Source organism: Diabrotica undecimpunctata, chromosome 6 (genome assembly GCF_040954645.1).
Source record: "Diabrotica undecimpunctata isolate CICGRU chromosome 6, icDiaUnde3, whole genome shotgun sequence".
In the NCBI taxonomy this organism is placed as follows: domain Eukaryota; kingdom Metazoa; phylum Arthropoda; class Insecta; order Coleoptera; family Chrysomelidae; genus Diabrotica; species Diabrotica undecimpunctata.
Genome location: NC_092808.1, coordinates 154,931,835 through 155,033,628, shown reverse-complemented (window position 1 = coordinate 155,033,628; position 101,794 = coordinate 154,931,835). Strand labels below are relative to the sequence as shown.

Sequence of the window (101,794 nt, the reverse complement as noted above, 5' to 3'; positions counted from 1 at the left end):
GGTAGATTTCATTATTTTGAATCAATTTGACATCATACTTGTTGAATTTTGTACATATGGAAATTGTTTGGTACCCTAAAAATCATAATTTGGGGTTAGATACTATAATTGCTATAAAAATGTCTTTCTAATATAATAAAAAAAAAAAAAAAAACTTACCAATTTATATTGATGAAGTTATTTTGAATGGAAATAATTCCTAGATTTTGTCTATAAATAAACAGAACACAATATCTATTATATTTTTAATTAAGGTTATATTTTATTCTCTGATATCGCATCCATTGTTTCATTTGACATGACAGTTTGACCATAGAATAGCCGAACTGTGATCCGTTGTTCTATGCTTTGATATAGACAGCAAACAGGGATGTATTTAACACATTTTAAATAAAAAAAAAATTTTGATTTATTAAATTTAATAAGGTATGAGAAAATTAATATTTAAAAAAATAATAAGTAAATTATTTATTTTAAATATTATTTTTGGGGTATTGTGACGATTGGGGTTTATAAAAAATTAATTTGTAAGTTATATACTAGATAATTTTAGATATAACAAGTATTTGGTTATTTTAAGAAGTTAAATACTAGAGAATTTAATAAAAATATATTTATGTGAGGGCATTTTTAATAAATTAGCATATAATAATTGTAAAAAGTTGTATTTAGTAATTTTAATGTTGTAAATAGATTTAAGTGAGCCATGTGCTTAGGCAACCAAAAATACTCTCGGAGATTGACAGATATTTATACTCTGAAGTGACGTTTAAGAATATTTACGAATATAAAGTGGGTTATAATAACATATTGTTTGAAATGTGTATTTTATTAAATTAGAATGTTAAGTTACTAATTTAATTATATATTCTGATCTGAAAAGCCTAAATGTAAACAAAATTATTAATAGAAAAGAATGGAATTCTCTGGATCTCCGGAGATGGCCATGTTTGCGAAATGGTTTGTTCCAGAAAATTCATACAAGTATGAAATAGAACAAATTGGAACATGATCTCTTACGAGATGGTTCTAGAATGTCCAAAAGATATAAATACCCGTGATTTGGATTCAAGATGGCAGTTTTTGAAAGTTTTTAGTCAGAAAAGTTTTAGATAGTGCAGTCAGAAGAGTTTTAAGAAGTTTTTAGGTCAGTTTTGGAAGTTTTTAGTCAGAAGTCAAGCAGTTTATTATGAAAGTTAGTTGGAGTCAGTGAATCAAGTACAAATAGTCAAAATGTTTAATATAGTGAGTTAAATGAAGATTAAAAATTATGCATATAATTTAATGCACATTTATAATTATACACAAATAATTATTGAAGATAAAAAAAAGGTATATTGGAAGAAATTAAATTATATTATGGTTGGAGATTAGTATAAATCAACTTATAATAATTGGATATTGGTATATTGAAAAGAAGAATAAATATAAATGCTGTTTGCTGGTTTGGTTGGTGGTGTATAGATGCTGGTGAAGAAAAATATATCTTAAATTGGTAGAAGCTGATAATTGAAAAAAGTAATTTCACAAAAAACAAGGATAACTGAAGTACGAAGACATTCAGTGGTGATTAGAATCTATATACTTAGTGGAAAATAGTTCATTTAGGCATTCAGTGAAAGAAAGGTACAAAATTTTGTTAATATAATTTAGTTAGTGTCATAACAATTTCAATTTTGAAGATAGTTTGTTTAAATTTTAGATTGTCTATAGAATTTAATTAGTTTTATAAGAATATCAATTTAAAGATAGTTTATTTTAAATTTACATTGACTAGGTTAGATATATATGTGTGTTTCATAATAGTTATAATAAAGATAATTTAAAAAAGTACTTACAAGCTAATTCTTTGAGAACCGCGATAAAAACCCTATATATTATTAAAAATACTCATTGCTCATCATTCCAACAAAAAACACATCATAACAATATATATATATATATATATATATATATATATATATATATATATATATATATATATATATATATATCATGTTCTGAAAATATATTCTTTAATTTATCCTACCTGAAAATTTCCAGTAGCATAAAATCTCAAGGCAACTAAAAGACATAAAATGGGTGGAAACGGTAATCCACGTCGATTAATTTTCACCATTTCATCATTTATTACTGGCAACATTATTTCAATAACTGTTTTCGAAATCTATACCTTTTTCGAAATTCATTATCATTATAAAAGTGTAATGGATTTTGCATGTCCCTTATATATCTTCTGGGTACTTGTAATATATCGTTTTGTTCATTTATTTCTCGGTTAACTACATAATATTGATGTAAATCGTCCATCGCAAACGTATTTCAAATTGACGGGCGAATCGCCAGAACATATACCTTCTCTGGCGAAGCTTCGAAAATCTCTAAACAGGGCATGCGTCATTCGAGTGTGAGATGACTGTGAAAGCGACTGGCGCGTACCCAGCGACATGCCAGCGACTGTTCGAAGAAAGATGCTTTACGCTTGCGTCAACCAGGCCAGGTCGACTATGAAACATAGATATCGTGGTGAACAGGTGAACAGCCAGCGACGCGCTGGAGTCGGACTATGAATACGAACGTTAGAAACTCTAATTTCTGGATTTTCCTCAACTTCCAATAAAATAACATTATTTTTTGGGACCACTAAACCTCTTTCTCTTAAGCGTTGATGAAGAGCTGTAAATAGGCGTCCGCCTGTGATCGGTACTAGAAATTAGCAATTTATGAAATCGATTCTGTTCTGGATGATAAATAATCGTATCAGTTTTCATTTTTCTAAATACAAGCGTTCTGGAGATATTAAAAAAAAAAAACTAATTACAAGACAAAACTTAAGGAGAGAGGAAAAACGCATACGCCGAAAAAAGAAACGAGACTCGGAAAATGACATATTAGAATGGCTCGAAAGCCGGGTCACGGAGAAACAAGAAAGTTCTATCATCAAATAAATATTATTAGAAAATAATTCAAACCAAGAATCAACTATTGTAATGAAAAGGAAGGTAACTTACTTACCAACAAAGAGGATATCCTTTTACGATGGGTAGAGCACTTTCGAGAGTTGCTGGAAGGGGAACCTACTAACAATATAGAGCTCGAATACCGAAATGAGGAACTCGTGGAACCCCCCTCGGTAGATGAAGTGAAGATATCTATAGAAAACTAAGGAACCATAGGTCCCCAGGTAGCAATGGCATCCCAGCAGAGTTATTTAAGCACGGTGGACAGCAGCTCACCAAGGTGATGCGAGAAATTGTTTGTAGAATTTGGTCTGAGGAGCAAATGCCTGAAGAATGGAGCTTAGGCTTAATTTGCCCGTTACACAAAAAGGAAAACCAGCTGGAATGCAATAATTACCGCGGAATAACTCTCCTAAATACAGCATACAAGATATTGTCAAATATTTTGCACGAGAGATTAAAGCCTTATACTGAAATGTTTCTAGGAGAATATCAGGCAGGATTCAGGCGTGGACGTTCAACCATTAACCAGATCTTTACACTACGACAGATCCTCGAAAAAGCGCAAGAGTTTAACATAGATATGTATCATATTTTTGTCGATTTTAAAGCGGCATATGACAGTGTCTTAAGACCAAGTCTTTACAACGCTATGAATGAGTTAGGAATTCCAAAAGAACTCATATGTTTGATAAAAGTGACAATGGCGAAGATGCTATCAGCAGTAAAAATTCAAAACGACTCGTCAATCCCATTTCAAATACATAGGGGGTTAAGGCAGGGAGATGCGCTGGCGTGTCAGCTTTTTAATGTCGCCTTAAAAAAAGTTGTACGAGACGCTAATTTAGATAGCAGGGGAACACTATTTAATAGATCAGTCCAAATTCTAGCACATGCAGACGACGTGGACATTATAACAAGAACTAGGGCGAGAACTGCGGAAATCCTAACCGAGCTAGTAGCAGCAGCAGAACGAATGGGGTTACAGATAAATCAAAATAAAACCAAATTCATGACGACTAACACAAACACAAGAGCTGGAAATGTTGACACAAATTTAATCATCAATGACCAAAACTTCGAAGCAGTCAAAGAGTTCATATATCTAGGGACATCGGTTAACCCCAATAATAACACATCTGAGGAAATAAAAAGGCGAATAATAATTGCAAACAGGTGTTATCATGGTCTATCAAAGTACTTAGCTAACAAACGTCTGTCTCAAAAAACTCGTATAAGGCTGTATAGAACACTGATAGTCCCCGTTCTCACATATGGATCAGAGGCATGAATGCTTACGAAAACAGATGAATCCGCTCTATCCATTTTTGAAAGAAAGGTGCTACGCAAGATATTCGGAGCGGTCTGTGAGAACGGAATATGGAGGCGTAGATATAACTTTGAACTGCAGAATATCTACAAGCATACGTCTGGTGGTAAAGATATTATCACTATAATTAAGCGAAACAGCCTGCAGTGGGCAGGACATGTAGCCCGGGCCCCTGAATCGAACATGATAAAAAAGATTCTAACAGCGCAACCGGTGGGAATGAGAAGACGGGGTAGACCAAAGCTGAGGTGGATGGATGGGGTAACACAAGATGCGGAGAAGATCGGAGTCGGCAACTGAAAAATGCAAGCAAGGGACAGAACAGAATGGCGTAGAAAGCTTGAGAAGGTCGAGGCCCTCTAAGGGCTGGAGCACCAAGATGATGATGATGATGAATTACAAGGCGCCCCTTTCAAAAGATCTAGCTCCTCCAGGAAGAACTTACGGACTAAGTGAATTGGGTTAAATTGTTTTAAAATTATCCTAGGAATCTCCGGTCTTCGTTTGTCAGGAGAGTTTCTGGACACCCTGTATGTTGTGGGTTGTGATTTGTACGTTCCAGCCGATTTTACCGGGATTCGTACTCTACATTGAACTTTTTTAAGGGTTAAACAACTAGACGAGCGGCAAACCCTCAAAAAGATGACTATGACCTCGTTAATCATCAAGAAAATCTGGTAAATGTTCGTAAGACTTTGCTTAAGAGCGTAGGCGCAAAATTTCGGGCCAATGCTCTTTAAATGCATTCATTTTTTTCGAATCCTGAGAAAACTAAGTATTTTTGTAAAATGTAAACGCAGAATGAAAGATTACATTATTACTGAGGGCCGAAAGCAATGAAAGCTTCTATAATGTTTATTTTATTAAGTTACAGAGGTGAGAAAGAAGAGAAAATTTAGTCTGATTTTTAATTTCAAATATCTCATTCAAAAAAGTTTTTATTAATTCTAAGAGACTTTCGGAGCACGGTAATCTCTATAATCTATCATTCTGCGTTTAAATTTTTCAAAAATATTTAGTTTTCTCAGAATTCGAAAGAAATGAATGCATTTAAAGAGCATTGGTCCGAATTTTTGCGCCTACGCTCTTAATAACTTTTTTTGATGGAGTTGAGGAACATGTAAATAAACAGGAAAAAAGCAAAAATTTTGATTTTATAACTTTAATAAAATTATTTAACTCGTGTATGATAAACAGCAACTGTTAAGAACAAATTTCACACTTATAGAGCTGTTTCTCTAGTATGTCTTTTCAAATGTGACTTCAAACTACTCGCTTGAGTAAACAGCTTCAAACAAATTTCGCACTTGTAGGGTTTTTCTCTAGTGTGTCTTCTCAAATGTAATTTCAAATTCTTTGCGCCAGTGAACTGTTTCAAACAAATATCACACTTGCAAGGCTTTTCTCCAGTGTGTATTTTCAAATGTTCTTTCAAATGAATTGCTTGAGTAAATTGCTTAAAACAAATATCACACTTGTAAGGCTTTTCTCCAGTATGTATTCTCAAATGTAAGTTCAAACTATTCGCTTGAGTAAACTGCTTGAAACAAATTTCGCACTTGTAAGGCTTTTCTCCAGTGTGTATTCTCAAATGTGATTTCAAATAACTCGCTGTAGTAAATTGCTTAAAACAAGTATCGCACTTGTAAGGCTTTTCTCCCTTTTCTCCAGTGTGTGTTCTAAAATGTAATTTCAAATGACTCGCTGTATTAAACTGCTTGAAACAAATTTCGCACTTGTAAGGCTTTTCTCCAGTGTGTATTCTCAAATGTAATTTCAAATTACTCGCTGTAGTAAACTGCTTCAAACAAATTTCGCACTTGTAGGGTTTTTCTCCAGTGTGTATTCTCAAATGTTCTTTCAAATGAATTGCTTGAGTAAATTGCTTAAAACAAATACCACACTTGTAAAGCTTTTCTTCAGTGTGTATTCTCAAATGTAATTTCAAATTACTCGCTGTAGTAAACTGCTTCAAACAAATTTCGCACTTGTAGGGTTTTTCTCCAGTGTGTATTCTCAAATGTTCTTTCAAATGAATTGCTTGAGTAAATTGCTTAAAACAAACACCACACCTGTAAGGTTTTTCTCCAGTATGAATCATCAAATGTGATTTCAAAACACGTGCTACTGTAAACTGCTTCAAACAAATTTCGCACTTGTAGGGTTTTTCTCTAGTGTGTCTTCTCAAATGTAATTTCAAATTCTTTGCGCCAGTGAACTGATTCAAACAAATATCACACTTGCAAGGCTTTTCTCCAGTGTGTATTTTCAAATGTTCTTTCAAATGAATTGCTTGAGTAAATTGCTTAAAACAAATATCACACTTGTAAGGCTTTTCTCCAGTATGTATTCTCAAATGTAAGTTCAAACTATTCGCTTGAGTAAACTGCTTGAAACAAATTTCGCACTTGTAAGGCTTTTCTCCAGTGTGTATTCTCAAATGTGATTTCAAATGAATTGCTTGAGTAAATTGCTTAAAACAAGTATCGCACTTGTAAGGCTTTTCTCCAGTGTGTATTCTCAAATGTGATTTCAAATTAATTGCTTGAGTAAACTGCTTTAAACAAATTTCACATTTGTGAGGTTTTTGTCCTGTGTGAGTTTTCATATGTAATTTCAAAGTACATGCTGCAGTAAACTGTTTAAAGCAAATATCACACTTGTAAGGCTTTTCTCCTATGTGCGTCACCAAATATGGTTTTAAATGCTGTGCTTGAGTAAATTGCTTAAAACAAATACCACACTTGTAAGGCTTTTCTCCAGTGTGTGTTCTCGAATGTATTGTCATATTAAATTGCTGAGAAAATTGTTTTAAACAAATTGAACATGTGTAAGGCCCCGTCCCAGTTTGAAGTTTTATATTTTTATTTAATGTTTTTTCTTCAGCGTATCTACCCAAATCTTCTTTAAGAGATGAATGTTTAAGTGTTTTCATAATTTTCATTTTGTTCCCATTCTGCAAACAACCTAAAATATATATCAACTGTACACATTTTACTATAAAGAAAAATTTATACAGAAACTAATACAGATCAATAATAAAAAGTAACAAAAGTATAAAAGAGGAGTGTAATATAGACTATATGCTTAAAAAAATGGAAGATGAATGCACCCAGGGGGGCCTTATAATTAATATACAAAATACCGAGTGCTTAGTTGCAGGCGAAAAACCAGAAAGCTGAAATTGAATTCTTCAAATACTTGGCAAATAACATCAAAAGAATTAATATAGATAATAATAGAATAATTTATTTAGAAACACTGGAAATTAGGATGCGAGAAACGGCGTCAGCTGTAAAAAACTTGCCTATTATATATTCTATTTAATAATAATTGTGTTAAATTAGAAAATTATTTAATTTAAATTATTGTTGTAAATGCTCATTGCTATTGAAAAAAAAGAAGAAGACATTGAATACAAGCTACGAAAGCTTAAAGAAAAGTATAAACTTTGGGGTTTGAATATAAACATATAAAAACAGTAACTGAGAATAGTGGAAGAACAAGAAGAACCAGACCTGCTATTAAGACATGTAAAAAAATGTGAAGAATGTAAATATTTAGGCAGCATAATAATAACTCAAGGAACATCAGAAAGAGACACAGAATATAGAGTACAGCAAGGACCGAAATGTACAAGAATTCTCAATTCACTTCTTTGGTCAAACTTCATCGCAATGAAAACAATTTTATCAATATATAGGGCAGTAGTAGAACCAATACTAACTTATGAATCCGAATGTTGGCAAATATCAGTTAATAACAAAAAAAAAGTAGATATTATAGAAATATATTTTATCAGAAGAGCTTCCAGAATAGAAAATGTACTTGATAAATAAATTAGAAAATGCACAAACAGGATTCATTCAACATCAAAAAGGATACAAATATGGCAATTAATATGGTCTATGAAGAGGATGGGAGATAAAGAGAGGAGGGAGTAGATGGCCAAAAAATCTATTAACTATGAACCTAATTAAAAAAAGTGATAAAGATTTTTAAATGTATATGACTAAAATGATTGATGGTGCAACATAAATATGGATTAAATTTTAGATGTCGAATCAACAGTATCAATAACTTTCTTTTCATGTGAATGTTTATTAGATGATCTTAGCTATTCATTATTCTAGTTTGGGAAAAAGTACTATCATTTTTACTCAGAAACTTATTATTGGTATGTAATTTAGGTATCCCTATGTATCTTTAATATTCGCCTGTGTTCCTATGAATCATCCTATATAATGTGTACAAGAATACTAGCTTTTCAAATATGAAAAGGACTCTTTCCTTGGAAAGTAGCAAAAATGTATTCTAATTGTTTATAAAGAAAAAGTAAAAGTCTTGCATGTCGATGCTGATGCAAAGAAGATAGTTATTTGGTATAAACATTTTAACTACATATTTTGATTCTTTAAAATTGTTACTACTAAAATTGTAGTGTTGCTAGGTTGACGATAACTTACACCTACATTACTTTTATCTCATTTATATCAGCTATTCACAAAAAAGATAAACTGACTAACATGTATCATACTGTGTGAATTTTATTAGAAAAATACACTAAATATCATGTGTACATTCACTATGCATTTTGGGAAAGAATACAGTTATATTCAATCATAAACTCTATGGAAAATCGTTAAATATGTATTCTAATAATTACCAAAAATATATGAAAAGCCCAGCATTATCAACATAATTAACAGAATGTTTATTATTTGACTTCCTGGCTCACCTGGTAGATTTTTCTCTGGTTCATCCTTTAAGTCTTCCAGATCTACTGATGTGGATAGATGATTATCTATATATTTTTCGTCATCTTCTGCAAACTCTTCCTCCTTTTTAACTTTAACTTCCATTGCTAATAAATAAATTTAATTAAAACTGAGAAGATGGGGATGCTCAAAAATTGAGTATCACATTGTTTATTATTTTCATTCTTTTTTGTCTTACCTGGATCATCTTCCTCTGGTTCATTTTTTAAATATTGGAGATCTACTGCTGTCGATAGATGACCTATATGTGGTTGGTTATATTCTGTCAACCTTTTCTTAATTTCAATTTTATCTTCCATGACTAATAAACAAATTTAATGAAAATAACATCAACAAATATTGCGTCTATGACATCTTCATGAATACTATTTCTACATCTACACTACAGTACTTAGTTACAGTATATCGCTAAAGAATTCTGTATAAAGCAATAGCAATATGGGCTTGGGTATATATTGTATTAAGATATGGTATGGACAATGTTTAGTTTAGGCAAAGAATATAGACGCTATAAACGTCTATATTCTTTGGTTTGTTTAAAGTAAAGCACTCAACATAACCTAACCAAATATATTTTCCTCGAGGTACCGCGTAACAGTGTTGCCATATTTTTTTGTAAAATATGTATATGTTACTTTATTATGTTACTTAATTTGTGTTATGAGAAGCTACAAATTTTGAATAAGTATAAAACTTGCCATATTTTTTTGTAAAATGTATATGAAGTTTTAAAATATAAGTTACTTTTACGAAATTATAATTTGTGTTATGAGAAGCTACAAATTTTGAATAAGTATAAAACAGCATTCATAAATATTTTCTGTTACTTTAAATTGTTTAAATGTAGTTAAATATTGTTAATTATTTGGCAGCACTTTCCACGTCTTGTCTATTAGGACCTTCTTATTATTAGGTGCGAATGGTCAACCGTTTCTTTTATATACCGTAATTTAATTATTACTATTAGTTTTTTATATCACTTTAATTAATTTTATTGTATATGCATTTATTTATCATATACCTAGGGTTGTAATGGAAAATCAATATAATCCTAAAATAACAAAAAAAAACCTTATTCTATACGATAATATGTATATATTTTTTCTATACTATTTTGGTTTTCTTGTGATGTCGATGTTATATTATAAATTAAAATGCCAAAGTAGTTAAAAAAATTAAACAATAAAATCTTTATTTATAAAAATGTTACAAGAAATGTTGTGCAACGATTAGTTTAATGCAATGAACATAACACAAGATATTTTTGCTATCTGAATCACAGCTCAAGGAACAATGTGTCTATTTTGTTAATTCTAATTCTAACCAGTGTTGCTGTAATTATACAAAATGTGTTTCCTTATGAAAAATAAAAATTTTGATTTTTAATTATAGAACATTCTATTCTTACCTTACTTTTAACAGAAAATTACTGCTTTTTTACCAGGGATAGGTTTGGTTACGTTTATTGGTTTACATTTTTAATAAACAAATGCAAAGAAAAAATATGACATTTTTCAAATAATCAAATTTGTGAGCTCCCTAGTTTGATATTTTACATATACTTGATAGAGTGAAAAACGAAGATATCCGGAGAGAAATGGAAATTGATCTAAACGTAATACACACAATCGAAGTCTAAATAATAAACTGGTATAGACACCTACATAAAATGCCAGAAAATAGATGGCCAAAAAGGTAGTAAAATGGACTCCGCCACTACAAAAAACGAGGTAGAACAAGACGGTCAAGGTCCAATCCTGGACATAGGACTCCCCTTGTGTTTTCCATGTTCGCTTGTATTGAGCTATTTGATGTTAGCTTCTCCGTCTTTTTTTAATGCCCATCTTTTTTGTGGTCTTTCTATGCCTCGTTTAAGTGCTCTTGGTTGGCATTTGTATTAGTCTCTTTGTCCATTTCTCTTCGCTCCCTCTTGTCATATGTCTTGACAAATTCTGCAGTTTATCTTTGTGGCAGTGTTAATTTCAGTTGTAAGATCGCTTTAAACTATACAAATTCGTTAATTGTTTATGTTACATCGTTACAGCGTGTTCTATTATTCCAACAATATTGATATCAGTATAGGCAGGATTTGTTTTATATTGAACCGGTAGATGTGATTTGTAACTAAATGTAAATAAACATGAAAAAAGCAAAAATTTTTATTTTAAAACTTTATTGAAATTTTATATATAACTCGTATGTGATAAATAGCAATTGTTTAAAACAAATTTTACATTTAGAGAACTGTTTCTCTAGTGTGTCTTTTTAAATGTGATTTCAAACTACTTGCATGAGTAAACTGCTTCAAACAAATTTCGCACTTGTAGGGTTTTTCTTCAGTGTGTGTTCTAAAATGTAATTTCAAATTACCCGCTGTAGTAAACTGCTTTAAACAAATTTCGCACTTGTAGGGTTTTTCTTCAGTGTGTGTTCTAAAATGTAATTTCAAATTACCCGCTGTAGTAAACTGCTTTAAACAAATTTCGCACTTGTAGGGTTTTTCTCCAGTGTGTATTCTCAAATGTGATTTCAAATTAATTGCTTGAGTAAATTGTTTAAAACAAATATCACACTTGTAAGGTTTTTCTTTAGTGTGTGTTCTCAAATGTGATTTCAAATTACTCGCTGCAGTAAACTGCTTCAAACAAATTTCGCACTTGTAGAGTTTTTCTTCAGTGTGTGTTCTAAAATGTAATTTCAAATTACCCGCTGTAGTAAACTGCTTTAAACAAATTTCGCACTTGTAGGGTTTTTCTTCAGTGTGTGTTCTAAAATGTAATTTCAAATTACCCGCTGTAGTAAACTGCTTTAAACAAATTTCGCACTTGTAGGGTTTTTCTCCAGTGTGTATTCTCAAATGTGATTTCAAATTAATTGCTTGAGTAAATTGTTTAAAACAAATATCACACTTGTAAGGCTTTTCTTTAGTGTGTGTTCTAAAATGTAATTTCAAATTACCCGCTGTAGTAAACTGCTTTAAACAAATTTCGCACTTGTAGGGTTTTTCTTCAGTGTGTGTTCTAAAATGTAATTTCAAATTACCCGCTGTAGTAAACTGCTTTAAACAAATTTCGCACTTGTAGGGTTTTTCTTCAGTGTGTGTTCTAAAATGTAATTTCAAATTACCCGCTGTAGTAAACTGCTTTAAACAAATTTCGCACTTGTAGGGTTTTTCTCCAGTGTGTATTCTTAAATGTGATTTCAAATTATTTGCGGCAACGAACTGTTTCACACAAAGATCACACTTGTAAGGCTTTTCTCCAGTGTGTGTCCACAAATGTGATTTCAAATGATATACTCGAGTAAATTGCATAAAACAAATATCACACTTGTAAGGTTTTTCGCCAGTGTGAGTTCTCAAATGTGTTTGGAAATTGTTTGCGACAACGAACTGTTTCAAGCAAATATCACACTTGAAAGGTCCAGTGTGAGTGATCAAATGTGATTTCAAATTACATGCTACAGTAAACTGTTTAAAGCAAAGATCACACTTGTAAAGCTTTTCTCCTGTGTGAGTCATCAAATGTGATTTCAAATGCTGTGCTTGAGTAAATTGCCTAAAACAAATATCACACTTGTAAGGTTTTTCTCCAGTGTGTGTTTTCGAATGTATTGTCAAATTATATCGCTGAGAAAATTGTTTTAAACAAATTGCACACGTGTAAGGTCCTTTCCCAGTTTGAACTTTTCTATTTTTATTAAATGTTTTTTCTTCAGCGTATCTACCCAAATCTTCTTCTTTAAGAGATGCATGTTTAAGTGTTTTCATAATTTTTATTTTGTTCCCATTCTGCAAACAACCTAAAATATAAACCAACTGTACACATTCTACAATAAAAAAAAATTATACAGAAACTATAGAACAAGAATAAAAAGTAACAAATGTATAGAAGAGGAGAGTAATATAGACTATATGTTTAAAAACATGGAAGATGAATACACCCAGCGGGGCCTTATAATTAATATACAAAATACCGAGTGCTTAGTTGCAGGCGAAAAACCAAAAAAGCTGAAACTGAATCCTTTAAATACTTGGCAGTCCAAATAACATCAAAAGCACGGAGTAACGAAGAAATACATTCCATGATTAGCTAAGCAAGATACGCCACTAGATAGCTACATGGATTATGGTGGAGTAATACAATAATAAAACAAAATAAAAAAGAATTTATACAGAATAATTTATTTAGAAACATTGGAAATTAGGATTCGAGAAAGGGCGCCAGGTGTATAAAACTTGCCTATTATTTATTATATTTAATTATAATAATTATGTCACCTTTAAAAATTATTTAATGGTCTTAAATTACATTCTTGAAGTGGGTAAGTTCTGTCCACGAGAAAATCTCAGACGTACTCAAAAGACGCAGTTAATAAAAATCTTTACATAAAACAAATATTTAAGAATGTTCTTCTCTTGTTCTTTAGAAGTCGGTTCTGATCTACTTTTGCACATAAGCCCCCCTTGTATTTTCCATGTTCGCCTGTCTTGAGCTATTCAATGTTAGTTTATCCCTGCCTTTGCTTTAATGTCGTCGATCCATCTTTTTTGTGATCGTACAATGACTCGTTTGTATTGTGTCTTTTCAAATATGATTTCAAACGATGTGCTTGACTAAATTGTTTAAAACAAAAATCACACTTATAAGGCTTTTCTCCAGTGTGTGTCCTCAAATGTGATTTCAAATGATGTACTTGAGTAAATTGCTTCAAACAAATATCACACTTGTAAGACATGTCTCCAGTGTGTCTTCTCAAATGTGATTTCAAATTATTTGCGGCTACGAACCGTTTCAAACAAATATCACACTTGTAAAATTTTTTTCCAGTGTGTGTTCTCAAATGTGAGTTCAAATGAGTTGATGTAGTAAACTGCTTAAAACAACTTTTGCACTTGTAAGGTTTTTCTCCATTGTGAGTCATCAAATGTGATCTCAAAGTGAATGCTGCTGTAAACTGTTTCAAACAAATTTTTAGGTTTTTCTTCAGCATGTATTCTCGAATGTGTTTTCAGATTAAATTGCTGAGAAAATTGTTTTAAACAAATTACTAAGGTATTTTCCGAGTTTCCACTCTCATATTTTTATTAAATGTTTTTTTTTTTCAGCATATCTACCCAAATCTTTTTCTTTAAGAGATGAATGCTCAAGTGCTTTCAAAATTTTTATTTTGTTCTTATTCTATAAACGACCAAAATATAATCCAGCTGTAGACATTTTACTATACAGAAAAATTTATGCAGAAACTATAGAATAGGAATAAAAAGTAACAAAAGTATAAAAAAAAATAAATGAACTAAATCATGGTTCTGTTTTATACTATATAAAATATAAAAGAATATATTTTATTATTTAAATATTTTACATTTGAAATGAATGTTTAATATTAATGGAATATACAGAACATTTTTTAATTATAATTAGGTTAACTTTGAATATGGCTTAAATTTACATTAGACCTGAATTATGTATTGACTTTGTACAACATTCTTGAAGTGGGTAAGTTCAAACAATTTCCCAGGATCAGTACTCTTGGAGAAATATAATTAGGGAAACACCCCACACAGGAATGTGTATTGAAATATTTATAAATAGCTATGAAAATACATTTAGACCTAAAGGGCATATTAAAACAACATATTGTAAGCATAGAAGTTCATATGAAGTAACAAAGTATGGATTTAATCAGACGATAAGTTACAATTGAGCATTTGGAAGGAACTACTGTGATCGAGTATTTACAAAACTAGTTTTTGGTAGTACAAGTAATAATTGTATATGCTCTGATTCTGAATTGTAATGCATGTACAAGCTCTAAATCATGATACAATACATGTCAAGTTCAAGTAGAAAACTTATGACGTTTTTTTCAATTAAATAAAATTTTTCCAGAGCATGAATTTTTCAATGATTTTATAGTCTGACATTTTAAGTATTACGACGCAATCTGTATATTTAAGGCAATATAATTTCGAATTGTAAGCGAAGTACAATGAAATATACAAATAGAAACACAACAAAATAAATACAAAATTCAAGAGTATTTTTTGTTTTTTAGCTATTACTGACAGGGCATGAATGAACAGTAATATATAACTACAACTTTTGTTAAGAACATCTGCTCACAGATCACAATAAATAAATGATGAACAACAATAGATGAAGGAAATGAGAACATAGACAGACAAAACATCAGCACACTTAGTCTGCTGATGTTTTAGTAACAAAAATTGCAATGGTAGTTAAGTAGTAAAATTATGCTCTAGTAAAAATAAGAAAAGAACACAGCATACTGTGGATTGGAAGACCTTCCAGAGATTGACATAGAAGGGAAGATCTGGAAGTCCCATTAGAATGAAACTTTTAAGTAATAGAATAATTTAAAAAAAGTGAAAACAAATCCTCATCAACCAAGCAACACCACATAACTCATTTTTTTGACAACTAGGCTTTTTATTTCATTTGATGCGAGATCTCAAGCCGTTGACTTTAGATTTGAAAAAATCTTAAATATATTTCGCTGTAATCACAACAAAGCAACACCACATATAACATTTATGTTCTAACCATAACACCACATGTCTCATTCAGTTCCCATACCAAAATCATTGAGAGCTGGTTTGCTGGGTTCGTCATCAACAAAATAAGTTGTTTTGTAATTGCTCTCTTGTAAAGTTAAATGAATTACTTGGTGTTGCTTGGTTGACGATAATAATAGAAATTTATACCTACATTACTTTTATCTCATTTATATCAGCTATTCACAAAAATGATAAACTGACTAACACCTATCATATTGTGCGAATTTTATTAGAAAAATACACCAAATATCATGTGTATATTTACTATGTATTTTTGGAAACAATACAGTTATATTCAATCATAAATTCTATGGAAAATGGTTAAATATGTATTCTAATCATTACCAAAAATATATAAAAAGTCCAGAATTATCAACATAATTAGCAGAATGTTTATTATTTATTTGACTTCCTGGCTCACCTGGTTGATTTTTCTCTGGTTCATCCTTTAAGTCTTCCAGATCTACTGATGTGGATAGATGATTCTCTATATATTTTTCGTCATCTTCTGCAAACTCTTCCTCCTTTTTAACTTTAACTTCCATTGCTAATAAATAAATTTAATTAAAACTGAAAAGATGGGGATGCTCAAAAATTAAGTAAATGAGTATCAATTAGACAATGTTTAGTTTAGGCTTATAGGGTTTATTGGGGTTTAATTTAGGTTTAGAGCACTCAACATAACATAACCAAATATACTTTCCTCATTCCTCAAGGCACCGCGTAACAGTGTTGCCATATTTTTTTTGTAAAATGTTTAAAAATATGTTACTTTTACGAAATTATAATTTGTGTTATGAGAAGCTACAAATTTTGAATAAGTATAAAACTTGCTATATTTTTTTGTAAAATTTATATGAAGTTTTAAAATATAAGTTACTTTTACGAAATTATAATTTGTGTTATGAGAAGCTACAAATTTTGAATAAGTATAAAACTTGCCATATTTTTTTGTAAAATTTATATGAAGTTTTAAAATATAAGTTACTTTTACGAAATTATAATTTGTGTTATGAGAAGCTACAAATTTTGAATAAGTATAAAACAGCATTCATAAATATTTTCTGTTACTTTAAATTGTTTAAATGTAGTTAAATATTGTTAATTATTTGGCAGCACTTTCCACGTCTTGTCTATTAGGACCTTCTTATTATTAGGTGCGAATGGTCAACCGTTTCTTTTATATACCGTAATTTAATTATTACTATTAGTTTTTTATATCACTTTAATTAATTTTATTGTATATGCATTTATTTATTATCTATAAATTTTTATATAATTTCAATGCATTTCTATATTATGTGAGAGTATGAAAAAAACTAAAGATATGGCAACTTTGACACCATTTAAGCTTACATCACAGGGCAGGACGACTGGTTGAAGGGGAAGAATTACGTCACGAGAGTACAGTTTCGGGCTTAATATTCATTGGTTAGGCGGAAGAGGCAACCGTAGTAAGTCTACGAACCGTGACCTAACAGCGCCAATCCCATGTCAACGAGTAAAACGACGATTGGAGCATCGTCTAGTGTTAGGGTGCGTAACTGTATATACATGGCGGTAAATTCAATTCACGTAAAATTACCTAGGGTTGTAATGGAAAATCAATATAATCCTAAAATAACAAAAAAACCTTATTCGATACGATATGTATATATTTTTTCTATACTATTTTGGTTTTCTTGTGATGTCGATGTTATATTATTTTCCATTAAATTAAAATGCCGAAGTAGTTAAAAAAATTAAACAATAAAATCTTTATTTATAAAAATGTTACAAGAAATGTTGTGCAATGATTAGTTTAATGCAATGAACATAACACAAGATATTTTTGCTATCTGAATCACAGCTCAAGGAACAATGTGTCTATCTTGTTAATTCTAATTCTAACCAGTGTTGCTGTAATTATACAAAATGTGTTTCCTTATGAAAAATAAAAATTTTGATTTTTAATTATAGAACATTTTATTCTTACCTTACTTTTAACAGAAAATTACTGCTTTTTTTACCAGGGATAGGTTTGGTTACGTTTATTGGTTTACATTTTTAATAAACAAATGCAAAGAAAAAATATGACATTTTTCAAATAATCAAATTTGTGAGCTCGCTAGTTTGATATTTTACATATACTTGATAGAGTGAAAAACGAAGATATCCGGAGAAAAATAGAAAATGATCTAAACGTAATACACACAATTGAACTCTAAATTAATAAACTGGTATAGACACCTACATAAAATGCCAGAAAATAGATGGCCAAAAAGATAGTAAAATGGACTCCGCCACTACAAAAAACGAGGTAGAACAAGACGGTCAAAGTCCAATCCTGGACATAGGACTCCCCTTGTGTTTTCCATGTTCGCTTGTATTGAGCTATTTGATGTTAGCTTCTCCGTCTTTTTTTAATGCCCATCTTTTTTGTGGTCTTTCTATGCCTCGTTTATGTGCTCTTGGTTGGCATTTGTATTAGTCTCTTTGTCCATTTCTCTTCGCTCCCTCTTGTCATATGCCTTGACAAATTCTGCAGTTTATCTTTGTGGCAGTGTTAATTTCAGTTGTAAGATCGCTTTAAACTATACAAATTCGTTAATTGTTTATGTTACATCGTTACAGCGTGTTCTATTATTCCAACAATATTGATATCAGTATAGGCAGGATTTGTTTTATATTGAACCGGTAGGTGTGATTTGTAACTAAATGTAAATAAACATGAAAAAAGCAAAAATTTTTATTTTATAACTTTATTGAAATTTTATATATAACTCGTATGTGATAAATAGCAATTGTTTAAAACAAATTTTACATTTATAGAACTGTTTCTCTAGTGTGTCTTTTTAAATGTGATTTCAAACTACTTGCATGAGTAAACTGCATCAAACAAATTTCGCACTTGTAGGGTTTTTCTCCAGTGTGTATTCTTAAATGTGATTTCAAATTACTTGCTTGAGTAAATTGTTTAAAACAAATATCACACTTGTAAAGCTTTTCTTCAGCGTGTGTTCTAAAATGTAATTTCAAATTACTCGCAGCAGTAAACTGCTTCAAACAAATTTCGCACTTGTAGGGTTTTTCTCCAGTGTGTATTCTCAAATGTGATTTCAAACTACTTGCATGAGTAAACTGCTTCAAACAAATTTCGCACTTGTAGGGTTTTTCTCCAGTGTGTATTCTCAAATGTGATTTCAAATTAATTGCTTGAGTAAATTGTTTAAAACAAATATCACACTTGTAAAGCTTTTCTTCAGTGTGTGTTTTAAAATGTAATTTCAAACTACTTGCATGAGTAAACTGCTTCAAACAAATTTCGCACTTGTAAAGCTTTTCTTCAGTGTGTGTTCTAAAATGTAATTTCAAATTACCCGCTGTAGTAAACTGCCTTAAACAAATTTCGCACTTGTAGGGTTTTTCTCCAGTGTGTATTCTCAAATGTGATTTCAAATTAATTGCTTGAGTAAATTGTTTAAAACAAATATCACACTTGTAAGGCTTTTCTTTAGTGTGTGTTCTCAAATGTGATTTCAAATTACTCGCTGCAATAAACTGCTTCAAACAAATTTCGCACTTGTAGGGTTTTTCTCCAGTGTGTATTCTTAAATGTGATTTCAAATTACTTGCGACAACGAACTGTTTCAAACAAATATCACACTTGAAAGGTTTTTTTCCAGTGTGAGTGATCAAATGTGATTTCAAATTAGATGCTACAGTAAACTGTTTAAAGCAAAGATCACACTTGTAAGGCTTTTCTCCTGTGTGAGTCATCAAATGTGATTTCAAATGCTGTGCTTGAGTAAATTGCCTAAAACAAATATCACACTTGTAAGGTTTTTCTCCAGTGTGTGTTTTCGAATGTATTGTCAAATTATATCGCTGAGAAAATTGTTTTAAACAAATTGCACACGTGTAAGGTCCTTTCCCAGTTTGAACTTTTCTATTTTTATTAAATGTTTTTTCTTCAGCGTATCTACCCAAATCTTCTTCTTTAAGAGATGCATGTTTAAGTGTTTTCATAATTTTTATTTTGTTCCCATTCTGCAAACAACCTAAAATATAAACCAACTGTACACATTCTACAATAAAAAAAAATTATACAGAAACTATAGAACAAGAATAAAAAGTAACAAATGTATAGAAGAGGAGAGTAATATAGACTATATGTTTAAAAACATGGAAGATGAATACACCCAGCGGGGCCTTATAATTAATATACAAAATACCGAGTGCTTAGTTGCAGGCGAAAAACCAAAAAAGCTGAAACTGAATCCTTTAAATACTTGGCAGTCCAAATAACATCAAAAGCACGGAGTAACGAAGAAATACATTCCATGATTAGCTAAGCAAGATACGCCACTAGATAGCTACATGGATTATGGTGGAGTAATACAATAATAAAACAAAATAAAAAAGAATTTATATAGAATAATTTATTTAGAAACATTGGAAATTAGGATTCGAGAAAGGGCGCCAGGTGTATAAAACTTGCCTATTATTTATTATATTTAATTATAATAATTATGTCACCTTTAAAAATTATTTAATGGTCTTAAATTACATTCTTGAAGTGGGTAAGTTCTGTCCACGAGAAAATCTCAGACGTACTCAAAAGACGCAGTTAATAAAAATCTTTACATAAAACAAATATTTAAGAATGTTCTTCTCTTGTTCTTTAGAAGTCGGTTCTGATCTACTTTTGCACATAAGCCCCCCTTGTATTTTCCATGTTCGCCTGTCTTGAGCTATTCAATGTTAGTTTATCCCTGCCTTTGCTTTAATGTCGTCGATCCATCTTTTTTGTGATCGTACAATGACTCGTTTGTATTGTGTCTTTTCAAATATGATTTCAAACGATGTGCTTGACTAAATTGTTTAAAACAAAAATCACACTTATAAGGCTTTTCTCCAGTGTGTGTCCTCAAATGTGATTTGAAATGATGTACTTGAGTAAATTGCTTCAAACAAATATCACACTTGTAAGACATGTCTCCAGTGTGTCTTCTCAAATGTGATTTCAAATTATTTGCGGCTACGAACCGTTTCAAACAAATATCACACTTGTAAAATTTTTTTCCAGTGTGTGTTCTCAAATGTGAGTTCAAATGAGTTGATGTAGTAAACTGCTTAAAACAACTTTTGCACTTGTAAGGTTTTTCTCCATTGTGAGTCATCAAATGTGATCTCAAAGTGAATGCTGCTGTAAACTGTTTCAAACAAATTTTTAGGTTTTTCTTCAGCATGTATTCTCGAATGTGTTTTCAGATTAAATTGCTGAGAAAATTGTTTTAAACAAATTACTAAGGTATTTTCCGAGTTTCCACTCTCATATTTTTATTAAATGTTTTTTTTTTTTCAGCATATCTACCCAAATCTTTTTCTTTAAGAGATGAATGTTCAAGTGCTTTCAAAATTTTTATTTTGTTCTTATTCTATAAACAACCAAAATATAATCCAGCTGTAGACATTTTACTATACAGAAAAATTTATGCAGAAACTATAGAATAGGAATAAAAAGTAACAAAAGTATAAAAAAAAATAAATGAACTAAATCATGGTTCTGTTTTATACTATATAAAATATAAAAGAATATATTTTGTTATTTAAATATTTTACATTTGAAATGAATGTTTAATATTAATGGAATATACAGAACATTTTTTAATTATAATTAGGTTAACTTTGAATATGGCTTAAATTTACATTAGACCTGAATTATGTATTGACTTTGTACAACATTCTTGAAGTGGGTAAGTTCAAACAATTTCCCAGGATCAATACTCTTGGAGAAATATAATTAGGGAAACACCCCACACAGGAATGTGTATTGAAATATTTATAAATAGCTATGAAAATACATTTAGACCTAAAGGGCATATTAAAACAACATATTGTAAGCATATAAGTTCATATGAAGTAACAAAGTATGGATTTAATCAGACGATAAGTTACAATTGAGCATTTGGAAGGAACTGCTGTGATCGAGTATTTACAAAACTAGTTTTTGGTAGTACAAGTAATAATTGTGTATGCTCTGATTCTGAATTGTAATGCATGTACAAGCTCTAAATCATGATACAATACATGTCAAGTTCAAGTAGAAAACTTATGGACGTTTTTTTCAATTAAATAAAATTTTTCCAGAGCATGAATTTTTCAATGATTTTATAGTCTGACATTTTAAGTATTACGACGCAATCTGTATATTTAAGGCAATATAATTTCGAATTGTAAGAGAAGTACAATGAAATATACAAATAGAAACACAACAAAATAAATACAAAATTCAAGAGTGAATGAACAGTAATATATAACTACAACTTTTGTAAAGAACATCTGCTCACAGATCACAATAAATAAATGATGAACAACAATAGATGAAGGAAATGAGAACAGAGACAGACAAAACATCAGCACACTTAGTCTGCTGATGTTTTAGTAACAAAAATTGCAATGGTAGTTAAGTAGTAAAATTATGCTCTATTAAAAATAAGAAAAGAACACAGCATACTGTGGATTGGAAGACCTTCCAGAGATTGACATAGAAGAGAAGATCTGGAAGTCCCATTAGAATGGAACTTTTAAGTAATAGAATAATTAAAAAAAAGGTGAAAACAAATCCTCATCAACCAAGCAACACCACATAACTCATTTTTTTTTGACAAATGGGCTTTTTATTTCATTTGATGCGAGATCTCAAGCCGTTGACTTTAGATTTGAAAAAATCTTAAATATATTTCGCTGTAATCACAACAAAGCAACACCACATATAATTCGTTCGTCATCAAAAAAAGAAATTGGGAGGATTTTCACATTTGGTCCCATTGAAGATAGCTATAATTGAGCTGTCAATTAAAGTTCATAGAACGAAATGTTGGTTGTTGACAGTGTTGCCATGTTTTTTTAATAAATCGGGAAATAGCATGTGATTTATAATTAATAAAAATCCAATAGAACGTTAACAAACTAACAGTAAAAAAGAAATTCTTTCAAAAAATAATAAGAATAGTATTCATGTACTTTCCCCAGATATCTGGTGACCATCTGTAACAATCTGGCAACCAGCGGTTTGAGGATTGCCAAATCTATTAGCTTATTATCAAAGGCAAATGCCAAAAAAATGTTGTAATAATAACTGCAATTTATATGAGAAGAAACGAGTATTTATTCGTTCGTGTTGTATATAAAAAAATAAAAAAATTGCATAATTCATATAATATAATAAAAATGTATTTTTGAAAGCTTCTGTATTTGTAATTGAAGCCTACAACATATACATTATAAAGACATGACAACACAGTCAAACGTCAAAAATTTGTTTTGTGAATTTAATTCACAGCTCCTTTGTAGCTATCTTCAATGGGACCAAATGTGAAAATCGTCCGAAGTTGTTTTGTAATTGCTCTTTTGTAAAGTTAAATGAGTTACTTGGTGTTGCTTGGTTGACGATAATAATAGAAACTTACAGCTACATTACTTTTATCTCATTTATATCAGCTATTCACAAAAATGATAAACTGACTAACACCTATCATATTGTGCGAATTTTATTAGAAAATTGCACCAAATATCATGTGTATATTTACTATGTATTTTTGGAAACAATACAGTTATATTCAATCACAAACTCTATGGAAAATGGTTAAATATGTATTCTAATCATTACCAAAAATATATGAAAAGCCCAGCATTATCAACATAATTAGCAGAATGTTTATTATTTATTTGACTTCCTGGCTCACCTGGTTGATTTTTCTCTGGTTCATCCTTTAAGTCTTCCAGATCTACTGATGTGGATAGATGATTCTCTATATATTTTTCATCATCTTCTGCAAACTCTTCCTCCTTTTTAACTTTAACTTCCATTGCTAATAAATAAATTTAATTAAAACTGAAAAGATGGGGATGCTCAAAAATTAAGTAAATGAGTATCAATTAGACAATGTTTAGAGCACTCAACATAACATAACCAAATATACTTTCCTCAAGGCACCGCGTAACAGTGTTGCCATATTTTTTTTGTAAAATGTTTAAAAATATGTTACTTTTACGAAATTATAATTTGTGTTATGAGAAGCTACAAATTTTGAATAAGTATAAAACTTGCCATATTTTTTTGTAAAATGTATATGAAGTTTTAAAATATAAGTTACTTTTACGAAATTATAATTTGTGTTATGAGAAGCTACAAATTTTGAATAAGTATAAAACAGCATTCATAAATATTTTCTGTTACTTTAAATGTAGTTAAATATTGTTAATTATTTGGCAGCACTTTCCACGTCTTGTCTATTAGGACCTTCTTATTATTAGGTGCGAATGGTCAACCGTTTCTTTTATATACGGTAATTTAATTATTTCTATTAGTTTTTTATATCACTTTAATTAATTTTATTGTATATGCATTTATTTATTATCTATAAATTTTTATATAATTTCAATGCTTTTCTATATTATGTGAGAGTATGAAAAAAACTAAAGATATGGCAACTTTGACACCATTTAAGCTTACATTACAGGGCAGGACGATTGGTTGAAGGGGAAGAATTACGTCATGAGAGTACAGTTTCGGGCTTAATATTCATTGGTATGGTCAGGGTGCGTAACTGTATATACATGGCGGTAAATTCAATTCACGTAAAATTACCTAGGGTTGTAATGGAAAATCAATATAATCCTAAAATAACAAAAAAAACCTTATTCTATACGATAATATGTATATATTTTTTCTATACTATTTTGGTTTTCTTGTGATGTCGATGTTATATTATAAATTAAAATGCCAAAGTAGTTAAAAAAATTAAACAATAAAATCTTTATTTATAAAAATGTTACAAGAAATGTTGTGCAACGATTAGTTTAATGCAATGAACATAACACAAGATATTTTTGCTATCTGAATAATAAACTGGTATAGACACCTACATAAAATGCCAGAAAATAGATGGCCAAAAAGGTAGTAAAATGGACTCCGCCGCTACAAAAAACGAGGTAGAACAAGACGGTCAAGGTCCAATCCTGGACATAGGACTCCCCTTGTGTTTTCCATGTTCGCTTGTATTGAGCTATTTGATGTTAGCTTCTCCGTCTTTTTTTAATGCCCATCTTTTTTGTGGTCTTTCTATGCCTCGTTTATGTGCTCTTGGTTGGCATTTGTATTAGTCTCTTTGTCCATTTCTCTTCGCTCCCTCTTGTCATATGCCTTGACAAATTCTGCAGTTTATCTTTGTGGCAGTGTTAATTTCAGTTGTAAGATCGCTTTAAACTATACAAATTCGTTAATTGTTTATGTTACATCGTTACAGCGTGTTCTATTATTCCAACAATATTGATATCAGTATAGGCAGGATTTGTTTTATATTGAACCGGTAGGTGTGATTTGTAACTAAATGTAAATAAACATGAAAAAAGCAAAAAATTTTATTTTATAACTTTATTGAAATTTTATATATAACTCGTATGTGATAAATAGCAATTGTTTAAAACAAATTTTACATTTATAGAACTGTTTCTCTAGTGTGTCTTTTTAAATGTGATTTCAAACTACTTGCATGAGTAAACTGCATCAAACAAATTTCGCACTTGTAGGGTTTTTCTCCAGTGTGTATTCTTAAATGTGATTTCAAATTACTTGCTTGAGTAAATTGTTTAAAACAAATATCACACTTGTAAAGCTTTTCTTCAGCGTGTGTTCTAAAATGTAATTTCAAATTACTCGCAGCAGTAAACTGCTTCAAACAAATTTCGCACTTGTAGGGTTTTTCTCCAGTGTGTATTCTTAAATGTGATTTCAAATGATTTGCGGCAACGAACTGTTTCACACAAATATCACACTTGTAAGGCTTTTCTCCAGTGTGTGTCCACAAATGTGATTTCAAATGATATACTCGAGTAAATTGCCTAAAACAAATATCACACTTGTAAGGTTTTTCGCCAGTGTGAGTTCTCAAATGTGATTGGAAATTATTTGCGGCAACGAACTGTTTCAAACAAATATCACACTTGAAAGGTTTTTTTCCAGTGTGAGTGATCAAATGTGATTTCAAATTACATGCTGCAGTAAACTGTTTAAAGCAAAGATCACACTTGTAAGGCTTTTCTCCTGTGTGAGTCATCAAATGTGATTTCAAATGATGTCCTCGAGTAAATTGCCTAAAACAAATATCACACTTGTAAGGTTTTTCTCCAGTGTGTGTTTTCGAATGTATTGTCAGATTATATCGCTGAGAAAATTGTTTTAAACAAATTGCACACGTGTAAGGTCCTTTTCCAGTTTGAACTTTTCTATTTTTATTTAATGTTTTTTCTTCAGCGTATCTACCCAAATCTTCTTCTTTAAGAGATGAATGTTCAAATCTTTTCATAATTTTTATTTGGTTCTCATTCTGCAAACAACCTAAAATATAAACCAACTGTACACATACATATATATATATATATATATATATATATATATATATATATATATATATATATATATATATATATATATATATATATATATATATATATATCAACTGTACATATTTTACTATAAAGAAAAATTTATACAGAAACTAATATAGAACAAAAATAAAAAGCAACAAAAGTATAGAAGAGAAGTGTAATATAGACTATATGTTTATAAAAATGGAAGATGAATACACCCAGCGGGGCCTTATAATTAATATGCAAATTCCGAGTGCTTAGTTGCAGGCAAAAAACCAGAAAGCTGAAATTGAATTCTTCAAATACTTGGGAGTCAAATAACATCAAAAGCAAGGATTAACGAAGAAATACATTCCAGGATTAACCCTTTAGCGCGCAAAAATATTTTTTCGGTGTTTTCAAAAAATAACGATATGTACGAGTTATATATACAAAAATTAGCATATTGCCTTGTTAAAAAAATTTTAAGTTTGAACTTTGAGATGGAGGGGGTGGTCGATATTTCCACTAGCGCACGTCAAGGACAATATACTTTGTGCTTGAATCCTAGTCGAAATATCGACCAATTCTGTTTTTTAAAATAAGAACAAAAAGTAATGAACAAAAGTATTAATTTCTTAAAAAATCAGTTTATCAAACATTTTCTTGTGTCATGAAACGGGGCAAAGCAGTCTAAATAGAGAGCCACTTCACATCTACGGCAAACAATTTGACTTCTTTTGCCTTTTTTTGTTGTCGACGTTCAAAATTGAAAAGCAAAAATTTTTATTTTATAACTTTATTGAAATTTTTTTATATAACCCGTATGTGATAAATAGCAACTGTTTTAAACAAATTTCACACTTATAGTGCTGTTTCTCTAGTGTGTCTTTTTAAATGTGATTTCAAACTACTTATTTGAGTAAACTGCTTCAAACAAATTTCGCACTTGTAGGGTTTTTCTCCAGTGTGTATTCTTAAATGTGATTTCAAAAAACTCACTGTAGCAAATTGCTTAAAACAAGTATCACACTTGTAAGGCTTTTCTCCAGTGTGTGTTCTCAAATGTGCTTTCAAATGATGTACTTGAGTAAATTGCCTAAAACAAATATCACACTTGTAAGGTTTTTCTCCAGTATGAATCATCAAATGTGATTTCAAAACACGTGCTACTGTAAACTGTTTAAAGCAAATATCACACTTGTAAGGTTTTTCCCCAGTGTGTATTCTCAAATGTGATTTCAAATAACTCACTGTAGTAAATTGCTTAAAACAAGTATCACACTTGTAAGGCTTTTCTCCAGTGTGTATTCTCAAATGTTCTTTCAAACGAATTGCTTGAGTAAATTGCTTAAAACAAATACCACACCTGTAAGGTTTTTCTCCAGTATGAATCATCAAATGTGATTTCAAAACACTTGCTACTGTAAACTGTTTAAAGCAAATATCACACTTGTAAGGTTTTTCTCTAGTGTGTCTTCTCAAATGTAATTTCAAATTCTTTGCGCCAGTGAATTGTTTCAAACAAATATCACACTTGTAAGGCTTTTCTCCAGTGTGTATTCTCCAATGTTCTTTCAAATGAATTGCTTGAGTAAATTGCTTAAAACAAATATCACACTTGTAAGGCTTTTCTCCAGTGTGTGTTCTCAAATGTAAGTTCAAACTATTCCCTTGAGTAAACTGCTTGAAACAAATTTCGCACTTGTAAGGCTTTTCTCCAGTGTGTATTCTCAAATGTGATTTCAAATAACTCGCTGTAGTAAATTGCTTAAAACAAGTATCGCACTTGTAAGGCTTTTCTCCAGTGTGTGTTCTAAAATGTAATTTCAAATGACTCGCTGTAATAAAAAGCTTGAAACAAATTTCGCACTTGTAAGGCTTTTCTCCAGTGTGTATTCTCAAATGTGATTTCAAATAACTCGCTGTAGTAAATTGCTTAAAACAAGTATCGCACTTGTAAGGCTTTTCTCCAGAGTGTATTCTCAAATGTAGTTTCAAATGAATTGCTTGAGTAAATTGCTTAAAACAAATACCACACTTGTAAGGTTTTTCTCCAGTGTGAGTCTTCAAATGTAATTTTAAAACACGTGCTACTGTAAACTGTTTAAAGCAAATATCACACTTGTAAGGCTTTTCTCCAGTGTGTATTCTCAAATGTTCTTTCAAATGAATTGCTTGAGTAAATTGCTTAAAACAAATACCACACTTGTAAGGTTTTTTGCCAGTGTGTCTTCTAAAATGTGATTTCAAATTCTTTGCGGCAGTAAACTGTTTCAAACAAATTGCACACGTGTAAGGTCCTTTCCCAGTTTGGACTTTTATATTTTTATTTAATGTTTTTTCTTCAACGTATCTACCCAAATCTTCTTTAAGAGATGAATGTTCAGGTGTTTTCATAATTTTCAATTTATTCTTATTCTGCAAACAACCTAAAATATAAACCAACTGTACATATTTTACTTTATAGAAAAAAATATACAGAAACTATAGAACAGGAATAAAAAGTAACAAAAGTTTATTTAGAACAAATAAATGTAATAAAAGAACAAAAGCATCGTTCTCTTTTATACTATATTAAATATAAATATAAAAAAAAAACGGCGCGTGGCACTTACGGAGTCCCGACAAAAGATGAAGAGGAGAAAAATCACAGAAAGTTAAAGATGCAATAAGAAAATCCTGTATAGACAGTATATTTTCTCTAAAGCAGGTTATTGAGAAAAGTATACCCCACGACCTTTTAACTTATACAGGGTGTGGCATTAATGCGAGGAAGTCCAATTACAAATCGTTCGTAATATTTGTAATTATATAAATGACATAAATATTATGGCATAGATAGGATCATACCTCTTCCTTCTTGCACGTCTCTCTATTGTAGGCAGTTTGTATCTACTTCGGGCCTGCGTGTTTCTTCAAGTCATCTGACCATCTCATTTGTAGCCTTCCTTTTTTTCGTTTGTAACTATATGGTCTCCAGTGTATAATCATCTTATTCCATTTGTCGTCTTTCTGTCTTATGGTATGTCCAGCGAACTTCCACTTAAGTTTTGCTATCTGCGTTGATACATCGGTCACTTTTGTTTTGTTGCGGATCCAAGTATTTATTTTCTTGTCTGATAGCCTGATGTTCAGCATTTGCCTTTCCATGGCTCTTTGGGTCTTTGCTATTTTTTCCATGTTTTCCTTTCTAAACGTCCAAGTTTGAGAACCGTAGGTGAGAACAGGAAGTACACATTGGTTGAAGACTCTTGTTTTTAAATATTGGGGGTATTTTCTATTTTTAGTATATAGGAAAGTTTTCAGAAGGATACCCAAGCCAATCGTATCTTTCTTTTTATTTCTTCGGTCTAATTTTCTTTGTTTAATTTAATTAGTTGTCCCAAATATACATATTCTTTTACTTGTTCAATAGTTGTGTGTGCAATTGTAATTATTAATTCTTCTGGTTGGTTGGTCATAATTTTCGTTTTATTCTAATTCATCTGTAGACCTATTTTTGTTGATTCGCTGTTATTAATACAATGTCGTCTGCATATCTCAAGTGATTCCAGTATTGGCCATTTATGTTAATACCCCGTTTTTCCCATTGTAATTTCCTCATAACGTCTTCCAAAGCTTGATTGAATAGTTTGGGTGATATATTGTCACCTTGTCCGACTCTTCGTCGTATCTTAATAGGCTCCGTTTGTTCAATTATTTTAACGGATGTTGTTGCTTGATCATATATATTGGAAATTAAGTCTGTATATCTATAGTCTATTTTCCCATTTTGTAAAGAGTTCTTTACTGCCCAATGTTCAACCTTATCGAATGCTTTTTCAAAGTCTACAAATGCCATTTACATTGTGATTTGATATTCGTTGGCCTTTTCAATTAATATTTTTATCGTATGCAAATGGTCGCTTATACTGAATCCTTTTCTAAAACCGGCTTGCTCACTTGACTGGTAATTATCTAACTTAGTTGTTAATCTGTTTGTTAGTAGTTTAGTTAAGAGCGTAGGCGCAAAATTTCGGGCCAATGCTTTTTAAATGCATTCATGTTTTTCGAATCCTAAAAAAACTAATAAGTATTTTTGAAAAATTTAAACGCAGAATGAAAGAATACATTATTACCGAGGGCCGAAAGTCCCTGAAAACTTCTATAATGTTTATTTTAATAAGTTACAGGGGTGAAAAAAAAGAGAAAGTTTAGTGTGATTTTTAATTTCAAATATCTCATTCAAAAAAACTTTTTGTTTATTCTAAGGGAATTTCGGCCCTCGGTAATGTAATCTTTCATTCTGCGTTTAAATTTTTCAAAAATATTTGTTAGTTTTCTCAGGATTCGAAAAAAATGATTACATTTAAAAAGCATTGGCCCGAAATTTTGCGCCTACGGTCTTAACAGTGTGTACATTACATTAAGTAGCGTTATGGACCTATAGTTTTTCAGATCTTTTCTATCGCCTTTCTTAAATAGTAATAGTGTTATTACCTCGTTCCATGTGGTAGGTATTTGTTTTGTGTTCAATATTTTATTCATTAGTACATAAAGGACTTCCACTGTAGTTTCCCCCCATTTTTTAGCATTTCCACAGTTATTCCATCTTTCCCAGGAGATTTGTTATTCTTCATTTCTTTGAGTGCCTTTTTTATTTCATTTTTAAAAATTTGTCATCTAAGGTCTTTGTCAAGCGTTTTTTAACTGATGTAAAATTATTATAAGAATATTTTTGACTGTTTATATTTAAGCGATTTTTCCACCTATGTAATGTATTGAAGTTCAAATCGAGGAGTGTTAAGTATAGGTTGGTACAATAGTGTAGGTCGGCTATAGTATGTATGTATCAAATTAAAATAATACAAACATATAGGATTTAAAGTTGGCATATATTATTACCTACATATCAAGTGGCAGCCGTAGCTCAGTGGCTATGTTACTGGCTTAACAAGCTGGAGGGCACAGGTTCGTATCCCGGCACCGACTAAATTTTCACTTTCTAATTTAACTGAGCTGCCTCCGTGCTTCGGAGGGCACGTAAAGCCGTCGGTCCCGGATACGAAAGTAGTCGTTAAGTCATGTTAGGGGAGCTTGTGCCACCTAAAAACCCTAACACCAGACCTTAGCCAGAAGGTTACACGAACTTTACTTTTTTATATATCAAAAAAGGTAAATAATTACATTTGTAACAAAACTGTAATAGTCAACTTAATCCTAACATGCGAATGTCGTCAGCTTACTACCAATATCCAATTTTGATTTTAATAAACATGAAACCTGTCAAATTTTAAATTAGGACACATTATCTATCTCATCACAGCAAACATAGGCTGTTGGATTAACTGTAGTGCCTACACTCGTTACAGTCTACATGCGCAGTATCACCCAAGGGAGTTTGGTAACTCTTTAGCTGTCAGATGTGTTTGTTTATAAAAAATATCATTTCCTTTTTAGTTTAATTTAAATTTAAAAACTTTAAAAAGCTTTTATTAATTTTAAAAACTAGAGTACCTACATATATACAAATTTTAATTTCAGTAAAAAGTTTGCCTAAAGTTTATCAGGAGAACCTGGAAAATAATGTAGATGAAATTAAAGTGATTTAGAGGAATTAAGAGGAATAAAAAATGGCCAATCTAGTGGGACCAGGAAATATTCCCACTGAACTGGCAAAATATGGACCAGACCAGATATTTTACTGGAAATGTTAGCATATGTATTTAATGACTGCTTGATTAAGGGCAACAACATCTCATCAGACTGGAACATACCATATATAAGATTGATATATAAAAGTTGACAGAAAGATTTGGACTACACACCAACCACCTACAGCATAATATTAAAGAATGTAATTGAATCGGAGTACAAAGAAATACAAAAACTTAAAGTTCCAAAACTACCTAATCATCTTATATTTATAGATCTAGAAAAAGCTTGAGATACTGTGCCCTTGAAGAAGCTATGTTTTGACAAAGGCTAACCTAGTCTACTAGTTTACTAGTTAACTAAAGGCTAGTAAAGTGTATGTTCGAGCAATTTTTAATATACAGTATAGGTAAAAGTTTACGGTCGGTATGGACCTTACGTGAGATGGAGTTAGAAACACATGTTTAAAAAGGGAGAGGTATATTAGGTCCGCCCTTTATATCGTCGAAAATGCATTACTAGAAATTAAAAAAAAATAGGGGAAGTTCAATGTTGCCAAACTTATTGGTTTTATTTGACCTGTTGTCTTTTTAGCATTTGAACAATGTTCTAAGATAATCAAATTTGGGAGGAGATTCCCACAGGCAAAAGACCACTCGGACGTCCCAGATGGAGAGATAACATCCAAGCAGATCTCCGGAAAATGAACATCCATTTGACCCTAGGTTGATGGAAGACCGAACAAATTGGAAGGAAGTTGTACAGTCAGCCAAGACCCACCCAGGGTTGTAGCGCTACGTGATGATGATGATGAATCAAATTTGGGCGAATTGAGTTAAATGGCAGCTTAATGTTTTTTATTGGGAATATGCCACAATTTTACTTTACAATAAGAGTAATTTAACATTTTGATTTCCACTTCGGAAATCGTTTTATATAAATAAAATTTATTCAAGTTTCGTATTTTAAGTACGATTTCCGAATTGGAAATCTAAACATCAAAATAAGCTTATTTTAAAGTCACATTGGGCCTTATTCCCAATAAAAATAATAAACTGCATTATGACGCCACAATAAAAAAGCTTCATACAAAATTATTTGGCAATGTCGCGGTGTCAAAGGTGGTCAAAGTAAGGACACTGATATTGTGGTAACGAGTAGAGGTGGGTCGTTGACGTTTTTATCGTTAACGCAACTGAACCGTTTTTCGTAAACAAGTAACGTTAAATTATTCAACTAGTTGATTGTTTAACAGTAGTTTCAAGTAAGAGAGTACATAAACAAATATATTGGCTATTATCGTTTATGTGTAGATGTATTGAAGTGAAAGAAACTAATGAAGGATATATTTATTATAAGTTGAAAAATAAATTAAACAATACAAATAGTAAATCGTACTTACATTTACATTACACGTTACATTTACATTATTAAATCGCGAATCGTCTAAATTGACATATAAAAACAAAGTTCCCAAACGGTACCCAAAATTAGTAACGGATTGTGTCAATTCTATGGTGAATTTCCTGGGGGTGCTCTATGAGGCGTTAATGCAGTGGTTCCCCTTTGCCTTCTGCATTCTTATGCCGTTGACCATGATTTGTTGATTCATCCGCCTTCGGGGCAGATTTCGGCCTAGTACAATTACTAAAACCGGGTTTAGCAGAAGGATTTAGAGGGATAGAACAGAGTGGCACATTGTCATTATGTACATTTATGAATTCACGATTTAAAATGCAGGGATTTTCTGATAAAAATGATGCTAAAAACAAAAGAAAGAGTTAAGAAGCTGGTTACTTCTATAATTAAAGAAAAAGAAGATTGTACTATTGAAAATCAACCAGTACAAGAAAAAGAAACCGATAAAGATGACTTAAGTGGTGTATTTTTGATGAATTAATTGGACATGGCTCATCTAAACGTACACCTGTATCGAGAGCTATATAAGAAGTCGACATGTATTTGTCTGATGATATATTACCCAGAAAAAATTCGAACGGACATTGGAAATGTCCATTACAGTGGTGGAAAAACCATCGCCATGTATATCCTAACTTAACCACTATATTCATAAAATATTGTAATATTGTAGCAACATATGTTCCTTGTGAACACATGTTCAAAATCTGGTTTAATTTTAAATAAAAGAACACGGTTAACAACAAGTAAAGTGGAAAAACTTATGTTTTTAAATGTCAAGTGAGACGATTTGCGATTTAATAATAATGGGTAATGTAAATGTAAGTAGACTCGGTTCGCTATTCCCAGTCCGAACTGTCTAGTGAATTTAGTAATTATTTTTTTGCGAAGTTAGTTACTTTTTGACAGAATAAAAGTGGCTAGAAATTACTATACAACCAAGCACACGTACTCATAGCCAATATTAATAGTAAACAAACTAAATAGTAAATAAATTAGAACTTTGCGAATTACCGACAATCAATATTTATTTATCTGCACCATTTTTAAATGTATACTACCCAAAATTTGATGGGTTTGGTATACACTTCCACTATTTACAATATTTCTTCTTTTTTAAAGAAAGAAGTCTGCAATTGTAGTATACTTGAGCTATTAATACTGAGAAGTAGGAATTGTTGTGTTGTAGGTTTCCGACAATGTGTCTGTCAAAATATGCCCGAGCTAAACGAATGGAGTATACTATTTACTACATATTTGTATTGTTTAATTTATTTTTCAAGTTATAATAAATATATCCTTCGTTAGTTGCTTTCACTTCAATACATATACTCATAAACGATAATAGCCAATATGTTTGTTTATGTGCTCGCTTATTTGAAACTACTGTTAAACAATTAACTAGTTACAGCTAAACAGATTTAACTGCAACGGTGACGATTTGACACGACCAGACACGACAGACGTTGGTTGATGCGGTGTTGTCTAATCGAATATTATTTTAGAGGTATTGAACTGTAATATTAATACTCCATAATTACTGTAATGAGTTTATAATTATCTTTATTATCAGAGCACTAATATCAAAGTTAAAATGTTGTAGGTAATTGATAAAATATGTCATTTGCTGAAGTTGTCAAAATCATTAAAATGAACTGAATGAATGGAAGTCTATTAAATTAGAAAGCTAAATTTTTTTCATATTGAGAATTGCGATATTTAGTTAAAATGAATTGTTTCCAACGATTGTGGAAATAAGCTTATAAAAATAGATTCTCTTAGAACCTCTTAGTTTTTAATATCAAAATTCCACAAACAATAACTATTTCACGAATTACGAAGTTATCTGACAACGTAAAAAACGCACTAAAATTTATGTTCAATGTTAAGTATATGGATGTTTTCGCTTCGGGTGTTTGCATACAACTGATTATTGGCTCCTCCCTTTATCGATGAAGTGACCTTGAACGTTGCAGTTATATCTGTCGAGTTATACTTATTTATAAAAAACCGTTTAGTTTCGTTAACGATAAAAATGTACATGACCCACCTCTAAAATACATAGCATAGCCTTCAACCTGTCTCCTATCCATCCATCCTATTGAAGAAGGTGGATTAATGGCGATGTTGCCAAAATTATGTATTATTTTGTACCAGTATTTGTGTCATTTTGTTTTTAATATCATCATCCAGTTTTGAATGGCAATATAACCGCTCCACTGATCGCCAATTCTTTGAATCAATTCAATGTTTTAATTAAAATATGTAATAAGGCAACCTTGCCGTTGTTCCTTAGGTATTATAAGCCGGATCGGAAATAATCGTCTCACTGGGTGTCTATTAGAAATGTGGAGGGGAGACCAAGGGGAAATATGATTGTTGTCTTTCTCTATTCGCTGAAAATATGATTTTATATCTGTGTTAGATATCCTGTTAAATTCTACCATACCGACCATAAACTTTTACCTACACTGTATATAAAGAGACACAAAGTACAATAAAGACAAACCGAAAAGTTCCGGAACCATTCAAACTGACAGAGTGTTAAACAGTGGTATTGCTTATCACCTACTCCATTAGAAATATACACACAAGAAGCACTGGAAGGCTGGAGAAGAAAGTTTACAGAAATTGGGATAAACACTGAAGATCACTGCTTGACAACACTATATTTTGCATATGGTCAGGTTATTATTGCCAATTGTAAAGAGGATATTAATTATATGCTACGAAAACTTACAGAAAAGTGTATAAATATAAACATACAAAAAACATAGTATCTAAGAATAGGGTGACAACAAGAGAACTCAGACCTACAATTAATACATATAAATATTTAGGCAGCATAATATCAACTCAAGGAACATCAGAAAGAGGCATAAAAAATAGAATATAACACAAAATGTACAAGAATACTCAATTCACTTTTTTGGTCAAATTGCATGACAATGAGAACAACATTATCAGTAGTAAAACCAATACTAACTTATGGATTCGAATGTGTTAAAAACAAAAGAAAAGTGGATGCTACTGAAACGGATTTTATCAGAAGAACTTGCCAAGTGTTCAAAAGAGAACATGTACCTAATAAAGAAATTAAAAGATGCACAAATCGTATTCACTCAACATAAGAAAAGATAGAAACAAGACAATTAATATGGCATGGGCATGCAAAGAGGATGTGCGGATATGTGCCATTTCAGAGTGCAACTTAGATGAATTTGTGAGTAATAGCAATATTTAGGTATATTTAGTACAGCTGTTTTGTTTCTTTTTATTCCTTTTACAATTTCTGATTTAAAAATCATTAAAATATCTCAATTTTTGACATTTTGTTCAATGACAATATTTACTAAAAAGGTGTAAAAAAACATGTCCCCTTTCGGTGTACATGAAAAATATAATAAAATCCAATATTTCAGTAATATAAAAAAGCAAAATAATGTATTGTAGATAATAATGAATGTGGATTGTACAAAAATATTCAAATTCATGTGTACAGTCTTAATTTGGGTATTTTAATTAGCAGCAGACAAAAATCTGACGAAACAGTATAAATCCATAGTTTCTAAATTTATTGAGAATGAAAAGAATACATTTTTCAAAAAGTCAATGACATCAAACTTAATGCTATTGGTTAGAGGCTGAACAGAATTAATATGATTTTATTACTGATATCCATGTAGGAAAAAATTCAAATGTATAAGATGTGCCTTCATACATACAAGAAAATAATATCTGATAATAAGTACTTTATCTCATTTATGGAAGCTATTCAGAAAAATGATAACAGACTAACACCTAAGTTGTGCATATACTAGTTAAGCAGGAGATTTTAATAGAAAATGCGAATTTAAATAGAAAAATACACTGAATATAATGCACATATTCACTATGCATGCATGAACTTTCATGTTTTGGAAACAAAAGTTAGAACCAATCATAAACTCTATGAAAAATGGAATAATTGATGTATTCTAATCATTACCAAAATATATGAAAAACCAGCATTATTAACCCTGCAAAATTTTTATTATTTATTTGACTTCCTGCCTCACCTGGTTGATTTTCCTCTGGTTCATTCTTTAAATTTAAATCCTGAAGATCCCTTGATGTGGATAGATGATTCTCTATATATTTTTGGTCATCTTCTGCAATCTCTTCCTCCTTTTCAACTTTAACTTCCATAGCTAATAAACAAATTTAATGAAAGATGAAAAATTTATTATTTATTTTTACCACTACTAGTCTCACCTGGGTAACCATCCACTGGTTCATTTTTTAAGACTTCGAGATCTACTGATGTCGATAGGGAATATTCAGGAACCTCTTTCTTAATTTCAATCTTAACTTCCATAGCTAATAAACGAATTTACAATAGCAAACGGAAATCAACAAATTAGTGTAGTGTGTGTAATGTGTACATAAGGGACACATCCGCAGCACAGTTTAACTCTTTTTTATACTATGGCCGCAGTACCAGTACCGAACGCCGAACATAGGTAAGAAGGTTAGGTTTGGTGTTGTGATCAATGACGTATACACGTGATACTGTGATTCTTTCTTCCTTGTCGAAGCTGTGATCAATGAGGTGAATGAGGTCTATACATGACATGGTACAATGAATACACAAGGTATGATATTGCGCATGACATTTGACAGCTGGCCCAGGAGTGTGACGTAGTTAAGATCGCCTGAACCACCTCGAACCCATTATTACAGCTTAACGTACACATTAATTTTGAAATTGTGGTTAAAAAGTGATCTAATTTTTTTTTTAAATGTTTTGTTTTGGTTATAATTGAATAAAAAATATATTTTCAGTAGCGTAAAACCTTTACTTCTCTTAGAGATTCAGGCAAAATATTTATTTTTGTTTTCATACATATTTACTAATAATATAAGTACTCTTTTTGTATGCAAATCCCTTGAAATTTAAAATTTTTCTGCAGAGGAAATACTGTGAATAGGTAAATAGTAGTAGATTTGCTTATTCTGATTCACTGTCACTCACTTCCAAGCAGTTTTACTGAAATAAAAAACAAAATAGAGTACAATAGAGAAAAATCTGTTTTACAATTCAATATGGTATTTTAGATGAGTTATAATGAAATTTAGTAAAATAAAAAATATACACATTACTATAACCTACCGATTATTATATGCAAAATTTACTTATCAAACAATATAATAATATGAAAATAAGACACAAATTAGTTCAAACGCAAAACACAATAAATATCGACTTCAGACGACTTTACACCGGCAAGACAGAAAGCTTGTATAAAAACAAAAGTTCAACAATAATATCGGTTATCAATGGTGACTATTGCAAATTGCAAGTTATGAGATAATAAATATATTTTAATGTATCTTAATACTGACCGAGTCATATATTTTATAATAGAAAAATAATTTATATATATGCTTATATATGTGTCTTTATACAAATGGTGTTTAGTTACTATTTATTTATACTGTATAGTATATAGTAGTTATTTGCCATTGTATATCTGGTTTTGTACCTTTTTCAAAGTACGCTGTGCAATTGCTTGTTGCAATAGTGACAATGAAGATAAAATCTTTAGGTTTCATACATTTCCTAAAGATAGCGTGACCAGAAAACTGTGGATTGTATCTTGTTGTAGATAGGATAATTTTAATTGTAATACTGCAAGAATTTGTTATACACATTTTAAAACTGAAGATTACCAAAGAAATCTACAACAGGAACTTTTAAATTACGTTTCTAAAAAGGGTCTAAAACTCAAACCTGAGGCAGTACCTAGTCTTTATTTGCCTAAATCAACATCGGTTACCCTTTTAACCAACCAAAAGAAACGCGTACAAGGAGGCGAACACAGAGAGTCCAAAAAGTATGTTGAGCAGCTTCTTACTACTTCTAGGTCAACGACGTAAGTCTAAATCTTTATTTTTATTAATTATTAGTCATGAAACCTTAAATGGTTTTTTCACATCGATTTGTTAAGTAAGAAACTAGCCTCAGTCTGCTATGCAATTTGCAATAAGAACTGTTTCGGAGGAAATCAATTTAGCATCTTCCAAAATAACATATTTTTCTTTGTTAAATCATGTTATCATTATTAAAATATACAATGTTATCATCATTATAAACAATACCAAGATAATTTTATGTGTGAATATTACAAAAATGTCATTTTAAATGTTGTGCAATATGATATGAGTCAATTACATGGTACAATGAATACACAAGGTATGATATTGCGCATGACATTTGACAGCTGGCCCAGGAGTGTGACGTAGTTAAGATCGCCTGAACCACCTCGAACCCATTATTACAGCTTAACGTACACATTAATTTTGAAATTATGGTTAAAAAGTGATCTAATTTTTTTTAAATGTTTTGTTTTCGTTATAATTGAATAAAAAATATATTTTCAGTAGCGTAAAACCTTTACTTCTCCTAGAATTCAGGCGAAATATTTATTTTTGTTTTCATACATATACTAATAATATAAGTACTCTTTTTGTATGCAAATCCCTTGAAATTTAAAAATTTTCTGCAGAGGAAATACTGTGAATAGGTAAATAGTAGTAGATTTGCTTATTCTCATTTACTGTCACTCACTTCCAAGCAGTTTTACTGAAATAAAAACAAAATAGAGTACAATAGAGAAAAATCTGTTTTACAATTCCATATGGTATTTGAGATGAGTTATAATGAAATTTAGTAAAATAAAAAATATACACATTACTATAACCTACCGATTATTATATGCAAAATTTACATATCAAACAATATAATAATATGAAAATAAGACACAAATTAGTTCAAACACAAAACACAATAAATATCGACTTCAGACGACTTTACACCGGCAAGACAGAAAGCTTGTATAAAAACAAAAGTTCAACAATAATATCGGTTATCAATGGTGACTATTGCAAATTGCAAGTTATGAGATAATAAATATATTTTAAAGTAACTCAATACTGACTGAGTCATCTATGTTATAATAGAAAAATAATTTAGATATATGCTTACATATGTGTCTTTATACAAATGGTGTTTAGTTACTATTTATTTATACTGTATAGTATTTTTTTGTAAAACTGAAAGTTTTTATTTGCCATTGTATATCTGGTTTTGTACCTTTTTCAAAGTATGCTGTGCAATTGCTTGTTGCAATAGTGACAATGAAGATAAAATCTTTAGGTTTCATACATTTCCTAAAGATAGTGTGACCAGAAAACTGTGGATTATATCTTGTTGTAGATAGGATAATTTTAATTGTAATACGGCAAGAATTTGTTCTACACATTTTAAAACTGAAGATTACCAAAGAAATCTACAACAGGAACTTTTAAATTACGTTCCTAAAAAGGGTCTAAAACTGAAACCTGAGGCAGTACCTAGTCTTTATTTGCCTAAATCAACATCGGCTACCCTTTTAACCAACCAAAAGAAACGCGTACAAGGAGGCGAACACAAAGAGACAAAAAGTATGTTGAGCAGCTTGTTACTACTTCTAGGTCAACGACGTAAATCTAAATCTTTATTTTTATTAATTATTAGTCATGAAACCTTAAATGGTTTTTTCATATCGATTTGTTAAGTAAGAAACTAGCCTCAGCCTGCTATGCAATTTGCAATAAAAACTGTTTCGGAGGAAATCAATTTAGCATCTTTATCATCATCATCTATCATTATTAAAATATACAATGTTATCATTATTATAAACAATACTAAGATAATTTTATGTGTGAATATTACAAAAGATGTCATTTTAAATGTGCAATATTGTGTGCCCTCACTACACTCATATTCGATGGCCAGCTAGCTCATTCGATATAAATAAAGTTGACTTTGTCATTATTTATTTTGATTTTGTGTTTAGTTCAGTAGGTATATATACGTACAAATTTTGTGTATCTCCATTACCACTTTTCTGTATATTCTGGAGTATAAGTTAATTAACCTGTACCTACGTGTAATAAAAGATAATTAAAACTTGTCTTATAAAGGATATCTATGTTTTATAAAGGATAAATATTATAATAACATAATTTTATCATCTCTTTATAATTACTATAATTAAATTAGCCAAATTATATAAAAAAACTTAAAATTAAAAGTCTTTCCTATACAACTACATTCAAATGTTGCGGGAATAAGCGATCTTGACTACGTCATGCGCGAAAGCGAACCGATTTTGGAACATTATGTATCATACCTTGTGTATTCATTGTACCATGAGGTCTATAATATACGTTATTGGCTGTGAACTGTTTCAAGAAGGTTAATTCTAACCAGTGTTGCCGTAGTTATAAAAAATGTGTTTTCTTAAGAAAAATAAAAATTTTGATTTTTAATTATAGAACATTTTATTCTTACCTGCTTTTAATAGAAAATTACTGCTTTTTACCAGGGTTGAGTTTGGTTACCTTTATTGGTTTACATTTTTAATAATCAAATTTAAAGAAAAATATGAAATTTTTCAAATAAAAATTGTGAGCTTCCTAGTCTGATTTTAACTTAGGTTTGATGTTTTACATATACTTGATTGAGTGAAAAACGAAGATATTCGGAGAGAAATGGAAATTGATCTAAACATAATAGACACAATTGAAGTCTAAACTGGTATAGACACTTACATACACTTACTTACATAGGACTCCCGTTATGTTTTCCATGTTCGTCTGTATTGAGCTAGTTGATGTTAGCTTCTCCGTCTTTTTTTTTTTTTAATGTAGTCCATGTGGTTGTGGTTTTTCTATGCCTCGTTTATGTGCTCTTGGTTGAAATTCGTATTAGTCTCTTTGTCCACTTCTCTTCGCTCTCTTTTGTCATGTGCCATGGGAAATTCTGCGGTAGCGATATTTTCAGTATTAACGAGCGCTCCCAAGTATACAAATTCGGTAATTGCTTCGATTACGTCATTACAGCGTCTCCCAACATTATTAATATCAGCATAGGCAAGGATTTACACCGATTTGTTATATATTGAACCGGTGGTTGTGATCTGTAACATACGTTTTTTTTTTTGAGAGCCAGATTAAACAGTATAGAGACGAGAGATAGACTCCTGGCGCAGCCTCCTATTTGTTTTAAAAAGTTTAGACAATTTCCCCCGAATTCGTACTCTACATTAAACTTTCTTACGAACTAGGCGAACGGCAAACCGCAAAAAGATGACTATGACCTATCACTCGTTATCAACGAGCAACTTTGGTACTAAAATGTTCGTAATAGAAATCTGGAGAACTTTTAATGTTTTTTTTATTGGGGTGGAGGATAATGTAAATAAACATGAAAAAAGCAAAAATTTTTATTTTATAACTTTATTGAAATTTTATATATAACTCGTATGTGATAAATAGCAATTGTTTAAAACAAATTTCATACTTATAGAGCTATTTCTCTAGTGTGTCTTTTTACATGCGATTTCAAATATTGTGCTCGAGTATATTGCTTAAAACAAATTTCGCACTTGTAAGGTTTTTCTCCAGTGTGAGTCATCATATGTGATTTCAAAGTATATGCTGCAGTAAACTGTTTAAAGCAAATATCACACTTGTAAGGTTTTTCTCCCGTGTGTATTCTCAAATGTGATTTTAAATTAATTGCTTGAGTAAATTGCTTAAAACAAATATCACACTTGTAAAGCTTTTCTTCAGTGTGTGTTCTCAAATGTAATTTCAAATGACTCGCTGTAATAAACTGCTTGAAACAAATTTCGCACTTGTAAGGTTTTTCTCCAGTGTGAGTCATCATATGTGATTTCAAAGTACATGCTGCAGTAAACTGTTTAAAGCAAATATCACACTTGTAAGGTTTTTCTCCCGTGTGTATTCTCAAATGTGATTTTAAATTAATTGCTTGAGTAAATTGCTTAAAACAAATATCACACTTGTAAAGCTTTTCTTCAGTGTGTATTCTCAAATGTGATTTTAAATTAATTGCTTGAGTAAATTGCTTAAAACAAATATCACACTTGTAAAGCTTTTCTTCAGTGTGTGTTCTCAAATGTAATTTCAAATGACTCGCTGTAGTAAACTGCTTGAAACAAATTTCGCACTTGTAGGGTTTTTCCCCAGTGTGTATTCTCAAATGTAATTTCACATTAGTTGATTGAGTAAAGTGCTTAAAACAAATACCACACTTGTAAGGTTTTTCTCCAGTGTGTATTCTCAAATGTGATTTTAAATTAATTGCTTGAGTAAATTGCTTAAAACAAATATCACACTTGTAAAGCTTTTCTTCAGTGTGTGTTCTAAAATGTAATTTCAGAGTACACGCTGTAGTAAACTGCTTCAAACAAATTTCGCACTTGTAGGGTTTTTCTCCAGTGTGTATTCTCAAATGTGATTTTAAATTAATTGCTTGAGTAAATTGCTTAAAACAAATACCACACTTGTAAGGTTTTTCTCCAGTGTGTATTCTCAAATGTGATTTTAAATTAATTGCTTGAGTAAATTGCTTAAAACAAATATCACACTTGTAAAGCTTTTCTTCAGTGTGTATTCTCAAATGTGATTTTAAATTAATTGCTTGAGTAAATTGCTTAAAACAAATATCACACTTGTAAAGCTTTTCTTCAGTGTGTGTTCTAAAATGTAATTTCAGAGTACACGCTGTAGTAAACTGCTTCAAACAAATTTCGCACTTGTAGGGTTTTTCTCCAGTGTGTATTCTCAAATGTGATTTTAAATTAATTGCTTGAGTAAAGTGCTTAAAACAAATACCACACTTGTAAGGTTTTTCTCCAGTGTGTATTCTCAAATGTGATTTTAAATTAATTGCTTGAGTAAATTGCTTAAAACAAATATCACACTTGTAAAGCTTTTCTTCAGTGTGTGTTCTAAAATGTAATTTCAGAGTACACGCTGTAGTAAACTGCTTCAAACAAATTTCGCACTTGTAGGGTTTTTCTCCCGTGTGTATTCTCAAATGTGATTTTAAATTAATTGCTTGAGTAAATTGCTTAAAACAAATATCACACTTGTAAAGCTTTTCTTCAGTGTGTATTCTCAAATGTGATTTTAAATTAATTGCTTGAGTAAATTGCTTAAAACAAATATCACACTTGTAAAGCTTTTCTTCAGTGTGTGTTCTAAAATGTAATTTCAGAGTACACGCTGTAGTAAACTGCTTCAAACAAATTTCGCACTTGTAGGGTTTTTCTCCAGTGTGTATTCTCAAATGTGATTTTAAATTAATTGCTTGAGTAAATTGCTTAAAACAAATACCACACTTGTAAGGTTTTTCTCCAGTGTGTATTCTCAAATGTGATTTTAAATTAATTGCTTGAGTAAATTGCTTAAAACAAATATCACACTTGTAAAGCTTTTCTTCAGTGTGTATTCTCAAATGTGATTTTAAATTAATTGCTTGAGTAAATTGCTTAAAACAAATATCACACTTGTAAAGCTTTTCTTCAGTGTGTGTTCTAAAATGTAATTTCAGAGTACACGCTGTAGTAAACTGCTTCAAACAAATTTCGCACTTGTAGGGTTTTTCTCCCGTGTGTATTCTCAAATGTGATTTTAAATTAATTGCTTGAGTAAATTGCTTAAAACAAATATCACACTTGTAAAGCTTTTCTTCAGTGTGTATTCTCAAATGTGATTTTAAATTAATTGCTTGAGTAAATTGCTTAAAACAAATATCACACTTGTAAAGCTTTTCTTCAGTGTGTGTTCTCAAATGTAATTTCAAATGACTCGCTGTAGTAAACTGCTTGAAACAAATTTCGCACTTGTAGGGTTTTTCCCCAGTGTGTATTCTCAAATGTAATTTCACATTAGTTGATTGAGTAAAGTGCTTAAAACAAATACCACACTTGTAAGGTTTTTCTCCAGTGTGTATTCTCAAATGTGATTTTAAATTAATTGCTTGAGTAAATTGCTTAAAACAAATATCACACTTGTAAAGCTTTTCTTCAGTGTGTGTTCTCAAATGTAATTTCAAATGACTCGCTGTAATAAACTGCTTGAAACAAATTTCGCACTTGTAAGGTTTTTCTCCAGTGTGAGTCATCATATGTGATTTCAAAGTACATGCTGCAGTAAACTGTTTAAAGCAAATATCACACTTGTAAGGTTTTTCTCCCGTGTGTATTCTCAAATGTGATTTTAAATTAATTGCTTGAGTAAATTGCTTAAAACAAATATCACACTTGTAAGGTTTTTCTCCCGTGTGTATTCTCAAATGTGATTTTAAATTAATTGCTTGAGTAAATTGCTTAAAACAAATATCACACTTGTAAAGCTTTTCTTCAGTGTGTGTTCTCAAATGTAATTTCAAATGACTCGCTGTAGTAAACTGCTTGAAACAAATTTCGCACTTGTAGGGTTTTTCCCCAGTGTGTATTCTCAAATGTAATTTCACATTAGTTGATTGAGTAAAGTGCTTAAAACAAATACCACACTTGTAAGGTTTTTCTCCAGTGTGAGTCTTCAAATGTAATTTTAAAACACGTTCTACTCTAAACTGTTTAAAGCAAATATCACACTTGTAAGGCTTTTCTCCAGTGTGTATTCTCAAATGTTCTTTCAAATGAATTGCTTGAGTAAATTGCTTAAAACAAATACCACACTTGTAAGGTTTTTTTCCAGTGTGTCTTCTAAAATGTGATTTCAAATACTTTGCGGCAGTAAACTGTTTCAAACAAATTGCACACGCGTAAGGTCCTTTCCCAGTTTGGACTTTTATATTTTTATTTAATGTTTTTTCTTCAACGTATCTACCCAAATCTTCTTTAAGAGATGAATGTTCAGGTGTTTTCATAATTTTCAATTTATTCTTATTCTGCAAACAACCTAAAATATAAACCAACTGTATATATTTTACTTTATAGAAAAAAATATACAGAAACTATAGAACAGGAATAAAAAGTAACAAAAGTTTTTTTAGAACAAATAAATGTAATAAAAGAACAAAAGCATCGTTCTCTTTTATACTATATTAAATATAAATATAAAAAAAACGGCGCGTGGCACTTACGGAGTCCCGACAAAAGATGAAGAGGGGAAAAATCACAGAAAGTTAAAGATGCAATAAGAAAATCCTCATGAGATGTTTTGAAACATTTTTAACACCATTTGTCCAATAAGGTAAAGACGCCACCTAGGAAAAAAATCTGAACTACCAACATTTGACATTTCAATCATATTTTGTTTTTGAAACGATACGGTTGACGCATTGCTAATTCATTCTACAAATTGATTATTCAAATATTGTTAATCAGAAATTTCACTACTTTACCGTAATTAATTTTTTCGCAAAATTGTTAAATTATATGTTACTGTAATTATTGTAACGTAAAATCAATGACATAATATATATTTATTATATGTCATTGGGTAAGATAAACATAAAATCATTATAAAAATAAAATGACGTTTAACTAACGTCAACGCTTTACCAAAATAAAATAAAACTAAATAAGATTAAATAAAGGTAAATAGAATTGAATAAAATTAAATCAAGTTAAACAGAATTACGTAGAATTAAGTAAAAGCTATACTTGCAAAAACGCTGATATACCGTTTCTGTTTTATTTTCCATGTAAAATCCCATAAGAAAATGCTAAAGTTCATTCTGCTTATTTTTTGAGCGTTTTATGGTGGGTGTAGAATAGTTCGTCGAATCGTGACGTAGGATACATCACTGGAAACAAGAGAGGGTAGCGAATATGTTGACACAGAAAAACACACATTGCGGCATTGCTAAGAGGGTATTACATCATATCTCGTTTGTTATTGGTCCGATTGGAGCGTGTGATACGTTAAATGAAATAGAAGAATATCAGGAATATATTAAGATAGAAAAAACCAAACAAGGCGACCCTCTAAAAAGCACTACACGGTGTCTACATTACTAATGAACATATAGTTACATATGAGATATCATAGGGCACTATGGATAAAAATAGTTTAAGTATAAGACAAATTAAGATTTATTGACTTACAAAAGGACTCAGGCTGAGTTCAAAATAAACAACTGATCGAATCCTAACATGCGACATAGCAAATATAAGGGAGGATATAACAAATATAGAGTAAAGTGATCTGCAGAGTGCAAATACAAGGCGATATGTCACAAGCGTTTGAAACATATGCAGGGTTACGGCAGGAAGACGCGCTGGCGTGGCTTCTCTTTAATATAGCGTTAGAAAAGACTATAAGAGATGCCGAGTTACACAATAGGGGAACAATCTTTAATAAATCAACGCAGATTATGACTTACGCTGACGATCTGGATTTGATCGCACGTACTACACGAGGACTTAAAGAGATGACTTCCACCTTCTTGACAGCCGCACAAACTATGGGCCTTAAAATAAACGAGGAAAAAACCAAAATGTTAGCATCTATTCCAAATAACAGAGATAGAGCTAGAAACGCCGAAGAAAACTTCAGTATAGACCAATATAATTTTGAGGTAGTAAATAAGTTTACATATTACATATTTGGGTTCTCTCATAACAAACGATAATGACACATCTGAAGAAGTAAAACGGAGGGTACTGCTAGCAAACAAATGTTATTTTGGACTAAGCAAGCAGCTAAAAAACAGAAATTTAAGCCAGAAAACCAAACTAATAATATATAGAACACTCATCCTACCAGTGCTGACATATGGGTCAGAAACATGGACCATCTCCAAAACAGACGCAAATCTTCTGCTCGTCTTCGAAAGGAAGATACTAAGAAGAATAATGGGCGCATTCTGTGAGAATGGTATTTGGAGAAGGCGATATAATTTCGAATTGTACGAGAAGTATAAAAAAATAGTAAATGGTAGAGATGTAATATCCTTCATAAAAATAGGTAGGCTTAGATGGGCTGGACATGTGTCAAGAGCAAATGAAAATTACCCACCCAGACGAACTCTATTATCGGTCCCAGTGGGAAATAGGAGTAGAGGCAGACCACGACTGAGATGGAGGGACGGTGTGGACGAGGACGCAAGGAAAATCGGCGCGGCAAATTGGCAACGGTTGGCGATGAACAGAAACGACTGGCGAAATAGACTGGGGAAGGTCAAGGCTCAACTAGAGCTGTAGCACCACTGATGATGATAACAAATATATTTAGATAAAAAACAAACGAAGAGCCTATCAAAAGGGCACTACACATCGTCTTCGTTATTAATGAATGTAGAACAACATACGACATATCACATGACACTATGGATGATAATAGACATATTTGCTTTATATATAAAGCATAATGTAATTTCGCTTTATTGACCTAAAAAGGGCCTCTGACTGATTACAAAATAAACAACTAGCCTAATACTAGCATATGACACATCAAATCAAACGACGTGAGTATGTATATCTACATATTTATATATATATAAACTCATGGACAAAAATATCGAATATTTTGTAATTTTTCAATTGTTCTTTGTAGTCACTACTATTTCAAAATAATTTTAGATTACTGATGATACTTATATAGTAGGCTGATTTATTTAACTATTTTAAATTATTTTGACGTTTATTCAGCGTTTAGTGTCATTCGTATATTTTATCATAAAAAACCTTCGCGCAAAAGAAAAATCATAATAATTCGGTTATTTTTAGTTTAATTTTAAGTTTAATTAAAAATATTGTTTTGACTTTACAGGTAACAGTTAAATTTAAAACAATTATGCCACTAATTCGACACTGCAACTGCAATGAAGCCCAAGTAGCACAAATTGTAATTTTGTTATAGAAAGGATATGCTCAAAAAGATCTCGCACGACGTCTCAGGAGAAGTCAATCTACAGTTTCGAATACTTTAAAAAGGTACCGCGAAACAGGAAATTTTGTACGAACGCCTGGTCAAGGACGCTCAAGGGGCACAAACGTAATTGATGACCGATTTTTGGTTCTTATTTCTACACAAAATCGTTCATGCACCTCAGAAATGAGCTATTAAATTAAATTAAATGTCAGTTCAGATACAGTTAGAAGAAGATTAAAAGAAGAAAACTTAAAAAATCATAAATGTCGTCGTTTAGAATTTGCAAGAACACATATTCAGTGCAATATCGACAACTAAAAATGTTCTTTTCACTGATGAGAACAGAATGATATTGTGGAAGTCAGGTGGTCAAAATTACATCTACAGAAGAGTTGGAGAACGATTCGCCTGGTGCAATCTCGCCCAGACAGTTAGTTTTGGAGATGGTTGCATAATTCTTTGGGAAGGTATTAGTTAGGAGGTACGTACCGCATTTGTGGAAGTGATTGGACGGATATCCGGTGACCCTTACGTTTAAAACATCCTGCAAGATCATGTTTTGCCATATGTTGGTTACATTGGATGTGAAAGATTCGTGTTAATGCACGATAATCCTCGACAACATGCCGCTGCCATAGTGAGTAATTATCTTGATGAGGTCCAAATTCGAAAATGGGATTGGCCACCGTTTAGCCCAGATTTAAATCCAATACAGTACATGTAGGAGTACCCAAAACGCCGCATACGACAAAGAAATCCCGTTCCAAATACCACAGACCAGCTTCGCTGATGCATAGGATGAATGGAATGCAATTTCCCAAGGATATGTCCAAAATTTACTTGCAAGCATGCCGAGAAGGATGCAAGCAGTAATAAGAGCTAGAGAGGTAAATACTCGTTACTGATTATGCACTTCTTTCAAAGCTTGTTTAAGCAATTTAAATTAGCATTTAAGTATATACATATACATATATATATATATATATATATATATATATATATATATATATATATATATATATATATATATATATATATATACACTCGCGATCATAAAATCCGGGTCACTTTGAAAATCACCGATATTTCATTTTTAACGAGCTTTATCGTAAATAATAATAACACAAATACAAACTAATGCATGTTTCTGAGAATTGTTGCGGTTTCCTTTGTAACAAAGAATTCCAATAGTGCCGATTTCGCGGTTAAGTGCACACTTCCCAAAATGAACGCTACCTGTAACTCCGCTTGTTTTAAATGTCTCGTTTGTACTTCGACTTTCTGTTCAAATTCAACGGACAAACGTTTATTATTGCCACTATTAGTGTTTATTAGTGCCATTATTACTGTTTATTTTTTGACAAAAATGCCTTTGACTGTTTGAAACGGCACAAATTGTTGCATTTGTGGAAGACGGTCACACTCAACGACAAGTCGCAAGAACTGTTGGCGTAAGCCTTTCTACGGTTCAACGAGTGCTTCAACGCTTTCAGGAGGCAAGTTTGCTAACCAGGCGACCTCGCTCTGGACGAAGAAGAACGACCAAGGCACTAGATGACCGTTTCCTTGTGTTTCAGGCTTTACGAAACCGGACCTCAACTGCGGTTATGCACCAAAATCGTCTAGAGGAAGTACGAAATCGCAATTTTAGTGTTGCAACAGTCAGAAGAAGACTTCTTTCTTCTTGACTATCTTCTCGGGTAATGGCTAGAGGACCGCCACTTCGCCGGGTGCCTCGAGTTGCACGACTAGCTTTTGCTCGACAATACGCGCATTGGGGAATTAACGATTGTAGCAAAGTGTTATTCTCAGATGAATCCCGTTTCTGCCTAACTGGATCCGATGGACGTGTAAGAGTTTGGAGGAGAACCGGTGAACGATTTTCACAAGCTTGCATTGCTCCAAGAATGCCATTTGGTGGAGGCTCGGTCATGGCTTGGGGAGGTATATCTTCCGACTTCCACACAGAATTACCCTTCATCGAAAATGGGTCCCTAACTGCACGAAGGTACATTACGGAGATTCCGAAAGAACATGTTATGCTTAACATGGCAGGGCTTGGAGAAAACGCCGTTTTTATGCAGGACAACCTGCGACCGCATGTTGCCAGGATCAGTATGTAATACTTGGACGAAGTTGGAATTATGAGGGTACCCTGGCCAGCTAGGTCTCCGGACCTGAATCCCATCGAACATCTCTGGGACGATTTGAAAAACGTATTCAAACCCATACACCTCCTCCTAACAACGCACAGGAGCTTAAGGATCTGTTAGTGAGAGAGTGGAATAACATACCACAACATGTAATCCGGAGAAAAATTGAGAGTATGCCCGTCGTCTGCAAGAGGTTATTAGAGCAAGGGGAGGCAATACACTATATTGGTCATTGAAATTTCACTGATTTTTTACCACGTTCTGTATTTTCAATTTTTTTTCGTATTTCTGTTTTATCAACAATTTGATTTGTTTTCTGTTTTTTTCAATAAAAACAATAAAAAACCATTTTTTTTCTTTCAAAACAAACATTGATGACAAATAAAAAATACATTAGCCAAAAAAAAGGTAATTACTGCACCAGAGGCAAAAATATTTTAAGAAACTTGATATTTTCAAGATGACCCGGATTTTATGATCGCAAGTGTATATATATATATATATATATATATATATATATATATATATATATATACAGGTTGTAGTAAAAAACCATGATTACATGCAAAAAGTTTATAATTTTAAAAATTGAATGACTGACTGAATATGAATGACAATTGAATGGACCCCCGACGCATACAACGGGTAAAGTTTAAATATTTAAGAAATGTTCTCCTCTTCTTTTTTAGAAGCCTGTTCTGGACTACATTTGGACATAGGTCCACCTTGTCCTTTCCATGTTCGCCTATCTTGAGCTATTTGGTGCCAGTTTCTCCCTGCCTTTTCTTTAATGTCGTCGATCCATCTTTTTTGAGATCTTACAATGTTTATATTAAAATCGTATATGATGCTAAAACAAATTTCACACTTATAGAGCTGTTTCTATAGGGTGTCTTTTCAAATGTGATTTCAAATGATGTGCTTGACTAAATTGCTTAAAACAAATATCACACTTATAAGGCTTTTCTCCAGTGTGTATCCTCAAATGTGATTTCAAATAAGATACTCGAGTAAATTGCCTAAAACAAATATCACACTTGTAAGGTTTTTCGCCAGTGTGAGTTCTCAAATGTAATTTCAAATCAGTTGCATGAACGAACTGTTTCAAACAAATATCACACTTGTAAGGTTTTTTTCCAGTGTGAGAGATCAAATGTGATTTCAATTTATATGCTGCAGTAAACTGTTTAAAACAAAGATCACACTTGTAAGGCATTTCTCCTGTGTGAGTCATCAAATGTGATTTCAAATTACCGGCTTGAGTAAATTGCTTTAAACAAATTTCACATTTGTGGGGTTTTTCTTCAGCATGTACTCTCGAATGTATTTTAAGATTAGATCGCTGAGCAAATTGTTTTAAACAATTATCACATTTGTAAGGTTTTTCGCCAGTGTGAGTTCTCAAATGTAATTTCAAACTTTTTGCTTCAACGAACTGTTTCAAACAAATATCACACTTGTAAGGTTTTTGTCCAGTGTGAGTGATCAAATGTGATTTCAAATTACATGCTGCAGTAAACTGTTTAAAACACAGATCACACTTGTAAGGCTTTTCTCCTGTGTGAGCCATCAAATGTGATTTCAAAGTCTGTACTTGAGTAAACTGCTTGAAACAAATTTCACATTTGTGAGGTTTTTCTTCGGCATGTACTCTCGAATGTATTTTCAGATTAAATCGCCGAGAAAATTGTTTTAAACAAATTGCACACGTGTAAGGTCCTTTCCCAGTTTGAACTTTCATATTTTTATTTATTGTTTTTTCTTCAGCGTATCTACCAAAATCTTCTTTACGAAATGAATGTTCAGGTGTTTTCATAATTTTCATTTTGTTCTTATTCTGTAAGCAACCTAAAATATAAACCAACTGTACACATTTTACTACAAAGAAAAATTTATGCAGAAACTATAGAATAAGAATAAAAAGTAACAAAAGTTTAGAAGAACTAAAACATGATTCTGTTTTATATGTAAATGAATAATATTAATGGAAAATATAAAACATTTTAAAATTATAATTATGTAGATTTAAAATATGGCTTTAATTTAAATAAGAGTTTGATTCACATTCTTGGAAGGGATAGTTCTGTCCACAGAAAAATCTCAAAATCGATTTAAATTTGCCCTGTTGTCAGAGTTATGGGTTTATAGGATCTATGTAGAGAACATAAAATCTTTATAGAAATAAAATGACATTCAACAAACGTAAACGCTTTACCAAAATAAGATAAAATTAAAACTAAATAAGATTAAATAAAATTAAATAAAGGTAAATAGAATAGAATAAAATTAAATCAAGTTAAACAGAATTAAGTAAAATTAAGAAAAAGCTATACCTGCAAAAACGCTGATATATCGTTTCTGCTTTATTTTCCATGTAAAATCCCGTAAGAAAATGCTAAAGTTCATTGTGCTTATTTTTAGAGCGTTTTGTGGTGGGTGTAGAATAGTTCGTCGAATCGTGACGTAGGATACATCACTGGAAACAAGAGAGGGTAGCGAATATGTTGACACAGAAAAACACACATTGCGGCATTGCTAAGAGGGTATTACATCATATCTCGTTTGTTATTGGTCCGATTGGAGCGTGTGATACGTTAAATGAAATAGAAGAATATCAGGAATATATTAAGATAGAAAAAACCAAACAAGGCGACCCTCTAAAAAGCACTACACGGTGTCTACATTACTAATGAACATAGTACCCTATGATATGAGATATCATAGGGTACTATGGATAAAAATAGTTTAAGTATAAGACAAATTAAGATTTATTGACTTACAAAAGGACTCAGGCTGAGTTCAAAATAAACAACTGATCGAATCCTAACATGCGACATAGCAAATATAAGGGAGGATATAACAAATATAGAGTAAAGTGATCTGCAGAGTGCAAATACAAGGCGATATGTCACAAGCGTTTGAAACATATGCAGGGTTACGGCAGGAAGACGCGCTGGCGTGCCTTCTCTTTAATATAGCGTTAGAAAAGACTATAAGAGATGCCGAGTTACACAATAGGGGAACAATCTTTAATAAATCAACGCAGATTATGGCTTACGCTGACGATCTGGATTTGATCGCACGTACTACACGAGGACTTAAAGAGATGACTTCCACCTTCTTGACAGCCGCACAAACTATGGGCCTTAAAATAAACGAGGAAAAAACCAAAATGTTAGCATCTATTCCAAATAACAGAGATAGAGCTAGAAACGCCGAAGAAAACTTCAGTATAGACCAATATAATTTTGAGGTAGTAAATAAGTTTACATATTTGGGTTCTCTCATAACAAACGATAATGACACATCTGAAGAAGTAAAACGGAGGGTACTGCTAGCAAACAAATGTTATTTTGGACTAAGCAAGCAGCTAAAAAACAGAAATTTAAGCCAGAAAACCAAACTAATAATATATAGAACACTCATCCTACCAGTGCTGACATATGGGTCAGAAACATGGACCATCTCCAAAACAGACGCAAATCTTCTGCTCGTCTTCGAAAGGAAGATACTAAGAAGAATAATGGGCGCATTCTGTGAGAATGGTATTTGGAGAAGGCGATATAATTTCGAATTGTACGAGAAGTATAAAAAAATAGTAAATGGTAGAGATGTAATATCCTTCATAAAAATAGGTAGGCTTAGATGGGCTGGACATGTGTCAAGAGCAAATGAAAATTACCCACCCAGACGAACTCTATTATCGGTCCCAGTGGGAAATAGGAGTAGAGGCAGACCATGACTGAGATGGAGGGACGGTGTGGACGAGGACGCAAGGAAAATCGGCGCGGCAAATTGGCAACGGTTGGCGATGAACAGAAACGACTGGCGAAGACTGGGGAAGGTCAAGGCTCAACTAGAGCTGTAGCACCACTGATGATGATAACAAATATATTTAGATAAAAAACAAACGAAGAGCCTATCAAAAGGGCACTACACATCGTCTTCGTTATTAATGAATGTAGAACAACATACGACATATCACATGACACTATGGATGATAATAGACATATTTGCTTTATATATAAAGCATAATGTAATTTCGCTTTATTGACCTAAAAAGGGCCTCTGACTGATTACAAAATAAACAACTAGCCTAATACTAGCATATGACACATCAAATCAAACGACTTGAGTATGTATATCTACATATTTATATATATATATATATATATATATATATATATATATATATATATATATATATATATATATATATATATATATATATATATATATATATATAACTCATGGACAAAAATATCGAATATTTTGTAATTTTTCAATTGTTCTTTGTAGTCACTACTATTTCAAAATAATTTTAGATTACTGATGACACTTATATAGTAGGCTGATTTATTTAACTATTTTAAATTATTTTGACGTTTATTCAGCGTTTAGTGTCATTCGTACATTTCATCATAAAAAACCTTCGCGCAAAAGAAAAATCATAATAATTCGGTTATTTTTAGTTTAATTTTAAGTTTAATTAAAAATATTGTTTTGACTTTACAGGTAACAGTTAAATTTAAAACAATTATGCCACTAATTCGACACTGCAACTGCAATGAAGCCCAAGTAGCACAAATTGTAATTTTGTTATAGAAAGGATATGCTCAAAAAGATCTCGCACGACGTCTCAGGAGAAGTCAATCTACAGTTTCGAATACTTTAAAAAGGTACCGCGAAACAGGAAATTTTGTACGAACGCCTGGTCAAGGACGCCCAAGGGGCACAAACGTAATTGATGACCGATTTTTGGTTCTTATTTCTACACAAAATCGTTCATGCACCTCAGAAATGAGCTATTAAATTAAATTAAATGTCAGTTCAGATACAGTTAGAAGAAGATTAAAAGAAGAAAACTTAAAAAATCATAAATGTCGTCGTTTAGAATTTGCAAGAACACATATTCAGTGCAATATCGACAACTAAAAATGTTCTTTTCACTGATGAGAACAGAATGATATTGTGGAAGTCAGGTGGTCAAAATTACATCTACAGAAGAGTTGGAGAACGATTCGCCTGGTGCAATCTCGCCCAGACAGTTAGTTTTGGAGATGGTTGCATAATTCTTTGGGAAGGTATTAGTTAGGAGGTACGTACCGCATTTGTGGAAGTGATTGGACGGATATCCGGTGACCCTTACGTTTAAAACATCCTGCAAGATCATGTTTTGCCATATGTTGGTTACATTGGATGTGAAAGATTCGTGTTAATGCACGATAATCCTCGACAACATGCCGCTGCCATAGTGAGTAATTATCTTGAGGTCCAAATTCGAAAATGGGATTGGCCACCGTTTAGCCCAGATTTAAATCCAATACAGTACATGTAGGAGTACCCAAAACGCCGCATACGACAAAGAAATCCCGTTCCAAATACCACAGACCAGCTTCGCTGATGCATAGGATGAATGGAATGCAATTTCCCAAGGATATGTCCAAAATTTACTTGCAAGCATGCCGAGAAGGATGCAAGCAGTAATAAGAGCTAGAGAGGTAAATACTCGTTACTGATTATGCACTTCTTTCAAAGCTTGTTTAAGCAATTTAAATTAGCATTTAAGTATATACATATACATATATATATATATATATATATATATATATATATATATATATATATATATATATATATATATATATACACTCGCGATCATAAAATCCGGGTCACCTTGAAAATCACCGATATTTCATTTTTAACGAGCTTTATCGTAAATAATAATAACACAAATACAAACTAATGCATGTTTCTGAGAATTGTTGCGGTTTCCTTTGTAACAAAGAATTCCAATAGTGCCGATTTCGCGGTTAAGTGCACACTTCCCAAAATGAACGCTACCTGTAACTCCGCTTGTTTTAAATGTCTCGTTTGTACTTCGACTTTCTGTTCAAATTCAACGGACAAACGTTTATTATTGCCACTATTAGTGTTTATTAGTGCCATTATTACTGTTTATTTTTTGACAAAAATGCCTTTGACTGTTTGAAACGGCACAAATTGTTGCACTTGTGGAAGACGGTCACACTCAACGGCAAGTCGCAAGAACTGTTGGCGTAAGCCTTTCTACGGTTCAACGAGTGCTTCAACGCTTTCAGGAGGCAAGTTTGCTAACCAGGCGACCTCGCTCTGGACGAAGAAGAACGACCAAGGCACTAGATGACCGTTTCCTTGTGTTTCAGGCTTTACGAAACCGGACCTCAACTGCGGTTATGCACCAAAATCGTCTAGAGGAAGTACGAAATCGCAATTTTAGTGTTGCAACAGTCAGAAGAAGACTTCTTTCTTCTTGACTATCTTCTCGGGTAATGGCTAGAGGACCGCCACTTCGCCGGGTGCCTCGAGTTGCACGACTAGCTTTTGCTCGACAATACGCGCATTGGGGAATTAACGATTGTAGCAAAGTGTTATTCTCAGATGAATCCCGTTTCTGCCTAACTGGATCCGATGGACGTGTAAGAGTTTGGAGGAGAACCGGTGAACGATTTTCACAAGCTTGCATTGCTCCAAGAATGCCATTTGGTGGAGGCTCGGTCATGGCTTGGGGAGGTATATCTTCCGACTTCCACACAGAATTACCCTTCATCGAAAATGGGTCCCTAACTGCACGAAGGTACATTACGGAGATTCCGAAAGAACATGTTATGCTCAACATGGCAGGGCTTGGAGAAAACGCCGTTTTTATGCAGGACAACCTGCGACCGCATGTTGCCAGGATCAGTATGTAATACTTGGACGAAGTTGGAATTACGAGGGTACCCTGGCCAGCTAGGTCTCCGGACCTGAATCCCATCGAACATCTCTGGGACGATTTGAAAAACGTATTCAAACCCATACACCTCCTCCTAACAACGCACAGGAGCTTAAGGATCTGTTAGTGAGAGAGTGGAATAACATACCACAACATGTAATCCGGAGAAAAATTGAGAGTATGCCCGTCGTCTGCAAGAGGTTATTAGAGCAAGGGGAGGCAATACACTATATTGGTCATTGAAATTTCACTGATTTTTTACCACGTTCTGTATTTTCAATTTTTTTTCGTATTTCTGTTTTATCAACAATTTGATTTGTTTTCTGTTTTTTTCAATAAAAACAATAAAAAACCATTTTTTTTTCTTTCAAAACAAACAAACATTCAGACAAATAAATAATACATTAGCCAAAAAAAAGGTAATTACTGCACCAGAGGCAAAAATATTTTAAGAAACTTGATATTTTCAAGATGACCCGGATTTTATGATCGCAAGTGTATATATATATATATATATATACAGGTTGTAGTAAAAAACCATGATTACATGCAAAAAGTTTATAATTTTAAAAATTGAATGACTGACTGAATATGAATGACAATTGAATGGACCCCCGACGCATACAACGGGTAAAGTTTAAATATTTAAGAAATGTTCTCCTCTTCTTTTTTAGAAGCCTGTTCTGGACTACATTTGGACATAGGTCCACCTTGTCCTTTCCATGTTCGCCTATCTTGAGCTATTTGGTGCCAGTTTCTCCCTGCCTTTTCTTTAATGTCGTCGATCCATCTTTTTTGTGATCTTACAATGTTTATATTAAAATCGTATATGATGCTAAAACAAATTTCACACTTATAGAGCTGTTTCTATAGGGTGTCTTTTCAAATGTGATTTCAAATGATGTGCTTGACTAAATTGCTTAAAACAAATATCACACTTATAAGGCTTTTCTCCAGTGTGTATCCTCAAATGTGATTTCAAATAAGATACTCGAGTAAATTGCCTAAAACAAATATCACACTTGTAAGGTTTTTCGCCAGTGTGAGTTCTCAAATGTAATTTCAAATCAGTTGCATGAACGAACTGTTTCAAACAAATATCACACTTGTAAGGTTTTTTTCCAGTGTGAGTGATCAAATGTGATTTCAATTTATATGCTGCAGTAAACTGTTTAAAACAAAGATCACACTTGTAAGGCATTTCTCCTGTGTGAGTCATCAAATGTGATTTCAAATTACCGGCTTGAGTAAATTGCTTTAAACAAATTTCACATTTGTGGGGTTTTTCTTCAGCATGTACTCTCGAATGTATTGTAAGATTAGATCGCTGAGCAAATTGTTTTAAACAATTATCACATTTGTAAGGTTTTTCGCCAGTGTGAGTTCTCAAATGTAATTTCAAACTTTTTGCTTCAACGAACTGTTTCAAACAAATATCACACTTGTAAGGTTTTTGTCCAGTGTGAGTGATCAAATGTGATTTCAAATTACATGCTGCAGTAAACTGTTTAAAACACAGATCACACTTGTAAGGCTTTTCTCCTGTGTGAGCCATCAAATGTGATTTCAAAGTCTGTACTTGAGTAAACTGCTTGAAACAAATTTCACATTTGTGAGGTTTTTCTTCGGCATGCACTCTCGAATGTATTTTCAGATTAAATCGCCGAGAAAATTGTTTTAAACAAATTGCACACGTGTAAGGTCCTTTCCCAGTTTGAACTTTGATATTTTTATTTAATGTTTTTTCTTCAACGTATCTACCAAAATCTTCTTTACGAAATGAATGTTCAGATGTTGTCATAATTTTCATTTTGTTCTTATTCTGTAAGCAACCTAAAATATAAACCAACTGTACACATTTTACTACAAAGAAAAATTTATGCAGAAACTATAGAACAAGAATAAAAAGTAACAAAAGTTTAGAAGAACTAAAACATGATTCTGTTTTATATGTAAATGAATAATATTAATGGAAAATATAAAACATTTTAAAATTATAATTATGTAGATTTATAAAATATGGCTTCAATTTAAATAAGAGTTTGATTCACATTCTTGGAAGGGATAGTTCTGTCCACAGAAAAATCTCAAATTCTTTTAAATTTGCCCTGTTGTCAGAGTTATGGGTTTATGGGATCTATGTAGAGAACATTCAATCTTTATAGAAATAAAATGACGTTCAACAAACGTAAACGCTTTACGAAAATAAGATAAAATTAAAACTAAATAAGATTAAATAAAATTAAATAGAATAGAATAAAATTAAATCAAGTTAAACAGAATTACGTAGAATTAAGTAAAATTAAGTAAAAGCTATACCTGTAAAAACGCTGCTATATCGTTTCTGTTTTATTTTCCATGTAAAATCCCATAAGAAAATGCTAAAGTTCATTCTGCTTATTTTTTGAGCGTTTTGTGGTGGGTGTAGAATAGTTCGTCGAATCGAGACGTAGGATACATCACTGGAAACAAGAGAGGGTAGCGAATATGTTGAGACAGAAAAAACACAAATTGCGGCATTGCTAAGACGGTATTACAACATATCTTCTTTGTTATTGGTCCGATTCTAGCGTGTGATACGTTAAATGAAATAGAATACCACGAATATATTAAAATAGAAAAAACCAAACAAGGCGACACTCTAAAGGGCACTACACAGTGTCTACATTACTAATGAACATATAGTTACATAAGATATCATAGGGCACTATGGATAAAAATAGTTTAAGTAGAAGACAAATTTTCATTTATTGACTTACAAAAGGACTCAGACTGAGTTCAAAATAAATAACTAACAGAAGAGTTGGATAACGATTCGCCAGGTGCAATCTCGCCCAGGCAGTTAGTTTTGGAGACGGTTGCATAATAGTCCAGTTACTATGGCATTTTCCCTTTATTATAACTGCACCGATTTATCTGAAATTTTTACAGTGGGTAGTAAATTACTCAAAAAACATAAGTTATATGGTGCCGATGTGTGCTTCTACCCCTGGGGTGGTTGGCACCCCATCTAGGAGGTTGAACTTTTTACACTCAAAATAACCCCGGGAATTGATATAGAATCAAATTTTAAACAAAAAATGTCATATAAATTTTTTTCGCTAAATTAATACTTTTTGAGTTATACGCACTTGAAAAAGTAAACTTTTCGCAAAAAAGAACATGTTTTCCAATGATTTTGTACGAATAACTAAAAAACAAAGCGTTTTATTGAAAAATCTATAATGAGCAAAAATAAAGCTTATAAAAAAACAAAGAGAATGTTTTTTTTATTAAGTTTTATAAGTACAATACTAAGCGATTTATAATTGTTTAAAGATGACTTTTTGTTTTTGGGATACTATACTCCATGCATTTAACATCAAATATCGGAAAATGGGCATGTTTTTTGATAAAAACTCATACAACATTTTTTAAAGAGCTAGAAAAAACCTTTAAAATGAGCTATGTTAAAAGCCATTTCGATTAAAACAAAGCGAAATACGAAGGAAAGAATTTGAATTACTCTAGCGTTTAAAAAAAAAACGAGCAATATACGTAACACTATTTCGATCAGAATTGAAATTAAACGTATATCTTCTACAATTCATTTTATTTTAGTGTTATTTATAAGTTTTAAAAGTTTAGCCTGTTTAAAATGCGTATTTTTTGAAAAAATCATGTTTAAATTAAAAAATCTTTTTTTTAATTATCTAAAAATTTACATTTTTTTCAAAATAAATCTAAAACTATAAGAGATACGTGAAAAATGGTTCTATACCAAAATGTAGTTTTTTTCTTAACAAAAATTTTGATTTTTTTATTTTTGTTGTAGCTCGAAAAATAATAGAGATATAGCCAATTGAAGTTTGAGATACAGCGGCTGACACACCTGTAATCAGCACTTTGGCCCTTTACTATTTAAAAAGAAAGAATTTTAACATATTTTAATCTACTTAGTCGTGTAGCTTTTGAAATTACCTTCAAAATATTTTTTTAATGGACACTGTAGCTTACAAATTAACTGGAGCAATTTTGGAGCATCAACTTATTTTCTGTATATATAAATGCTTTATTCAAGTATATTCGAAAAACTGGTAACAGACACACTAACACTCACACAAATATGTATATAATACATACATACATATATGTTATGTATATAATATAGGCACCTCTAAACTGAACATTTGCTTCAGAGAACTAACGAACACAGAGAACCGACACTCCTTTGAAGTTGCGTGGGCAAGCCGCCAATGAGTGCCAATGACAGGAGTACTTCAGATCTCGAAGACATTTTAGAAGCTGGAAGATACTGTACAATTTTGGTGTATGGCCTTGCCAAAGACACCCACATGGACAAAATGAATAAGGTCGAAGATTATTCATCATTACTTGAACAAATGCGATACGAATCGTTTATTAAAGCCACAACTAAAAATAGTGCAGTTAAATTATCATCCATTGTACCAACTGTAAGTGCCCTGAATGAGCATATCAAAAGAGTTTATTTACAAACTCAGGTATGGCTTGGAAACAAAGAGATTGATATAACGGATTGGGGATGGTTCAAGAGTGATGATATTTTACAACCAATAAAAATGAAAAGTTCACCTGCACCAGAAGAACTATTGAAACTGATTTTTTGCAATTGCAAAAAAGGGTTGCGGCTCAGCGTGTGGCTGTCGTATACTAGGTCTATTTTGCAATGCTACGTGTGGAACATGCTCTGGCGACAATTGTCAAAACTGTCCTGCAATAGACAAAGAGGTGGAGTTAGAACACGACGAGAATGACGCTTCAGACAATGAATAATTTGATATATTGTAAATCATTTTTATTTTTGTAAATATATTTTGTATACTTTCTAATGTAAAGTATTTTCATGCATAATTTTTTACAATAAAAACAGCATGAGTATACTTAATTTTTTTATTTAGACATTTACCAAAGGGGAATTTGTTTCGTGAGCATAAAGGTGGTTTTTAAGGGTTGAAAATAAGCAACCAATCAAAAAATATTTTATTGATAAGAAAGGAATTTTTGAATATAAATGTACATTAAAAACTTTTGAAGTTGTTTAAAAAGATTTTTTTATATATTTTGACATAGGGGGTAGTTTTTAAGGGTTAAAGTGTTGCAATCAACCAAAGTTATTTTATATAAGCAGAGAATTACATTGTAGATGATATAAATGCACTACAAAAGCGTTTGAACCTGTTAAACGATTTTTTACAATTATTTTTATTAAAAGGGGTGGTTTTTAAGATTATTTAAGGGTTGAGAATGTACACAATATCCATTAATATAATTGACAATATTTCAATTACCTAATTTAACACGATTTAAATCCATAAAATGCTTTAATATAATTTTTTTTCATTATTTTCAATAAGGGGTGATTTCACCCCTTAAAAATAAAAAGCTCACCTATCGCATATATAACTTTTGAAGAGGGAGGTAAGATAAGCCTAATTCCAAATTATTAGAAAAATCAATTCAGTTATAAAAAATTTAGAGGTATTGACCTCTTTTCCTCCACAGTGACTGGAGTATAATTTATTGGGAAGGTATTAGTTGGGAGGTACGTACCGCATTTGTGGAAATGATTGGACTATTATCCAGTGACCCTTACGTTTAAAACATCCTGCAAGATCATGTTTTGCCATATGTTGATTACATTAGATATGAAACATTCATGTTAATGCACGATAATCCTCGACAACATGCCGCTGCCATAATGAGTAATTATCTTGATGAGGTCCAAATTCGAAAATTGGATTGGCCACCGTTTAGTCCGGATTTAAATCCAATACAGCGCATGCAGGATTACCTAAAACTCCGCATACGACAAAGAAATCCCGTTCCAAATACGACAGACCAGCTTCGACTTAATGCACAGGATGAATGGAATGCAATTTCCCAAGGATATGTCCAAAATTTACTTGCAAGCATGTCGAGAAGGATGCAAGCAGTAATAAGAGCTAGAGAGGTAAATACTCGTTACTGATTATGCACTTCTTTCAGTTAAAAAATTAACATTTAAGTATATATATATATATATATATATATATATATATATATATATATATATATATATATATATATATATATATATATATATATATATTCAAGGTGTAGTAAAAAGCATGATTATATGCAAAAAGTTTATTATTTTAAAAATTTAATGACTGACTGAATATGAATGACAATTGATTGGGTCCCCCGCCGCATGCGACGAGTAAAGTTTAAATATTTAAGAAATGTTCTCCTCTTCTTTTTTAGAAGCCTGTTCTGGACTACATTTGGAGATAGGTCCACCTTGTGCTTTCCATGTTCGCCTGTCTTGAGCTATTTGGTGCCAGTTTCTCCCTGCCTTTTCTTTAATGTCGTCGAAATTTGACACTTATAGATTGTTTCTATAGGGTGTCTTATGATTTCAAACATTGTGCTTGACTAAATTGTTTAAAACAAATATCACACTGATAAGGCTTTTCTCCAGTGTGTGCCATCAAATGTGATTTCAAATAACTTACTCGAGTAAATTGCCTAAAACAAGTTTTTACAAACAGGTTTTTCGCCAGTGTGAGTTCTCAAATGTCTTTTCAAATGAGTTGCTTGAACGAACTGTTTCAAACAAATATCACACTTATAAGGCTTTTCTCCAGTGTGTATTCTCAAATGTTCTTTCAAATGATGTGCTTGACTAAATTGCTTAAAACAAATATCACACTTATAAGGTTTTTTTCCAGTGTGAGTCATCATATGTAATTTCAAAGTACCACCTGCACTAAACTGTTTAAAACAAATATCACACTTGTAAGGCTTTTCTCCAGTGTGAGTCATCAAATGTAATTTTAAATGATTTGCTGTAGTAAACTGTTTAAAACAAAGATCACACTTGTAAGGCATTTCTCCTGTGTGTGTCATCAAATGTGTTTTCAAAGTACCGGGATGAGTAAACTGCCTTAAACAAATTTCACATTTGTAGGGTTTTTCTTCAGCATGTATTCTCGAATGTATTTTAAGACTAACTCGCTGAGCAAATTGTTTTAAACAAATATCACACTTGTAAGGTTTTTCGCCAGTGTGAGTCATCATATGTGATTTCAAAATAGCACCTGCACTAAACCGTTTAAAGCAAATATCACACTTGTAAGGCTTTTCTCCAGTGTGAGTCATCATATGTGATTTCAAAGTACCACCTGCACCAAACCGTTTAAAGCAAATATCACACTTGTAAGGCTTTTCTCCAGTGTGAGTCATCATATGTGATTTCAAAGTACCAGCTGCACTATACTGTTTAAAGCAAATATCACACTTGTAAGGTTTTTCTCCAGTGTGTCTTCTAAAATGTGATTTCAACTTACTTGCGGCAATAAACTGTTTCAAACAAATTTCACATTTGTGTGGTTTTTCTCCAGAGTGAGTCACCAAATGCGATTTCAAATGTTGTGCTTGAGTAAACTGCTTTAAACAAATTTCACATTTGTGAGGTTTTTCTTCAGCATGTACTCTCGAATGTATTTTAAGATTAAATCGCTGAGAAAATTGTTTTAAACAAATTGCACACGTGTAAGGTCCTTTCCCAGTTTGAACTTTGATATTTTTATTTAATGTTTTTTCTTCAACGTATCTACCCAAATCTTCTTTACGAGATGAATGTTCAGGTGTTTTCATAATTTTCATTTTGTTCTTATTCTGTAAGCAACCTAAAATATAAACCAACTGTACACATTTTACTACAAAGAAAAATTTATGCAGAAACTATAGAACAAGAATAAAAAGTAACAAAAGTTTAGAAGAACTAAAACATGATTCTGTTTTATATGTAAATGTATAATATTAATGGAAAATATAAAACATTTTAAAATTATAATTATGTAGATTTATAAAATATGTCTTTAATTTAAATAAGAGTTTGATTCACATTCTTGGAAGGGATAGTTCTGTCCACAGAAAAGTCTCTAAATTGCTTTAAATTTGCCGGTTGTCAGAGAGTTATGAGTTTATAGGATCTATGGAGAGAACATACAATCATTATAAAAATAAAACTGATTATGCTGATTATGCACTTCTTTTAGTTAAAAAATTTATGGTATCTTAAAATAGCGATAATTTTTGTTCTTCTGATGGTATAGAATCTTTTATTTGAAACATACAAAAAAAATTCTGTCATAAAAATTATTGACTGACCTTTTAATTCACACACGACGATGTCTTCTTTCGACCAGAACAGCTCCCCCTTGTTGATTATGTTAGGCTACCAATCAAAGCCTTCTCCGTTATAAGTGTCACCAAATTGTTCATACCAGCAACTCTTTCTCCAAAAATACGAGCAGGCCTCTTTTACCAGTACTCGTTCAACAAACTCCAAAATTCTCTCCTCTCTTTCATATACTAACAATCTCCTGAGAACCAAGTAATATTACTTTTACTTGGTGTCGCAAATATTTTTTATAGTTATGGTTTTTTTGTGACTTACTCACTTGGACTTTATAGAATCCAGCAGGTATTCGACTTCTCAACTTTGATCTATCTCTCGTTCCACCTTTCAGCCACTCACTTCTAATTATTAACACTACTGGCACTTGCTTCTTAACTGACTACACAAAACTTCAACTGCCTCGTTCGGATGACCGCCACATAATAATAATCTTTTCTATTCCAAACTTTCAAAACATTCACTCTCTTTTCCCATTCCAAACTCACTAACCAATCAGAAAATTTCTATATCCCGCCTCTTGTTTTATATCAGAAAAACCGAAGCATCGCTTCTAAACAACTTTCTTTGAAAGTGATTACGGTTTTTATCTCATACTTTCTAAATACAATAACTACCTGTCGACTTTTGGCCTTTCCAGTGAAACAAAAACAAAGGCTTTTAAAATATTATATCTACAAATACCGGGAAACAATTGAAGACTCGAGTGGATAAAGGAGGTAACTAACAAAATTATACAATGGAGAAAAAGCAGATTAAAGTTTTAATTTTTAAACATGTTGAAGTTGCATTATGTAATTGTGCGTTTTGTTTTAAATGTTTTCGGTGAGTAGATATTAATGGTCCATTCTATGTGTGCAACTTTGTTAATTCGCTTTTTGTTTTAAAAACCCAAACTTTTGAAAAAACTACACTTACCTCCTTTATCCATTGAAATTTTTTTACTATAACTACTAGTTTTTTTTAAAGGTGAATAAAATAAAATAAACGAGCTGAATAGATACTAATTTATTGGAATTCCCTCGTATATGTGTTAATTGAAATCCCCTTATATATGCATTATAATAACGAAGAATTTTTTCAATGTTTCTTAGAATTGAAGGATACGAAATCCTTCAATTTAAAACCCAAATAATCTTTCGTTCTTTTTAGGTCACCGCCGTCGATAATAAATCATTTTATTGTTTGTTTGTCACAGGCGCAAAATTCTTCGATATTTCTTTGTTCAAACCGCCCGATATTGCGTTTTCAAATTAATTTACGTCTTAATTTCCGTTGTGTTTAGTTTATACCCTAAGTGCTTTGTTTGTTCTAACTTACGCGAGCAATTTTTAAAGATAATTTCGTCACTTTCGTTAGAGCCGCGGTGAATTTATTAGTTATTGTTCTGATAATTTTCGGTAATAATCGCATTATAATACCATTTACAGGGTTGCTTGACAAATTGAAGCTAACTCTTGAGATTTGCCACTTTTTCAGTAGATAACTGGTCAGTTTTTTCTCTAATCGGTTCAATCTTGCAATCAACTGGTCGAGTCTGACGCGAGTTCCTAATTATATTCAACTCTTTAAAGGGTATGTTTGAATTTTGAATCATAGCTCTCTTTATATAAATAGGATCCATAATTACAAACACGAATTCATTTTATTCCATCTCGAAATGTTACAGTTTTATTTAAAGTATTTTTCTTGCGATTAATTAAATTTAAATTTTGGGCCAAATTGTCAAATTTTCGAAAGTGTATACGCATGTCTGTGACATGATCCGTTTTACTTGCTTGGGTAATTATGGTTCTATATTCCTCAGGTAAAAATATATTTTCATGTCGACGTAATACTTTTTTGATACGTCCGAAATCTCTATCGGAGTCTAAAAAACTGTCCAACCTCAGGAAATTTATGGTTAATAGTTTTTACAATTCCTTTTAGTATAAGGTTCTGGTTCTAATAGAGACATATGATCAAGAAGTTTTTATTTTGACCTGCACAAGAGTCGGTCCATATTATCAGATGAGATATAGTATTATCTTGAAAAATATTATTGTACTTTAACATGGTTAGTAATGAACTACATACTTCAGAGCTTCCTCTAAGAGCCATGTCCTCATCATCATCATCATCTTGGTGCTTACAGCCCTTAGAGGGCCTCGACCTTCTCAAGTTTTCTACGCCATTCTATTCTGTCCCTCGCTTGCATTTTCCAGTTGCCGACTCCGATCTTCTCGGCATCTTGTGTTACCCCGTCCATCCACCTCAGCTTTGGTCTACCCCGTCTTCTCATTCCCACGGGTTGCGCTGTTAGAATCTTTTTTATCATGTTTGACTCAGGGGCCCGGGCTACATGTCCTGCCCACTGTAGGCGGTTTCGCTTAATTATAGTGGTAATATCTTTAACACCAAATGTATGCTTGTAGATATTCTGCAGTTCAAAGTTATATCTACGTTCTCACAGACCGCTCCGAATATCTTGCGTAGCACCTTTCTTTCAAAAATGGATAGAGCGGATTCATCTGTTTTCGTTAGCGTTCATGCCTCTGATCCATATGTGAGAACGGGGACTATCAGTGTTCTATACAGCCTTATACGAGTTTTTTGAGACAGACGTTTGTTAGCTAAGTACTTTGATAGACCACGATAACACCTGTTTGCAATTATTATTCGCCTTTTTATTTCCTCAGATGTGTTATTATTGGGGTTAACCGATGTCCCTAGATATATGAACTCTTTGACTGCTTCGAAGTTTTGGTCATTAATGATTAAATTTGTGTCAACATTTCCAGCTCTTGTGTTTATGTTAGTCGTCATGAATTTGGTTTTATTTTGATTTATCTGTAACCCCATTCGTTCTGCTGCTGCTACTAGCTCGGTTAGGATTTCCGCAGTTCTCGCCCTAGTTCTTGTTATAATGTCCACGTCGTCTGCATATGCTAGAATTTGGACTGATCTATTAAATATTGTTCCGCTGCTATCTAAATTAGCGTCTTGTACAACTTTTTCTAAGACGACATTAAAAAGCTGACACACCAGCGCATCTCCCTGCCTTAACCCCCTATGTATTTGAAATGGGATTGACGAGTCGTTTTGAATTTTTACTGCTGATAGCATCTTCGCCATTGTCACTTTTATCAAACATATGAGTTTTTTTGGAATTCCTAACTCATTCATAGCGTTGTAAAGACTTGGTCTTAAGACACTGTCATATGCCGCTTTAAAATCGACAAAAATATGATACATATCTATGTTAAACTCTTGCGCTTTTTCGAGGATCTATCGTAGTGTAAAGATCTGGTTAATGGTTGAACGTCCACGCCTGATATTCTCCTAGAAACATTTCAGTATAAGGCTTTAATCTCTCGTGCAAAATATTTGACAATATCTTGTATGCTGTATTTAGGAGAGTTACTCCGCGGTAATTATTACATTCCAGTTGGTTTCACTTTTTGTGTAACGGGCAAATTAAGCCTAAGCTCCATTCTTCAGGCATTTGCTCCTCAGACCAAATTCTACAAACAATTTCTCGCATCACCTTTGTGAGCTGCTCTCCACCGTGCTTAAATAACTCTGCTGGGATGCCATCGCTACCTGGGGACCTATGGTTCCTTAGTTTTTCTATAGATATTTTCACTTCATCTACCGAGGGGGGTTCCACGAGTTCCTCATTTCGGTATTCCAGCTCTATATTGTTAGTAGGTTCCCCTTCCAGCAACTCTCGAAAGTGCTCTACCCATCGTAAAAGGATATCCTCTTTGTTGGTAAGTAAGTTACCTTCCTTATCATTACAATAGTTTTGAATTCTTTTCTAATAATATTTATTTGATGATAGAACTTTCTTGTTTCTCCGTGACTCATATGGCTTTCGAGCCGTTCTAATATGTCATTTTCCGAGTCTCGTTTCTTTTTTCGGTGTATGCGTTTTTCCTCTCTCCTTAAGTTTTTGTATCTATCTATTGTTGTTCTAGTTTTTCGTTGTTGCATGGTCCTAAATGCGCTTTCGGCTGCTAATTTCAGAGCCTCCTTGCAGTTGTTCCACATTTCCGTGCTTGATTGGTCGACTGCCCAGGTGTGTTCTAGGGTTTCTTTTATATGTGACTGGAACTGTTTCTCTTTGTTTTCATTTTTTAGCATATGTAAATTATATTTTACTGGTCTAGTGCCCCTTTCTTTCTTGGCATTGGAAATTCTTTGTCGTAACTTGGCCCCTACCATGAAATGGTCTGAGTCAATATTTGCGCCTCTGTAACTTCTTACGTACATTAGGTTTGTAAAGTGCCTTCTGTCAATTATAACATGGTCAATTTGGTTTGTGGTGCGTCCATTTGGTGATATCCAAGTTGCTTTATGGATATTCTTATGATTTATGGTTAATAGTTTTTACAATTCCTTTTAGTATAAGGTTCTGGTTCTGATAGAGACATATGATCAAGACGTTTTTATTTTGACCTGCACAAGAGTCGGTCCATATTATCAGATGAGATATAGTATTATCTTGAAAAATATTATTGTACTCTAACATGGTTAGTAATGAACTACATACTTCAGAGCTTCCTCTAAGAGCCATGTCCTCAGTCCATGTAAAAAAGTTAGCCTTTTCTAAAAGTTTTGTAATGGAATGTATCCCTAAATTATACATCCACATCTGACGAAGATAAAAAGCCTTACTAGTTGTTAATTTAGGAAGGGGAATTGTTTGTTGCAAATCCATATTTAGATAACATACTCCATCTTTGTTTTTTGCATACTCACGATCTGCACGTTGTATAGAAAAAGCTGCCTCGTCCTTTAGTTCTCGTTGTAATTTTTCTATCTTTTTTTGCCAATTTGAAACAGAGAACAGAATGATTTTTTACAAACAAATGTTTCTGTAGTATCAATGCAAATTTTATAAATAAAAGATGCAGACCTGCTACAAACGGCATTTTTTTGGCCTTACTGGTTTCTTATACTCTTAAAAGAGATATATATTTTTCATGTCTTCAGTTGCCAGTTGAAGACAATATTTTTGTTCTTTGTTCTAAATTGATTTTATCATTGCATTTTTGACTACAAAGCAAACCAACAGTCACACTTTTATATACATTGTATTATTTTTCCTTTTTGATTTATGTACGATTGACGTAGTCTGTCTAGCTTTACTTGCAGTATTTCTTTTCCATAAATTTGAATCACTAGATCTCTTTCTTGCTTTTGTTTCTCTTTTTTTTCTTTCTTTTTGTTTCTTTTTAGATAAATCATTAAAAACGTTTTCCTTGTTGTTTTCAATTTGTTGAAGAGCTGATAAGGTATTTATCTTCAGTCTTTTTGGTATACTATCATTGTTGGAATCTTTGTCCGTTGTATCACTAGAATTGGGTAAATACTCATCGCTTTTATCGCTGGCGCTGAACGGGTCATTTTCCAATTCGGCGAAAACATCTGCAACATATAATAAGTATTAAATTACAGAAGTCTCATGCATCATACCTTCTTCAATATTGCTATACCCTGTATGTTGCTGCGAACAACTTATGATTTCACCTATATTTGTGTTAGGTTCTGGGTTGTCCAATGTATTGTGTGTTTCAGCAGCTACGATTTCACACACAGTTGTATCTGATGCATCAGAGGGAAGTGCTCCAATATTAACATCTAATTCTACAATAAACAACAATAAATTATACTCGAACACATCTAAATGCATTAAAAATTACTTTTTAAATCCGATACTCCGCAAGTGTTCAACGGTTGCTCAGATACTTCACGCAGGTTTTCTGAAAAGTCAGGTTTTTATACCCGTACTGAGTAAATACCCTATTCTACTACTTACCAGACAACTCCAATGCCATTTTCAACATTAAATTACGTCTGAACGACATTATCACTATAAATTTAACACGTCACTAAACTAACATAAACTTTTTAAGAGAAAATATTTCTTTAAAAGTACACGCTTCTTTTCGTATTAAAACATTTTGTTATGGATAAAGGAGACAACTGAAGTCAACATAGTGTCATCTAGTGGATAAGAGAGGTATCTACAAATTTTAGTGAATTAAGAAGGCAACTACTGCAGTTACCTTTTTTATCCGTGTGTTTTAATTAAAATATTGTCTCTTATCCCTTTTCTATTTCTTTATATTTTTGCGTTGAAGTCAGTACTATATGCTAGATGGTCACTTATCAACAATATATATATATATATATATATATATATATATATATATATATATATATATATATATAATATATATATATATAGGGTGTAGTAAAAAAACGATGATTATATGCAAAAAGTTTATAATTTTAAAAAGTCGATCCATCTTTTTTGTGATCTTACAATGTTTATATTAAAATCTATGATGCTAAAACAAATTTCATACTTATAGAGCTGTTTCTATAGGGTGTCTTTTCAAATGTAATTTCAAATGATCTACTCGAGTAAATGGCTTAAAACAAATATCACACTTGTAAGGTTTTTCGCCAGTGTGAGTTCTCAAATGTAATTTCAAATAATCTACTCGAGTAAATGGCTTAAAACAAATATCACACTTGTAAGGTTTTTCGCCAGTGTGAGTTCTCAAATGTAATTTCAAACTTTTTGCTTCAACGAACTGTTTCAAACAAATATCACACTTGTAAGGTTTTTTTCCAGTGTGAGAGATCAAATGTGATTTCAATTTATATGCTGCAGTAAACTGTTTCAAACAAAGATCACACTTGTAAGGCATTTCTCCTGTGTGAGTCATCAAATGTGATTTCAAATTACCGGCTTGAGTAAATTGCTTTAAACAAATTTCACATTTGTGGGGTTTTTCTTCAGCATGTACTCTCGAATGTATTTTAAGCTTAGATCGCTGAGCAAATTGTTTTAAACAATTATCACATTTGTAAGGTTTTTCGCCAGTGTGAGAGATCAAATGTGATTTCAAATTACATGCTGCAGTAAACTGTTTAAAACACAGATCACACTTGTAAGGCTTTTCGCCAGTGTGAGTCATCATATGTGATTTCAAAGTATGACCTGCACTAAACCGTTTAAAGCAAATATCACACTTGTAAGGCTTTTCTCCAGTGTGAGTCATCATATGTGATTTCAAAGTACTAGCTGCACTATACTGTTTAAAGCAAATATCACACTTGTAAGGCTTTTCTCCAGTGTGTCTTCTAATGTGTGATTTTAACTTATTTGCGGCAATAAACTGTTGCAAACAAATTTCACATTTGTGGGGTTTTTCTTCAGCATGTACTCTCGAATGTATTATAAGATTAGATCGCTGAGCAAATTGTTTTAAACAATTATCACATTTGTAAGGTTTTTCGCCAGTGTGAGAGATCAAATGTGATTTCAAATTATTTGCGACAGTAAATTGTTTAAAGCAAATATCACACTTGTAAGGCTTTTCTCCAGTATGTGTTCTCCAATGTATTTTCAGATTAAAATTCTGAGAAAATTGTTTTAAACAAATTGCACACGTGTAAGGTCCTTTCCCAGTTTGAACTTTGATATTTTTATTTAATGTTTTTTCTTCAACGTATCTACCCAAATCTTTTTTACGAGATGAATGTTCAGGTGTTTTCATAATTTTCATTTTGTTCTTATTCTGTAAGCAACCTAAAATATAAACCAACTGTACACATACATATATATATATATATATATATATATATATATATATATATATATATATATCAACTGTACATATTTTACTATAAAGAAAAATTTATACAGAAACTAATATAGAACAAAAATAAAAAGCAACAAAAGTATAGAAGAGAAGTGTAATATAGACTATATGCTTATAAAAATGGAAGATGAATACACCCAGCGGGGCCTTATAATTAATATGCAAATTCCGAGTGCTTAGTTGCAGGCAAAAAACCAGAAAGCTGAAATTGAATTCTTCAAATACTTGGGAGTCAAATAACATCAAAAGCAGGGAGTAACGAAGAAATACATTCCAGGATTAACCCTTTAGCGCGCAAAAATATTTTTTCGGTGTTTTCAAAAAATAACGATATGTACGAGTTATATATACAAAAATTAGCATATTGCCTTGTTAAAAAAATTTTAAGTTTGAACTTTGAGATGGAGGGGGTGGTCGATATTTCCACTAGCGCACGTCAAGGACAATATACTTTGTGCTTGAATCCTAGTCGAAATATCGACCAATTCTGTTTTTTAAAATAAGAACAAAAAGTAATGAACAAAAGTATTTATTTCTTAAAAAATCAGTATATCAAACATTTTCTTGTGTCATGAAACGGGGCAAAGCATTCTAAATAGAGAGCCACTTCACATCTACGGCAAACAATTTGACTTCTTTTGCCTTTTTTTGTTGTCGACGTTCAAAATTGAAAAGCAAAAATTTTTATTTTATAACTTTATTGAAATTTTTTTATATAACCCGTATGTGATAAATAGCAACTGTTTTAAACAAATTTCACACTTATAGTGCTGTTTCTCTAGTGTGTCTTTTTAAATGTGATTTCAAACTACTTATTTGAGTAAACTGCTTCAAACAAATTTCGCACTTGTAGGGCTTTTCTCCAGTGTGTATTCTTAAATGTGATTTCAAAAAACTCACTGTAGCAAATTGCTTAAAACAAGTATCACACTTGTAAAGCTTTTCTCCAGTGTGTGTTCTCAAATGTGCTTTCAAATGATGTACTTGAGTAAATTGCCTAAAACAAATATCACACTTGTAAGGTTTTACTCCAGTGTGTATTCTCAAATGTGATTTCAAATTAATTGCTTGAGTAAATTGTTTAAAACAAATATCACACTTGTAAGGCTTTTCTTTAGTGTGTGTTCTCAAATGTGATTTCAAATTACTCGCTGCAGTAAACTGCTTCAAACAAATTTCGCACTTGTAGGGTTTTTCTCCAGTGTGTATTCTTAAATGTAATTTCAAATTACTTGCGACAATGAACTGTTTCAAACAAATATCACACTTGAAAGGTTTTTTTCCAGTGTGAGTGATCAAATGTGATTTCAAATTACATGCTACAGTAAACTGTTTAAAGCAAATATCACACTTGTAAGGCTTTTCTCCAGTGTGTATTCTCAAATGTTCTTTCAAATGAATTGCTTGAGTAAATTGCTTAAAACAAATACCACACTTGTAAGGTTTTTTGCCAGTGTGTCTTCTAAAATGTGATTTCAAATACTTTGCGGCAGTAAACTGTTTCAAACAAATTGCACACGTGTAAGGTCCTTTCCGAGTTTTTACTTTCATATTTTTATTTAATGGTTTTCCTTCAGCGTGTCTACCCAAATCTTCTTCTTTAAGAGATGAATGTTCAGGTGTTTTCATAATTTTCATTTTGTTCTTATTCTGTAAGCAACCTAAAATATAAACCACCTGTACACATTTTACTACAAAGAAAAATTTATGCAGAAACTATAGAACAAGAATAAAAAGTAACAAAAGTTTAGAAGAACTAAAACATGATTCTGTTTTATATGTAAATGTATAATATAATGGAAATATAAAACATTTAAAATTATAATTATGTTGACTCAGAATATGTCTTTAATTTAAATAAGAGTTTGAATCACGTTCTTGTAGGGGGTAAGTTCTGTTCACAGAAAAATCTAAAACTTGATTTAAATTTGCCCGGTTGCCAGCGAGTTATGGGTTTATCGACCATTAAAGCACTTTTTGGGCGCTCGCCGCTCACCCCAACTGATTTCCAGTGACGTTCCAGTGTTTTACCAGCCTGGTATTATTGTTCTATTATTTTTTCGGTATATACAGGGTGTTTCAAAAAGGTATGTCATAAATTAAATCACGCATTCCGGGGACAAAAATAAATTGATTGAATCCAACTTACCCTAGTACAAAAGTGTACACAAAAAAAGTTACAGCCCTTTGAAATAAAAATTGTTTTTTTGCGTTATCTCCTAAATTACTTGACATTTTGTAATAAAAATGGACAAGTTACTTTTTTGTTCTGAAAGCATTTTTCATACAAGAGAAACAACAAAATCTAAGCGCACAGACAAATTTTAAGGGGGGTGTGCAGCCCTAAACCGCCCCAAACTTTTAAGTACGTTCAAATCAAATGAATTTTGTGGCATCATTAGTTTAACACATTTTTAAAAATTTTTTGCCTCATCACTTTTTTCAAAAAAACAGTTTTTATTGAGTTACGGCCCTTTTCATTAACCTTTAAAAAATTACGTGCAACTAAATAAATGGCTTAAATGAATTAACAAGTACAAAAAATGTCTATAACCTCTATAAATATGATCGTACAATAAATGTTCAAAATGACCCCCATTTTCTTCAATACGAGTATCAATTCGGTATCGTTTTAATAAGGAATACCGAATGCGCTGAAAAATCATATTTTTCTGACGAAATTGATTAGCAGCTTCAATTAGTCTAACCCTCAATTGTTGTCTGTCCTCTATTGTTACAGAATACACTTTCTCTTTCATAAACCCCCAAAAGCAAAAGTCCATGGGGTTAAGATCTGGACTTCTGGGTGGCCAAGAAATAGGTGCGTCACGACCCCTTCCAATCCACCGACCAGGATACTGCCTGCAAAGGTATTCCCGGACTTCATTACTGTAATGCGGTGGAGCGCCATCTTGTAGAAACCACATATTTTACCTTATTGCAATATTCACTTCTTCCAAATACTCTTGTAAATCGGTTGCCAAGAACTGCAAATAATTATAACCATTTAACTTGGTTAATGTAGTCTTCCTTGCCTATCTGGGCTTTAAAATCTCCCATTACCAGAATTGTGTCTTCTTTGGGTAAAGACTCAATTTCTTGTTCCAGTTTCTCATAAATGTTATCTTTTTCCTCTGCTACAGTACTTTCAGTTGGTGCATATACGTTTATGATGGATATATTAAATGGTTTGGCGTTAATTCTCAGGTATGCCATGCGCCCATTTATTGGTTTAAATTGCATAATATTATTTTGTATTTTTCCCGTAGTTATAAATGCAACTCCATATTGACCTTGTTTTTCATGCCCAGAGTAGTGTAATGTGTAATTTTTTTTATTTATTTCTCCTTGACCTGTCCATCTAATTTCTTGAATTACTGCAACATCAATTCCGTATCTTTCCAGCTCTGAGACAATCTCTTGCATTTTTCCTGGTTCAAGCATTGTTCTGATGTTCCACGTACTTATTTTTACTTGCTCGTGTTTTTTAATTTTTTTGTTATGTTTATTTATGTACGCATGTTTCATTATTTTTTCTTCCATCCATCCAATGGCACTACAGCCCAAATCGGGCCTTGGCCTCCTTCAACAGGCTTCTCCAATCATCTCGATTTACCGCTGTTCTTTTCCATGAACGCGTTCCCAGGCAGTTCCTGGCATCCTCATCGACTTCATTATTTTTTCTTGGGAATTCATATCCTTTTTCTTTGCCATTTCGTATTTCGTTTTTTGTTGGGTATCCGATATTTCTTGTATCAGTTTTTTGACGTCCCTTGTTTATCTTCTTCCAACTCTTTTTTTTTTCTTTATTCCATTTCCATATGTCCCCGTCAATATTTAATTTTTGATAGCCAACTCGGATGTTCTTACCTTTAAGTTTTTCTAATTTTAGAATTTTCCGTATTTCCTGTTGTATCTTTATCTCTTCGTGCGTTAGATCATCATTAATGTATATTTTTGGCTTCATTGATCTTAGTTTGTTTTTATTCCGCATAATTCTTATTTTTTCATTTCTGTCTTTTCTTTTTATAACACATATTTTTTCACCTAGTTTGTAAGCTTCTTCAATTTCTACTTGTATGCTCAATTCTTTTTCCATAAAATTAGTCATGGTCTTGTTAAGTTCATTTGGATCATTTGTATCCATCGACAGTCCTTGGACTATAACATTGTTAGCTTTTCTTTCTTTCTCGAGCTGTTCTATCTTCATCTTTACTATATTTAGTTCCTGTTTAATTTCGTTATTTTCTTTCTTTAGCTGTTGGTTACTTTGTTTGAATCCATTTCTTTCTTCTTTCAATTCACAGATTTCATTTTTGTATTCTCGTTGTTCTTCTTTTATTCCTTTTACCTCTTCGGTTAGGTATTTTGTTTGTTCTGTTAAATTTTGCATCATTTTTAAGAGCTGATCAATTTTGCTCTCATCTTTCTGTTGTTTGAGAGGAGTTCTGGTGATTTTCTTGCTCTTGTTGAAAATATCTCCTTCATCTTCCTTTCGACTTCTCTTTTTGCTGTTCTCTGAAGTATAATCATAGGCTCTAGTTAATAGTTATAGTTAATAGTTATAAGCTCTAGTTCTCCAGTCGACCCGTCGGAAGCTCTAAAACTTCTCAAGCAATAATTAAGAATAAGTTTAAAGAGTTGAAAAAATAAATAAAACAGTTATAAAATTTCAAGTCCTATTCTGCAAGGTTAATGATTGTTCACCGATTTTATCGCCAGAGTTGAGAGCAAGTTTTTATTTTAGAAATAAATGGCTTTGCTATCAATTTAACCTTAATTTAATAAATAATTTCTATTATTTTAATACTTACAGTATATTCAGGTCACAAAATTTTTTACACTATTCAATACCACATACTTTACCTGTGCACTATATCAATTTTTAATTATAAAATTTTACCAAAACAAAAGTTATTTTGATTTGTTCTCCCAGCGACACAAATACGTGTTTATCGCCACTATACTAGGGCCGACCTCCCGCATTGGTATTAGGTCAAAGAAATGGTACTGGAGAAAAAGTGGCCGAAAAATTAGTCAACTAGATTTTTGACGAAGTATTTACCAGGTACATAAACAGGTAGAAGGAAGCTATTCAGTAGTACTCTTGTGTTTCTTTTCTTTATTTCAGACGTATTTAACAAGATACAGGGTACAACCGAAAGCTACTGGACGAACACTGAAAGCAGCAGCGAGTGATTTTCAAGTTAGCAATGATGGAATGCATCATTACATTATTACAGTCCCCGAAGGTAAAAGGCAAAGGTGTGAGGTGACAATTGCAATAGTAGAGGACGAATTCATTGTTTTCGAATGTTTCATAATCAATAGTTAATTTTTATAAAAATAATTTTTTTTGTGTATACCATAGATTGCGCCTAACGAGCCCATATGGGAACAGGTATTTTTAAACATCTTGTTTTTCCTAATAAAAAAATATGGTCAAAAGTATGTTGTAGGGTCTTACTTTAGTCATTATTATTGTTAATTTCTAAAATTTTAAGAAATTTTTTTTTCTTAGCGTTAATGGGTTAAAAACAAAAGAAAAGCGGATACTACTGAAATGGATTTTATCAGAAGCACTTGCCAAATGTTCAAAACAGAACATGTACCTAATAAACAAAGTAAAAGATTCACATATAGTATTCATTCAACATAAGAAAAGATACAAACAAGACAATTATTATAATAATAATAATAAAGGTCTTTATTTTTCATTCAAATTCATACAATACACAAAATATATAAATTATATATGCATAAAATGGTATAGGCATGCAAAGAGAATGTGCGGATATGTGCCATTTATTGTATTTATATTTAGTACAACTATTTTGTTTCTTTTTATTCCTTTTACAATTTCTTATTTAAAAATAATTCAAATTTGTCTTTTGTTTTCAGACCAAAGTCCAAAAAATGCCACAATTTTTGACATTTCATTCAATGAAAATATTTACTAAAAAGACCCTTCACATGTCCACTTTTGGTGTATATGAAAAATATAATGACATTCAATATTTCAGTAATATAAAAAACCCAAATATTGTAATGTGGATTGTAGAAAATATTCAAATTCATGTGTAGGTACAGATTCATACAAGAAAATAATATCTGATAATACTTTATCTCATTTATGGAAGTTATTCACAAAAATAATAACAAACTGACTAACACCAAAGTTGTGCATTTACTAATTAAACAAGATGGATGAACAAAATGCGAATTTAAATAGAAAAATACACTGAATATAATGTGCATATTCACTATGCATTCATGGACTTTCAGGTCGTGGAAACAAAGATAGGATCAATCATCAACTTTATGAAAATTTAAGTATTGAAGTATTCTAGTCATTACCAAAAATATATGAAAAACCCAGCATTATTACTTTGCAGAATGTTTATTATTTATTTAACTTCATGCCTCACCTGGTTTATTTTCCTCTGGTTCATCCTTTAAGTCTTGAAGATCTGTTGATGTGGATAGATAATTCTCTATATACTTTTGGTCATCTTCTGCAAACTCTTCCTCCTTTTCAACTTTAACTTCCATAGCTAATAAACAAATTTAATGAAAATTGAAAAATGCCCACGCTCATAGATTAAGTACATGATTATATCACATTATTTAGTTTTATTACTTCTCATCTCACCTGGATGACCATGACCATCCTCTGGTTCATTTTTTAAGTCTTCAAGACCTAATGATGTCGATAGAGAATATTCAGGAACCTCTTTCTTAACTTCAACCTTAACTTCCATAGCTAATAAACGAATTTACAAAAGCATAGCAATTAGAAATCAACAAATTGAATGCGTCTACTTTCGCAGCTAGAACTAGGCTTTAGGCTATTTAATGCAAAATGCAACGTATACGTAAAAAATTCGTCTAGGACAGGTACCAGTACACAGTACATCTAAAATATATTCCTTATCTATGGATGGTACAGCTTACGCTTACAGCACAAAAGAAGTATATTATTAGAGAAGGTGCCGCTGCCGATGAAGTTAGCTACAAATGATCCGTCAAATTTGTGTTTGCGGTATTGCCATGTCCCTAGTATGTATATGTTTTATGTCTCAAATATGCTTTGAAACAGTATATTTTTATTATATTATTTTATAAAATCGGATATTTTTTAAAAATTTTTATTAAATTTATATAAAACACGAACCAATGAGTATTTGTTTCTTTTGATATTATTAGCAGTTAGTTATTAGAAAAAAAATTTATAATTGGCCTTTGGTAGATTAGCAAATAAACTTGGCAATACTGTCAAAACTTTGAAAACACTAGTTGTCAGATTGCAAGATTTGCTTTTATTCTCTCCCTCTCACATCCATGATACTATCAAAGAATATAGTCTATATTCTTTGATACTATGCTACTTCTACATGGAACTAATCCACAACTTTCAATAAAATATCACTTTTCGTTTCAACCATCAGATCTGCAGTCATTAAAATAATTATATTTTTTCAAATTTGAGTATTGACAATTTAATCCATAAAATGTGAATAACAAAGTAAAAATATATCGGTAAAGATGTTTAATTAAATTCAAAAACTTAAGAACTTAAAAAATTAAAGTTAATTTAAATTATAATAAATTAATTAAACTTCTTTTAAAAACTTAAAAAATAAAACATTCAGTAACATTAATTAATAATACTCTGTATCACGCTAACAAGTTCGTATAATATATACTCTGTGTCACAACAGAACACTAGAAATTATACTGCACTTTGTAACATTTTTAAAAATAAAGATTTTATTCTATATTTTATTCTTTAATTTTTTTTAACCCCTTTTGCATTTTAATGTACTGGAAAATATATAACCTGTAATGGAAAATAAAAATTTAACCTCAACATAACAAGAAAACCCAAATAGTATACGAAAAATATATACATATTATCGGATAGAATAGGGATTTTTTGTTATTTTAGGATTATATTAATTTTCCCTTCCTTTAAAATGAGTTTACAATCCTAGGTAATTTTACATGTCTTTTGAATTTACCGCCATGTATATATATAATTATGCACCCTGGCACTACGTGATGCTTCAATCGTTGTTTGACTCTTCAACACAGGACTGGCACTGCTAGGTGTGAGTGTGCTGTGCGTTTGGTTCGGTTCCGTTCGGTTTTAATCGTGTCGTGTATCGTGTATTAATGCCTCTTTGGTGTGTTTTTTGGTTGTAGTTGGTTTCCATGTTTAAAATAATAATATAAACTTAATGCAAAAAAATGTCACAGCTGGAATTAAACTCTAGTAGTGAAAACAACATACAAGAAATCGAATTAAGAAGAGAGTTAGAACGTGAATTGAAGAATAAAAGACAATGTACATATCAACCTTATGAGTGTAGCCAGTTGTGTTTGGATAATTATCAATATTGCATGAAACATATTCTTAATGATAAGAGTGCTCCATTTAAACAATGTTCATTTACATATAATACTAATGGTAAAAAATGCAATTTACCTGCTCCAAGAAGCGATAAAAAGGATTTTGGGTAAGAATAACTGAGGAATTATATGTATGTTTGATTTCATATTTAAATATTCTTGTAGTTACTGTAGTGAACATGCTTTGAAAGTTACTCTGACTAGGAATAGACAAAACTCGAAGCATCCTCTGCCATGTACTGCAGAAGTATTGTTAAGTTCTTTGTCACATTATGTTTACAAACCAAGAAATAGAAACAGTTCATCCAGTACCCACCATTCTGATGACGACAGAGTTACTCCTGATTCTGAATTGAAGTCTGCTAAATGTTTGGATCCGTTTGGTAAGTTTGATAAATTGAAAAATCAATGGAGAAATTATCAAAATGTTTTTATGCTCAGACAAATGTATAATAAATCTAGCTTTTTTTGTTGCAAGTAGTTGCTTTATTTTTTAGTTGATATTGATGCCAGTATGGTCCAGAGTGAAAAGTGTAGCCGCATATTGGATGTTTGCAGTGAATCAGAAAGTGATATAGAACCCTCCACATTATCTTCTATATGGCCAGATATCCAGGCTGATAGTTCTGATGACGAAAGCATTGATTCTGAAAATGAAGATCTCTTAAAGTAAGTAAAGAAAAAAATATTTTCTTAATTTTTGTTGCTCCATATTGTTTGCTATGTCAGTGATATGATGCAATAAAGACAGTATTTGTTGATCACAAAGATAATACAAAAGATATGAATTCTATAAAAACAATTTCTACCAAACCCTAGTCCAAACTGTACCTTGGTTTCAGGTGTTCAACCAGAAGTACTTTTTAAAAATAATATTTATATATATATATATATATATATATATATATATATATATATATATATATATATATATATATATATATACAGTAGACTCCCTCTATAACGAGAACTGAAATGACAGACTAATTACCTCGTTATAAGCCGATCTCGTTATATCAGACAATCATAATACTGTGCATACATATGAATCTGTAGTTTTCTAAACCATTAACTTCCTATAGTGAAGCCATTCGGAGCAATATAAGATGCTAATAAATATTGTTTGAATGGCGTTTTTGAAAAAAAGTTATTTACTTTTATTGTCAATGAAATATATTAAAACATAAAAGAGTTGTTTACTTTTATTATCAATGATATACGTTAAAACAAAAAAGCGGTACTTATATTTTTTTCCAACTATATAATGTATAAATCGTATTTTCAAGGATAGCATAAACTATTGCTTCTGCAATTTTAAGAATTCTGTTATTTTTAACTGTTTTAAATGGTCCAGTATCATTCTATCATATATTTTCTAAAGCTGTGAAACGGTTGTATTTATTCATTGTAAAGAAGTTTATTGCATGCTGCAGTTAATTTTATTGAGAGGCTGTTTGAAAAGGTATTTATTTATGGCCACGACCGGACTAAAAACGTAAAAAACACGTTTTTGGATCTTATTTTCTCTCGTTATAACCAAATTTGCCTCGCTATAGACAGTTATAGTTCAATAGAAATTTCACGGGACATCTAATGTATCTCGTTATAAGCGAAACCTCGTAATAACCGTGTTCGTTATAAGCGAAACCTCGTAATAACCGTGTTCGTTATAGAGGGAGTGTACTGTATATATATATATATATATATATATATATATATATATATATATATATAATAAGAAAAATAACAAAAACAGTGTGTTTTCTTACTTGGTGACATTTTCTTTTTTTTAGGCATGCCAATGTGTATACAGCTGAAGAAATTACTTTGCTAGCCAGAGATAAACTAATTAAGTTGCAGTCATTGTATATTGAGCAATATAGATATCTACAATATTTATTAACAAATAAAAGAAGAAAGTATTTGCATTCATTGAAACGAGAGAAAGAAACATGTTGTAAGTGACATTTAGTCTTAGATTTCCTTTAAATTCCTTATATACAATTCACACAATTTTAATTTTAATTGAGGTTTTGTACATATTTGACATGTGTAAGATTTTATATTTTTAACATGAATAAACACTATTGAGTATTCGGTAATTATTTAGTAAGCCGGAACGCCTCAAAAATGTCAAATTTTTTGAGGACTTAGCCGAAAAAGTGAAAAAAACCTCAAATTTTAATGTTTTCTTTGCTTTAAACTAGTAAAAGTGCCCAAATAATCTAAAATACAGAAAAAATAACAAAAAAAGTACTATGAATAAAAAAAAATTACATAAAAAGCAAAGAAAAGTATATATACATGTCTTAATAAAAAAAACGTAACTAAGACATATAAATATCACTGTTTTTTACTGTTAAATTATGAAAAAATAGGTAAAATTGTTTAAAATAACCAAAATTTTTAATATATCAAAACAATATGGTGGCCATGTGCAAGAAGTTAAATTTTATGTACTTTTGACATTGTTGCCAGTTTTAACCTTTAAAAGATCTAAAAATTTCATGAAAATTACCTTAATTAAAGGTAGACGCAATCTTAATAACCACTATTAAAAATGTAAACCAATAAACCAAATCTACCTAACACTGGTAAAAAAAGCAGTAATAAGAATAAAATGTTATAATATAATTAAAAATAAATATTTTTATATTTCATAAGAAAACATGAAATTAAAACTAAACCAACGTAACCAAATCTAACCTAACACTGGTAAAAAAAGCAGTAATATAAATAAATAGAATGTTGTAATATAATTAAAAATCAACATTTTTATATTTCATAAGAAAACATGAAATTAAAACTAAACCAATGTAACCAAATCTAACCTAACGCTGGTAAAAAAGCAGTAATAAGAATAAAATTTTGTATAATTAAAAATAAAATTTTTTATTTTTCATAAGAAAACGTGATAATAAATGTAAAGTAACGTAACCAAATCTAACCTGACCCTTGTAAAAAAAGCTATAATTTTCAGTTAAAAGTAGGTAATAATTTAAAAACTACGTTTTAGGTAAATTTTTATTTTTCATTAGAAAACATAATTTTGAATAACTATGGCAACACTGGTTAAAATTACCCTTCTTGACCATAAGAAACAGTTGTCATTCCTGTCATTTTTGTTGTTTCATGGTAAATAATGGCGGTGGCTTTTAAAAATCGGGCATATTTTAAATGGAAATTACATAAAAAAAGAACGTTTTGCACCGAATAAAAATCATTGCACAATCAATAGTAAGTGAAGTAGAATTCATTGATATAAATTTCATCTCCGTAGACATGGTTCCGGCTTATTACACTAGTACCGAGTATTCTTATTTGCTGTGTATATATAGAATTAAAATATGCATTTATTCTTTTTAGGTAATATTTATAATCAAGTGCGTGATAATCCAAAGGAACAGAGATTATATAAAAAACTAAAGGCGTTATATAACTATCAAAAGTGCCATGGTACTGATGCCATATTAAGCAAAAGGTTAAGAGATCTTAGAGTAAAGGTAAATATTCCAAACTTTCAAAGAAGTTTTTTTTTTCAAATAAAAAACATTGTTAGTAATTTTTTGATTTGTCTTCGGAAATTTCTAGCTATGCTGTCAGGTCAGCAAATTTCTAAACTTGTGTAAATTAGAAAAATTTAAAGGTAATAAGCTAAACCTACCAGTTATTGACACATTTAGAGGGAAAAACTTACTTATTAAAATATTCCTACTCCTCATTTATCATACTTGCTGAAATCAAAATTTGTTCAGAGAGTATTTTGCAATGTTGTTAATAAAATGGAACGTTTAAATAATAAAAAAAAAACATCTTTTCTGTTTTATTCTAGTGAGGATAAAAAACAATTTTTTTACCCAGTAATTGACATACTAATTTTGAAAAAATCCATTTTTTGACAACCTTGTTATTGACATGAGAAAATCTCAAAAAAGTAATTATTAATGATATTTTAACTATTTATAAAAACTAAACTATGTATTAAAATAGAAAAGAAACTTAAAAATGAAAAATAGTAGGTATTTAAGGTGCCTAAAATATCATAGGTCCAAATAAATCCAACAATAAGCTTGGTGTTGAAGTAAATTTAACTCTAGGATTTTGTTGTTACTTAATATTTAGGTTAGGTTAGGATTAATATTTAGGGAAATCTTTGAAGTGTCAATAACTGGAGAGGTGTCAATAACTGGTAGGTTTACCATACAAACAAAATTAAAACATTAAAAATCGTCTTAATGAGAAAGATGAACTTAATGTGCTGCTACCAATTTATTAATCCTTTGCAATGTTTTCACCAGAAATAATCATAAATACCAATAATTTACTATTTATAATTGTTTTTTGTTTGTTTATTAATTGGATAATCTAACCACACTATACCAAAAATAAAACATTATGAGTAAAAAGTCTAAATGAATTTTTTGAAGTTATACTTCTATACGCGCGCTCCACGTTGAAAATTTGTATGGGAGTGAATCTGTGAAATGATTACATATGTAAGATAATGAGTAAGAGAGAGACAGAAGATACATTTTCTCTCTTTTCCTCTCTCGAATATAAAAATGTTCCTTTGGTATATATAATTTAATATTATATATATTATATAAAGATATATATACATATAATATTATGTATACAATAAAATATTTATTAATATTATTATTTATGTGATATGTTTTGTATTATTTATTAAATGTTCATAATTATATTAGTCTTTTGTATTTCAAAATAATAATCTCAATAAATCACTGTATGATCCAGAACTGTCAATTTTAAAATACGTTTGTGTCATGTCCTCGGTAGTATAGTAGTCAGTATCCCCGTCTGTCACGCGGGAGACCGGGATTCGATTCCCAGTCAGGGAGGACTTTTTTATTAATATTATTACATGGTAAATTAAACATATATGCGTAAGTAGAAAAGTTATGTATGTTATTGTCATTTTTAAATACTTATGAATATTGCATTTTAATTTGTATTGTATTATTATATTAATAACAAAATAAACAATGAATTTTACTGCAGAGTATGTGTAAAAAAATTTTTGCGTTCAACTCCTTTCATACATATATGAAAATAAAAATATACATTTTCATCAAAATATTGATTCAATCCTTCATTTACTATACTCCTATTACAGGTCAAAAGTTGTTTATTAATTGTTAGTAAGTTGTTATTAATTCTGTTTCTCTTTCTGCCATGTCTTACCTATAGCATTACATATGTAATGATTGTGCAGATTGACTCCCAAATAAATTTGTAACGGCGAATGCGTGTATAGAAGTGTAACTTCCACCGGCAGTCCCACTGGACTGCCACGCCCGTTTTTTCTTCTATGTTTTTACTTCCCTCTTACAGCTATTCATCGTCCTCAAATGCACCTGTGTTCATCACTTTCCTCTGAATCACTGCAGCACCCACCAGGGGATAGGCAATCACTTTGGAAGTCACTGTTAGGTTAAAAATAGTTTATATTTTATGCCAATTGGAAGCATAGCTTTCTTATCGTTGGCTAAAGACAGAATGCATTGATCGATGCAGTGGATCATGCAGAGATATGAAAAAATAAAAAAAAAACTGAAACGCAATGTAACGACAGGTCGCTAGACCACACACTACGTGGCATAGTAAACGCAGGCCCATGTGTGTTTCTTGATAAAATAAAATGAAACAATATAGAATAAATAAATTAAACACCATCGCTCCATGCATAGACAATAAGCAAGTTATGCTTTCCAACCTCAGTCACCCCCCTGAAGAGTGCCGCATCTCGTTTTTTTTTTATTTGTTTAAAGAAAATGATTGTTTTCATACTAGTTTTTGCCATAAATCATTCTTACTTATTAATATAAAATCCATGTTCTAGTTGGCAACTGACGGTGCTTCGAAGAGTAGTTTCTATTCGAAATGTATATTCACTGAAGGTGGAGTTAAATGTGGTGAACGATCTTTACCTCTAGCCAAACATTGTCAAAAACATATTCTTGAGGTATGTATATAAAAAAATATGTATCACTGTTTTAGAAGACGATTTATAATTTATTATTCTTTGTTTCAAGTTAAGAAAATAACATAGCGCTTATGGAGATCACTGTTGCCAAAACTCTCAGGCACGTGTTGCTATTAGATTGTCGATATATGATTCCTTCTAATCAGAGCCGTATTCACCACTGTTTAGTTGTAGTTAATTAATTTCACTAATAAAAGGATATGTATAGTCAAATACAAAATAATGCATCATAAATATTTGTTTCTTTAATTGACAGATATAGGTATGTAATTATTATAGGTCTAATAAAAATAGTTAAATTTTACTCTTGTTTAACATTACATATTTATTAACGCTTTAGATAAGATGTAACTAAAAAAAACAAATGCAGCTTTAATTTTATTTTCATGTAAGTAATAACAACAATTACATACATAAAATTTTTTCCTTGTATACAGGGTGAATCACCACTAACGGAACGGAAGATTACAGCGAAAGAGTAAAAAAACTTAAACTATTAGTTTGTAAGTTGATAAAAGCTCCATTTTAAAATTATTTTGAAATATACAGGGTGTTCCAATAAATTTCGGCGTATCAAAGTTATATTTTATCTTCTTATTCTTCTTCCTCTTTATAAGCAATCCTGCTTGTTCATTGGCGGATTGATACCTCTATGGAAGGTTGTCATTCCATCTTTTGCGCGGGCGGCCGATACTTCTTCTACCGATTAATGATTTATCTCTTGCTGTTTTGACCACACGTGTCTCCCCAATCTGCTTATGTGGTTATTCCATTCTTTTTTCTATTTAGTGTCCATTCATTTATATACTATACGTTATATATTTTTCACTTTTGCCGGACTATTATATACAGACTTTTCGGGTTTGGCACTTTGTGTTAAATCATCATCGCTATGGCATCATCCTCATCTTCTCTATCATCGCTATCACTTTCATTATTGTCACTGTCAACCGTCGCATTTATTACCACAGGATCAATATCATCCATCAACCCATCAATAACCCAAAATTTTTGCTCTTCCTTAGTAGCAAGTTTTTCCAGTTTTCCACTGTTACTACACCAAATGCATTTCTTATTAATTATTCCATAGCGGCAGTCTTAAACTCTGTGTTGTGTAAAGCTATATATCTTTTGACGTACCATTTCAATTGTATTTAACTCACAATGGTATGGAGGTAGTTTCAGAATTTCAACATTTTTCTCTTTACACATCTCGTCGATTTTATATACTTTTCTTTGTATGTGTTTATTACTTTTATGAGCTCTGATTTTAAATAATCTTCTTCAAAAAAAGATATCTTTCTCCAGCAACCATGTCTTAATTTGATCTTTATTGAAGGCTTGTGTCGGAATCACTTCTTCTCTCCTCGAATGGTATAAGGCGTTGTCCATCACCACAACAGTTTTCTCTGGAAGATTATGAAGCAGCTTTTCCTTAAACGATTGTTCAAATATAGGACCATCCATCTCATCATGATAGTCCGCAGAGTTTTTTTAGCTAAAAACCAAAAAGCAGTACCTTCTACAAAGCCCAATTCGCTACCATGAACTATAAAAAATCGTGGGCCTCGGTGTGTCGGCTGTTTTAGGCCTGTTGACAACCCCTTAACAAACGCATCCCTGGTTAAATAAAGTCACTGAGAGGGCCTTCCATTTTTTGGAAACACTTATGTCCAACATTCACCCAAGTTTTGTCCAAACAAACGACGGTGTATCCATGAGAACGAAATTTTTTTATATCACGCAAATACTGGTGCCTTTATTTTAGAATATCGGGCCGTTCAATCATGCTTGACTTTACTCCTCGTTTGCAAAAAACAAAGTTCATTTCATGGAGTATTCTCCACATTGTTGTGCGTGACATGTTTGCTAAATCTTTGTCTTTTTTAACCAGTGCAAAAACTTTGTTCGATGTCGGCGTTAAATTTTTAAAGAAAAAAATATGCACAATGGCACGTAGCCGCGTATGAACTACTGCATCGTAAGGGAACTTTCTGCTGGTCACTATACTTTTGGTACGTTTTCTTGTTTTTTTTTTTTATGGGCCTTAGTCCTCCTTCCGCAGTTTCTTTGCGTATTTTAGAAATAGTACTAAAACTTACTCCCGTCATAGCACTTACTTTATCGGTTAAAGTTCTAACGCTTTCACCACTTCTTAAATTTAGATAATAATTAAATACATTTAAAACGATTTGTTTTGTACGGATATCCAAGATATTCCCTTCGCTTAAGTTTTGAATTTCCATTTTCAATTAACATTTAACTGTAAAGTCAGAATAACTACTAAAGAACCACAAAGCCTTATTATCATAATGTAGTCAGAGAACGACATAAAATCGCTGACATACGCACACTGTATTATTTTAAGTTGCAATAATTAGTAATTAGATATATGCATTCCATCGGATAGCTAGACAACCGCGCTACACAAAGTGGTCCGTTTAATTGCTTATCTTTAATAGCCGCCAAAATGCATGATTTAGCTAAGCAATATTTTCTACTGATTTCCATGATTCAGGGCATATGATATTCTCAAAGAAAAACAAATAAACTATCGTTACTGTAATTAAAGTAATATAAAATAAAATTATCTTTTGTAAATACTAATTATTTAATTAAAATCATTTTCCCTACTTTTCATATCTTGTTTCGAATGGGCACTTTTGGTCAATACGTTAAAAAACATTAATTTTAATTCATGTCTGTGGAAACGAAAATACAAATAATACAACCCTGAATGGTGCTTGTGTTCATCGTGGCATCGCCGCGCTTCTATCTATCACCCTATCTGCGCAATCTTATTTTCTTAACGTGGAACGCTCTATAGTTTTCCAAAAATCACGAAAGATACCAGTACTGAGGGATGCATTAAATAAGTAGTAGATAGGTTTTACAAGAGTAAAAATGCAAGGCTTGAATACATAAGCTGGCAAACAATCTTGTCCAAGCGATAATTTCCAAGCAGCTTTATAACACTGTCAATTATGTCCGGAGCATAATATTATAATTATTCACATCGACACTCTGCTGATAGTTAAAAATTGGGTTCTGATTAGATGATGAAACACAATTACCAAACAAATTAACTATGTCTTGACCATTATCACCTGTACTATCACCATAGAACATACTAGATGGTAGTTTGTAACATTTTTGTTGTCATCAAATTAATGATGACCAGCAGTCAATCACAGTTGAAAATAGACAACCAACTTATAGACAAAGTTGGGAACTGTGAATATCGTTGTCCCTTTAATTTAAGTAATTATGTCAACGGTGCCATGTTGTATTGGTGGTAGGTAGAGCAAAGACTTTTGAATGATGCAAAATGGACAGTGTTTTATTGTATTGAATGGAGGTTTTCAAGTTGAAGGTAACCGAGCACCAGTATCTCTCTCACTCTCACTATGTTGAGACAATCTGGACGCTTTTCGATTTCGAGTGCTTCCCTATAATTCTTGGTGTACAAAAATCCTTGTGGGTTATAGTTCTGGAATATTCAAAATATATTTTTACAGCTGATACAGGTTATATAATCAGCACAATTGATCAGTTGGAAGGTTGTCTTTCATAGATCGGACAAGAGAAGAAAGTTTGTGTGAGGTGTAAATATTGTTTTTATTTTCTTTGATTTGAGAATTTGATCTATTGTAACGTTGACACCTTTGATAATATTGTTACGGTGTTCTGTGTGTTCAGAGATTAAGTACGCCGTGGTTAAATTAACATTTAAACTCAAATTAATTACAAATACCACAATTTATAATTATATTTATAATGATCGCTTAGAAGAATCCGCGTAGAATCGCCAATACTAATTTCATAGCCCGCTCCAGCTGGCTTATATAATGAGAATGAACTGTCTCGAAAACGGCTGATTAGTCCAATTATCCGAAAAGTCCGTGATTCTCGAAAGTCATCTCGTTTTTCTAGACTTCTCTAACGCACAGGGTCGCAATCAGAAGTATCTTTCTCACAATAATACAAATCAAAGTTTTGGTTTTGTCAATGTGTGACAGTCTAAATGTATTCAAACTAATAACTTTTTAGGATAACAATCAAGTTTTGTTTCGAGCTTGCGGTAAAATGGCAGCTGACATTGAATGTCCCACGCCCATAGTGGCTATGGACGACGCCACTTGTCCCCTCCACATGGATGTTCCTCTGTTGAGATCTTATGGTCAAATAAGGGTAAGTGATTTTTATATAATTGCCAGAGCAATTAACAAATAAAAAGCCTGTTTCGTGACATTGATACAGATATCTAACAACTGCTTTTGATAAATTTGGTGATAACAATATTATGTAATAAATAAAATATGCAAAAGATTACACTTCATTTTTTACTCATAAACATTAAATAAACAATGTAAGATCTAGCGATTTAATGTTAAATACTAAAGGTAAAGATTGGGAAATGGACTACCTAAGCCACACAATAAATAACAATCAGAATGTCCCCTCTCAGATGCCGCCTTTGAAGTGTGATGTTACAAACAATAGCTTCGATTAACTCTACAGAAGAAAGAATAAACGGACATTTAAATAGGTTCCGAGAAGCACTGATAAGAAGAACCAAGAAAATGTCTAAGGGCGTAAGTGATGTTTCATATAGAGCTGACACATTAGAGAAAGAGTACATACGACTTAAAGTGGAAGCGACTTATGCTTAACCTTAAGCGACTTAACCGTGCAGTGGAATATGCAAAAGAATATGCGAACACATACGAAAAAATATTAAATCTTCATTACAATCATGGACACTTCATAGATATTATAAAACCCGGACAAATAGGGTAAATTATTTCGAATGCTACAAGGTTCCTTCCACAAGGAGTAGATATAAGAAGGCAGCTAATAATAGATACAGTCGTACAAAATGAAGGAGACATCGTCATTATTGGCTATTTCCTAATAATTGACAACACTACATACAACCTACTGAGAGTCACAGCTCTTCCGTTGTCGGTGAGAGGTGGTGTTGTGCGCTCGTTGTTTGCCCCAAGGAATCTACTTGCAGTAGATTACAATAACTTACACTATTTTGAAGTGACATATGAAGATAAAGGAAGGTGTATAGAATTAAACAAAGATATAACCTGCAATATAATAGAGTACACGACAAAGGAAGCCAGTTGGTTGAAAATGAGCACACCGAACCTCTGGCTAGTCATTCCACCATACGCTATAAATTTAGCTATAACTAGCGGACCAACTCGACATTGAGTTTTTTAAATGAAATTTTTATTTTGCGAGAAAAATTAAGAGATCAATACAAACAATATAAGCAAGAATATACATAACATTCATCAATAATAATGCAAGTAAAAAAAAAAGTGATTATGGAAGTCGACCTCAAAACCGGAATGCAATTTTTAGTTCACCTAATGTCGACATGGATATCATTTAGCAGTTAATTTTGCATGCTGATCACGAATCCAGTGTCAGATTTGCTCTATCTTGACGTTTAATGCGCGTTTCGGGTCACTTCCGGTGTCGGATCGCAACCGGAAGTACATATTTAGATTCGTCTCGACGAGACCTTTCGATCCATATATACATTGTGGGGTCTAAAACTTAAAGTAAATTTTATCTTCCGGTCATCTCAAAACCGGAAGTGAATTTTTGTACCAAAAGTATATCTTGACAATCTCATACATAATACTAATAATATTCCGAAAAAATATTTTAATTATCTAATATGGTTTTTGAGTAAAGTGGTGGACAAGAAAAGGGCTTAGCGTTTTAGTATATAAGATGTGCGACGGTTCTCGATCTGAACATATAATCAATCAAACGAGTTTTATAAAGCTGTCACCAAAATGCGTTGCTCAGACCCGAAACATAACATTACTCACATCCAGTAATGGATTGGAAACAGCAATTGGAAGTTATTGAAAGACTCCTGTCAGTCCCATTGAAGAGCTTATGCAGAGGCCAATCATAAAGCAGATCAACATTCCCAGATATAATATAGATATTCGGGAAGATGAGTTGCCAAATATTGTACTTGAGACAGAGCAGTTTGACCAAGATATATCCGAACACACGTGGAAAACCATTGCTAATCATCAGTGGATTCCTCATTTAACCAAGGGACTAGTCACTATATTCATTGTTATGTTGATTGTCATTATGTGGAAGGTAGTCAGATATATTCGGAACTCCAAGAGAGCCAGTAAACAAAAGCATCAAGGTTCTTGCATCCAGCGTCTCGAAGACATACGGTATCACAACCAAATTTAAGTAAAACTTTAAAGAAAGCCCCTCCTAGATCAGTTTCACTTAATGAGGTTAGATTTAAATTAAATAGTTTAGCTGAATCATAAATTCTAAATATTCAAGTTATAGGTTTCTCTAACATCTCTTCCAACCTTCTGACTGCAGCCCTAATAAACTGGTGGTTTTGTTTATATCGATAGTCATTAAATTATTATATAATATATTTTGTATAAATTTGTAAAATTTAACAGGATATCTAACACAGATATAAAATCATATTTTTCCACTTTTCTTGTTAACCAAGTTCTTCTTTTATTTAAAATTAAACCAGATTTTGAACATGTGTTCACAAGGAACAGATTTTGTTACAATACTACAATATTTTATGAATATAGTGGTTAAGTTAGGATACACATGGCGGTGGTGTTTCCACCAGTGTAATGGACAGTTCCAATCTCCGTTCGAATTTTTTTGTGGGTAATATATCATCAGACAAATACATGTCAACTTCTTTTATATCTCTCGATACAGGTGTATGTTTAGATGAGTCATGTCCAATTCATTAAAAATACACCATAGACTTAAGTCATCTTTATCAGTTTCTTTTTCTTGTACTGATTGATTTTCAATAGTACAATCTTCTTTTTCTTTTTTTATAGAAGTAACCAGCTTCTTAACTCTTTCTTTTGTTTTTTTACCTTCATTTCGTCATTTACGAATCTATGGTTTCTCACTGGTAAGCCAACTAGTTGATGGTTGATTCAAAAAAACTGTGTTGTGTAGACGTAAACAGAGGAGCAACGAACACTTTACGTCGACGAGGACGATTAGTTGATCTGAGAGACTACTACAAAACTAAAAATAACTCTTTCGGGACAGTGGACAGTCGGGCTATCGGTTAACGTTGAAAATAAATAACTAGGTATTCTGATTAATGAATGAGTTTCGATTTACGACTGATCTGCATTTTCGAAGGTGATGGATACTTCCATTAATAAAAATATTAGTTTAGAACAAAAGAAACAAATAGATATGGATTTACTAAACGTATGCAAAGACTCGTTTCATCCGTTTTCCATAGTTGAAGAACGAGCTTTTAAAAAGTTTGCAGGGTGGATTCCTGGATATAAACCGCCAACAAGAAAAACTTTGTCAGGTTCATTACTTCAGGAATGTTATATCAAAACTGAGCAAATTATTAGATCACAAGTTGTTAAAGAAGTAGAAAATATCTGTATTACTACTGACCTCTGGACATCTGGAGTAACTGAGAGTTACATCGCATTAACAGGACAATATTTAATCGAAAATTTAGAATTTAAAACGGTTTTATTAGGCTGCTGCCATTTTTCTGGAAACCATAATTCAGAAAACATCGCTTTTGAAATTAGTAAAATTATTAATCAGTGGGGTCTAAAACGAAAAGTACATCTTGCAGTAACTGATAATGCCTCAAATATACCGAATAATAAAAAACCAATAAGTTTGGCAACGTTGACTTTCCCCTTTTTTATTATTTCCACTCATGTATTTTCGGCGATATAAAGGGCGGACCTAATATACCTCTCTCTTTTTAAACGGGTGTTTCTCACTCCATGCGTAAGGTCCATACCGACCATAAACTTTTACCTATACTGTATATATATATATATATATATATATATATATATATATATATATATATATATATATATATATATATATATATATATATATATATAGACAAATTAACAAAAATAACTTTACAAACCCTCATTTTAACGAAAATTGGTTCACTTTTCCATATAATTTAGTCTTCATATTTAGTATTTAAAATCAAATCTTACATCGTTTATATATTAGTCATAAAGAAAAAATGACGTTTAATCTGTTGCATATTTTGATTATTACATAATATTGTTATCACCAAATTTATCAAAACCAGTTGTTAGATACCTGTATCAAAGAGTGTCACAGGAAAATCGTTAGGTTCCTGGTCTATCTGTGCTATTCGTGTAATTCTAAGGAATTATATGTCTACGTTGTGTTTTTTATTTTTACAAATACGCTAACGACATCTATATTTTTGAATAGAAAGATTCAGAATCGGACGCAGACGATACAGCTGACATGAACTTCAATCAGACCACCTCACAAATGCCGGAAAACATTAAAGACGAATTTATCACCTACGAACCTCCCGAAATACCAAAAATGGAATCCCTTCCATCGATGTTGTTCGAAGAAACTCTGCAAAATGTACCGACGAAGCCGACGTCCACGAACATATTCAGTATCGACTTTTCGGCTCTGTCAGAACAAGAAAAGGAAACGAAGATCGAAGATGTGAAAATGGAAGATAGCGTTACGGAGGACAATTCTGCTACGATATCCGCCGAAAGCGAAAACATTTCCGCCGCTGAAAAAATGGATATGACCGGCAGTAACGATGCAACAGAGAATTCGGTCTTGGACATTGAGAGTATGGTTGTAGAGGAGCAAGTTGTAGAAGAGACGGTAACTTTTGACTTTCCCAAAAATATCGGTGCCGAATATGTACAAAATAGTGGCGAATGTAAGTATCACACTTTTTACTCTTTTTGTTGAAAATTATTATTTACCCTTCTTTCACTTTCAACCTAAGATCCTTACTGCTAAGTTATGACTCCAACAAACAATTAGGATTGACAAAAATAAAACACAGCTTCAGACATGAAGGTTATTATTATTATCTAATCTAATAAAAGGCTAGGACGACAAGTCATACGGAAACGCAGTTTGTCCGGGACGATAACTCCTAGCACCACCTAGGAAAGAAATCTGAAATACCAACAGACATTTCAACCTGCCGAGTCAATCATATTTTGTTCCTTAAACGAGACGTTTAATTAATAGGGGAGCGCCGGGAGGGTTTGGACAATTTTTTAATAAACAATTATGGCATGGACATGGATAACAAATAGAGTAGAGTAGAGTAAATTTTTATTTGCATAAATTTTTAAACATAATTGAGCAAATAACATTATTAATTATAGATTAAAAAAATGTATATATTGACATCACACATTTAAAATATATTAACATTACAAATTAAATATGCTGATCAAGGGGAAGGATAGGCCAGGTACCCCGCCACAGTATAGCACTGGCGGCTTTTGGGGGGTAGGCAGGATAGGCCGGGCCTATCCAATAATTTTAAGAGCTTTAACATTGAAAAACTTATATTCAAAAATTATGTTAATGCATGTAAATAAATTTTAAATGTACTAAATCACTTAATACATTAGCGTCCGTTAAAACAACTATGTTATATTACCACAGAAAGCATCGAATCGTATTGAGGCATTTTAAATATCATTAATACGCCCGATCGGAACTGGCCGATCCAGCTCACATAAGATCCCCGTACAAAAAGCGTTTGAAGCTTGCCAAGTTGCCGGACAACGATTTATATTGTCGTGTTTATGCTTGCTGTTTAGGCACCAGACGATCGGGCCTACGGCGACCATCGTTGTCACTTGTAACGTAATTATCGAATTGTAATATAAATTATCTTTTAAATTATGATAAAAAAAATATGTAACATAATCTATAACTGTAACATATTGTTAAACAAACAACACAATTGCAAACAAGTGCACGGTTGCCCAAATAAATTTAAAAAAATTCGTAAAATTCGAAAAAAAATCACAGTTGCATGATTTCTATAGCGTCTGATTGTATGCAACTTATATATGGCAACACTGTCGCCTAGCATTAGTTCAATTTTCATTGTTATCTGTTATTACTAGTTGCACTAGTTGTTTGGCCGATCGAGGTTGATTTTTTAAATTTCTCTTGGAATAGTGAGATCATTTTATAACTGATACATAAAAATGAGTTTTTCTGACGCTTTACCAGGTTGCAGTAATAGTAATGTTGATAGTGAGTGTTTGGACATTGTTGTTTGGACATTGCTACAGAAATTTTTTTGGGGAGGTCATGGATCTTGAGGGTGATTACTTTTCTCTGATACAAGGTCACTTTTAGTCTTACCACCAATAGGATAAGTGGGTTTTCAAATATTTTTAAGGGGGGGTGGGCCATGACCCCTCCCTCTGGATCCGCCACTAATTACACATAGCTATATGTAATTTGCTGGCTTGGCCTACCCAAAATTTTACCACACCAGCCGCCACTGCAGTATAGGACTCAATGTCAAAATCCCCTGGTCTAGATAGTTCTTTAATACTCTTAATGAGTAGCAGGCTCTATTCAGTTTTTTTGTTGTATTTTGTATTTGTTCCCTCCAATTCAGATTCTGGTCAATATGAATACCAAGAAATTTAACTGATCTAGCAGGTTCCGTGTTTTGTGATAGAAAATTAATTGTATCTGGAAATTGTTGTCGTGACTGGCTGGTTCTAAAGTAGACAAAAACTAAACTTTCTTGTCAGTATTAAGCAACAACCGATTTCCACTGAACCACTGTTCAGCCTTGCTTAGAATTTGCTCGGCCACTGTGAGGAGTGTTTCTAAAGTTTTTTTTCCAGAAAAGCACATTTGAGTCATCACCGAAATTTACAAGGTTTGAGGAACTACTAACCACCGCATTTGGAAGGTCGTTTATGTAGACCAAAAAAAGAAAAGGCCCCAGGACACTCACCTGTGGTATGCCTAATTTTAAATTAAAGAGTAAACCTTACATCCCCTTTTCTCCAGGCACACCTTTTGCGACCTATCTGTGAGAAATGATTTTTTCCATTTTAATGCCTGTCCCTGTATTCCATAAAGATGTAATTTTTGTAATAAAAGAACATGATGTAGGCTATCTATAGGTCCAAAAAAGCACCTAGTGTTTTCAACTTTGCCTCCAGTTTTTCTAAAATTTTTGATATAAAATCATTGGTAGCTGTCTCAACAGATCTCCCTGCGAGAAAACCATGCTGTGAACTACTAAATAAGTTGTTTGTAGTAAAAAAGTTTCGTAGTCTGAAATATATTGCTTTTTCGAATATTTTTGAGAATCATGGAAGAAGGTTTATTGGTCTATAGTTCTCATCTTAGGAACATCACCTTTTTTATGTAGTGGCTTCACAATTGCCAGTTTTAAACTTTGAGGAAATTTACCTTGCCTGAAAGAAGCATTAACTATAAAAGAAAGAGGAAGAGAAATCTCTGATGAAACATATTTAATTAAGTTGGTTGGTATTTCATTATAACCAGAGCTATGCTTGTTTTTTAAGTTATTTATTGTGACTTATTTCTTTCTCTGAAACGGATGTTAAAAACATGCAATGATTAGTTTGTTCGATATTAATTTGAAAAATTTTTACATCCTTTATTTTCTTTACAGCTTCTGGCGCTGCATTTGCCATAAATTGATTTATTTCGTTAGAAAGCACCTGAGGGTCACCCTCCAAACAGAAATTACCTTGATTTTTGGAATTACCCTTAATCTCTTTTACCAATTACCAAGCCATTTTAGTCTTATTTTCTCTATTTTCAATTCATTGTTTATAACAATTTATATATTGTCTATAGTTGCCGTAAATAAATTAAACCCGGTTAATTATTCTATGCAAACCAGATAAAATGTCACTGAACAGGACTGATTCCGTTTAAAACATGGCTAATTCCGTCTGCGCGAACTTATCTTGACAAGCAGAGTAGGCATTGATTGTTTATTATTCTGTGATATAGCTATGTGGAGTGTGTTATCTGTCAAGCAAAATCACTAGTAATAACACACTTCATGTGACTTCATCATGAGATAAATAGTTATTATATGTATAGCCATTCTTATTGAAATTCTTTTTTTTTTAGCTGAGATGAGAGCCGTTGATGCGTTACTTAAAGCAGCCGAGATGATAAACGACCAAAGCAAACTTGCGGCAAATCTACCCACTACACAAGACTATACTGATGCCAATACAGAAAAATCTACAACAAATGAGACGCCGGAAGTTGATGAAAATACAGCTACTGAAAGTACAGAAGTGTCAGAGAAGTTGCCCAAATAAATTACGGATGGATAAACAATTTTGTTGTTTTTAGATTTTACATTATATTAGTTGAAATAAAAAAGTTTGAAAGCTTAAAAATGATTTTTTATTTTCGTCGTTGTAGCTGGTATTTGTATATCATGCGGTCCATATGTATGGAATAAATTCATTTTTGGCGTATGACATATGAAAAAAACCTGAAACAGGTCGATTTTTATTCTTAAATTGACAATTTACAGTATGAAAATATTATCCCCTTCCAGCACCCCCTTTGAATTATAAGCACCCCCTCGAAAATTTTAAATAACAAAGGGGGTCGTGTTGCACCTTGTTAGAAATTGATTTTAGTCCTCTGTTCAGAAATATAAAGTTTTTTTAACTTTTTTTCATCAGTAAATTTAACATTTCTACAGTCCATCTAATTTACAAACCGTTGCATGTCATTATCTACGTCAGAGATTGAAGTTGACATAGTTGCCAAAATATAAAAAAATCCTGAATCCATTTTAAATCAAATAGGTCACATAATTATTGCAAAAGTGTACAACAACAGTATACAACAAAATAAATTAATATTTAATGTAAATAAATAGAAATAAAACAAGAGTTAAAAAATAATCTTGTTAAAAACAGTTTGAGCCGCTTGTTTAAAAAACAACATAGTTTAATTAATAGTAAATAATAGAGAGTTTTTGTGCAAGCAAATACGTATACGTAACGTATCTTTTTGACATATAAGCATTCGCATTAATGGTTGAACTAACGTATCTAGATACGTATTACCTAACGTAACGGGCTGGTACGTTACGTTCATACGCATCCCTAACGAGCCGAAGCTAACCGAATGCACAAGGGAATCTTTGCCGATTACCAAAATTTCAACATCCACATTTCATAAGCACACGTGGTACGTGTATTTTTACATTTGTGGTTACGTATATTTGTTTTGATTTTTATAAATAATGGAAAGCAGTAGAAAACGATTTCACTTCAGCAATGAAGATGATTTGTTCTTGTTGAAGGAAATCGTAGGCAAAAACCCTTACGACCATCCATAAAGATGGAATTTAATTCAAAAGCGAAAAATATTTTTAATGGTATCAAAATTAAAGCGGCCGTATAGTCGTGCAAGATGTGGAGAAGAAGGGCATCTTCTATGTCTTCGTCTTCTTCATAATCAATAAAGGCAATTTTTGTTCAAAAAAATATTTGTTATTTATTTTGAATATCAAAAATAGTTAATCACTAATTTGGTGAGGGCAACACCATTGTTACGTTACGTGCAGAACAAAAACTCTCAATTTAACGTTCATCTTCTTCGATACGTTAGTTCTTTACGTATAGGGAGATACGTTACGTTAGCACCGAACAACCCGAAGGTGCACTCCGATAAATTTACATTGGTAGCTGTCAGACAAATTCGGTGACCTTGCGCCATTTTTTTAGTTAGGAAGTCAGTATTTGCGATTGCACAAAATCAAATTATCTGAGTAGGGATGGTGACCTGATCCCGTACCAGTTACTTTGGAACAGGTATTTTATTTATACTTGTGGAACTGATCCCTAACACCAACTGGAGTTGGACCTTGTCTTA

General features: G+C 31.8%; 4 protein-coding genes across 8 annotated transcripts; 1 reads left to right on the top strand and 3 right to left on the bottom strand.

Moving 5' to 3' along the window:
• Nucleotides 1–5,442: 5,442 nt before the first annotated feature.
• On the bottom strand, nt 5,443–23,652 carry LOC140444170 (uncharacterized). 4 transcript variants are annotated; one of them, XM_072535873.1, is made up of 5 exons: nt 23,379–23,644; nt 16,070–16,195; nt 9,247–9,369; nt 8,957–9,154; nt 5,443–7,257 (listed from the first exon to the last, which is right to left on the bottom strand). In XM_072535873.1, the coding sequence occupies exons 1-5, from the start codon at nt 23,500–23,502 to the stop codon at nt 5,513–5,515; spliced, it is 2,316 nt and encodes a 771-aa protein (XP_072391974.1). In that variant the 5' UTR covers nt 23,503–23,644; the 3' UTR covers nt 5,443–5,512. The 4 variants fall into 4 exon arrangements, with proteins under 4 accessions (XP_072391974.1, XP_072391975.1, XP_072391976.1 ...); XM_072535874.1 differs by having other exon boundaries at nt 9,029–9,154; nt 23,379–23,643; XM_072535875.1 differs by lacking the exon at nt 9,247–9,369.
• An 885-nt stretch (nt 23,653–24,537) lies between these two features.
• LOC140444681 (uncharacterized) lies at nt 24,538–38,123 on the bottom strand. The gene is made up of 4 exons (XM_072536445.1): nt 37,354–38,123; nt 37,158–37,289; nt 26,917–28,475; nt 24,538–26,048 (listed from the first exon to the last, which is right to left on the bottom strand). Exons 1-4 carry the CDS (start codon nt 37,454–37,456, stop codon nt 25,134–25,136), a joined length of 2,709 nt encoding a protein of 902 aa, XP_072392546.1. The 5' UTR covers nt 37,457–38,123; the 3' UTR covers nt 24,538–25,133.
• A 4,304-nt stretch (nt 38,124–42,427) lies between these two features.
• LOC140444169 (uncharacterized) lies at nt 42,428–80,576 on the bottom strand. Of its 2 annotated transcripts, none has more exons than XM_072535871.1 (3): nt 80,246–80,576; nt 80,022–80,147; nt 42,428–45,903 (listed from the first exon to the last, which is right to left on the bottom strand). In XM_072535871.1, the coding sequence occupies exons 1-3, from the start codon at nt 80,352–80,354 to the stop codon at nt 42,488–42,490; spliced, it is 3,651 nt and encodes a 1,216-aa protein (XP_072391972.1). In that variant the 5' UTR covers nt 80,355–80,576; the 3' UTR covers nt 42,428–42,487. The 2 variants fall into 2 exon arrangements, with proteins under 2 accessions (XP_072391972.1, XP_072391973.1); XM_072535872.1 differs by lacking the exon at nt 42,428–45,903 and adding an exon at nt 63,875–65,420.
• Nucleotides 80,577–81,746: 1,170 nt separating this feature from the next.
• Nucleotides 81,747–100,299, top strand: dgt1 (KAT8 regulatory NSL complex subunit dim gamma-tubulin 1). Its single transcript, XM_072535870.1, has 9 exons — nt 81,747–82,112; nt 82,171–82,388; nt 82,503–82,674; nt 83,799–83,962; nt 85,372–85,508; nt 87,872–87,994; nt 92,066–92,206; nt 96,311–96,791; nt 100,022–100,299. The coding sequence occupies exons 1-9, from the start codon at nt 81,844–81,846 to the stop codon at nt 100,216–100,218; spliced, it is 1,902 nt and encodes a 633-aa protein (XP_072391971.1). The 5' UTR covers nt 81,747–81,843; the 3' UTR covers nt 100,219–100,299.
• The last annotated feature ends 1,495 nt before the right edge of the window (nt 100,300–101,794 follow it).

Coding starts and splice junctions, on each gene's coding strand:
- LOC140444170 (XM_072535873.1), bottom strand. CDS start 23,502: ATGGAAGTTAAAGTTAAAAAGGAGGAAGAGTTTGCAGAAGATGATGAA. Junction 9,370..16,069: donor ACCAGAGAAAAATCAACCAG/GTGAGCCAGGAA, acceptor TTTGTTTATTAG/TCATGGAAGATAAAATTGAA. Junction 9,155..9,246: donor ACCAGAGGAAGATGATCCAG/GTAAGACAAAAA, acceptor TTTATTTATTAG/CAATGGAAGTTAAAGTTAAA.
- LOC140444681 (XM_072536445.1), bottom strand. CDS start 37,456: ATGGAAGTTAAGATTGAAATTAAGAAAGAGGTTCCTGAATATTCCCTA. Junction 28,476..37,157: donor ACCAGAGGAAAATCAACCAG/GTGAGGCAGGAA, acceptor TTTATATTTTAG/GTTGTTTGCAGAATAAGAAT. Junction 26,049..26,916: donor AAAGACACACTAGAGAAACA/GCACTATAAGTG, acceptor GTATGTGTACAG/TTGGTTTATATTTTAGGTTG.
- LOC140444169 (XM_072535871.1), bottom strand. CDS start 80,354: ATGGAAGTTAAGGTTGAAGTTAAGAAAGAGGTTCCTGAATATTCTCTA. Junction 80,148..80,245: donor GGATGGTCATGGTCATCCAG/GTGAGATGAGAA, acceptor TTTGTTTATTAG/CTATGGAAGTTAAAGTTGAA. Junction 45,904..80,021: donor ACCAGAGGAAAATAAACCAG/GTGAGGCATGAA, acceptor TTTATATTTTAG/GTTGTTTGCAGAATAAGAAT.
- dgt1 (XM_072535870.1), top strand. CDS start 81,844: ATGTCACAGCTGGAATTAAACTCTAGTAGTGAAAACAACATACAAGAA. Junction 82,113..82,170: donor AGCGATAAAAAGGATTTTGG/GTAAGAATAACT, acceptor ATATTCTTGTAG/TTACTGTAGTGAACATGCTT. Junction 96,792..100,021: donor TGTACAAAATAGTGGCGAAT/GTAAGTATCACA, acceptor TTTTTTTTTTAG/CTGAGATGAGAGCCGTTGAT.